At 39.3% G+C, this 143,519-nt stretch overlaps 1 long non-coding RNA gene across 1 annotated transcript; it reads left to right on the forward strand.

Annotated features, from left to right (window-relative positions):
• The first annotated feature begins 46,631 nt into the window (after nt 1–46,631).
• Nucleotides 46,632–97,013, forward strand: LOC119516784. Its single transcript, XR_005213372.1, has 3 exons — nt 46,632–46,676; nt 53,368–53,405; nt 96,397–97,013. It is a non-coding gene; the product is annotated as an uncharacterized LOC119516784 (long non-coding RNA).
• The last annotated feature ends 46,506 nt before the right edge of the window (nt 97,014–143,519 follow it).

Genomic DNA, 143,519 nt, shown 5'->3' on the forward strand with positions numbered 1-143,519 from the left:
AATTTAAAATAGACTTATAGTCAAAATAAGTCTAAATTGAAAAGACCTGTGTTGAGTTACAGTATTTCCCTTCCTTGATAGCAAAATATGCACATGCTAGAATGAAAACAATAGTTTTTCATTGACTAGCTGTTAACAGCATCAATCTTGTACTTATATAGAGCAACAGTGTGCTCCAACATGCAAAGAATGTGGTTATATTACAACTGTTAGAAATGAAAAGGACTGATTCTCTCTCTAAGGTCCCTACAACACTACAAAAAAAAACAAACAAACAAACAAACAAAAAAACCCAGAATCCACAAGACAGTGAGACCTCTGGATAAAGGCATGAAGGTTGCTTTGGAGATATTAGAGAAATTACAGAATGAAAGGATATAACCTATTTTCATTAACTGTATCTGCAGGTTTTCCATAATTAGAGGGAAAAAATTTACACACTTTGATTAGATTTGTCTTTATTGGCTTTCACACAGGGTGTGTGTTTCCCTATATGGGTCATGAGGTTATTATCAGCATAAATAGTCAACATCAAAACTGATTTTTCAGGCACAAGATAGAAATTTTGATGTCTGGAATGTGCTGATAGCATCCTCAGTAAGAATCTGATGTCCCTAGATTTTCCATGTCTTTGTGTTCTGCTGAATACTTGAGAGAATGGAGAATTTTCTCCACTAGGGGTGTACTTCCTTTATTGTGTAAATAAGTTTTTATTTGAAGATAACTATGTGATCTGAGTGCGGGCATTTGGGGTTAGGCTATCAGGGTGCAGATTAGGTTATTGTGGAAAAGGAATTCCTCTGGAATTTAATACACAGGTAATGGTCAGAGGGTTATCTGCCTTATCTTAGGATTCTGAGGTCCATTTTTCTGCAATGAGTCCCTTGAGGGAGAGGGAAAACAATGAAAAAACAAATAAATAAATATATTGTGACAAGTGTTCTCATTGCCTAATTATGAGGTAGTGTTTTCTACAAGAGAACAGGGAAAGAGAAAGGAAAGGTTAACATGGGACATGGGGATGTTCTGAATTCTGAGTGCTTAACATTTAAACTGACACTGCAGGGAAAATGGTTAAGGGGTGTGTTCTGGTTTGATAATGCATCCATTATGCAAAATACCAGAAGTGGATTGGCTTTTATAAAGGGGATTTATTAAGTTACAAATTTACAGTTCTAAGGCCATATAAGTGTCCAAAGTCACCAATATGATTATACTTTCACTGGAGAAAGGCCATTGACATCTGGGTCAGCTCTGTCAGCTGGGAAGGCATGTGTCTGGCCTCTGCTTGCTCCCATGTTGCCTTTCATAATGGCATTCTCCAAGCATCTCTAAATATCAGTGTTAGCACTGAGCACCTTCTGTCTGTGTGCTCTTATAGGACTCCAGTGATCTAATTAAGACTCACACTGAATGGGCAGGGTAATACCTCCATGGAAATAATCTACACAAAAGCATCACGTAAATTGGATGGGTCTCATCTCCATGGAAACAACCTAATCCAAATATCCCAAAAGATTGGATTAAAATATCATGGCTTTGTGGGGGCATAATATATCCAAACTGGCACAGGTGGTTGGGATTAGGAGGTGGTGAGAGATGATAATATTGTTCAGTACAGAGAGAAATTGATGCTCAATTTTGTTTGTGTGGGGCTGACAGGGAGTTTCAAAACTTAATTCCTGGAGCAATTAATTAAGATTGTAAATGACAGGAGATACAATTTTCACTTGCTATATTTTAATTTAGGTGTCTGTAACTGTTGGGGAAAAATAAAAGCAAAGTCATTTTCCAACCCAGAAAACCTTTCTTAAAGGTAGAAGAGAAATAAAAATAATTTTATTAGTAAATAAGCATCACAGGCAATCCAAAAAGGGATTGCAAAGACAGAAAGAAATCTTGTATTGGTTTTTTTGTGGCTAATTGGATACAACCCTTTACATACATATTCTCAAGATATTTCTCATATTTTCAGACCAGTGGTAGGTTTACAATTTGAAGACAGGAACACCCCCACCCACATACACACACACACACCATACCTCCCAGAGGTTATACTCAACAATTACTAGGAAACAGGAGGTATTTTCCTTGATTAATTTTCATTCAAATAGCTTCCTTGAGGAGACCTGGTGTGGTGAAATTTGCTTTACATACATTTCAAAAGGACAAAGAAAGAGGTATTACTTACAATTGTGGGTTTTCTAAAGTAAATGCTAAGAGAGATGGGAGGGAGAAGGTAGTTTCTTTCCTTATATTCAACAGGGAGAATAAAGTCTTTCTTATGTTTAAATTTGCATTTGCCATTATATAACACACAGGCACATAGAGATGAAAGTTCAGAAATAAAATCCATATGATAGTTGTGGTGACTTTCATTGTAGAGATAGGATTGAAGGAAATATCATTAATAGAAAAAATGGGTAAGATAAAAGTACAGGATGTCAAATGAGAGAAGAAAGGATATAATTGATCATTGAGATACTTCAATAACATTATTTGAGGAGTTCATTGTTGAGAGTCTTGGGAAGAAGCAATCAGAATAACTTGAAGACAGTCAGGAGACTGAGATGTCAGAGAATTCTTGGAAAATTTCCTTAAAAGGAAGTCAATGTCCAATTCTTCTTAGGTCCTTATGGAAACAAACACACTCAAATATATTTACAGGGAGATTATTAATGACATTAAAAAGATTTATTTGTAGGGAAAAATGGTTAGCTTAGTTTAGGTAAGCCTAAGGAGGAGCTGAAGAATGGAACTGGGCTTCAGTTTGACCATGAAGGGAGAAACAGGAGGGTAGGAAGTAGAATTTTTCTAGCTCAGAGGCACCCTCATGGCTTTATTCACTTTTGTCAGATTTTGCTGCCTAGTGGATTGATCAACAGTGAGTGAAAATCCAATAAGATGTCTAGCACTTGGGTTTTTGACAATGCAACCACAGATCAGTAGATAATTGCTCCTTCTTCTGAAAATGCACTTCTATTGCCAATGGATGAGAAAGTTACTATTATGGCCCAGACTAAGTTCATGCAGAGCATGGGCTGGGACTGCTGCAAGACCAAAAATCACTCCAAGCACAGAAGCAGACATAGATTTGTTGGGACTTACAAACAGAAGTTCTCTGGTGGCAGGCATCCAGACATTTAGTGCTCCAAAAGGGATGAGGGAGCACAAGTAATATATGATTTTAGAGCAAAGACATTCCATAAAGTATGAGGACATCAAGTCTCTAGTATGATCATTAAAGGTGCTTAAAACCTGCCATTTTATTAAGATTAGAGTTTAAGACTAAAATACAATCAATACCATTTTACATCCACACTTACATTCTTCCCTCTCTGGGGAGATTGCTTACTTTCTTGACATTTGTCCTTGGTTAAAACAGGTTTGTTACAGACCATTCAGGAGGGTGCCTGGACCCTGGGCCCACAGTTTCTCATATTGTTTGGATCTTTGAAGTGAACTCAGAAGTTTCTTTTTTCCCCCATATGCCTTAGTTTTATTTCTGTAAGACTCAATAAGGCTAATGGTATGCCCAGATTGATCAAGAAATATCTTCTCACACACATCTCTGGGCAACTGACTTTTTAAAATGCAATTTTATTGAGATATATTCACATAACAAAAAATCATCCAATGTGTATGATCAATAGTTCATGGTATCATTATATAATTGTGCATTCATCACCAAAATAAATTTTTGAACATTATTATTATTCCAAAAACCTAAAATAAGAATAAAGATAACAAAGAACCACAAAGCATCTCAAACCCCTTATTTATTTATTTATTTATTTATTTATGTATGTATTTATTTATTTATTTATTTATTTATTGTCTTTACTTCCTCAGTCATCTGTCCATACACTGGAAAAAGAGAGTGTCAGTAGCAAGGAGTTCATGATTACACAGTCACACCATAAAAACTATATAGTTATACATTCATCTTCAAGAATAAAGGTTGCTGGATTGAAGTTCAACATTTTCAGGTATTTCCTTCTAGCTATTCCAATACGCTAAGACCTAAAAAGGGATATCTAATGTACATGAACAACCTCCAGAATGACCTCTCAACACATTTGAAATCTCTCAGCCACTGACACATATTGTTTCATTTCTTTTCCACCTTTTCATCCAAGAAGGTTTTCTCAGTTCTATGATACCAGGGCCAGGCTCATACCCAGGAGTCATGTCCCATGTTGCCGGGAGATTTATGCTCCTGGGAATCATGTCCCATGTAGGGGGCAGGGAGGGCATTAATCTACCTTCAGAGTTTTGTTAGAGAGAGAGGACACATCTAAGCAAAAAAAGAGAGTCTCTTGGGGGGACTCTTAGGCATAGTTATAAGTAGACTTAGCTTCTCCTTTGCAGGAATAAGTTTCATAAGGGAAACCCCAAGATTGAGGGCTTGACCTATTAAATTGGCACTCCTCTATACTTGTGAGAATATCAGGAATTCCCCCAGGTGGGAAGTTTAGTATTTCCACACTCATCCCCAGTCCCCTCAGGGAATTTGCAAATACTTTCTTATTTTCTGTCCAAATACCTCTGGGATGTATTGGGGCATCACACTAACCTGTACAAACAAACACGTTCTCACTCCCTATTCAAGGTTCCATGTAATTACAGTGTTCAGATAAATGGACCTTACAAATTAAATTAGATGTTGTGCTACAGAAAATATAAATTTTGTACCAAATAAACATTTGTTACTTTGATCTCACACAGAAGTTTGAATTTTAAAACAGTTACTATTGTCCTTTACCTTTAGTCTGAATTGCTTAATCTTAACCAGATCAGTTGCATTCATATCACTAACTGAAGTCTGGTCTCTTTTTCAGGTTTTTTAAAAGTTTTTTAAAATTTTTAGGTAACTTTCTTGGGGTAGAGTAGGAACATGTTGGAAGTAAAGTAGTTATCTTAGGTTAGTTGTCTTTTTCTTACTCCCTTGTTATTTTCTCTTTGAAATGTTCTTTTATTGTATGTTTTTTTTAATTATTTTTTTTAAATTTTTTTTATTTGTCATACAGCTGATTTAAAAAAAGGTTAAAAAAAAAAAAAAAAAAAACAAGGAAAAAAATGTAGAGCCCCCTTGAGGAGCCTGTGGAGAATGCAGGGGTATTGGCCTACCCCACCTCGATGGTTGCTAACATGACCACAGACATAGGGGACTGGTGGTTTGATGGGTTGAGCCCTCAACTGTAGGTTTTACCCTTGGGAAGATGGTTGCTGCAAAGGAGAGGCTAGGCCTCCCTATAATTGTGCCTAAGACCCTCCTCCTGAATGCCTCTTTGTTGCTCAGATGTGGCCCTCTCTCTCTGGCTAAGCCAACTTGAAAGGTGAAATCACTGCCCTCCCCCCTATGATCCTATGTGGGATCAGACACCCAGGGGAGTGAATCTCCCTGGCAATGTGGAATATGACTCCCGGGTAGGAATGTAGACCTGGCATCGTGGGACGGAGAACATCTTCTTGACCAAAAGGGGGATGTGAAAGGAAATGAAATAAGCTTCAGTGGCAGAGAGATTCCAAAAGGAGCCGAGAGGTCACTCTGGTGGGCACTCTTACGCACAATTTAGACAACACTTTTTAGGTTCTAAAGAATTGGGGTAACTGGTGGTAGATACCTGAAACTATCAAACTACAACCCGGAACCCATGAATCTCAAAGACAATTGTATAAAAATGTAGCTTATGAGGGGTGACAATGGGATTGGGAAAGCCATAAGGACCACACTCCACTTTGTCTAGTTTAAGGATGGATGAGTAGAAAAATAGGGGAAGGAAACAAACAAACAAACAGACAAAGGTACCCAGTGTTCTTTTTACTTCAATTGCTCTTTTTCACTTTAATTATTATTCTTGTTATTTTTGTGTGTGCTAATGAAGGTGTCAGGGATTGATTTAGGTGATGAATGTACAACTACGTAATGGTACTGTGAACAATTGAGTGTATGATTTATTTTGTATGACTGCATGGTATGTGAATATATCTCAATAAAATGAGGGTTAAAAAAAAACTCACCCCCCTCAGCGTCAACGTGGCTGCAGAGGGAGGCACAGATGCCCCAGCACTCTGGGAACTCTTAGTCCTGTGGCCAGGAAAACCTCTAAGTTGCCTTAGATAAGGCAATTTATCTAAACATCAAAGTAACCAGAGGGGGATGCAAGGCTACCCTAAAAGTTTTCCTGTCCCCTCTGGATCTTATCTGATTTCTTATAGTCTCTGCTGCCAGAGACTCCAGTCCCAATGCCACTCTTTTTCTCTCCTAGGTTGTTCCAAACAAACTCAGGAAGTCTAAGAGGCAGAGGCAGATGGTAAGAGAGACAGTCTGTAGGTAACGCCTCTCCCTTACATAACGCTAAGCACAGAAACGCCTAGCATCAGCCCTGGAGACACCTACTGGCTTATCACTTTAGAGTCAACACGTATTCACAATAGGCAAAAAGACAGAGAATAATAATTTTTTATTTGATGACCAATGTATAATTATATCAATAAAGAGAAACCTAACATATTAGTATATAAAAGGTTGGTATAGGACTGGAAAAAAAGTTGCTGTATGGGATAATACTGACTTTCATAGCTACATAACTCTAGCTCTGAATCTCAGGTGTCACTCAGATACCCAAAGTTCCAGGGACCAACCAGAATTCTCAGAATTTAGAAATAACTGTAACAACTCAGGAATAGATGTGACTTCTGTAAAAGCTTACAATCTAGGAATCTTTATAATAAGCCTTTCCTGATAACTTATAGTCTCAAATTCAATTCTCAGAGTTTGCACATTATATTTAGTCCATATTACTGAGGCATTATAATATTTGTCTTTTCATTTCTCGCTTATTTCACTGAACATACTGTCCTCAAGATTCATTCTTTCTTTGTGAATGAGATGGAAATGTCCTCATATAGATTGCTGTGGTGAATGTATATCTATGTGATTGTACCAGGAACCATAGATTGAACACTTAGGATGGATTGTACATTGAACAAAACTGGTTTAAAAAAAAACAGAAAGATAGAAGTGATGGATAAAATGTGGAGAGAGGGATGTACCTATTCACTCTTGACAGGGAAGTAAAATGGTGCAGTCTATCAGGAAGCCAGTTAGGTAGTTTCACAGGATGCTAAGTATAAGATTAACATATGATCCTGTACCCTGTTATTAGATATATACTTAGAAGAACTGAAAACAGGGGCACAAATGGACACTTGCACACTCATGTTTATGGCAGCAGTATTCATGATGTGCAATGGATGGAGGTGACCTAAGGGTACATCAACTGATTAATGGAAGGGCAAACTGGGGTATATATCTTCAATGGAATACTGAGCAGCTGTGAGAAGTAATGAAGTTGTGAGGCAACTGACTTTTGACAAGGGTGCTGTGCCAGTTTGGATATTTAATGTCCCCCTGAAAGCTATATTGTTTAATGCAATCTTGTGGGGGCAGATGTATTAGTGTTGATTAGGTTGGAGTCTTTTGATTGAGTGCTTTCATAGAGATGTGACTCAATCAACTATGGGTGAAAAGTTTGATTAAATTATTTCTATGGAGATATGGACCCTGCCCATTCAGGGTGAGTCTTGATTTAATCACTGGGGTCATATAAATGAGCTCACAGACAGAAGGAGCTCAGGGAAGCTGAGAGGGATATTTTGGAGAGAAGCTAAGAGCTGATACTGATGCTGACTTGGAGATGCCTGGAGATATTTGTAGATATTAGCCCAGAGTTTGCTATGGAGAAGCTAAGAAAGGACCCCAATGCTTAGATGCACAAGAGCTTAGGAAGCTAGGAGACACCCAGAGATATTTTTGAGAAACCCATTTTGAAACATAACCTGGGAACAAAGGAAAAGAAGGCAGCCACATGCCTTAACAGCTGACAGAGGTGTTCCAGATGCCATCAACCTTTCTCCAGTGAAAGTAACCTCTTGCTGTTGCCTTAGTTTGAAGACTTTTGTGGCATTAGAACTTTAAATTTGTAACTTAGTAAATCCCTTTTATAAGAGCCAGTCAACTCCTGGTATTTTGCACAATGGTGGCATTAGCAAACCAGAAAGATTTTGGTACCAGAGGAGTGGGGTGCTGCCAAGTTTGCAAATACCAAACATGTAGGAACAGCTTTTTAAATGGATAAGGTGAAGATTCTGGAAGGATTGTGAGGAGCTTGATGGAAAAGGCCTAGATTTCTTTGAAGAGACTGTTGTTAGAAATATGGACTCTAAAGATCTTCTGATGAAGCCCTAAGCAGAAAGATGAATGAGTTGTTGCAAACTGGAAGGAAGGTGATTCTTGTCTTAAAGTGGCAGAGAATTAGAATTAGGCAAAACTGAGTCCTGTTTTCAGATGGAAGGCAGAATTTGAAAGCAACAATCCAGGATACTTAGCTGAAGAGATTTCCAAACTGCATGTCGAAGATGTGGCCTGGTTTCTCTTTGCAGCTTATAGTAAAATGTGAGCAGAAAGAGGTAAGCTGAGAAATGAAATCTTGGGTTCAAAGAAACCAGAAATCTATAGTCTGGAAATCTCTGGGCTTCCAGAAAGTGACCCCAAAGGCTATAGCTCCAAATGAAGATTTAATGAAACTTGTAACCAGCAAGCCATTTCAGTACAAACAAGGATTAGAGATGGAGTTATCCAGAAAGGATTTGTGGAAAGTCCTATTATCTGAAGGTTTTGACCCCTGTAAGTGCATGCCTAGGCAACAAGCTTTTTTTGCAAGATCTGTGTAGACAGGAACACTGCCAGTCTGTACTGGAGGGGATAGAGAAGGAACAAATTGAAGGGAAAAATTTCCTCAAGCACAGAATCATGGAAATTGTGGTCTGGAGTCAAGAGGACTCAGGCACAGAGAGTGGAGTGGCCTATGCATGTGGAAAGGATGAGTTTGCCCTGGAGGCAGAGGGTGGGCCTTCCACCTTGAGGCTCAGGAAAAGCAATGACACCCAAGCCTCAGAGAGGGTAGAGCACATTCTTTAGGGTATGGGGAGAGCCTGGCTGCCACCCCATTTGGAGAGGGGAGAGCATTTTCCCAAGGGAATCAAAGTCTGGGTGGTGCCCTGAAGCTTGAGGAGGGTGGGGACAAGAAGAAGTTTCACCAATGTGGATGTGTTGGAGCACTCATCCCAGCATTTGGAGAGAAAAGGACTGCTATAAAAGTCCTTGGAAAGTGTGGATCTGATGCTCTGTCAAGCCCCAAGCATAAAATGTCATTCACAGAATGACTCTCAGACTTTGAAATCTAATGAAGCATGCCTTGTGGGTTTTAGGAACTGTTTTGGTTTTGTGAACCCCATTTTCCTTTCAGTTTCTCCTTATGGAAATGGGAATGTTTATCCTATGACTGTCCCTCCTTTATATATTGGAAGCAGGTAACTTGTTTTAGGTTTCACAGTCCACAGCCAGAAGGGAATTATGCTTTAGGAAAAGACTACACCTGTTACTGATTTTAATGAAATAAATGTATTTTGTATTTGGAAAGAATGTCTTTTTGGAGTCCAGGGGGTGGAATGTGCCAGTTTGGATGTTTTATGTCCACCCAAAAGCCATGTTCTTTAATGCAATCATTTTAAGGTCAGACATATTAATGTTGATTAGGTTGGAATCTTTTGATTGTTCCCATGGAGATGTGGCTCAATCAACTGTGGGTGAAACACTTGATTAGTTTATTTCCATGGACATATGGACCCCACCCAATCAGTGTGGGTCTTGATTTAATTATAGGAGTCCTATAAAAGATCTCACAAAGAGGAGGAGCTCAGAGCATTGTATCTATTCTGTTTGTGGTAAGCTGTGTTTCTTTGATCTGGAATTTATGTCTTTCATAAGAGATGGGAAATATTCATTGATTATTTCCTCCATTATTGCTTCTGCCCCTTTTCCCTTCTCTTCTCCTTCTGGGGCACCCATGACACATACATTCATGTGCTTCATCTTGTCATTTAATTCCATGAGATGTTGCTCATATTTTTCCATTCTTTCCCCTATCTGTTCTTTTACTTGTAAGATTTCTGGTGTCTTGCTCTCCAGTTCCTGAGTATTTTCTTCTGCCTCTTGACATCTGCTGTTGTATGTCTCCACTGTGTTGTTCATCTCTTGTGTTGTGCCTTTCATTTCCATAGATTCTGCCACTTGTTCTTTCTAACTTTTGATTCCTGCCTTATGTTCACCCAGTGTTTTCTTTATAGCCTTCTTCTCTTTTGTTATATCTTCCCTGAACTCATTGATTTGGCTTTTGATTTGATTTAGCATATTTCCCTGGAAATTTTTAATAGATTGTTTCATTAAAGTGAAGCAATATCTCAACTGTATCTTGATCAAGGTGTAAGTTTATTCCTTTGACTGGGCCATATCTTTGTTTTTCCTAGTATGGATTGTAGTTTTCTGTTGTCTAGGCAACTGGTTTCCTTTTTTACCCCAGTCAGATTTTCCCATATCAGAAAAGGTTTAGGTCTCAGAATGGGATAATATTCAGGGTGTCTCTTAGTGGAATGACAGACTTTCCTGTGAGGTTTCTGGTCACTGTGCTTTTCCTAACCTTCCCAGCAGGTGGTGCCTGTCAGCCTGTTGCTCCTGACTAGTGTAAGAAGGTGTAACCTCCTTAGTTTCTGTTTTGGCTATTTTCCCTCAGGCTCTATGGTCTGGTTCTGAAGGGTAAGCTGGGCCCCACCTCCTTACTCTTAGGGAAGATACACCCCCTGTGGGGTTATCATCTGCATTTGAATAGTCTCTCTCTGACTCTGTTTCCACGTGTCTGGGTCAGAGTGCTGCAAATTGAAAATGGCTGTGGCTCTCTCTTCTGAGCCTCTCAGATTGAGAGCAAGAAGAGGGGACAGAAAGCCTCCTTTTGGAGCCAGTACATGGCCTCCCAGTTTCACTCATTAGCCAGAGGTAACACCCGGTCTTCTGGGCTCCCCCTCCCAGGACAGAGGAGTTCTCTTGCTCTTTAAGGTCGGTCATCACTAAAAGTCTCTGTCTACTTGCTAGGGGGGTTGTAGCTTGTATTCTGCAGTCCACATTTATTAATTAAAACCCCAGCTGGAGTTCAGCTGAGCTATACTCACTTCCTCAGAGAGTGCTGCTAGTTTCTACCACAGTGAGGTTTTAAAGCTTGGCCTGCCATGGGGAAGGTGATTTCAGTGTGGTTCTGTGGCTTTTACTTACAGATTCTATGCTGTGATCTCAGGCATTTCTCCCAAACCAGGTTAGTGTATGATGTGTGGACAGGCATTATTGTCTCCCAGCAGTTATTCCAAATTATTAACTAGTCATTCTTTGTTGTTTATTAGTCATTCCAGTGGACTGACTAAATTATACCCTGTTCTATGCTGCCATCATCTCCTCCCCCTTTGGCAGTTTTTGAAGAACTGGAGTGACCAGAAACAATTAAGAGACTTATATTAACTTTAGGCAGACAGACAGCATCAAAATACCAGAAATTAACAATAACAGATATTTGTTGGTCCCAGACAATTTGAGAATGTGATGCATCAAACCACAGCAAGCTATGATAGCCTTTCAGCACAGCAGTCTGAAGAGCCCAGGCTTGTGATTCGGAACTTTCCTTATACTGTAAAATGAACACCTCAGACATGTAGAGATGAGAGAGACAACATGCCTGGCCCCAAATTCTCTAGGAAATCAGTTCCTTTCTGAAGAATGCTGGATATTGATCCAATGTTTTTGGTGTTTTAAATAATTACAGACCTATCACTTCTGTTTAGTAAGTGTTTTATAGAATGGAAATATTTTATACATTAGGTAATTGGATCTCTTAACATTCCTAGGAAATTCGCAAAACATTCACAAATGAGAAATTTGAGGATGATACAGGCTGATAATCTACACAAAGACACTGTTAGAAAGCATGGATAGCTTAGCATGTGCTGGTCCCTCGGCCTGGTGTTGACAGTTCCATGTGGGACAAGAGTGAGGCAGCAATGCATGGGCTGGAAGCTCTGGAGACAACCATGGAATAACAACCTTATGGTTCATCTCATTGTGATGAGCACATTCTGGGGCTTCATCAGCCCCTTTGTGCCCTGGTTCATCCCTAAGGGTCCTAACTTGGGAGTTATCATCACCATGTGGATGATCTGTTCATTTTGCTGCTATGTCTTTTGGCTGATTGCAATTCTCGTTCAATTCAGCTCTCTCTTTGGACCACAATTGAAAAATGAAACCATACAGTATCTCAAGGATCATTGGCCTTATGGAAGAAGACATCTTCTACAGTGCTCAAGTCATTGAGTTCATGAAGAGAATTCCTCTAGATGCAAAATCATCTCCAACCCCAGACCACCTCCCTTGACTAACCGACTTGGGCACCAGCTGCCTTAAACATTCACACTGCTTTTGAATATCTTTTATAAAATGCAGTATTTTTTCTTGTCACCTTTTTTACACTTTGATGAGTGTTGTGCTTACTTAATCTAAATGTTGCCAACTCCACAAAATGTCTATATAGTCTTCTGAGATGAATGGTGCTGTTCTTTTGAGAAGTACAGTTTTTTCTTTTTGGAATATGTGGATTTCAAGATGGCTCCTGTCTGCTCACACCATGAAAATCAATGAAGTGTTTAAGACCACCCCAGAAACTCCTTCAAGGCAACTAAGATGTCAGTGGGGCAGTCAATATGACAGCACATTCAGAGGGAAGATCTGTCATAACACAATAGAATTACACCAAACTATATTTTCAGGATGAATTTTCTATTTCTGCCATCTTTTGGAATACATTGCTTTTCTGCTTTCTAAAAAGAAGCATGGATGTCTTGTGATGAACAAGTATAGCAATATTTACAATATTTACATGAAATTTGTGAGGAAAGTGCTTTATTTATGGATTCTCAAATAAAAATCTTATTATTAATGCTTTAGAAGTAGCCAGCTTATTGGAAGTTTACTGGGGGAAATGGCTAGGATATCTCACACAATATGTGTGAGGTTAGGGTAAGGGTTAGGTGAAATATTACTTTACAAGGAAGTTAAAATCTGTTCAGAATGTGCATAACCCAAGTCAGTCCAGAGAAACATGTGACTGGAGTCTCAAACACAGTCTGAGCTTTATATAAATATAGCATCCATTCTCTGGTGCTGCCATCCTAACCACCATACTTTGGACATTGGTATGGATGGCCCTGGACTAATTATATTGTCCACTCTATTTTAGGAATAAGTGACCTTTGAAGATGTAGCTATAGACTCCACCCAGGATGAGTGAGCCCTGCTTGACAGATCCCAGGGAAAGCTGTTCAGAAGTATTCTGGATAGCCTCAGTCATCTGGTCTCTGTGGGTTATTCTGACACTGGTTATACATATCAACAAGTTTCCAGAACAGCTTCCCCATATTCCACTACAGTCCTTGCTCTAATCATTTCATAGCACTTACATCTACATGAGAGAAATTTCTTTCTTCATTTACTTACACGTGGTTTGTCGCCTCAGTAGAATGCACTATTCCTGACCGCAATGTCAAGTCTTTCTTGCTATTCAATCTTCAGTACCTAGGTCTGTGCTGGGAAGTCAATGAATATTTTTGAATGAATAAATAAATGCATTAAGGACTAAGTTACTAATCTTTCTAAGTACTAAGGTGGGGTTTGGGATCAGAGTGGTAAAAATAAGCATATATCCTTTTCCACATAGCATTTACAGTGTTCTGGTGGAGCTTATGTGTATTGGATTCTTTTAAAAAATAATTTAGTTTCTACCTGGTTTAAATCCCTGAGAATTCTACTCTCTGTCTTTGAACGTGCGCATGGACATCACCAACCAGAAGATTTTACTATCTTTGGCACATTGCCAGATGTGCTTTGTTAACTAGAGAAGAACCACCAATTTTTTCTATGTTTAAGCTACTGCACCCTAGATCAATATCCAATGATTAATTACCTGATTTCCTTGCTAGCCAGTCTTGGACTTGAAGATCACATGCTCCTCTCAGCACAGAACACAAAATCCATGTATGGGACATCAGTTCTGCTAGATTTCTCCACTGGAGCAGGGAGATGATCTGTGGAAGTAAGGAAGAGGATTTCCCCAAGAAAAGAGTCTAGTTGGACTCCAGAAACTTATGCTTCAATATGAGGAAGAGGGTGTTAAGTGTGAGTTCAGTACCTTGGTAGTGTCAACTGCATATATCCTAGAGTGAAGCATATTTTATGAGGATATTGGGGAGAAATCTATATCTGGTTTCTTATTTTGCCCTTATCAATCCCTACACATGTCATTCTGTAATTACATTGGCCTCAGGAAAGGAATGTACATATACACATTGGAGTTATTTATTCCATAATGAAATTTGTCCTGGTCCCCCACTATTATGAATTTCCCTCTTTTTACCTTCCCAACTCCCATCTTCATTTTACTTTTCTCTTATTTTGTTCCAGAAACTACTTCCTAAATATCAATGTCCTAAAATGTATTTCACTAGCTGGTTTATTCCTCCATTTCTCTCTATCATTTTGCCATTTATGGGCTGAATTAGTCATGGTTCTCCAGAGAAATATAACCAATATGATATATTTGCTATATCCAATATCATATATATATTAAATAGATTTATATATAAATATTATATATATATATAAAGGTAATCATAGGAATTGGTTCATACAACTCAGGGAACTGGTATGGCTGAATTCTGTAGGGCAGATTGTAAGTTGGAAACTCTTATGGTGAGGAGACTGAATTCCCAAGGGGAAACTGGCTAGCTGAAGTAAAGGCAGAAATTCTTCTTTCTGATTCCTAAAATACTCAGTTCTTCTTTTTAAGAACTTGAACCTGTTGGATGAAGAGACTCCCATATTGCTGAGGGTAATCTCCTTGGTTGAATGTAGATGTAATCAGCCATACATACAATCAACTGGTAATAGATGTAAAGTGTTTACTTGACCAAACAACTAGAATCCACAACCTACCAAAGTTTATATATGAAATTAACCACCACAAAGGACAATATTTAAAATATACTTACATAAACCTTGGTTCTTTTTCAACATTTTAATTCCACTAATAACGATTTATGTAATGATTGCAGGCAGGGAAAGAGGCTTTACAAAACAAGAAATGATATCCACACAAAATAGCTGCAAGAAGGACACATCTACCATCATACCAATGGTAAGCTTCATGGGTTGAAAACTGGTTGAATACAGCCTTGTTGTGTACAAGAAATACCTGAATAGGAATAATCTCAAAACAAGAAGTAAGACAAGACATCTTTACAAGAAATTTGAGGCCTCTTGAAAAATACTAGATAATTCAATGAAGAGAGACCATTAAGTGAAATACATATGGGAGTTCCTTTACTCATAGATCAACACTTATAGAATACATAAAGATCCATAATTTATAAAGCACCCTCACTGTCATGAATGAAGGAAAATCTTCAGTGGTTACTCATTTCTTAGTCAACATTATAGTTCTCACACTGGAAAGATACTAATTCTAATACCAAAGTGGAAAAATGCCAGCTGAATTTCCCATCAGAAAACCCAGACTGGGAGAAAAACCCAACAATCTTCCTTGTACTCTTTTACACATAATTCACCAGAAAATTCAGAATTTGGCCAACTGGCCTGTTATTTACCAAAAAAAAGGTTGGATTGTGAACTGATCTGGGAATGCTTCATGCAGCATTTTTGATGAGGAATAATAGAGAAGGCCCAACTCTTTTTTAAAATTCAGTTTTATTGAGATATATTCATATACCATGCAATCATTCATGGTGTACAGTCAACTGTTCACAGTAACATCATATAGTTGTGCATTCTTCACTGCAATCAATTTTTGAACATTTTCCTTACACCAAAAAGAATAAAAATAAGAATAAAAAATAAAAGTAAAAAAGAACACCCAAATCATTCCATCCATCCCCATCTCACCCTATTTTTACTTAGTTTTTGCCCCCATTATTCTACTTATCCTTCTATACACTGGATAAAGGGAGTTTGAGCCACAATCACACCATCACACCATGTAAGCTACATAGTTATGCAATTGTCTGCAGGAATCAAGGCTACTGGGTTACAGTTCAACATTTTCAGGTGTTTCCTTCTAGCTATTCCAATACACTAAGACCTAAAAAGGAATATCTATAAAGTGTGTAATAACATCCTCCAGAGTGACCTCTTGACTCCATTTGAAATCTCTAAGACACTGAAACTTTATTTTGTTTCATTTTGCTTTCTCCTTTTGGTCAAGAGGATTTTCTTAATCCCACAATGTCAGGTCCAGGCTCATCCATGGAAGTCATATCCTGCATTGCAAGGGATATTTACACCCCTGGGAGTCAGGTCCCATGTAGGGGGGGACGCTGAGTTCACCTGTTGAGTTGGCTTAGCTAGGGAGAGAGGGCCACATCTGAGCAACAAATAGGTTCTCTGGTGGAGACTCTCAGGCACAATTATAAGTAGGCTTAGCCTCTTCTTTGCAGTAACAAGCCTCATAAAGGCAAGCCCAAGACTGAGGGCCTGGCACACCAAATTGTCAATGATGTGTATGACAATATCAGCAGTAACCCAGGGGGGATGCACATTTCCACATTTTTCCCAGTTCCTCAGGGTGTGCTGCAAATATATTTTTATTCTCTGAATAGATGTGACTGCTATAAGAGCTTACAATCTAGGGACAATTACACTGAGCATTCCCCTGATAACCTGTGCTCTCAGATTCAATTCTTAGTGTTTACTCATTTGTTAGTTAGTCCATATTGGTGAGGCATTATAAAATTTGTCTTTTCATTTATGGCATATTTCACTCAAAATGCAGTCCACCAGATCCATCCACCTCACTGCATGTCTCACAGCTTCACTCCTTCTCACAGTGGCTCAATATTCCATTGTATTATAAAATGAGTGAAAGATACGAAAGACAGTTCTCTGAAGAAGAAATACAAATGACCAAAAAACACATGAAAAAATGTTCGTCTTCACTAGCTATTAGGGAAGTGCAAGTTAAGACCAGAATGAGATATCATCTCACACCAATTAGATTGACTGCCATTAAACAAACAGGAAACTACAAATTCTGGAGAGGATGTGGATAAATTGGAACTCTCATTCATTGTTGGTGGGACTGTATAATGGTATACCCACTCTGGAAGACAGTCTGGCAGTTCCTTAGAAAACTAGATATAGAGTTACCCTTTGATCCAGCAATTGCACTTCTCAGTATATTCCCAGAAGATCTGAAAGCAGTGACATGAACAGATATCTGCACACCAATGTTCATAGCAGCATTATCCACAATTGCCAAGAGATGGAAATGACCCAAATGTCCTTCAACAGATGAGTGGATAAACAAAGTGGGTATATTCACATGATGGAATACTATGCAGCAGTAAGAAGGAATGATGTCATGGAACATATACAACATGGATGAACCTTGAAGACGTAATTCTGAGTGAAATAAGCCAAGCACAAAAGAGGAAGTATTGTGTTACCACTAATGTGAACAATGTGAAAAATGGAAACTTAATGGTGTGTATTGTAGAATGTAGGAGACCTAGTGATAGCAAATAGTGAAGGGGGATGATAATCTAATAAGAAAGATAAGTTATGGAGGGTAAACTTAATATTCTGGGAATGCTCAGGAACAACTATGGTTTGTTAATTTCTGAGGGTATGGTAGGAAGAAGTTCACAGAAATGTAGATACTTTAGGTTATTCATTTTTCTTATTCCTGTGTTGGGTTAGAATCTGCTTATTTTCTTGGGGCAGGGTTGGAACTTGTGGGAAGTAATGTAGTTACTTTAGGTTATTTGTTTTTTCTTATTCCTTCATTTTGGTCTTGTTTGAAATGTTTTTTATTGCTTGTTTTTTAATTTTTTGATGAAGTTAAAAAACAATGAATGAGTGTGAAAAAAAGTAAGTGAACAATGGGGTTAGGCAAGGAATGGAATGTTTTGGATGTTCATTAATATTCTAATTTTTATTTTATTTTTGGAGTAATGAAAATGTTCAGACTGTGGTGATCAATGCACAACTATATAATGATACAATGAACAACTGATTGCACACTTTGAAGGATTATGTCATGTGAATGTATTTCAATAAAATTGCATTAAAATATTCCATTGTTTGCATGCACCACAGTTCATGATTCTGTTCATCTGTTGATGCACCCTTAGGTCACCTTGACACGTTGCAAATCATGAATACTGCCTCTATAACCATCAGTGAGCAAATGCCCATTCATGTCCCTGCACTCAGACCTTCCAAGTATATACCCCATAATGAGTTTGCAGGACTTCATGTCACCCACATACTTAACTTCTTGTGGAACCATCACACTGTCCTTCAGATAAGCTACACCTTTCTACTTCCCCACCAACAGTAAGTAGGTATAATCCTTTCTTCATGTTTTCTCCAGCACTTTTATCACTACTTATAGCTTTTCCTACAATTCTATAGAGATATATTCGTACCATACAATCATCCACAATGTACAATCAGTTGTTCACAGTATCATCATATAGTTGCGTATTCATCCCCTAATCCACACTTGAATATATTCATTATTCTGAAAAAAAATTTGTTAAAGAATAATAAAAAATAAAATAAAAATAAATAAAATACCATACAAAACAATAAAATAATAAGGTCAGACAAAACCACCAATACCAAGAATCCCATATCCCTCCTTTATATACCTCTCTCATACATATTTAGTTTGGTATATTGCCTTTGTTACATTTAATGGAAGCATATTACCATGTTACTGTTAGCCATAGACTCCAGTTTGCTTTGATTATATTTTTCCCCAATACCATCCCTTTTTCAACACTTTGCAAGGTTGATATTTATTTGTTCTCCCACATGTAAAAACATTTTTATACTTGTACATTTAGTCACAATCATTGACCACTCTAGTTTTCACTAATTTATACAACCCCAGTCGTTATCTTCTATCTTTACTTCTGTTGCCATATATGTCCCTTGCCTGCCTCTTTCAGCTTTGCTAACAGAAATCTTTGTTCAGTGTACTTACAATATAGTACAACCATCACATGGTATTATGCTTTCCATTTCTGGATCTATAAAATCAATCCTGTTGAACATTCTGTACTCCTTCAGCATAGAATGCCCAATGACCACCCTCTTTCACCTCCTGAAAAATTGTGTTCTCAGCTTTTAGCTCTCAAAGTTTGCTCATTAATATTAGCTCATATTAGTGAGACCATACAGTATTTGTCCTTTTGTTTCTGGCTAACTTCACTCAACATAACATCCTCAAGGTCATCCATGTTATTATATGTTTCATGACTTTGTTCTGTCTTACAGCTGTATAATATTCCATTGTGTGTATATACCACAGTTTGCTTATCCACTGATGGACATTTGGGCTGTTTCCATCTCTTGGCAATCATGAATAATGCTGCTATAAACATCAGTTTACAAATGTCCATTCATGTCTTAGCTTTCAGTTCCTCTGAGTATATACCTAGTAATGGAATTGCTGTATCATATGTCAAATCTATACTGATCTTACTGAGGAACTGTCACACTACCTTTCAGAGTGGCTGCACCGAGCTACATTCCCACCAACAGTGTATAAGTGTGCCTCTTACTCCACATCCTCTCCAGCACTTGTAATTCTCTTTTTCTGGATAATGGTCATTCTGGTAGGTCTGAATATCTCATTGTGGTTTTCAGTTCCATTTCCCTAATAGCCAATGAACGACCATGTTTTTCATATTTTTTTAGCCAACTTATTTCCTCTTCAGGAAAGCATCTGTCCATGTCTTTTGTCCATTTTTAATTGGGTTGTTTGTCTTTCTGTTGTTGAGTTGTTGGATACCTTTATATATTTGGAATATTAGACCCTTATCTGATATGTGGTTTCTAAAAATTATCTCCCATTGCATATGCTGCTTTTTTACTTTTCTGACAATGTCTTTTGATGTACAAAAGTGTTTAATTTTGAGGAGATACCATTTACCTATGTCTTCTTTGATTGCTCATGCTTTGGATGTAAGGCCTAGGAAACCACCACATATCACTAGATCTTTAAGATACTGTCCTACATTTTCTTCTAAGAGTCTTATGGTTTTAGCACTAATGCTTAGGTCTTTGATCCATTTCAAGTTAAGCTTTGTATAAGGTGTGAAATAGGAATAGTCTTTCATTCCTTTGGATACAGATATCCAGTTCTCCAAACACCATTTATTGAGGATGCTGCTGTGTCCCAGTTCCTTTGGCTTGACTGACTTATGAAAGATCAATTGTCCATAGATGCAAGAGTCTATTTCTGAACACACAATTCAATTCCATTGGTTGGTATGTCTGTCTTTATGACAGTGCCATGCTGTTTTGAGCACTGTAGCTTTGTAATGGGCTTCAAAATCAGGTAGTGTGAGACCCCCCAATTCATTCCTCTTCCTCAAGATGTTTTTGGTTATTCAGGGTAAATTTACCTTCCAAATAAATTTGGTTTTTGGTTTTTCTATTTCTGCAAAGTAAGTTGTTGGGATTTTAATTGGTATTGCATTGAATCTATAAATCAGTTTAGGTAGAATTGACATCTTAACTATATTTAATCTTCCAATCCATGGACACAGTATGTTCTCCCATTTTTTAGGTATTATTTGATTTCTTTTAGGAGTTTCTTGTAATTTTCTCTGTATAGGTTATTGTGGCCTTGGTTAAATTTAGTCATAAACACTTAATTGTTTCAGTTGCCATTGTAAGTGGAATTTTTTCTTGATTTCCTCCTGTTGCTCATTGCTTGTGTATAGGAACACTACTGACTTTCGGATGTTGATCTTGCAGCTTGCCTCTTTGATGTATTCACTGATTATTTCTAGTAACTTTGCTGTAGATTTTTCTGGATTTTCCACATATAGGATCATATCATCTGCAAACAGTGAAATTTTTAGTACTTCCTCCCCAATTTGGATGCCTTTTATTCCTTTTTCTTGCCTGATTGTTCTAGCTAGAACTTCAAGCACAATATTGAAATAACAGTTGTGACATTAGGCATCCCTGTCTTGTTGCTGATCTTAGAGGTAAAGCTTCCAGTCTTTCCTACATTGAGTATGATGTTGGCTGTGGGTTTTTCATCTGTTGCCTTACCATATTGAGAAATTTTCCTTTTATTCCTATCTCTGGAGTGTTTTCATTGATAAAGGATGTTGAATTTTGTCAAATGCCATTTCTGCATCAATCAATATATTCCTGTGATTCTTCCACTTTGATTTATTGATGATGTATATTATATTAATTGATTTTCTTACGTTGAACCAGTCTTGCATACCTGGAATAAGTGCCCCTGGTCAAGATGGATAATTCTTTTAATATGCTGCTGGATTTGATTTGCAAGAATTTTGTTCAGGATTTTTGCATCTATGTTCATTAAATGGATTGGTCTATAATTTTCTCTTTTTTTGTACTATATTTGTCTGACTTTGTTATTAGGGTGATGTTGGCTTCACAGGATGAGTTAGGTAGCTTTTGCTCCTCTCCAATTTTTTTGAAGAGTTTGAGCAGGATTGGTACTAATTCTTTCTTGAATGCTTGGTAGAATTCACATGTGATGCTGTCTGATCCTTGGTTTTTCTTCTTTGGGGGCTTTCTGATGACTGACTCAGTCTTTTGTGATTGATTTGTTGAGGTCTTCTGTTTCTTCTTTAGTCAATGTTTATTTGTTCATGCTTTTCTAGGAAGTTGTCCATTTCTTCTAAGTTGTGTAGTTTATTATCATATAGTTGCTCATAGTATCTTCTCACTGTCTCTTATTTCTGTTGGTTTGGTAGTTATGTATCCTTTTCAATTTTGCATTGTATTTATTTGCATTCTTTCTTTTTTTAAATTTTATTGCTTTTCCCAAAGAAACAACTTCTGATTTTGATTATTCTCTCTATTGTTTTCCTGTTCTCAATTTCATTTATTTCTGCTCTAATCTTCATTATTTCTTTCATTCTGTTTGCTTTGGGGTTAGTTTGCTGTTCTTTCTCTAGCTTTTCCAGGTGAATAGTTAATTCCTTTGTTAATGTTTTCTCTTCTCTTTTAATGTAGGTATGTAGGCATTTAGGGCAATAAATTTCCCTCACAACATCACTTTTTCTGCATCCTGTAAGTTTTGATACATTGTGTTTTCACTTTCATTTGCCTCAAGGTATTTACTAATTTATCTTGTGATTTTTTCCTTTATCCACTGGTTTTCTAAGAGTGTGTTGTTTAGCCTCCATATATTTGTGAATTTTATAATGTTCTGCCTGTTATTTATTTCCTTCATTCCATTATGATCCAAGAAAGTGTTTTGTATAATTTCAATATTTTTAAATTTTTTAAGCCTTGCTTTGTGATTCAACATGTGTTCTATCCTAGAGAATGTTCCATGAGCACTTGAGAAAAGCATGTATCTTGCTGTTGTCGGGTGTAGTGTTCTATAAATATCTGTCAAGTCTAGTTCATATATCATGCAATTCAGCAACTTTGTTTCTTTATTGATCTTCTATCTAGTTATTCTATCCATTGATGAGAGCCATGTATTGAAGTCTTCTACCATTGTTGTAGAGGTATCTACTTCTCCTTTCAGTGCTCTCAGTGTCTACTTCATGTATTTTGGGGCACTCTTGCTTGGTATATAAATAGTTATGATTTTTATGTTCTCTTGAAGAATTGACCCTTTTATTAATATATAGTGCCCTTCTTTGTCTCTTTTAACTGTTTTACAGTTGGAGTCTATTTTTCTGATATTAATTTTGCTATTACCACTTTGTTCTGGTTGATGTTTGCATGAAATATCTTTTTCCAACCTTTCACTTTCAGATTACTTTTGTTCTCATGTTCTAAAGTGAGTTTCTTGTCGACAGCATATAGACAGCTATTGTTTTTTAATCCATTCCGCCAGTCTATGTCTTTTTATTTGGGAGTTTATGCCATTAACATTTAGTGTTATTACTGAAAAGGCAGTACTTTCTTCTACCATTTTGTGTTTTGGATTTTATATGTTATATCTTATTTTTTTCTCTCACCCTCCTTTTACCCTTCACAATAGTCTTCATTTCTACACCCTTCTCCAAATCTTTCCTGAATTTTCCTATCAGCCTGTAGCACTCACTTTAGTATTTCTTGTAGCCCTGATCTCTTGTTCACAAACTCTCCCAGTGCCTCTTTGTCTGAAAATATTTTAATCTTTCCCTCATTTTTGAAGGACAGCTTTGCTGGATATAGACGTCTTGATTGGTAGTTTTTCTCTTTCAGTATCAAATATATCATACCACTGTCTTCTCACCTCCATGATTTCTTCAGAGAAATCTGTATATAGTTTTATCAAGTTTCCCTTGTATATGATGAATCACTTTTCTCTTGCTGCCTTCAGCATTCTCTCTTTGTCTTTGAAACTGGAATAACTGATCAGTAATTGTCTTGGAGTAGGTCTGTTTGGGGTATGCTGTTCTTCTTGAACCTGTAAATTTATGTCTTTCATAAGATTTGGAAATTTCAGTAATTATTTCCTCTATTATTCTTTCTGACCCTTTCCCTTCTATTCTCCTTCTGGTACACTCATAACACAAATATTTGTGCAGTTCATGTTGTCATTCAGCTCCATAATACCTGCTTGTATTTTTCCATTCTTTTCCCTATGTGTTGTTCTGTGTGTGATTTCAAATATCCTGCCTTCCAGTTCACTGATCCTTTCTTCTGCCTGTTCAAATCTACTGTTGTATGTCTCTGTTGTGTTTTTCATCTCTTCTATTGTGCCCTTCATTCCCATAAGTTTTGCCATTTGCTTTTTCAAGCTTTAAAATTCTTCTTTCTGGTCATCCAGTGTCTTCTTTATATCCTTCATCTCTTTGCCACATTTTCCTTCAACTCCTTGATTTGGTTTAGAAGATTTAGGTGAACATCTTTAATTAGTTGTTTCATTTCCTGTATCTCAGTTGAACTGTTAGTTTGTTCCTTTGGCTGGTCCATATTTTTGTGTTTCCTGGTATGATTCATTATTTGTAGCTGCCTCAGCATTCAATTTTCTTGATTTCAGTCTTTTATCTAGGGTTTTCTTGTTTGTTGTCTTTGTTCTCTATCCTTTGGCATTCAGTTCAAGTTATTCTAGGCCTCTACCATAGCTTCTCTTTAGTTGGTCAGAATTTTTCACCTCTTGTTTCTCTGGTTCTTGCTATGCTTCTATGTAACTCGTTTGTGAGAGGGTCTCCCCAGATATGATCAACCCCACTCAGATTTTCCCAGTCCAGACAGACCAAGGTATCAAAAGAAGGGTATGGAGTTTCTCTGAGAATAAGAACCTGCAGATTGTCTGACCCTCCTGTGAAGCCTGTAGACTCTGTTCTTTTCTTATCCTGTCCAGCAGGAGGCACTTGTCAGCCTACAGCTCCCCACAATTGTAAAGAAATGCTGCAGAAGCCTTTAATTTTCTGCAGACCTTGTCCCTGCTCTGCTGCCAGAAGCATCACTGACTCAAGCTGTTTTCTGTTTTCCAGGCCCTGGGACACTGAGTTCTTTGAAGAAGGCTGCCCCTTGATCTGTGCCCCACTCTCCCCTTTTCTTGAGGAAACTATGCCCTTCACTGTGTCCCCCATCAGTCTCACTGCTTTGTCTCTCAGCACTTTCTTAGCTCTGCTTCTTCCTGGGTCCAGTGGCAAATTGCAAATATTGGAGGCTTTCTGTAATGAACTACTTAGAATAGTTATTTTAAAAACAACAACAAAAACAAAGAAAAAAATAAAGAAGAAAAAGAAATCCATTTTGAAGCCCTTTCCTCAGCTCCCAAGTTTTCTCTGTCCCAGGATAGACTACTTAAAAATAAGTCCTTTAGGCTATTATCTCTTTCACCTGAGTAGTTACTCTGAGACACCTTTAATTCTGCTCTTGCATGGGGGCAATGCTGAGGCAGAAGCTCTGATGGACTGTTGAAAAAGATAAACAGTTGGAGAGCAAGAAAAAAGGAAATAAAACACAAAAAATCCTACCATTTAGAGGGGAGCTGTTACCTGTTTCTGTGTGCCCCTTTTGGTTATAGCCCAGAGCTTTTCCAGTTTTCTGAACACCTCCAACTCCAAAAGTCTCTGTTTTGTTTCATTTTGTTTTGTTGCTATTTTGGTTACCTCTGCATCCTCTCTATTGCATTGATTGCTCCCATTTTCTTTCATACCTGCTCTTGGTTTATCTGTGCTATAAGATTTTATTCAGCAGTCTTAGTTTGTTAATTAATTCTGCAATTGGGGCCAGGTTGAGACCTACTCCTTGCTCCCCACATAGATTGTTTCTTTCTCTCTCTGGGGACCTGCTCCAAGACAGTGTGCTATGCCTGGGGGCAGGGCACCATCCCCCTGGCTGGGGAAACTTACAGGTTTTGCTGCAATCTTATCCATTTCATACATCCCAGACTGTTTTCTGATGCATGACTGATCACAGAGTTCCCTGAGTTGGCTGTTCCAAATAGTTCCTGGCTATTTACCAACTGCCCTAGAGGAGTAACTCAATTCCACACCTCACCACAATGCTAACTTGCCCTGCCCTCTTGGAGCCAATCCTTTTTGATAGATTCTTTGAAACATATAAGCAGTAAAAGTTAAAACTGAAAAATCTCATATGATTTTCAGGTTCTAGTTTTTTTTTCCTTAGCTGAAAACATAGATATACAGACTTTGATGAATCAAAAAATCACTTTTATCTGAACCCAGGAGTGTAAATCTCCCTGGTAGCATAGATTATGACTCCTGAGGAGAAATCTAGACCCAGCATCATGGGATGGAGAGCATCTTCTTGACCAAAATGGAGATGTGAAATGAAATGAAATGTTTCTGTGCTGAGAGATTCCAAAAGGACCTGAGAGACCACCCTGGTGGGCATTCTTATGCACTATATAGATAACCCTTTTTAGGTTTTAATGAACTGGAATAGTTAGCAGTAAATACCAGAAACAAACTACTACCCAGAACCTTTGAATCTTGAAGATGATTGTATAACAATGTAGCTTATGAGGGGTGACAGTGTGATTGGAAAAGCCATGTGGATCACACTCCCCATTGCCCAGTGTATGGATGGATGAGTAGAAAAACGGGGGCAAAAAATAAAAACTAAAGGAAGAATGGAGTGGGGGACAATTTGTGTGTTCTGTTTTTACTCTTATTTTTTAAATTCTTCCTTTTGCTTTTTCTGGTGCAAGGAAAATGTTAAAAAAATAGATCAGGGTGATGAATGAACAACAATATGATGGTAATGTGATCAATGGATTATATACTTTGGATGATTGTATGGTATGTGAATAAATCTTAATAAAAAATTTTAAAAATCACTCTTGCTGTTACTGAAAAGGGTAGAATGCAAAATGAGTCTCAACTATTATATAATGTTACAACTATATATATCCATGGCAAGGATGAATGAAAACATGGATAAGAAAATAAACACAAATAACTGTAATGATGCATAAATTATGCTTTCAAAATATCATTTAATATTGCCATAATACTTTAAAGGGATTAAAAAATTAACATATTTTCAAGGAAAAAACTGTGTTAAAGTCCTGTAGGGTAGTGGTTACATTGGTAGGAAAACTCCCCATAATTCAAAATCGGGTTAATTCCATATGTTAGTATTCTATTGCCAAAGAGTTTCTGTTTGTGGTGACAGGAAATGGGAAAAGGAAGAATAATGCGTACATGGAATAGATCCATTTTCAGAATGCCTTATGTGCTTATACTAATTTATGTAACCTCAAAACACTTACCCTCAGAGAGAACTTTTGAAAGTCTTCCCCTTAAAAACACATATTCTATTTGGATAAAAAGCCCTAAATAAGTAATATCTAAGAGGAAGAAAGAGCTGCACATCCACAGTGTCCACTCTGTGAATTAAACCTGCATGAGAGCTGTTTGAAGAGAGGGTAGGAGCTGCACAATGAGTTCTGGCCCTTAATCCAATCAATGATTTCTACCTCTTTTGAAAGCAGAGTTTATAACCCTCATGTCCATTGAAGGGTAATGAGTTGTCGTATGGGGACCAAAGGGTGTCTAAGACACTAGACGATTGTTGTGCCATACTAACCTGTGAGTGTAAATATGAGTAGCTAGGGAGATGGGCCATAGCACCCATCGCACCCCTAAGGATAATGAAATTCACCAGTATTGGGGGATTATTGACAATAATGTGTAATGTAGTAGAATTGATTATCACTCTAAATCACCTTATCTACCCATTCATCAAACTTTTATTTCATTAATAAAAGTTTATTGAGCGTTACAAAGTTCTAAACTCTGGTTGGTTTTGGGATTTGAGTGGTCAATGATTCAGTGACACTTCGTGTGAATTTGAGGATTTGGCGCTTGATCAAGAAAGAGACAGAGGTATGGTAGTAACACTCAAAAAACATTGGGTGGCACTTGTTCAGTGATTCATGAGAGGAGAAGTTCCTCCCTGCAAGAGCTCTTCCAGAGTGAGTGGTGTGATAAAACCATCCAGGTCTGAGGATATTTGGAGAGAGTGCTGACACATACAGGTAATGCTATTCAGCAACAAGGTGGGAGTTCCCTGGGTCACAGAGTGCCAAATGCCGTTAGGGGTTTTGGGTCTTTTATAACTACAGCATTTGTCTCAACTATGGTTAGAAGATGTGTGCAGTTCTATGGGGTATGCAAGTAAGCCAGTTCTCAATGGCTAAAAAATGCAAATTTAGCTTATATTTTAAAAATTGGATATGTAATATTTGAGTTCACTGTCAGTGGGTTTGTGGTAATGGTCTTTCTCTGCTGTGAAGAAGTAAAACACAGGAGACATGGGGACCATCCTTGGACTATTTGTAAAACTGTCCATCCCCCAGTCCCATGTTGTGTTATGATCTAAGTTGTGCTTATGTTGTAATTCCTGATTTTGGAACCAGTGATAAAGCATACTAATGACACAGAATCCAGTACAAAACTAGGGTTTCATGTCCTATTCACAGCCAATCTGACCTTTTAGTAGGGGAAAATCCAGGAGAATAAAACAAAAATGGGGAATATTTTGATTGTTCAGTCTGTTTAGTCAGTAAAGTGGTATCATAGCCCCTTTGCTGCATGACCATGGCTGTCTGTAAAACTCGATCTGTGTTATCTACCCGCATGAAGCAAGATGTGTTAGTGAGGCCATGGACCCCTCCTGCAGAGTTCAATAACTAATCCAGGGCTGTGCAGTCATCTAACACTGTGGCTGCTAGAGAACGGTGGGATTTGGGCAAGAGATCCAGTCACTGAGCCATCTGTTTAATTTATTGGGATAACTTCTTAGACATGGCAACATGTTTTTCTTTTAATAGTGTGGGATTTCATATGTATATTACTCCTCCTGTCCCCAAATCCTAGGGTCTTAGTATCAGAGGGAATATTATATCAGCTCATTTGTGACACTGGAAAGTTGTGGCTAGTGTGGATTGTGGGGGAAAGTGCCTGGTGGTTCTGCATATGTATAAAAATCTATTGTAAGTTTCACCAAACCAAGGATAGTAAATATTTTCCAGTGTATGACCTGAGAAAGACTTCCAAGGGGGAAGTTTTTTCATTCTCTTACAAGCCAACCTGGCTCCCTCTGTTGCCTATATTCTCTATGTCCCTATAAAGTACTGTTTGAATGGTTTAGTGAAATTCCAGGAGGTATTAAGGGGAAGACATAAACTTATAATCAAGAAAGCTTGCATGTCATCTGTCTTACATTTGGCACCTTGGTCAACTGAATTTCTTGTGACATAAGCCCACAAATTGCCTAAGCCTTAGTTATTTTCCATGAAGTTACTGCTGAATGAGGAGGTCTATTGCAATAATGGGAAAATAATATTCTTGGGAGGAACAACCAGGAGAGAAACAGCTTTTGGCAGAACCTGGCCAATTTTAATAGTTAAGGGAATAATTACCCTTTTCATTAATCCTCCCCTCAAACTCTTCACCTCTGTTGGGGTCCCTTTAAAGCATGAATTCTACCTAGGAATAGGGAGATTTGGGCACCCATGCCCAACAGAGCCAGGCAGAGCTGTTTATTTTTGGAGTCTAAACCACAGTTGATGTGTTATTAGGATGATTGTCTGCCAGAAGGGACCTACTTCCATGATTTCCAGATCCCTATGTGATTGTGGGTCCTTGTCTCTGACAGAGATTAGGGGTGGGTATTGTAGTTAAGGATGACTCTGAAGGGAAAGACTTCTTAAGTTGTAATCTCACTCTAGTAAGAAATGGAATTGCCCCACCAATTTTCCAGAGATAATCCTATTTAAGACGCTACTGTGCTTATAGTATCCAGTATAACCTCTCTTGATAATCTTGGGTTTTACACTTAAGCAGGGGCCTGGGTGCAGGTGGTTTGTTTGGCCTAGAATAGGGGAATACTTGCTGTTGATAAAATTTTCATTTGGTCCTGATGGGCTTTGCTTGTGGAAATAACATGTAACAGTGGACTCTGAGTTTGTCTTTCATTTAAATTCAGGACATCCATGGCCTCTTAAATTGTTTTAGCATTAGCCATCTTTGACAATAAGGAGGACTGATATGTGTCAGGAATCACCAGTCAAGGAACAGGTAGGACCCCAGACTCAATTTGGCATCCTCCAGACTTGCACACAATTTCTTGCCTGATCAGCTCAGTCAAATATCCTCTGCTGGTAGGAATATTTGAACTCAGCCAATATTTTCCATTGGCAGTCTGCTCAAGCTAACTAATGTGGTATAGGTAGCTTCCAAGCCACAAAAACCCATACAGAAATGTATATGTGGGCAGACCCCAGAGTATCCTCTGTGTGAGTCATTTCCACATTCTGCATTAATTGTGGGAGTTCCTTTAGTTAATTTCAGCCCCTGTTAGGTGGAGCTTGCTCCGAAATAGATACACTTTATTAGCACCAGGTAGCCCCTTTAACTTTTTAGTTCCTGGTCTAGATACTTAAGGGGAGACTGGGCCTTAGGACAAGAGAGGGGATATGTCTCTTTCTCTAAATGAAAACTGACCTCTCTCATTCTTACTTGTCTCCTTTTGCCTTTTCTGTCTTTATTACTTTGTCCATGGTTACCAGAAAAGTAGAGGACAATCTATCTTCATCATTGTCATGGCAGTATTATGCTACCTCTTCCCCTAGGGAGGCCAGGTCTGCCTTCCCAAGTTTCTCCTGTTTCTGCTGTCTCCCCTGACAGTTTAAGCTGCTACTTCCACTCCTGGAGGTATCCTTGTGAGAAGCTGTCATGGTTATGAGCAAAGCCCAAAAAGTGTTTCATGATTTGGAGCACCCCTTCAGTGTGGTAGAAACTTCCTTCAGTGTTCTGGGTGGGGTAGGGACAAACTTCCTTAACTTTAGTCCCTTTAAGTAACATTTATTGGTGGCTTACACAAAGGTTGAGGTGTCAATATCTCTACCTTTGTAGAGAACATCTACCACATTTCCTCAAGGTTCTCTCCTCATCTCCCTGGCTTTTTGGTCTCTTCTCTCTTTCCTTCTCTCTTTCTTCTCCTTTTGGTTCCCCAGCATTCCCAACCCTGTTCTGGATACAGCATTGCTCCCTTCTTTCTCCATCAACTTCAATCTTCAGTTTCCTTCTGCAGATTGTCCTTGATTTGACTGGTTTGGTTCAGTTCCTCTATCCTTTCTAATCTCCTTCCGCATGCCTACACTATCTAGCCCCATACATACCATATGTATGTGCACACACACACATACAAACACACATATATGTCTAGACAAATGTATGTATTATAGTATATCTGTATAGCTGTGTGTGTATTTGGCATAGGTAAATTATTAAGATTTAGAAATATATTCAGATAGGCAAATGTACATCTCATTTATTCTTATATTTTGTCTCACTATTTTAATTGCCTCACATTATTCCATATAATGAATGGCTGTAGTTTATTCAAGTGTTCCCAGTTGATGGGTTTGTAGGATATTTCTTCTACTTTTGCTAATATGAGCTATTTAGCATTGAATAACTTTATGTGCTTCTTTGTAGATTTACCCTAATTTTTCTTCAGGAGTGGTACATAATTACATAAACAAAATTTTTGGTTCTAATGGTAATTTGATGTTTATGATTATCAAATGTGTATTTATTTTCCAGTCAGATCTCTCACAAAAATGTGTTTACAAGTTTGCCTTCAAACTAGCATGGTGTGAGAGTATCTGAGACTCTGGCCCTTTGACAAGGTCTCAGAGGGAATTTAGACCCATCATCTTAAAAGTTTTCTGACCTCTAAAAGTATCTCTAAAACAGATTAAGACTTTGACCTTGGGCACAAACATTCTTTTGTATGACACTTCTTTCAACCTAACCAAATACCTCTTTCTCAGGAAGTGATAGAAGATGAGACAAAAATAGAAGAAAGTGTACAGAGAAGAAAACGCCATCTCAATCCAGGTCAAAACACAAGCCCCTCTTTTTGTCAATATTCTTTCTCTTTCACCCACTAAGGGAAAGGAATTCTGGTCTCCTCAACCTAAGCCTTGTCTTTTCACATGGGTCTCCCTCCCTTTTATTTAATTACCTTGTGTTCCAGTTAGCTAATGTTGCCTTTTCATAAAACACCAGAAATGGATTGACTTTTATAAAAGGGGGTTTATTTGGTTACACAGGTACAGTCTTAAGGCCATAAAGTGTCCAAGGTAACACATTAACAATCGGGTACCTTCACTGGAGGATGGCCAATGGTGTCTGGAAAACCTCTGTTAGCTGGGAAGGCAGGTGGCCAGTGTCTGCTTGCTCCCAGGTTGCATTTCAAAATGGCATTCTCCAGAATGTCTCTGGGTCAGCTTCTCAAGGCAAACTCTGAACTAGTACCTCCAAGATATCAGCAAAACTCTGCTTTCATTGGCCATCTCCAAAATGTCTCTGTAAGCTGAAGCTCCTCTCTCAGCTCCTGTGTGTTCTTCAAAGTGTCCTTCTTGGCTGTAGCTGCTCTCCAAAATGTCACTCTCAGTTCCTCTCTCCTGGCTGAAGCAAGCTCCCTCCTTCTGTCTGAGCTTATATACTGCTCTAGTAAACTAATCAAGGCACATGCTGAATGGGTGGGGCCACACTTCCATGGAAATTATCCAATGAGAGTTATCACCCATAGTTGGGTGGGGCACATTTCCATGGAAACAACCTAATCTAAATGTTCCAGCTTAATCAACACTAATATGTCTGCCCCCACAAGATTGCATGAAAGAACATGGCTTTTTCTGGGGGACACAATATATACAAACCTGTATACCTTGCAAGTAGATTCCAGAAGTATCTCAAAGAAACCCTGCTTTCCTCAAATCTTTGTCCTTCTGAAGAACCTCCATTGCCATGGGATCTGGAACAAACACTTCATGTCACCACTCTCCTGTATCCATCTTGTCACCTTTCATCCATCAGGCAGCCCTTGCCTCAATGTGAAAGCCTGTACACTCTTTCCCAAGGTATGTACACTCACTGTCACTTTGAATCTTACACTTATGGTTTCTACCTCCAAAGAATGTCCCAAATGCTTCCTTACCCTCCCCTCTCCATCCCAACCATTTTTAACATCTCCCCAAAGCCAGATAGGTGTTTGAAAACATCACTGGTTTGGGAAATATAGAGAAATGAATTTAACTCCTGGCATTTCATTTGTATGATCACTGCCAATTTACAACATCTTTACAAGGATCATTTACTCACATTTAATAGAAGAATAATGCACATCTCAAAACCTGTTGCAAGGTTTAAGTGACACACTGGTATAATGTGTCTCACATGTACTGAGAGCTGTATCCAAACTGAAGGTGATTTTATGGGAATTTTCTGACCTTCTGCTGCATTCTACTTTCTCTTCAGTTGTATTCTCAGCTCTTATACTGGAACTGTCTTCTGTCCTCATCCCTTTGGTAACAGTCCCTGTTTCCTTGAAGTTCATTTCCCTGAGAATTTTTAGAGTATTGCTCCACCACCTTGTTGTTAGTGAGAAGTCTGTCACCACTCTGATCATCGTCTTTGTATTTGACCCCCTCCTAGTTTTAACTTCAAAAAAATGCCCAGTGTTATGAAATTTCAAAATTATGTGTGTTTATGTTGGATTTATTTCATTAATTTTGTTAAGCACACAGATGGCCCTCTACATTTGAAATCTTTTATATTTCATATCAAAAGCTGTTCTGGAATTATTTGACAATAGTCTCTCATTTATTACTCTCTCTAGAACTGTTAGATAGAATTTGTCAGTGAGTTTTACTATGATTAAGAATATTAAAATACCAGAGACTTAAGAAACACAGATGTTAATTTGTCACCCAGCTTAAAGATGTAGTCATGACTGATGAGGGAGAAAGGGCCAGTGCTAGGCTTCAGGTTTTTTTACACTCCCCACTCCCCATCTGCCATCCAGTATCCTTAAGCATAAGAAAATGTAAGAAATAAGAGAAAGGAATCCTGAGAAGAAAAGACAAAGTAAAAAGAAATGTCCAAATTTTAAGTTCAAAGTAGAAGTAAAGTAAATGACTAAACAATTTCCAAAGATGCTAGAAAAGGAGAAAAGTAGAAACTTTAAAAAAAAGTGCAAAAGAAATAACTTGAGAAAAGAGCACCTAGAAATAGAACAGAAGATAAAATGAATAAAAAGGCGTTTCTTCAAAAGATATTTAAATGGACAATAAGCACATGAAAAGACACTCAACAACAATAACTGTTAGAGAAATGCTAATCAAACTATCAGATACCAATTGACACCCACTAGAATGACTAATTTTTTTAACTTTTTCTATTATTAAGATTTATTCAATACCATACAATCATCCAAAGTATGTAATCCATTGATCACATTACCATCATATCATTGTTCATTCATCACCCTGATCTATTTTTTTCAACACTTTCCTTGTACCAGAAAAAGTGAAGGAATAAAAAAACAAGAGTATAAACACAACACTCAAATTGTCCCCCCCACCCTATTCTTCCTTTAGTTTTTTTTTTTTTTTTTTTTTTTTTGCCCCCATTTTCCTACTCATCCACCCATACACTGGACAAAGGGGAGTGTGATCCACATGGCTTTCCCAATCACATAGTCACCTCTCATAAGCTACATTGTTATACAATCATCATCAAGATTCAAGGGTTCTGGGTTGTAGTTTGAAGTTTCAGATATTTACTGCTAGCTATGCCAATTCTTTAAAACCTAAAAAGAGCTATCTATATTCTGCATAAAGGTGCCAACCAGAGTGACCTCTCATCTCCATTTGGAATCTCTCAGCCACTGAAACTTTATTTCATTTCATTTCACATCCCCCTTTAGGTCAAGAAGATGTTCTCTATCCCATGATGCCAGGTCCAAATTCCTCCCTGGGAGTCATATTCCATGTTTCCAGGGAGATTTACACCTCTGGGTGTCAGATCCCTCATGAGGAGTATGCAGTGTGTTCAACCGCCAAGTTGGCTTAGCTAGAGAGAGCCACATCTGAGCAACAAAGAGGCATACAAAAGGAGACACATAGGCACAGTTATAAGCTTCTCCTTTGCAGTAACAGTCTTCCCAAGGGCAAGTCCCATGACAGAGGGCTCAGCACATCAAACCACCAGTCCCCAATGTCTGTGAACACATCAGCAACCATCAAGGTGGGGAAGCCCAACACCCCTGCATTCCCCCCACAACTCCTCAGGGGGACTCTGCACAAAGTTTTTGTTTTTTAAAATTATTACCTTTATCAAAAAAATTAGAAAAGCATCCAATAAGAAAAAATCTCAAACAAACCAAAACAAGGGAATAAGAAAAAGACAACTAACATAAAGTAATTACTTTACTTCCAAAATATTCCTACTCTACGCCAAGAAAATATACAGACTATAACCCAGCAAAGGCATAAGACAGACAGATCACCTAAGTTAACAACATTTCTGTGAACTTGTTCCTATCATACCCACCAGAAATTAACAAACAATAGTCATTCCTGGGCATTCCCAGGATGTTAGATTTATCCACTGTGACTTGTCTCTTCTTATTAGGTATTCATTCCCCCTTCACTAATTGCTCTCCATCACTATGTCTCCTACATTCTATATTATAAATCATTTGCTTTGCATTTTCAATGTTCACATTAGTGGTAGCATATAATATTTTCCTTTTGTGCCTCACTTATTTCACTCAGCATTATGTCTTCAAGTTTCATCCATGTTGTCATATGTTTCATGACATTGTTCCTTCTTACTGCTGCATAGTATTCCATCATGTGTATATACCACATTTTATTTATCCACTCATCTGCTGAAGGACATTTGTGTTGTGTCCATCTCTTAGCAATTGTGAATAATGCTTCTATGAACATTGGTTTGCAGATATCTGTTCGTGTCATTGCTTTCAGAACTTCAGGGTATATAACCAGAATTGCAATTGCCTGATTGAAAGGTACCTCTACATCTAGTTTTCTAAGGAACTGCCAGACTGACTTCCAAAGTGGCTGAACCATTACCCAGTCCCACCAGCAATGAATAAGAGTTCCAATTTCTCCATATCCTCTCCAGCATTTGTAGTTTCCTGTTTGTTTAATGGCAGCTATTCTAATCGGTGTGAGATGGTATTTCATTGTGGTCTTAATTTGCATCTCTCTAATAGCTACTGAAGCTGAACATTTTTTCATGTGTTTCTTGGTCATTTGTATTTCCTCTTCAAAGAACTGTCTTTTCATATCTTTTGCCCATTTTATAACTGGGCTGTCTGTACAATTGTCATTGAATTGTAGGATTTCTTTATATATGCAAAATAACAATCTTTTGTCAGATACATGGTTTCCAAAAACTTTGTCCCATTGAGGTGACTACCTCTTCACCTCTTTGACAAATTCCTTTGAGGTCTAGAAACTTATAAGTTTGAGGAGTTCCCATTTATCTATTTTTCCTTTTGTTGCTTGCGCTTTGGGTGTAAGATCTAGAAAGTAAGAGCCTAATACAAGGTCTTGAAGATGTTTCCCTATATTATCTACTAGGAGTTTTGTGGTACTATCTTTTATATTGAGGTCTTTGATCCACTTTCAGTTAATTTTTGTGTAGGGTGTGAGGTAGGGGTCCTCTTTCATTCTTTTGAAGATGGATATCCAACTCTCCCAGCCCCATTTGGTGAAAAGACTGTTATATCCCAGTTCAGTGGCTTTGGGGGCCTTTTCAAAGATCAGTCAGCTGTAGATCTGGAGATCTATCCCTGAATTCTCAATTCAGTTCCATTGATCAATATGTCTATCTTTGTGCCAGTACCATGCTGTTTTGATTACTGTGGCTTTATAATAAGCTTCAAAGTCAGGGAGTGTAAGCCTTCCCACTATGTTTTTCTTTTTTAGAGTGTTTTTAGCATTTCAAGGCAGCTTCCCTTTCCAAATGAATTTGACAACTAGCTTTTCCAGGTCTGCAAAGTAGGCTGTTGGAATTTTGATAGGGATTGCATTGAATCTGTAGATGAGTTTGGGTCGAATTGATATCTTAATGACATTTAGCCTTTCTATCATGAACATGGAATTTTTTCCATCTTTTTCAGTCACTTTCTATTTCTTTTGGTAGAGTTATGTAGTTTTCTTTAGTCTAGTACTGTATCCATTATCTTTTTTATTTGGTTTCTTTTATTTCCATTAGATCATCTATTTTTTAAATTTAGTCTTGCAATTTCTTCTTTATGCTCTTCTAGGGTCTTCTTCATGTCATTTATATCCTGTGCCATGCTCTCATTGTTTGTCTTTAGTTCTTTGATTAATTGCTCCAGGTACTATGTCTTCTATGATCTTTTGATTTGGGTATTTGGATTTGGGTTACCCATATTGTCTGGTTTCTTCATATGCTTTAAAATTTTCTTTTGTTTTTGGCCTGTTGGCATTTGCTTAACTTGATAGGGTTCTTTTAGGATATGTAGACTTATTTGAACAATTATCTGTAGTTTGTCAGTTTACAGCTTTGTGGCGCACACTTTCTCTAGCTAATGAGCAGGTGGTGTCTGCAAGCCACCTATTCCCCTCATGCCAGTTGTCCCCAACTTTGTCTTGGTGGTGAGTGGTGGTCTGAAACTGGCAGGGGTCCAATTGTTGCTCCATGCTTGCATGTGGAGTTGGTGCTGCCTGCCCTGAATGTGAGTCATGTGTCTGAGTGGTTAGGGAGGTAGGGTGGCTTTAATAATAAAACTTCCCAGGTGTTCTGGAGATTTAAAGCCATTGCAAGAGTCTAAACCTTTAGTTCAGTCTTGCCACAGTTTGCCTCTGCTGCTGATCCACAGGTCCCTGGTATTGGTGTATTGTCCCTGGGACTTCCATGTGGGTCCCTCTTCCAAGCTGTGCTCTCCTAGGGCCTCTGCTGAGAGAAGACTGTGATATGTCACAAGTGAGCACCATTCCCCAAGGGAAGTTCTGGGCCACAGGGCCATGTAAGGGCATTCCCAGCCTACTGACAGGTTGGCAGTATGGGATGTGTTAATTTCCCCATTTTCACACACCTCTGCCTTCCTAGCTCTGGGACAATTAGCTGCAGTTACACAAAAGCCTATCTCCATGGCAGATATTGGGGTGTATGCACATGTTGCTGGAAACACTTCCTACTGCACTGGGTTATGTGCTGCATCTCTGGGCTGCAGCAGTGGGCAGGAGGATTCCCAGTCCACTGTGAAAATGGCTGTATGGGGCATGGTTATTTTCCCCTTTTTTGCTGACCTCTGCCTTCCTAGCTCCAAGACAATTAGCAGCAGGTGTGTAAAAGTCTATCTTCCACACCAGATATTGAGGTGTACCCACAGGTTGTGGGGATGCAGTTCCCACCCCACTTCACTGTGTGGTTCTCACTGCCATATCTGCAGCCACTTTTGGGTTTTTACAACTAATCTGACTCCAAACATCAATGCCCAGTTTCCCCAGACCACAGCATGGCTGTCAGTTCTCCAGCAGCCTCACTCACTCATTTCAGAATGCAGACTCCTGGTTTCACCATGTGCACAGTCCCTGTGGATTTAGCAGACCTTGTCTGGCTGGTGCATTGCTGGAACTGGTGTTCTGGAGGACTTTCTGTATTCCATCTAGTATTTTTCATGGAGATGTTTTCTTGCCCTGTTCTCTCCTGACAGCCATCTCTGGCTAATATTTTAAAAATGGAAAATAAAATGTATTGGAGAGGATGTGGAAGAACAGAAACACCCATCCATAATTAGTGTGAATATAAAATTGTGCACTACCTTTGGAAAACAATTTGGTGGTATCTTAGAAAGTTATGAATAGAATTGCCATATGATCCTGCAATCTCTGTTGCAGTTATATACTCAGAGGATTGAAAGCAGGGACCTGAATCAATATTTGAACCTGGATGTTCATAGCAGTATTATTCTCAATTTCTAGAAGGCAGGAGCAACCCAAGCATCTCTCAACAGATGAATGGATAAACAAAATGTGTTACATACCTAAAATGGAATGTTATTCAGACATAAAAAGAGATGAAGTTGTGGCACAGGCTACAACAGGAATGAACCTTGAAGATATGTTGAGCAAAGTAAGCCAGACACAAAGGACAAATATTTTATGATCTTATTTTATGAAATAAATAGAATATGTATTACTATTAAGCATAGAGTCAGAAAATAGTATACAGTTTTCCAGGGGGGGGGGTTGGCAATGGGGAAGGTGGCATTAATATTTAATTGGTATGAAGTATCTGTTTGGGATGATGGAAAATTTTTGTAACTAATAGTGGTAATTGTGGTACAACATTGTCGGTCATTTATACCAGTGAATTGTATAACTAGATGTGTATATCATGGAAAATTTTAGGTTGTTTTATATTTCTAGAATAAAAATATCCTTCCCCAAAAGTGAGACAGTGAGAGGTATAAATATTTTTGTTAAGATTTGGCTTTTCTCTAATAAAATAGGCAAGGAAGGATGTGATAGGTGCAGTCTGGTACCATTATTAATTTTTTGGGTAGTAGGAAGGTGATTCAGTTCCTGCCTGAAAGGATCTATCTTCTCACTGAATTTCTAGGTAAGATTGTTAGGTGAGAGAAGTGAGAGTAAAGGATTGAATATTGAGATGGGTAGATACAGATGTAATTGCTGGGAAGATTTTCATCTTAGAGAAATATGAACTTAATGATTTCTGGACAATATTTTTTGCCAATTTGGTATATGGATAATTTTGAATTCATGGTCCTCTTGGAAGGAACTGAAATCATCACATACTTGATGTACTACCCAAGATTGTCACATGCTAGCACACTAGAATAGCCCCTCCGATTCCCAGAATGCCCAGATAAAACTGCAGAGTCCCTTTTATTGATAAGCAGTTCAAACCAGTTTGCTGTGCATGCATTGAAAGGGGGACCCTGAACTTATAGTGACCCTGGAATATAAAATATGCAGCAAATGGAATTAAAGTGAGCAGGAACAACAGGAAAAAGAAATGCCAGACCCAAAAAGAAAATGAGAGGTCCATCCATTGCCATCTCTGGCAACATCATGGGCCCCAACTATCACAACAATTAACAGAAGCTAGTCTACAGTCCCTAATTCAAATGCTTAAGGAGCCAATGCAATACTTAACTGTCAGTTGTTAATTTAGATATTTACTACTCAATCACCGTATGTCGATATCCTGACATCCTTGTCTCCACCTCCCTTTGGTTTTAATAAAAACCCTTGCTTCTCTAGTTCATGGAGGCAGATTTGAGACTGGGTCTCCTGATCTTGCTTGCTAGTTTTGCGCTGAAGCTCTTTCTTCTTTTCCCAAGGTCCTGGTGAGTCTTTTTGGCTCAGAGTGCATTGGGAGGGGAGTCACTTTTGAGAGGGTCCTCTTCACTGTGGTTGTGCCACTTTGTGATGGCTTTGAAAGGGAATGTGTGGGTCTTTGGGTACTTGTCTGGTGCAGAGAAATTGACACATCATCCTGGTTTGGTCACAAAGTAAATTGATTTAATAGCTGGCAGAGGCAGGGATCTTATGATCTAAGACACACCTCCTTGAGGGACTGCAAGAACCAGGTTTATATGCATTATTTGGATCAAAGAGAATTGGGGAGGAACAAAGGAAAATCAGGGAAATGAAATTTATGGATCCATCAAGAAAAGAGAAAAGTTAGGGAATATAATGAAATTTTAGGGGGAAGTCCACTCAGAAAGTAAACTCTGCCCTGCCCCCTGCTAAGTGGACATGACTCCCAGGGGTATAAATCTTCCTAGCAATGCAGGACATGACTCCCATGGGATTGAGAAGATCTTCTTGACCAAAAGGGGGAAGTGAAATGAAAGAAAATAAAGTTTCAGCGGCTGCAAAACTTCAAATGGTATTGAGAGTTCACTCTAGAGGGTATTCTTATGTGTATACAGATATCTCTTTTCAGTTTTTAGTGTATTGGAATAGCTAGAAGGAAATACCTGAAACTAACTGCAACCCAGTAGCCTTAATTCTTGAAAATGATTGTATAACTTTGTAGCTTACATGGTGTGACTATGTGATTGTGAAAACCTTGTGGCTCACATTCCCTTTACCCAGTTTGTTGACAGAGGAGTAGAAAAATGAGGACAAAAATTAAATGAATAGGGTGGGATGAGGGGATGTAATGCTTTAGGTGTTTTTTATACTTTTATTTTTATTCTTACTTTTTTTGGAGTAAGGAAAATGTTCAAAAATTGATTGTGGTGATGGATGCACAACTATATGATGGTATAGTGAACAACTGTACACTGTGGATAATTGTATGGTATGTGAATATATCTCAATAAAACTGAATTTAAAAAAGTAATTAAAAAAAGTTTAGGGGGGCCAGTCTAGTTTCCTGCTAGGGCTTGCTAAGATATAACTAAGATGCATAGGGGTAAACATTTGGCCAAGGAAACTTTGATCAAGGCCTGAAAGTCTGTTTACTATTCAATTTAATCCTTCCTCTGTCAGAAATGTTTGTGCAGCTGAGAGAGGTTCAAGATAATAGTCTGGTGTTATTACCTCTGCTGGAGACTAGAGAACTTAATTACAGGGGGCTTTTATAAACATTAATGCAGTGTTCCTGTCAACAAAGCTGGGAACTGCGAGACCTATTTGCAGGGGATCTTTCAGTTTCTCCAGCAGTGCTCAGCTGTGTGGTGAAATTGTGCAAATCTAAAGCCAAGGTTGGGAACTCATCCACTAATGGAATTTTTCCAGAGAAAGGAGAGAGAAATAAGGGATTTTAAGGTATTTGACAAGAGAGTGACAATCTAAAAAGGAGGAGGTTTAAATCCAGTTGTGCTTTTGTTTCTTTGGTACCTGGGGTAGGGTGTTTGTTTTCTTTAGAGAGGAGGAGAAGGTATGAATTGACCATGGTCCTGGATAAGGTGAAAAATTCTCAGATTGCAGGTTAGCATGATAGGAGGCTGTGACCAGTCCGTTTACCAAGGAATCAGAAAAATATGTACCAGTAAGAGGACTGAAAATTTAAATAACAGGCAGAGAGAAAAGCATTGGTAAATGCAGCAACTGGCCCCTTAGTATTAAGGAATGTTCCCAAAGTGAATGGAGTGAGAGGGCTCACAGGAGATGGGGTTCTTCATTTATCTGCAAAATCATCATCTGTGATCTTCTGTCAAGATTAATTTGAGAATTAAAGAAGATAACAATAATCTAACATTGAAGTGGGATGGGCCAGGACTTGTTCTAAGCATGTTACAATATTAATCTTTTTCACAAAATCTCTGAGTTTGACAGTATCATCAATCCCATTTTCTGAAGAGTAAATGGAGGAACAGAGAGGATAAACAAATTGCCCCAAGTGACTCATCTAAGAAGTGAAAGCCCTGGAGTTAAAACCCAGGCAGCGCAGCTGCAAATACTGAGTTGTTTAACACTATGCCAGAATGACACTTCCCAGCTTTTCCTTTATTCCAAGTCAGGAAGACCCTTGAGAGAGCAAGTTCCAGGCCTGACTCGGGTAGTCCAGCTAACCGCAGTTACACTTGGAGGGTGAAAATTTCAAATCCTTTCATTAGATCAGTGGACATGACATCTTTTATGCTCTTATCTCAGAGAGGTAAGCATTCCTATTATAAAAATGACTCACACTCTTTCTTTCCAAAACAAATACATACATCCATGCCTACATACACTTAAATTTGTTCTTTCTATTTATGTATAAAATACACACTTACATGCATATACATTTACTTATTTGTTTGGAAACACACAAATATAAATATACACACACATACATATTGCACCAGTTTGGATATATTATGTCCTCCAAAAAAGCCATGACCTTTTAATCCAATCTTGTTGCATGGAAATCTTTTGATTGAGTGTTTTCATGGAGATGTGGCTCACCAACTGTGGGTGACAACTCTGACTGAATTATTTCCATGGAAGTGTGGATCCCCCCTCACTGGTTCACTGGAGTCCTTTAAGAGGAGTTTGGAAGCTGATAGAGATATCTTTTGAGGTGTTTGGAGATGTTTGCAGATACTAGCTCAGAGTTCGCTCTGGAGAAGCCAAGAGATGACTCCCAGATGCTTAGAGAGAAATGCCCTGGGAGAACAAGCAAGAATGCACAGGAGCTGAGAAAGAGAAACTAAGAGAATACTCCCAATGCTTAGCTGCACAGGAGCTGAAGAAGCTAAGAGAAACAAGTCCAGACACATTTTTGAGAAAGTCACTTTGAAACCCAGAACTCGGGAGCAAATATCAGCAGATGCCAACCATGTGCCTTTCCAGTTAACAGAGATGTCCTGGATGTCATTGGCCTTTCTTCAGTGAAGGTATCCTCTTGTTGATGCCTTAGTTTGGACACATGCCCACAGAAATGCAAATTTGTAACCTAATAAATCCCCTTTATAAAAGCCAATGCCTTTCTGGTATTTTGTGTAATGGCAGCATTAGCAAACTGGAGCACATACTTATAATATATATACGATTTCCCACACAGTTGTTCAGTGCTAGTTCTACCCAGTGCACTGTAAAATGAGCTATGAAATGTAATTATCAAGAAAAATCTTGAGCCTTCATACTACAAGGAAGAACTGGTCTCTGGGTCAACCTCCTAAGTGGCTCAGCTCTGAGAGCAGTAGTGGCATCTTGAATGGTCATTTATATTGCACATTCAGTGATCCTGAACACTATGGTACATATGATCCTGTTGTGGAAAACACAAGAATATTTGTAATAATCTGCACTTCTTTATTTTTTTCACAATCTATAAAACACTGACATTTCTGGATATAAAATCACACTTGGCTTCCCATTCTCCCTTTCCTCTGACTCAGAAACCTGCAGATACCATGGATTTGTCACCATCTTTCTTTGCCTTTGTAGTCTCCCAGGTTTCAGATCATGGGTTCTCCACATTCCCCGCATCTCTCAAATCCCCACCTGCCCCCTCAGCCTCCCCTGCATTTTCCTCAGTCAGAGTGAAAATATCCATAAGTAGAAGTATATGGAAAGTCTTTTCTCCTTCAATATATGTATTATTTACCTGCTGAGACCAGATAAACAGTGGATATTCCCTAGGGAACTTTTCAACTCAAATGGAACATAGTCAAGGTAGATGAAGTTTGGGTTCCAGAGCAGGCTCTAACCTGTTCTGGTTTTGTCATTCTCCTGGGGATGGTTTCTTATGGCATAGGGGTTTAGTTTAGCCTTTAAGATGTAATGCATTGCCTTTGCTCCCAAATACAATAGCTGGTTTGAATCCTCTTATTCAAATGGAGGAATTCTGAAACCTAAAATTTCTCTGCAGTTGGAGCTTGTAATTTAGCCCCAGGTCTTCTCTATTAAAGGGCTTTCTTCTAGTAGCCTAGCTCTGGGCCACAGGTTAACAACTGCAGGGAATCTAAGAACACTCACATTTGGGGAAATCTAGTCCCTCATTGTTCTTTACCCAGATGTGATGGTTAGGGTCATGTGTCAGCTTGGCCAGGTGATGGTAACCAGGTGTCTGGTCAAACAAGCAGTGGCCTAACTGTTGCTGCAGGGACATTTGTGGCTGGTTAATAAACCAACAGGCTGGTTTATTAAATAATCAGTCAATTGGCTGCAGCTGTGACTGATGTGGCAATGAAGGGTGTGTCCTCTTCAATGAGATAATGCAGCCAGCTGGATTTAATCCAATCAGTTGAAGACTTTTAAGTGAGACAGGTAGAGGACCTTCACTTCTTCTTTGGCTGACCAGGGAAGTGTTTCATGAGGAGTTCATCAAAGTTGCCAGTTCATTTCCTGAGGAGTTCATTGAACATCTTCATTGGAGTTACCAGTTTGCTGCCTGCTGTATGGAATTTGGACTCATGCATACCCAAAATTGTGTGAGACACTTTTATAAATCTTACATTTATAGATATCTCTCAATGATTGTTTCCCTAGACAATCCTAACTAATACACCAGACAACATTGAGGCAGTGTAGGATATTTAACTTAATGTCTTTCTCTGGAATGGCCAAGCCAAAGGGGGCCAAACCTGATTTTCTTGGTATCCTAGAGTTCATAGTTAAAAGGCAGGACTGGGGAGATAAGGACCAAAGCCTAGCAAAATATGGTTTTGACCTTTGTGCCCTGGGTTACAGGCCCAACATACTGTTACCGCAACACTGCCATTAATTTTTTAATTAAGTGATTCATTCTCACTCTCCAAGATGCTTGCCATTGGAATTGCACACAGTTATTGCAGTAACATAGTCAATTGTTTTCATTTACCTTGTTACTACTACAAAGAGGAATTTTGGAAAAATATGGATGAACCCTACAAATTGCAACTATGAAGTAAGAACTGTGCTAAACTAGATGATGGGTGGACTCATATGGCCAATTTTTACACTGAGAATTGCTCACAGCATTCTTTTTTAAAAATGAAACTAGATCATAAAAGAGCTAAAGAGGGAGCATGGGTATTATTCTGAGCTCTTTACTAGGTTTCCACAGGAACTTCACAGTAACACTGTGAGTCAGCTTCCATTTTCCTCCTCTGGTGACAGAGAGGCAGAGAGAGCTTAAGATATTACAGACATAGTGACAGATGGAGACCAACACCTGGGCAGTCCAAAGACACTTGATTACACCTTCTAGGGTGTGGACATTATGGAAGCCAAGGTTCTGTGGGATGGATCAGACCTCATGACTGAAAGCTTTTTAGGAGCAGAGTTAATTTTCTCATTTTAAAACTAGCTTGCAATTCTAATTAATTTGTTAATTTTTTAGTCCCTGGGGACAATGCTCACTTGTCATAGTGGCAGCTAACATAAGAAATTCACAAGAATGTAAAACAAAAGAGGTTTCTTTACCTACACCCTGGAATTTCCCCAACCACATGCCTGTGTGTACCTGGCAGGGATTCCTTGGGGCAGGTTCTAAGGAGTAGGCTGTGAAGGAGGCCTCAACTACCCCTTGTGTTTAAGCAGTCCCCATGCTGGGCTTCTTTGACTCCTGAAGCTCTGTGAACCCTGGGCTGGGAACACTGGGTCAGGCCTGCCATGCTTCCAGGTGGCAATGAGATTCCGGACAGGTGACCTTCCTTGAATCCCAATAAATACACTAAGAACTGTGGATATTGATAGCTGAGTAGTTTGGAAAATGCTCATTATAATCCTTCAGCTGGAAAATGCTTAGTATAGTCTATAGTAGTTAGAATATTAACAATTCACTCAAGCAGCCTGGATTCATTTTAAGCCTAAAAAATGAAACCCTAGTTAGAATAGCTTGCTATTGATCAATTATCAATAGCTTACTTTCTGTCTGTAGTTACATTAACAAGACCTTCAAACTCTCCTTGCAGGGATAAGATAACTTCCCGGGGCAGGATAGAACTATGCTGGGAACACCATATGGGTAATAAATCAATACCTTCCTCTCCTCAAAGGACAAGATCAAAAGCTCGAATGGTCAACAGGAGAAGAATTATAAAATAACAGGATATGCTGACCAAACTAAGTGAAGAATCAATTTTAATGAATCCTGTGACTTTTTACTTAGTTTTTTTTTTTTTTTTTTTCTTTATTTCTGCTTATTTCTGGACCTTTTGCCATTCCTTTGCCTGTTTGGACTATAAAAGCTCAAATCACCTTTCTCACTTCTAACTGGTCTTAGAAAGATTTTTTTTTCCCCTCCAGTTCCTTGCTGATGCATCTTCAATAAACCCTCCTTCTAACCAAAGCAAAGAGACTTGTTTCTCTTGACCCGGGATCCGGCGGGCCTAACTATTCAGGACTGTTTTTATGACGGTAGCAGTATCTCCTGACCTGGCGAGGTGGAGGGTTGGTGGGATGGAGGCAGGGAGGACTCTGGCTAAGTGGAGTCACATGGGAGGTCATAGACAGCCTTTGTGATGCACTAGGAGCTTTACCCTGTGATTGTCCGGATGGGTGGGCATGGGGATAAAAGCCTGGGTCCCAAACCTGGTGTGGACAGAGCAGTCTGGGTGTGGGGTGGAGGCTCCCCTCCCGGGCTCCTGCTCCTTCTCTGGGTCCTTCTTTCTGAATCTGCGATGTTGACTGTACTGAGTCCGCTTCAACCAGGCTCAGTCTACTGGCAATGAACAATCCGAACACAATCTCATTGATTGAGCCAGCCGGGGAGAGGCTCATTTTTACCATGAAGGACCCGGAGCTTCCTGCTCTGTGCACCGCCGGCCGGCAGAGGGCGCGCGGAACTGCATTTTCTGAACAAACCGCGCCGGAAGCGCCTCCCTGTTCTTTCCCTGAACCGGCGCCGTCTCCACCGGAAGGAGAAACACGATTCCCCAGGAGGCGCGGAGGAGTAACCTGCCGGTGTGGGACTTCTCGGGCTGCGGCCACGTGAGTAAACAGCTTCCTCTTCGCGCCTAAGGCTCAGGAGCGACCTTTGTTGCGATTCTCCAAAGTATTTTTTTTTCTAAATAGTAAGAACCTTCATTTTCTGCACTGTTCCCATGTAGTTTACTCTCTACTTCCTCAGGTAATATTTTAGTAAGACGTATTTTACCAAAGTATCCGCTGAGTGAAGGCTTTGCTAACTCGCAATCTAGCATGCTGTAGGACTTCACGGCTTCAGGGCTCTTGCTGGAGAGAATCCTGATAGAGATTTAGAGGGAGAAAGCATCTACACTACTGAAAGAAATATACAACGTATTTTAACCCTCCAGTGGAACAGTTTGGGACAGGCCGGGTCCTGGCTGAGCTATATCAGAGCCCGAGGTGAGAGAGAACATGGTTCTCCTAGGTATACACTTGTATCATTTATTTTATTGGATATTTTTTCGTGCACCGCTTACATAGTTAAAAAAAATGTTGAAGAGTTTACGGGTACAGGTAATATACTCCCAACGTTAATTTTAAGGGCTATTTATCTAAAATTCCAACATTTATGATAACTTTCCTGGCTTTAATAAAAGCAAACTTTTGAGTATAGTTTTTGAAATATACTTTAAAAATTCATCTTGATTTCTAATGAAAACGTTTCCATTTTACACAATTTCCTATGACCAAGTGAGAATCAATTACTTTTAAGTTCAGTTTGTTGAAATGTCTTTTGTTTCAGTGTAACTGATACTATTTTAAAGGCTTTAGATAGATCGATCGATAGAGGCGATACTTGCACAGCATGAGAATGTCCTAAATGCCCCTGAATTGTACACTTTAAGTTTATGTTTGGTATTATTTCAAAATAACCACTGTAAATTGGTTGGGTGTTTGGTATATGAATTTTACAACAGGATATACGACCTCCAAATTGGGATAAGTTTTCGCTAAGCAGAATTCATGCATGGAGTCAGTTTTTGAAGTTCAAAACAGGATTGTGATTTTCAGTACCTACTATTGCATTGTGCAGGACTTATGTTATCAGTTTATTGAAGAGCCATGTCAGAGGCTGTTTTTTGGAACTGAGATGTAGTCACTGAAAGTAAATTTTTCCTATGGAATATTCAAACTCTGCACTTAGTTTAATTTCCATGGAAAAGTGAAATTAGTGTGTCTGCAATCTCATGATTATATAATGCCTATTTCCTGTAATCAGTATTTGAAATGGTGATGAACCATTTTCAAATTCTTTACTTTTCTCTCTCTGTACTTACATATTTGAAAATCTGTTCATAGTCTAGTTAAATGTTACATTAATCAGTTACACTGACGGGGAAATAGGCCTAATAACCTTCCACCTTTATATATTTGGGGGCTTTTTTGTTGAGTTTTACTAACTATTTTCTTTTGATTTATTATATCATCTCACACTATTAAGTCTCATAAACATTTGCAATCTATTTTCAACAAGAACCTTTTGAATTCAGGATAGTACATTTCTTCTTTTATACAATATACACATTAGATATATCTGATATCATATGAACACTGAATTAATGTTAATTTGTGCATGAAGTGGCCTGATTATATTTGCTCCCCTTCCAGCTTGGTGCATAAAGGTAAATTCCAGCATTTTATAACCTCCAGCACTTTTTTACCTTGCAAATCCCTACTGTGATCAAGTCATTACCTCATTCCTCCATAGTCACTAATATCTTGCAAGAGATTCCTGGAAGAGAAATAGATACAGAGAAGATCCCTGGAAACACACATGTGCAGACTGAAAAAAGACAGCCAGGTACAGGAAATCAGTCTCCAAAACATACAGCAGAGGAAGGAGTTCCTGTGAGTGACTGGAATCCAAAATATCTTGGTGTTTCCACAAATGCCCCAAATCATTGAGGGCAACAAAGACATAGTGCTATTAATATAATAATAACATTTTCTCCTTAATAACATCTAGTCTCTTAAAAGTTTGATTGCATTTACAACTTTGGGTGACCTGCATTTAGGTAGATTTGGCTTCTGAATCCTTTAGTGACATGGTAGTAAATGGGTATTTTTAAAAGTAATGTATTTTGAAATAATAGCAAACATAAAAAATTATAAGAGGTAGGTAAAAAGAATTCCTGATCCCTTCACTAAGATTCCTCTGTTGTTATAATTTTTCTACATTTGACCACTAACAGACATTTCACAAAAATACTCCAGTGTATTTATCTACAAAACAAGAACACTCTTAGAAAACCCCAAATTGGGAAATCAACTGCTCCAGTGCCATAATCCCATTCACAGACCCCTTCAACTTTTACCCATTGTCCCACCCTTCCCAAACTGTTTCAAAAATATCTAGTTTGCTAGTCAGCTATCCAGTCAACATCATAAGGAACTCCTCCTGAGAGGTTCCTTTATGTTCACATCTTTGACAAATGTCAGGAGCACAGATGGCCCTGACCTGGGTCTGCCCAGTGTTTCCTCTTGAGATTTAGGCCCTACATTCCCAGGAGGAACCCATCCAGAAGCTATGCTGGGATTTTTGTCCATTTTCCCATTAAACCAAAATTCATAAACCAAGTAAATTTTCTAAGATTTTGCCCAGCTGAATCCTTAAGGTTTCAGTTAACATACCTGTTCTTTCCAAGAGGTTTGTTCCACCTCAACAAATGAAGTCCTTCAGTACTATGTACACAAATTAACATTATCATTTTTACTTTAAATTATCTCTTCTGAATTTAACTTAAGCACCACAGGGTAGATGGTTGATTCTTTTTTTTTTTTTTTTGCCTGTATAACTCCATTCACTGACATAGCCCTGACTCAAAGAGATCATGACTTCCCTTAAGAATGTTGTATAATGGAATGGCCAGACTAGAAAGACAAAGAGTATCATAAAAATATAAGTATTATAAAAAATAGAATACATGATCACCTAAAATACTGGCTTTTTAAAAATATGTGCTAAAATTGTTTTTTCTCCAGAACAGTGAATTTGTAAGGTTATATTTTATAAAGAGAGCAAAGTGTGTTTCTAGGAATTGGTCCATATTGTAAAGGTATCTATCCTGTTGGGGCACAGTTGCTTATAGTGTTCTCTTAAATTCTCTTAAAACCCCTTTTATTTCTGTAAGGTTGTTGCAAATGTCACCACTTTCATTACTAGCTTAAGAAGTCGATTGTTGTGAGTATAATAGTACTGAATTGAATGTGAATGTGATTGAAAGGGGTAGTGTCATGTATGTCACCAGAAGGAAAGCTGGAGATTAAAATATGGGAATGCAAAACACAGTGAATCTTGTGGTGGACGATGACTGTTATTAACACTGAAAATATAAATAAGTTCTTTCATGAACCAGAACAAACGTATGACACCTTTACAAGGGGTTAATAATAGAGTGGTATATGGGAAAAATATGTACCTATTGCAAATTATGGACTATAGTTGATAGTAATATTTTAATATTCTTTCATCACCAATGACAAATGTACCACATTGATACTAGGGGTCAATACAAACCTTAAATCCTCCATACCACCCTGGCCACAATCATCCATCATTACTGTTTGTAATTAACCTTCATTCAAATTTGGAAATTAGAAGAAATAGAAAAGTAATAGTATTTCCACACCTTTGGATGAGCATTGAGGAGAAAAGTGTTGTAGGTAGAGAAATAGTAAGGTATTATGTCAGTTTTTGAAGGACTAGAGTGACCAGAACCAATCAAGGGTCTTACATTACTCTTAATCAGAGAGAAGGGATGAAAATACCAGCAAAATAATGATAATGGATCCTTGTAAGTCCCAGAAAACTTGTGAATGGTAGATGGCATACCACAGCAAGCTACAACAGTTTTACAGTACAGCAGTCTGAAGAGTCCTTGGGTTGTGCTTCTGAACTCTGTCCTTATGCCATAATATGAACATCTCAGATGTGAGCAACACCCATTGACCCCAAGTGTAGTGGTTTGAAGCTGTATGTACCCCAGAAAAATACATTCCTAATTTAATCCATTCCTGCCAGAAGGGGCCTACTTCAGTGACCACTGGATCTCTACATGGGTGTGGGTCCCTGTCTCTTGGCAGAGATTATGGGTAGGCATGGAAGTTAAGGTTGACTCTGAAGAACAAAGCTGTGTTTCAAACCTAGTAAGTTTTGTAATTGCTCCACCAATTTACCAGAAATCATCCGATTCAGGACTCCTTTGTCCCTTAATGTCCAGTATAACTGTTCTTGATCATTTTGGTGCTCACAGTTAAGCAGGGGCCTGGCCTAAGCTGGTTTGTTTCACCTAGTAAGAGAAGACTTGCTGTTGATAAAATTTTGGTTTAAGCCTAGTGGGTTGAGTTTCTATTAAATCTGGGCATCTATGGCTTCTTAGATTGTTTTATTATCAGCCGTCATTGTCACTAAGGAGAACTGATATTTGTCACCCCCCTGGAGAAACAACTGGTTGGATTCAGGATTCGATTCAGCATCCTCCAGACTTGTTAATTCATCATGCTGCACAACATCTGTTGACTGATAATCTAAGTCTAACATCTCCGCATGGTGAGATCTTTGAGTTCAGCCAACATTTTTCTGCTGTTAGTCTGCCTAAGCTGTTATGAGGTGTAATGTGTGGTGGGCAGTTCCAAGGCACAAAGATCCACACAACAATGTATATTTGTGTGGGGGTGAGAGGTGGGGTCCAAAGCAACCTTTATGGGTCATTCCCACCTTCTGCAATAATTGTGGAGGATCCTTCTATGGAGGAAAAATGGTAGGGAAACCATTTTTCCATTCCATACCATGGGATCCATATGTTTTAATTTCAGCCCCTATTAGGTGGACCTTTCTTCCAACCAGATACATTTTTTTAAAAATTCAGTTTTATTGAGATATATTCACATGCCATATAATCATCCATGGTGTACAATCAACTGTTCACAGTACCATCATATAGTTGTGCATTTATCACCCCAATCTATTTTTGAACATTTTCCTTATAACAGAAAGAATCAGAATAAGAATAAAAACTAAAAATAAAAAAGAACACCCAAACCGTCCCCCCATCCCACCCTATTTTTCATTTAGTTTTTGTCCCCATTTATGTACTCATTCATCCATACACTGGATAAAGGGAGTGTGATCTACAAGGTTTTCACAATCACTCTATCACCCCTTGTAATTTACATAGTTAATACAGTTGTCTTTAAGAAGCAAGGCTGCTGGGTTGGAGTTTGGTAGTTTCAGGTATTTACTTCTAGCTATTCCAATACAATAAAACCTATAATGTGTTATCTGTATAGTGCATAAGAATGTCCACCAGAGTGACCTCTTGACTCCATTTGAAATCTCTCAGCCACTGAAACTTTATTTTGTTTAATTTCTCATCCCCCTTTTAGTCAAGAAAATGTTCTCAATCCCATGATGCTGGTTCCAGATTCATCCCTGGGTGTTGTATCCTGTGTTGCCAGGGAGATTTACACCCCTTGTAAACCCATAGGGGGAGGGCAGTGAGATCACCTGTCAAGGTGGCTTAGAGAGGGCCACATCTGGGCAACAAAGAGGCACTCGGGGAGACTCTTGGGCACAATTATAAGCAGGTTTAGCCTCTCCTTTGCAGTAACAAGCTTCATAGGGGCAAGCCCCAACACAGAGGGCTCAGCATGTCAAGCTATCAGTCCCCAGTGTTAGTGAGAACAGCAACAATCTAGATGAGGAAGTCCAACACCTCCACGTCCCCAGCTCCCAGAGGGGCCCTGAATATTTATTTTTATTCTCCACCCAAATTACTTTGGGATGTCCAACCAGATGTACTTTATATCATCCTGCAGCCCCTTTAACTTTTAGTTCCTGGACTAGGTTCTTAAAGAAGAGATTGGTCTCAGGGCAAGGAGTTGTGTGTTTCCTTCTCTGAATGAAGTTGCCCCTTCCTTTTATTTTTAAATGCAATTTTTTTTTAGATCTGTTCACACACCATACAAAGCATCTTAAGTATACAACCAGTGGGTCACAGTATCATCACATAATTGTGTGTTCATCATCATGATCAATTTTAGAACATTTTCATTACTGCAGAAAATGAAATAAAAATTTAAAAAAACCTGAAACACCCCATACTCCTTATCCCACCCAGTTATTGACCCATAGTATTGTTGTGGTACATTTGTTATTGATGAAAGAATATTAAGATTTTGCTGTTCAGTATAGGCTGTAGTTTGCAATAGGTACATTTTACCCCATATGCCCCTTTATTACTAACTCCTTGTAATAGTTTCATACATTTGTTCTAGTTCATGAGAGAACTTCTAAATATTTGTACAGTTAATCATGGTCTTCATCCACCACAAGATTCACTGTGTTATACATTCCCATGTTTTAACCTCCAGTTTTCCTTCTGGTGACGTAAATGACTCTAAACTTTCCCTTTCCACCACATTCATGTACAAGTCAGCACTGTTAATAATGCTCAGAATAACATGTTACTATCACTTTTATCCATTTCCAAATGTTTAAGTTGGACATAGTTAAAAATTCTTAACATGTTAAGCGACTACTCCCCATTCTCTAGCCTCATTCTATATCCTGGTAACCTGTATTCTAGGTTTCATAACTATAAGCTTACATATTATAATTAGTACATATTAGATCATATAATATTTGTTCTTTTGTGCCTGACTTATTTCACTTAATATAATGTCCTCAAGGTTCATCCTTTTTATGTTTCAGGACTTCATTCCTTCTTACTGCTGAGCAATATTCCATTGGTATGTATATCCCACATTTTGTTTTATCCCCTCACCTGTTGATGAACACTTTATTTCTGGGCAATTGTGAATAATGCTACTATGAACTTCAGTGTGCAAATGTCTGTGGCTGTCCCTGCTTTCAGTTATTCAGGGTATATTCCAAGTAATGGGGTTGCAGGATCCTAAGGCAACTCTGTAATTAGCTTCATGAGAGACGGTGAAATCTTTCTCCATTCATGCACCATTCAGCACTGTTAGTTATTTTCACAACATGCTACCATCACCTTCTTCAACCATAATCACAATCATCTTTGTTTGGTATACTTACATTGATGTGCTACTATCTCCCCAAATTGTGTTCCATACCTCTCACTCCTGTCTTTTCCTTTCATTCTGTAGTGCTCCCTTTAGTGTTTCCTGTAGAACAGGCATGTTCACAAACTCTGTCATTGCCTGTTTGTCAGAGAATATTTTAAGCTCTCCCTCATATTTGAAGGACAGTTTTTCCAGATGTAGGATTCTTGGTTGGTGGTTTTTCTCTTTCAGTATCTTAAATATATCACCCCACTTCCTTCTTGCCTGAATGGTTTCTATTGAAAAATCTGTACATAGTCTTATCAAGCTTCCTTTGTATGTGATGGATTGCTTTCCTCTTGCTGCTTTCAGGATTCTCTCTTTGACATTTGGTGATCTGATTATTAAGTGTCTTGGCTTAGGCCTGTTCAGATCTATTCTGTTTGAGCTATGCAGTGCTTCTTGGAACTGTAGTTTTATATCTTTCATAAGAGATGGGAAATTTTCACTGGTTATTTCCTCTATTATTGCTTCTACCCCTTTTGCCTTCTCTTCTCCTTCTGTGACACCCATGACATGTATATTCCTGCATTTCATGTAGTCATTCAGTTGCTGGAGACGTTGCTCATATTTTTCCATTCTTTTCTCTATCTGTTCTTTCGTGTGTAGGCTTTCAGATGTCTTGTTCTCCAGCTCCTGAGTGTTGTCTTTTGCCTCTTGAGATCTGCTATTGTATTTCTCCATGGTGTCTTTCATCATTTGTGTTGTGCCTTTCATTTCCATAGATTCTGCCAGTTGTTTTTTGAACCTTCAATTTCTACCTTATGTATGCCCAGTGTTTTCATTATCTGCATCGTCTCTTTTGCCATATCTTCTCTAAACTTTTTGAATTGATTTAGCATTAGTTGCTTAAATTCCTGTATCTCAGTTGAAGTGTAAGTTTGTTCCTTTGACTGGGCCATAACTTGTTTTTCTTAGTGTAGTTTTCTGTTGTCTAGGCATCTGGTTTCCTTGGTTACCCCAATGAGGTTTTCCCAGACCAGGTCTAGAAGGAGGCAATAGTATCTGATTTCCCTGAGGGTGTCTTGGATTGATATCCTCTGTGAAGCCTCAAGTCACTGTGCTTTTCTGCCCAGCAGGTGGTGCCTGTCACCCTGTAGCTCCGGACTGGTTTAAGGAGGTGGGCCCATGGCTGTTTTCCCCTAGGCTCTGGGGTCTGCTTCTGAATGGAAGGTGTGTAGTAGATCTTGGCACCAACTGTTTCCTTTTAGGGAAGATACACTCCCTAGGGAGAGGTCATTTACATTTGAATAGTCCCTCTCTGACTGTGCTCTCTCTACCCTGTCTGAGTCAGAGCGCTGGGAACTGAAAATGACTGAGGCTTTCTCCACTTAGCCAAAAAAAGGACAGAATCCCCCCTTCAGGGCTAGTTCACAGCCACCTTCAGTTTCACCTGTCGACCAGAGACAGCACCCTCCCTCCTAGAGAGGTCCTCTGGGTCTCCAAGGTCAGTCACCAAAAGCCTCTGTTGGAGATTTGTAGCTTGTGTTCAGCAATCCATGCTTGTTAATTAAAACCCCAGTTGGAGCTCAGCTGACCTATGTTCACTTGCTTGGAGAGTGCTTTTCTCTATCACAGCAAGGCTTTGCAGTTTGGGCTGCTGTGTGGGAGGGGGCTCTTGGCTTGGATTTGCAGTTTTTAGTTACAGATTTTATGCTGCAGTTGCAGTCATTCCTCCCAATTCATGTTGGTGTGTGATGAGTCGACAGTCACGTTTGTCTTCCCACAGTTATTCCAGATTATTTACTAGTTGTTCCTGGTAGTTTATTAGTTGTTCCATGGGGACTAACTGGCTTCCACTTCCTTATGCTGCCATCTTCTGGAACTCCTCTCACTCATTTTTGAAGGACAGTTTTCCTGGATATAGAATCCTTGGTTGGCAGTTTCTTCTCTCTCTCTATATATATGTATGTATATATATATGTATATATAAAACATATTTATATATTATATATATGTAAATATATATAATACATATAAATATATATATAATATACATATCTGTTGTAAACCTCCATTGTGTTTTTATCTCTTCTATTCTGCCTTTCATTCCCATATGTTCTGCAAATTGGTTTTTCAAACTTTAGATTTCTTCGTTATTTTTGCCTAATGTCGTCTTTATATCCTTTATCTCTTTTGCCATATATTCCCTCTACTCATCGATTTGATTTTTGAATTGATTTAACATGTTTGAACATCTTTAATTAGTTGGTTCAACTCCTGTATCTCATTTGAAGTGTTAGTTTGTTTCTTTTACTGGGCCATATCTTCATTTTTTCTAGTGTGATTCAACCCAGATATGATCAACCCCAAACAGATTTTCCCAGACCAGATAACCCAGGTCTCAGGAGGAGGCTGTTATCCTTATCAAGTTTCCCTGAGGATGAGTCCCACAGGTTGTCAGACTTTGCTGTGAGAGCTCTAGACTCTTTGTTTTTTTCTGTCCTGCCCAGGAGGTGGCACTTGTCAGTGCATGTCTCCCCACTGGTGTAAAGAAGTATGGTGCCTTTAATTCTCCACAGAACCTGTCCCTGCCAGGGACTGAGGATGAGTCAGAAGCTGTTCTAGTTTGCTAATGCTGCTGGAATGGAAAACACCAGAAATGGATTGGCTTTTATAAAAGGGGGTTTATTTGGTTACACAGGTAAAGTCTTAAGGCCATAAAGTGTCCAAGGTCAACAGTCTGGTACCTTCATTGGAGGATGGCCAGTGGCATCCAGAAAACCTCTGTTAGATGGGAAGGCACATGGCCGGCGTCTACTCCATGTTCTGGTTTCAAAATGGCTTTCTCCCAGGACGTTCCTCTCTAGGATTCAGCTTCTCAAAAATGTCACTCTTAGTTGCTCTTGGGGCATTTGTCCTTTCTTAGCTTCTCCAGAACGAAAGTCTGCTTTCAAAGGCCGTCTCCAAAATGTCTCTGTAGCTGAAGCTCCTCTCTGAGTTCCAGTGCGTTCTTCAAAGGGTCCCTCTTGGCTGTGGCTCCCCTTCAAAATGTCACTCAGTTGCTCTTCAAAATGTCACTTACAGCTGCACTGAGTTCCTTCTGTTTGTCTGCTCATTTGTGTGGGTCCAGTGATTTAATTTAGACCCACCCTGAATGGGTGGGGTAACACCTCCATGGAAATTATCCTATCAGAGTCATCTCGCGCAGTTGGGTGGGGCACATCTCCATGGAAACACTCAAAGAATTACAATCTGATCAACACTGATACATCTGCCCACACAAGATTACATCAAAGATAATGGCATTTTGGGGGACATAATACAGTCAAACCAGCACAGAAGCCAAGCTTAAGCTGTTTGTGTGGGTTTTTTTTTTTTTTTTTTTTTCATCCAGCCCTTGGGATCTGAATTCTCTGTAGGCAGACCGTCACTTAAGCTGGGCCCTTTCCTGCCTTTTCTTGGGGAACATAAGCCCTTTTGGGAGTTATTTCCTTTTCTTGACTTACATTGTCTGCCAGACCTATCTTAACTCCACCCTTGCCTGGGGCAGAGCTGACAATTGAAAATGCCTGAGACTTTCTCTAATAAGGTTCTTAGGATAGTTTTAAAAAACAGAGAATAAGAAAAAAATCCCCCTATTAAAGCAAGTCCCTGCCCTTCCTTCTCTGCCCCCCCCCCCCCCCCCCCCCCCAGTTTTGCCAGTGGAGAGCCAGAGCTGGTACCTGGCTCTGTGTACCCCTTTTCTTGGGGCACAGCCCTTTTCTGAGCTTGGCTGACTCTAGAAGCCTCTGTTTTTATTTATTCATTTGTTTTTCCATCAGCCCCACCTCATTTCTATCTAGAGAGACCTGAGGGTCTATTTCTGAATTCTCAATTCAATTTCATTGATTGAATGTCTATCTTTATTCCAGTTGCAGGCATGGAAGTTGCCTGTTTTGACCACTGTGGCTTGATGATAATCTTTAGCTACAGGAAGTGTGAATCATCCTACTTCCTTCTTTTTTTTTTCCAAGATGATTTTGGCTATTTGAGGTTCCCTTACCTTTCCAAATGAATTTGTTAATTAGGATTTCCTGATTGGTTTTGCATTTGGTCTGTGATCAATTAGGGTAGAATTGACATTTTAATGACATTTAGCCTTCCTGTCCATGAATGCGGATTGTCTCTTCCATATATTTAGGTCTTCTTTCTTTTAGCAATGTTTTGTAATTTTCTGTGCACCAATCTTTTACATCCTTGGTTAAGTTTATTCATAGATACTGTATTATTTCAGTTCCTAATGTAAATGGATTTTTTTTTCTTGATTACTTTCTCAGACAGCTTATTACTAGTGTATACAAACATCACTGATTTTTGCCTGTTGATTTTGTATCCTGCCAATTTGCTGAACCCCTTTATTGCCTCAAGTAGCTTTGTTGTGGTTTTTTCAGTTTTTTGTGATATAGGATGTTATCATTTTCAAATAGTGACAAAGTTTTCTTCTTTCTTTCCCATTTGGATGCCTTATATTTCATTTTCTTGCCTGTTCCTCTAGCTAGAACTTTTCATACAATGTTGAATAGCAGTGGTGACAGTGGGAATTCTTGCCTTGTTCCCAGTCTTAGAGGGATACTATCAGTCTCTCACTGTTGAGTAGGATTTTAGCTGTGGGTTTTTCATGTATCACTTCATCATGTTGAAGATGTTTCCTTTGATTCCTATCTTTCAAAGTGTTTTTATCAAGAAAGGATGATGAATTTTGCCAAATGCCTTTTCTGCATCAATTGAGATGATCATGTGTTTTACCGTTTTGATTTTTTAATGAGGTGTGTTACATTAATTGGTTTTCTTGTGTTGAACCACTCTTGCATACCTGGAAAAAAATCCACTTGATCAATTTTTTGGAAGAGTTTGAACAGCAATGGTATTAATTCCTCTTGGAATGCATGATAAAATTTTCCTGTGAAACCATGTGTTCCTGGGCTTTTCTTTTTTGGGAGGTTTTTGATGACTGATTGGATCTCTTTACTTGAGATTGGTTTGTTGAGATCTGTTGCTTCTGGAGCCAGTGTAGGTTGTTTGTGTGTTTGTACGAATTTGTCCATTTCGTCTAAGTTGTCTAGTTTGTTGGCATATGGTTGTTCATACTATCCTCTTACGATCTTTTTTATTTCTTTGTGGTCCATACTAATACTCTTCATTTCTGTATCCTCCTTCAGGCATCTCCCTCTTGACTTCTTTTCAGCTAGCAAGGAAGTCCTTCTAAAGGAGAATCCTGTTGGTAGGTTTCATAAGGCTGGTTTCTTGTTAACAGTCTCTCTCAACTTCTGTTTATCTGTGAATTTTAAACTCCATCATTTGTGAAGGACAGCTTTGCTGGATAGAAAATTCTTGGCCTGCAATTTTCTTTTCCATCATACTTAATATCATACCACTATCTTCTTACCAACTTGGTGTCTGATGAAGAAATCAGCACTTAGTCTTCTTTGGCTTCCCTTGCATGTGGTGAATTCCTTTTCCCTTACTGCTTTCAGCATTTTTTTCCTCCTCTTTGTCATTTAACAGTGTGATTAGCATGTCTTGGAGTGGGTCTATTCAGATTTATTCTGCTTGGAGTATGTTAAGCTTGTTGGGATTGCATATTTATGTCTTTTATAAGGGTTGGGAAATTTTCAGCTGATTCCTTGAGTATTCTTCCTGGTCCTTTTCCTTTCTCTTTTCCTTCTGGGACACTTGTGATACATATGTTTGTGTGATATGTGTTGTTCATCAATTCCCTGAGACCCTGCTCCAATTTTTCAATTTTTTTTCTCTGTTGCTTTGGTCTGTTTGAATTTTGCTGTTCTGTCTTCTGGCTTGCTAATCCTTTCTTCTGCCTCTTGAAGAATATAATCTTTTGTGTCTCTAGTATATTTTTAATTTCATCTACAGTGTATTTTATTTCCATAATGTCTATATATTTTTCTATGTATTCTTTCAAATTCTTTGTTTCCATGTGTCTTAATATTCTTTATGTCTTTATACATATTTTCCTTCATTTATTTGAATTGATTCAAGAGATTTGTTTGAAACTCTTTGACTGGTTGTTTCCAATTCTTTGTCTCCTCTGCCTTTTTGATTTATTCCTTTGGACCATTTCTTCCTGTGTTTTAGGATGCATTGTGGGTTTTTTTTTTTTTTTTTTTCCTGATATCTGGTCATCTGATTATCTTGATTATCTTGGTTTCTCTCTCTTGTATAGAATTTATTTTTTTCCTGGGTTTGTATTAGGGTACTGCTTTAACTGTTGGATCATATTTCAGCTAAAGGAGGGCTGAGTACCTGTGTAGGAAATGTAAGTCAGCTCTGATTGGCCTGGTATAGGGTCTGGAGAGGCTCACAAAAGCACTGCTTTTTTTTTTTTTTTTTTTTTTTTTTAATCATCATTTTATTGAGCTATATTCACATACCACGCAGTCATACAAAACAAATTGTACTTTCGATTGTTTACAGTACCATTACATAGTTGTACATTCATCACCTAAATCAATCCCTGACACCTTCATTAGCACACACACAAAAATAACAAGAATAATAATTAGAGTGAAAAAGAGCAATTGAAGTAAAAAAGAACACTAGGTACCTTTGTCTGTTTGTTTGCTTCCCCTACTTTTCTACACATCCATCCATAAACTAGACAAAGTGGAGTTTGGTCCTTATGGCATTCCCAATCCCACTATCACCCCTCATAAGCTACATTTTTATACAACTGTCTTCGAGATTCATGGGTTCTGGGTTGTAGTTTAATAGTTTCAGGTATCCACCACCAGCTACCCCAATTCTTTAGAACCTAAAAAAGGTTGTCTAAAGTGTGCGTAAGAGTGCCCACCAGAGTGATCTCTCGGCTCGTTTTGGAATCTCTCTGCCACTGAAGCTTATTTCATTTCCTTTCACATCCCCCTTTTGGTCAAGAAGATGTTCTCCATCCCACGATGCCGGGTCTATATTCCTCCCCGGGAGTCATATTCCACGTTGCCAGGGAGATTCACTTCCCTGGGTGTCTGATCCCACGTAGGGGGGAGGGCAGTGATTTCACCTTTCAAGTTGGCTTAGCCAGAGAGAGAGGGCCACATCTGAGCAACAAAGAGGCATTCAGGAGGAGACTCTTAGGCACAAATACAGGGAGGCCTAGCCTCTCCTTTGCAGCAACCGTCTTCCCAAGGGTAAAACTTATGGTAGAGGGCTCAACCCATCAAACCACCAGTCCCCTATGTCTGTGGTCATGTTAGCAACCATGGAGGTGGGGTAGGCCAATACCCCTGCATTCTCCACAGGCTCCTCAAGGGGGCACTACATCTTTTTTTTTTTTTTTCCTTGTTTGTCTTTTTTCTTTTTTTTAACTTTCCCTTCTTTTTTCAAATCAACTGTATGAAAAAAAAAGTTAAAAAGAAAACAAACATACAATAAAAGAACATTTCAAAGAGACCATAACAAGGGAGTAAGAAAAAGACAACTAACCTAAGATAACTGCTTAACTTCCAACATGTTCCTACTTTACCCCAAGAAAGTTACATAATATAGCAACATTTCAGTGAACTTGTTCCTACTACATCCATCAGAAATTAACAGACCATAGTCATTTCTGGGCATCCCCAGAACGTTAAATAGCTTATCTGTTCTTCTTGGATTATTGTTCCCCCTTCCTTAATTGCTCTCTACTGCTAGTTCCCCTACATTCTACATTATAAACCATTTGTTTTACATTTTTCAAAGTTCACATTAGTGGTAGCATATAATATTTCTCTTTTTGTGCCTGGCTTATTTCGCTCAGCATTATGTCTTCAAGGTTCATCCATGTTGTCATATGTTTCACCAGATCGTTCCTTCTTACTGCCGCGTAGTATTCCATCGTGTGTATATACCACATTTTATTTATCCACTCATCTGTTGAAGGACATTTGGGTTGTTTCCATCTCTTGGCAATTGTGAATAATGCTGCTATGAACATTGGCGTGCAGATATCTGTTCGTGTCACTGCTTTCCGATCTTCCGGGTATATACCGAGAAGTGCAATCGCTGGATCGAATGGTAGCTCTATATCTGGTTTTCTAAGGAACTGCCAGACTGACTTCCAGAGTGGCTGAACCATTATACAGTCCCACCAACAGTGAATAAGAGTTCCAATTTCTCCACATCCCCTCCAGCATTTGTAGTTTCCTGTTTGTTTAATGGCAGCTATTCTAACCGGTGTTAGATGGTATCTCATTGTGGTCTTAATTTGCATCTCTCTAATAGCTAGTGAAGCTGAACATTTTTTCATGTGTTTCTTGGCCATTTGTATTTCCTCTTCAGAGAACTGTCTTTTCATATCTTTTGCCCATTTTATAATTGGGCTGTCTGTACTATTGTCATTGAGTTGTAGGATTTCTTTGTATATGCAAGATATCAGTCTTTTGTCAGATACATGGTTTCCAAAAAATTTTTCCCATTGAGTTGGCTGCCTCTTTACCTTTTTGAGAAATTCCTTTGAGGTGCAGAAACTTCTAAGCTTGAGGAGTTCCCATTTATCTATTTTCTCTTTTATTGCTTGTGCTTTGGGTGTAAAGTCTAGGAAGTGGCCTCCTAATACAAGGTCTTGAAGATGTTTTCCTACATTATCTTCTAGGATTTTTATGGTACTTTCTTTTATATTGAGATCTTTGGTCCATTTTGAGTTAATTTTTGTGTAGGGGGTGAGGTAGGGGTCCTCTTTCATTCTTTTGGATATGGATATCCAACTCTCCCAGCCCCATTTGTTGAAAAGACCATTATGGCTCAGTTCGGTGACTTTGGGGGCCTTATCAAAGATCAGTCGGCCATAGATCTGAGGGTCTATCTCTGAATTCTCAATTCGATTCCATTGATCTATATGTCTATCTTTGTGCCAGTACCATGCTGTTTTGGCAACTGTGGCTTTATAATAAGCTTCAAAGTCAGGGACTGTAAGTCCTCCCACTTCGTTTTTCTTTTTTAGAGTGTCTTTAGCAATTCGAGGCATCTTCCCTTTCCAAATAACTTTGATAACTAGCTTTTCCAAGTCTGCAAAGTAGGTTGTTGGAATTTTGATTGGGATTGCATTGAATCTGTAGATGAGTTTGGGTAGAATTGACATCTTAATGACATTTAGTCTTCCTATCCATGAACATGGAATATTTTTCCATCTTTTAAGGTCCCCTTCTATTTCTTTTAGTAGAGTTATGTAGTTTTCTTTGTATAGGTCTTTTACATCTTTGGTTAAGTTTATTCCTAGGTACTTGATTTTTTTAGTTGCTATTGAAAATGGTATCTTTTTCTTGAGTGTCTCTTCAGTTTGTTCATTTCTAGCATATAGAAACATTACTGACTTATGTGCATTAATCTTGTATCCCGCTACTTTGCTAAATTTGTTTATTAGCTCTAGTAGGTGTATCGTTGATTTCTCAGGGTTTTCTAGATATAAGATCATATCATCTGCAAACAATGACAGTTTTACTTCTTCTTTTCCAATTTGGATGCCTTTTATTTCTTTGTCTTGCCGGATTGCCCTGGCTAGCACTTCCAGCACAATGTTGAATAACAGTGGTGACAGCGGGCATCCTTGTCTTGTTCCTGATCTTAGAGGGAAGGCTTTCAGTCTCTCACCATTGAGTACTATGCTGGCTGTGGGTTTTTCATATATGCTCTTTATCATGTTGAGGAAGTTTCCTTCAATTCCTACCTTTTGAAGTGTTTTTATCAAAAAGGGATGTTGGATTTTGTCAAATGCTTTTTCAGCATCTATTGAGATGATCAATTGATTTTTCCCTTTCGAGTTTTTAATGTGTTGAAATACATTGATTGTTTTTCTTATGTTGAACCATCCTTGCATGCCTGGAATGAACCCCACTTGGTCATGGTGTATGATTTTTTTAATGTGTCTTTGGATTCGATTTGCAAGTATTTTGTTGAGGATTTTTGCATCTATATTCATTAGGGAGATTGGCCGGTAGTTTTCCTTTTTTGTAGCCTCTTTGCCTGGTTTTGGTATTAGATTGATGTTAGCTTCATAAAATGAGTTAGGTAGTGTTCCATTTTCTTCAATGTTTTGAAAGAGTTTGAGTAAGATTGGTGTCAGTTCTTTCTGGAAAGTTTGGTAGAATTCCCCTGTGAAGCCATCTGGCCCTGGGCATTTATTTGTGGGAAGATTTTTGATGACTGATTGGATCTCTTTGCTTGTGATGGGTTGGTTGAGGTCTTCTATTTCTTCTCTGGTCAGTCTAGGTTGTTCATATGTTTCCAGGAAATTGTCCATTTCTTCTACATTATCCAGTTTGTTGCCATACAGTTGTTCATAATATCCTCCTATAATTTTTTTAATTTCTTCAGGATCTGCAGTTATGTCACCTTTTTCATTCATTATTTTGTTTATATGGGTCTTCTCTCTTTTTGATTTTGTCAGTCTAGCTAGGGGCTTGTCAATCTTGTTGATCTTCTCAAAGAACCAACTTTTGGTGATATTTATCCTTTCTATTGTTTTTTTGTTCTCTATGTCATTTATTTCTGCTTTAATCCTTGTTATTTCTTTTCTTCTACTTGGTTTAGGATTGGTTTGCTGTTCATTTTCTAGCTTCTTCAGTTGATCCATTAGTTCTTTGATTTTGGCTCTTTCTTCCTTTTTAATATATGCGTTTAGTGCTATAAATTTCCCCCTTAGCACTGCTTTTGCTGCATCCCATAGGTTTTGGTATGTTGTGTTCTCATTTTCATTCGTCTCTCTATATTTAGCAATTTCTCTTGCTATTTCTTCTTTAACCCACTGATTGTTTAGGAGTGTGTTGTTTAACCTCCAGGTATTTGTGAATTTTCTAAGTCTCTGATGGTTATTGACTTCTAATTGTATTCCATTGTGGTCAGAGAATGTGCTTTGAATAATTTCAATCTTTTTAAATTTATTGAGGCTTGTTTTATGTCCCAGCATATGATCTATTCTGGAGAAAGTTCCATGAGCACTAGAAAAGTATGTGTATCCTGGTGATTTGGGATGTAATGTCCTGTAGATGTCTGTTAAATCTAATTCATTTATCAGATTGTTTAGGTTTTCAATTTCCTTATTGGTCTTCTGTCTGGTTGATCTATCTATAGGAGAGAGTGATGTGTTGAAGTCTCCCACAATTATTGTGGAAACATCAATTGCTTCCTTTAGTTTTGCCAATGTTTCTCTCATGTATTTTGTGGCACCTTGATTGGGTGCATAGACATTTACGATTGTTATTTCTTCTTGCTGAATTGCCCCTTTTATTAGTATGTAGTGGCCTTCTTTGTCTCTCAAAACATCCCTGCATTTGAAGTCTATTTTATCTGAGATTAATATTGCTACACCTGCTTTCTTTTGGCTGTAGCTTGCATGAAATATTTTTTTCCATCCTTTCACTTTCAGTTTCTTTGTGTCCCTGTGTCTAAGATGAGTCTCTTGTATGCAACATATTGATGGTTCATTTTTTTTGATCCATTCTGCGAATCTATATCTTTTAATTGGGGAGTTTAATCCATTTACATTCAACGTTAAAACCGTGAAGGCATTTCTTGAATCGGCCATCTTATCCTTTGGATTATGTTTGCCATATTTTTCCCTCTCTCTATTAATATCCTTTATTGTACCCATACCGAATCTCTTTAGTACTGAACCTTTCTCCAAGTCTCTCTGTCCTGTCTTTGTTTCTCTGTCTGTAGGGCTCCCTTTAGTATCTCCAGTAGGGCAGGTCTCTTGTTAGCAAATTATCTCAGCATTTCTTTGTCTGTGAAAAATTTAAGCTCTCCCTCAAATTTGAAGGAGAGCTTTGCTGGATAAAGTATTCTTGGCTGAAAATTCGTCTCACTCAGAATTTTAAATATATCGTGCCACTGCCTTCTTGCCTCCATGGTGGCTGCTGAGTAGTCACTACTTAGTCTTATGCTGTTTCCTTTGTATGTGGTGAATTGCTTTTCTCTTGCTGCTTTCAGAACTTGCTCCTTCTCTTCTATGTTTGACAGTGTGATCAGTATATGTCTCGGAGTGGGTTTTTTTGGATTTATTCTATTTGGAGTTCGCTGAGCATTTATGATTTGTGTATTTATGTTGTTTAGAAGATTTGGGAAGTTTTCCCCAACAATTTCTTTGAATAATCTTCCTAGACCTTTACCCTTTTCTTCCCCTTCTGGGACACCAATGAGTCTTATATTCGGACGTTTCATATTATCTATCATATATCCCTGAGGTCCATTTCGAGTTTTTCAGTTTTTTTCCCCATTCTTTCTTTTATGCTTTCATTTTCCATTCTGTCATCTTCCAGGTCACTGATTCGTTGTTCAACTTCCTCTAGTCTTGTACTATGAGTGTCCAGAATATTTTTAATTTGGTCAACAGTTTCTTTAATTTCCATAAGATCATCCATTTTTTTATTTAGTCTTGCAATGTCTTCTTTATGCTCTTCTAGGGTCTTCTTGATTTCCTTCATATCCCGTACTATGGTCTCATTGTTCATCTTTAGTTCTTTGAGTAGCTGCTCTAGGTGTGTCTCTTCTGGTCTTTTGATTTGGGTGCTTGGGCTTGGGTTATCCATATCGTCTGGTTTTTTCATATGCTTTATAATTTTCTGTTGTTTTTGGCCTCATGGCATTTGCTGAACTTGATAGGGTTCTTTTAGGGTTTGTAGACCAGTTGAAGTCCTTATCTCTAATTTATCAGATCTACAGCTTCGTGGAGTACACTTTCTCTAACTAACCAGCAGGTGGCGTCCACGAGCCACCTGTTCTCCACAAGCCAGATCTCCCCTGCTTAGCCTTTTTGGTGAGTGGGGGAGTGAGTCTTGTGGGGCCCAATTGGTGTACCAAGCTTGCGTGTATAGTTGGTGTTGCCTGCCCTGTATGTGGGGCGTGTTTCTGGGCAGTCGGGGAGGGGGGGTGGCCCTAACAATCATATCTCCCTGATGATCCTAGAGTTTTAAAGCTACTGCAATAGTCTAATCCTTCAGTTCAGTCCTGCCACAGTTTGTCTCTGCCACTGACCCACAAGTCTTTGGTATTGGCGTATGGCTCCTGAGACTTGCAAGTGGGCCCCTCTTCCAGGCTGTGCACCCCGGGTCCTCTGTTGAGGGATGACTGTGCTATGTCACAGGTGAGTGCCGTCCCCCCAGGGCAGTTCTGGGCTGCTGGGCTGTGTTGGGAGGCTCCCAGTCTGCTCAAATGATGGCTGAATGGGGCTCTGTTAATTCACACTGCTCCCCCTTCCCAGCTCTGGGACATTCAGCTGAGGTTGCAGGGAAGGCTAATGTCCACGCCCATTTTTGTGGTGTGTGCCTGTTATTTGAAGCACTTCCGTCACACTGGGTTGTCTGGGGCAGCTCTGGGCTATGGGGCTGGCGATGGGCAGGAGTGTTTCCTGTCCACCAGGATGGTGGCTGTGAGCGGACACCCCCCTTTTCTTGGGAAGTTGTGTTGTTTAGTGAATTTTCTCAGCCACTGGATTATTGCCTTTTGTTTCAGAGCTCTCTTAGTTCTGCTCTTGACTTGACGTGCCCAAATTTCAATTCTTTGAAGCTTTCTGTATTGAGCTTCTTAGAGTAATTGTTTTAGAAAAAGCAAAAAGGATTTAAAAAAAAAAAAAAAACGGCCCTCCTCAGAGATCTAATGGGTTATTGAAATGCTAATAGACAAAGCAACCAGGGCCATTAAGGAAAGGTGCACAGGGCAGAGAGATCAGCCTTGCTTCGGGATTTGCATATGCGCCTCAAGGCCTGATCTCCGCCCTTCCCCTTTCTGTGTTCACCAGAACTCCAAAAATCCTCTGCTTTTATTTTGGAGTTTTTCGTGTTGTTTTTTTTCTATGCCTGTCTCCTCTCTGCTGGGCTGGCTGCTCTCAGAGTCTCTGGTGTCTGGTCTCAGTCTATCTGTGGTTAGAGTTTGAATCAGTAGAATGAGTTTCCGATAAGAGCAGCCACTGCAATTCTCCCTTCTCCTTCCTGGAGCTGACAGCCCCTCCTCCCCTGGGACTGAGCCTGGCAGGGAGGGGCGCGGGTCCCCTGGCCGCAAAAACTTACAGATTTCGCTGATCTCAGCAGTTCCACGTTTTCATGAGTGTTGTATGAAGTATGCCCAAAGACAGATTGCTCTGTGGTGTCCAGTCCACGCAGTTCCTGGCTTTTTACCTACTTTCCTGGAGGAGTAACTAAAACATACAGCTCACCAGTCTGCCATCTTGCCCCGCCTCCAGCACTGCTTTTTTCATCTGCACTTTCTTGCTTGCCCAGCAGATGTCACTCTTTGGTTAATTATTCTCCCTCAGCAGATATTTAACTCATGGAGTCCAGCAGCACCTGACTGTGTGGGGCTGAAACTGTGGGGTTCTTGTATTCCCACTTTCCCATTCAAGATCTGGCTCAGTGTTGGGTTGTGTCCTTCTCTGTACTTGGGGCGGAGGACTCCTGCTTCCACCCTTGTCTTCTGCCTTTCCCCTGGCCTCTCAAGGGTAGGAGATGGGTACCGGAAGCCATGGTTGAATTTGCAATCTCTTTGCCATTTTCTCAGTCCCTTTGTCCCACCCTGACCTGTGCATTGAAATGTCCTCCATTTTTCTCAGGGTCCCCAAACAATTGATTCAGACAGTTTCTGCCTGGCTACTTGTTGCTTTTGGGAAATAAGTGGATTTTTTTGTTCCCTCCCTTATCCTCCATTTTGAGAGTTCCTCCTTGGTGATCTTTTTGTATTCTACCCTCCTCAGTAGCTGAGACTTGCTGTATGTCCTTTTTGACTTGGGTCTCTGTGTTTGGATATAGGTGGTGATCTAACTGCTGTGAGCAATTTTATTGGCTGTGTCCCTGGTAGGAGGTGTGAGGGATTCTGGTCGCTGCCTGTGGGCACCTCCCAAACTGCTTGGGACTGAGTGAGGGAGAGGGAAGAGGACTGGCTCATCTTGGATGAAAGTTTATTTGATTCATTGTTTCTGGGATCCTTCTCCAGTCTTTACCTTACTCCAGAGTTTTGAGGAAGTGAGATTTGTCCTTTTATTTGCTGAATCTCTGGGGGAAGATTTTCAGTAGCTGTCTTATGTCATGTTGATTGACTCCTCCTTCTTAGTCCTGTCCTTTTGCCTTTTCTATCTTTATTCCTTTGCATATCATTAGTAGTAATGCAGAGGGCAGCCTATCCTCAACACTGTCATGGTAGTATTGCCATTATACTCCCTGTGCTGTCTCTCCCGACAGTTTAAACTCCGACCACTGCTCCTGGAAGTATCCTCATTAGAAGCTGTCACAAGCAAAGCCCAACTGGTGTCTCATGATTTGAAGCACCTTTTCAGGAGCAGAAACTTCCTTCAGTGTACTGGGAGGGATAAGGATATAAAGTTCCTTGCCTTCAGTCACTTTAAGTGTAGCTTTAGCTGGCTCAGCCAGAAAGTTAGGGTCTCAATATCTCTTGATGGGGGCTAAACTGACAGCATTCACCACATCCCCTCCTAGGTCCTCTCTTCTGCCTGCCTTTTTCGTCTCGTCTCCTCCCTCCATCTCCTTTGGGTTCCCTTGCGATCTTAACCCTCTACTTAATCAGCATTACTCCCTTCTCTTTCCACCATCCTCCCACCTCAGTTTCCCTCTGCAGACTTCCCTTGATGTGCTTCATTTTGCCCAGTTCCACTGCCCTTGCTGATCTGTTTCTACCTGTCATCCCTGTCCCCTCACATACATTCCATATATGTACAAATGCATACATGTATATATGTATTATAGTGTACATATCTTTATTCCTTTTGTTTTCTTAAGCTTGCTAGGTTTTAAAAGATAACTATGTTCAGATAAGCAAAGGTACATCTGTTTCATTGTTAAACTTTGTGCCATTACTTTATCTGCCATTTAATATTCCACATAGTGAATGGCTATAATTTATTCATCTTTCCCCAATTAATGACCTTTCGGAAATTATTTGATAATAGCCTCTTTTATTCCTCTCTCATTTTAGAAATACTAGATAAATTTTGGGCCATGAATTTTGCTCTCATAAATGTGAGTCTTAAAAAACTAGAGCCTTAAATCAAATAGAGGTTAATTGGTCCTCAGTCTTAAAGATGTGATCATGACTGATGAATGAGAAAGCTTATCTTATAATGAACAGAAAAAAGGCTGGTACCAGGCTTCAGGTTTTGTTGCTGTTCTTACTTCTGGCCTGCTGTGTAAATACCCTAAACATAAAAGACAATGAATGAAATGATTTAGCATAGGAATCCTTAAAAGGAAAAGCCAAAGGAAAAAGAAAAAAAAAAAAACAAAAAACAACTTTAATGTAAAATTAGAACTAAATTAACCAAACAATTTTCTAAGAAGAAAAATTATGTAAAAGAAAAGTGGAAGGGAAATAATTTGAGAAAAAACCTAGGAAAAGAAAAGCAGAAATAATAAAATAAGGACATGTTTTTAAAAGATTCTGTTCTCCATTTATTATCACATTTGTCTTGAGACCATTTTCATTTCAATCCTCAAAAAAGAAAAGTAACAAATAGGCATAAAAAAGAAAACCCAAAACACCCCATACTGCCCCCTCCCCCATTATTGACCTCTAGTATTGGTGTGGTATGTTTGTCACTTGATGAAAGCATATTTAGATGTTACTATTAACTATAATATGTAGCTTGCAATAGGTGCTTTTTTCCCATAAACCACTCTATTATTAACTCTTTATACATTTGTTGTACATGTGGACTATTTCATGAGATAACTTAAGTGTATTTGTAGTGTTAATCATAAACAATACCTACCATGTTTGCTGTTATACACTCCTATAGTTTAACTTCTAGCTTTCTTCCAGTGACAGCCATGACTAAACAACCCCTTTCAACCAAATTCACCTACATTTAAGCACTGTTACTTTTAATCCCAATGACAAGCTGCGCTCACTTCTATCCATTTCCAAATATTTAAGTTCAACTTCATTAAAACTTGTGCATGTATTAGGCAACTTTCTCCATTCTCTATCCTCGTTCTGTGTCTTGACTTACCTCACTCAGCATTATGTCCTAAAGGTTCATCCATGTTGTGTGCTTCAAGACTTCAATTCCTTCTTATTGCTGAATATTATTGCATCAAATGTATATATCACGTTTTGTTTATCCACTTATCTGTCAATGGATACTTGGTTTGTTTCCATTTTTTGGCAATTTTGAATAATGCCACTATGAACATCTGTGTGCAAATATCTGCTTGTGCCCCTGCTTTCAGATCTTCCTCGTATATACCAAGTAGTGAAATTGCCAGGTCATAGGGCAACTCAATATTTAGTTTACTGAGGAACTGCCAAACTCTCTTCCACAGCAGCTGTGCTATTTTACATTCCCACCAACAGTGAATAAATGTTCCAATTTCTCAGCATCCTCTCAAATAACTTGTAGTTTCCTGTTTAATAGTGGTGCTTCTAATAGTGTGAGATGATACCTCTTTGTGGTTTTGATTTGCATTTCTCTCATAGCTAATGAAGGTAAGTATCCTTTCATGTGCTTTTTAGCCATTTGTATTTCCTCTTTGGAAAAATGTCTTTTCATGTCATTTGCCCATTTTATAATTTGATTGTCTTTTTTTTTTAATTTTATTTTGAAGTAATTTCAAAGTTATAGGAACAGTTGCAAAAACGAAGAACTCCAGCATACCCTGACCCCCCCAATACCCCAATGCACCAACTTTAACTTGCTGTCACACTGCTATTTCTTTCCCTCCCTCCGTCCTTCCCTATCTATCATCCATCATCTATTGCTCTGTCTCTGAACATGTGAGAGCTACCTGCACACATCCTTCAACAAACACTATAATTCACATATACAGTTCCCATGAACAGGAACTTTCTTGTATGCAATCCCATTAAACGCAGCTGAGAAGAACAAGAGATTCAACATTGATACAAAGCTTACATTCTATATTTCCTTTTTTTTTCTTTCCTTATGTCTCAACTGTGTCCCTTCGAGCCTCCTGTCCTCCATCCTCAGATCCCATCCAGGGTCATCCTTGACATTCAATTGTCATATATTTAGACTGTCTTTTTCTTTTTTTTTTTCCTCAGTTGTGGAAAGATATATATAGCCTAAATCTTCCCATTCCACCCCCTCCCTAGCATTCCATTAGTGGGATTAATCTCATTTAGAATGTTGTGATGCTATCTCCTTCCCACCATCCATTACTAGAAATTTCCCTTCACCTCGAACAGCAACCCTACACTCATTTCTTAACTCCCCATTACCCCTTCCCCCATTTCTCTTAACCCATACTCTACTTTTCATCTCTATGGTCATATTCTCTGATAATTTCTTTGTGTTTACTGTGGGGCTTAAAATTAACCTCTTAAATCCATAACCATCTTGTTTTTCTTTGGTATCAACTTAACTTCATAGGACACATAAACTATGTTCCTATACTCCTCCATTCCCCCATCTTTATATAGTTCTTGTCAAAAATTACATATTTTACATTGAGTTCAAAATGACTGATTTGTCATTATAGTTTGTGTATTTTATATCATTTAGGAAGTAAATAGTGGCGTTACAATTCAAAAATTATTGACTTCTATTTGTATTCCATTGTGGTCAGAGAATGTGCTTTGAATATATTCTTGTTTTTTTTTTAATTTGTTGAGGCTTGTTTTATGTCCCAGCATATGGTCCATTCTGGAGAAAGATCCATGATCACTAGAGAAAAATGAGTGTCCTGGTGATTTGGAATATAAAGTTCTATATATGTCTGTTAAAATTCTCTGTATCTCTTTCTCCTTTCTTTGTTTCTCTGTTGGTCAGGCTCCGTTTAGTATCTGAAGTAGGGCAGGTCTTTTATTGGCAAAGTCTCAGCATTTGTTTGTCTGTGAAAAATGTAAGCTCTCCCTCAAATTTGAAGGAGAGTTTTGCTGGATAAAGTATTCTTGGTTGGAAATTTTTCTCTCAGAATTTTAAATAGGTCATGCCACTGCCTTCTCACCTCCATGGTGGCTGCTGAATAGTCACAACTTAGTCTTATGTTGTTTCCTTTTTATGAGGTGAATTGCTTTTCTCTTGCTGCTTTCAGAACTTGCTCCTTCTCTTCAGCATTTGAGAGTCTGATCAGAATATGTCTCAGAGTGGGTTTATTTGTATTTATGCTATTTGGAGTTCATTGGACATTTATGCTTTGTGTATTTATATTGTTTTCCCCAACAATTTCTTTGAATACTCTTTCTAGACCTTTACCCTTCTCTTCCCCTTCTGGAACACCAATGAGTCTTAAATTTGGATTTTTTATTTTTCTATCGTATCCCTGAGATCCATTTAGATTTTTTCGATTTTTTTCTCCTTTCTTTTGTTCTTTCATTTTCTACTCTGTGGACTTCTAGGACACTGAGTCATTATTCAGCTTCCTCTAATCTTGTATTACGAGTATCCAGAGCCTTTTTAATTTGGCCAACAGTTTCTTTTATTTCTGTAAGATCTAGTTTTTTATTTACTCTTGCAATGCTTCTTTATGCTCTTCTAGGGTCTTCTCTATGTCCCTTATATCCTGTGCCATGGTCTTCTTCATGTCCTTTAGATCCTTTGCCATGTTTTCAATCCTCGATTGTAGTTCTTTGATTAATTGTGCCAAGTACTGTGTCTCTCCTGATATTTTGATTTGGGTGTTTGGGATTGGGTTCCCCATATCGTCTGGTTTTATTATACGCATTAAGATTTTCTGTTTTTGGCCTCTTGGTGTTTGCTTTGCTTGATAGCGTTCTTTCAATTGGTAAAAAAGAAAAAAATACCAATCCAATTTTTCAGAAATACAAGTTGGTGGCGTACACTTTGTCTCACTAACCAGCAGATGGCATCTGTGAGTCACCTATACCCTTCAAGTTAGTTCTCCTCAGCTTTGTCTTTGTGCTGTGTTGAGAAATGATTCTTGTGGGGTTCAGTTGGTGAACTCAGTTTGGGTGTGTTGTTGGAGTTGTCCGTCCTGAATGTGTGGCGTGTGTCTGGGTGGTTAGGAAGGCAGGGCAGCTTTAATATTCAAACCTCCCAGGTGTTCCCGGAAATTCAAGGCTGTTGCAAGAGTCTGAGCCTTCATTTCAGTTTTGCCCCAGGTTTTCTCTGTTGCTGACCCACAAACCACCAGCATTGATGTAGCATCCCTGGGTTTTCCAAGATGGCCCTTCTTCTCAGCTGTGATCTTCTAGGACCTCTGCTGAGGGAAGGCTGTGCTACATCACAAATGCATGCCATCCCTCAAGGGAAGCCCTGGGTTGCTGGGCCATGCAGGGGCACTCTCAGCCTGATGCAAAGATGGCTGAATGGGGCACCTCAACCCCCCCCCCACCACCACCACCTTTTTGCACAGTTCCTCCTTCCCAGCTCCGGTACAGCTGGTGCTCTGGGCTGTGGGCTGTGTCTCCAGCCGGCCGGGGAGCCAGCTGCAAGCAGCGGGGTATCTTTCTCCTTTTGGCTCTCCCCTCCACTGCCCTGGCCCTGAGGGAATCTGCAGTGGGCTATCCTCCATGCCAGACACCAAAGGTTGGCTCAGCCCCCTCCTGCCGTGCTGCACTGCGTGGTTCCAACTGTCACAACTGCCGCCACTCGGGTTTTCCCTTTTTTTTTTTTTTAAGAACCAGTCCATCTCCAAATGCCATCCCCCGGCTTCCCCACACCACAGCATGGCCACGGGTCTTTCACCGAGCTTACTCACTCATTTCACAATGCAGACTCCTGGTTTCACCAAGTGCACGGCCCCTGTGGTTCTAGCACACCTTGTCCAGCTGGTGCCTCACTGAAACAGGTATTCTGGGTCACCTTCTGGTTTTTATCTAGTATTTTTCATGGAGGCGTTTCTTTGTCCTGTCTCCCCTAGCCGCCATCTTAGGTTCTCCTTGATTGTCTTTTAATTGTTGAGTTTTAACATTTCTTTATATATACTGGATATCAAACCCCTATCCAATATATGGTCACAAAATATTTTCTCCCATTGTGTTAGCTGGTTCTTCACGTTTCTGAAAAAGTCGTTTTGAAGCACAGAAGTGTTCAATCTTGAGGAGTTCCCATTTATTTATTTTTTCTCTCATGGCTTGTGCTTTGGGTGTATGGTCTAAGAAGCTACCCCCATGACTAGGTCTTGAAGACGTTTCTGTATATTGTATAGTTTTTGGCATTGGCTCCTTTCTTTAGGTCTTTGATCCCTGTTGACTTTATTTTTCTGTAAGGTGTGTAGTAGGGGTTCTGTTTCATTCCTTTGGATATAGATATCCATTTCTCCTAACACCATTTGTTAAAGAGACTGTTCTGTCCCTGTTTAGGGGATTTAAGGGCCTTGTCAGAAATTTTTCATCATAGATCTGAGGATCTATTTTGAACTCTCAGTTCAATTTCTTTGATCACTATTTCTATCTTTATGCCAGTAACCTTGCAGTTTTGACCACTGTGGCTTTATAATAAGCTTAAAAGTCAGGAAGTGTGAGTCCTCTGCCTTCATTCTTCTTTTACAGGATGTTTTTGGCTGTTTGAGGCCCCTTTCTGTTACAGATAAATTTGATAACTTTTCTAATTTTCAAGGTAGTCTGTTGGAATTTTAGTTGGTATTGCATTGAATCTGTAGATCAATTTGGGTAGAATTGACATCATAACGAAATTTAGCTTTCCTATGCATGAACATGGAATGTCTTTCCACCCATTTAGGTCTTCTTTGATTTCTTTTAGCAGTGTTTTATAGTTTTCTGTTTACCAGTCCTTTACACCTTCGGTTAAGTTTTTTTAAGGTACTTGATTGTTTTAGTTTCTATTCTGAAAGGATTTTTTTTCTTAATTACCTCCTCAGATAGGTCATTACCAGTGTGTAAAAATGCTGCTGATTTTTGCATGTTGCTCTTGTATCCTGCTACTTGCTGAATTCATTTATTAGCTCTAGTAGCTTTGTTGTAGTTTGTTTTTTTATTTTACAAATATAGAATCATGGCATCTTCAAATAATGAGAGTTTTGGTAGCATCAGATGTTTACCCCAGCCTGCCCAGAGTCTCTTTAGAAAGTTTTATTAGGGGGACTTAAAATGTCCTTAAAATTTTGTTTTTAATGAGATTTTTACAATGGGCATGTTTTTTTAAAGCATAAACAAGGAGGGGAGCGCTAAGTGCCTGTTGGCAAAGGGATGTAGTCTTCTTATGTAAGTGGGACCCAGCACTAAATCTTCTCCTCCTGGTGTCTCTGTATGGACATGTGCTGGGGAGAAGAGAACTCCAGTCCACTCCATCCCAGCCTTTTCCTTGTGCTATTTTTTCACATTTTGCACAGTTGAATCAGAAATACCACTCCATTGAAGGAGGACCTATGACTTATTCATGAAAATCTTCAGCATGGAGATCAGTGCTTGGCACATGGTGTGTGTGTGTTTTATTGTTGTGGATGGAAGTGGGGTGAAGGTTAGCCATATTCATTCCTAGGTGGCTTTTGTGTACCCTTTTGCAAGCAGGACTCAGGCTGCAGCAAAGCATACTCCTTGTCTTTCTTGAATGTAGGCTGTGGGAAGGCATTAACTTTATATATTTTCCTTACATTTGCCTCCTCTGGCTTCCCCAGTTGGAGTTTTTGCTGGCCCAACTGATCCCTAGGGCCTCCACCTTACATTTATGTGAGGATCAGAGAGAATTCCTGCTGGCAGTAACCAAAACTCCTGGGGTGGGACTGGATAGTGTTAACTCCATTAGGAGAGTGCTGATGTATTGATAAGCTTGGTGAGGTGTTTTTTGTATTAAGAGGGGGAGAATTTCCTGATGGCCTGAGATTTTGCTTCATAGTTACTTCATTTTCATTTCATATTGGATATTCTTGTAACAGTGGGACAAAGAACTCACAGGCAATCCCAATCCAGTGGTCAGGCAAGAAACAAATACTGGGCATTGCACCAGAGAATTTCTGAAACTGATGTTCCTGTTAAGCACAGAGACAACGTGGCTTCCCAGACTTCCAGGTGATACAGTTGTGTGTTCAAATCCTGTGTGGTGGATGTAATGTTTTTCTCCACTTTCAGGATTTGGACACTTTTTTGCTTCCAAATTAGCTCAACATAGGAATGGACAGTTGTTAAACAGAAGGACATTGCAGTACAGGTTTAGTCTTGATAGGAATATGGGCAATGAAAAATAAAATTCCAGGGTACAGTCTTACCCTTAAAACTTTCTATAATTTAATATAAAAAATATATATCTTATAAGAAGTGCATTGTAGATTTGGTCAAAAGTGAAACGAATTGACATTAATTTTTCTGTTTTAATGCAGGGTTTACGGGTTCTTGATACAATAGGCTCAAAGGATGGAGAGATTGTGAGATAACCTGGAAACTGTAGGCTGTCACTTTTATGCTAATATCATACCCTAGAACTTGTGCACCTCCTGTCTGGGGTATAATAGGATCATTTTCTCTCAGATGTAAATTGATGACAATGTCTCTTTCTGCTCTGCTTGGTTACTTTTCTGAGAGGACAAGGGTGGTACATCAATTAATAAAGCATTTCATATTGTGTGATAAAACCTATACTGCTTAAAAAGATTAAAGGCAAATTGCTAGAATATGGCTGTGCCAGTTTGAATGTATTATGTCCCCCAAAATGCCATTATCTTTGGTGTAATCTTGTGTGGGCAGATGTATCAGTGTTGATTGGATTGTAATTCTTTGTGTGTTTCCATGAAGATACACCCCACCGAACTATGGGTGATGACTCTGATTGGATAGTTTCTGTGGAGGTGTGGCCCTGCCCATTCAGCTTGGGCCTTGATTGGATTACTAGAGCACTATATAAGATTAGACAGAAAGAGCAAGCTTGCTACAGCCAAGAGGGATACTTTGAAGAATGCACAGGAGCTGAGAGAGGAATTGCAGTTTACAGAGACATTTTGGAGACAGCCTTTGAAAGCAGACTTTTGCTCTGGGGAAGCTAAGAGAGGACAAACACCCCAAGAGCAACTGATAGTGACATTTTTGAGAGAAGCTGAAGGCTAGAGAGAGGAACGTTCCAGGAGAAAGCCATTTTGAAACCATAACTCTGGAGCAGACACCAGCCATGTGCCTTCCCAGCTAACAGGTTTTCCAGACACCATTGGCCATCCTCCAGTGAAGGTACCTGATTGTTGATGTGGTACCTTGGACACTCTATGGTCTTAAGACTGTAACTGTGTAACCAAATAAACCCCCTTTATCAAAGCCAATCCATTTCTGGTGTTTTGCCTTCCAACAGCATTAAGAAACCAGAACAGATTTTGGTACCAGAGACATGGGGTGCTGGTGCTGCTGAGTTTGCAAATACCACATGTTGGAATGGCTTTTTAAGTGGATAAGGGGAAGATTCTGGAAGAATTGTGAGGAGTTTGATAGAAAAGGCCTAGACCACTTTGAAGAGACTGTTGGTAGAAATACAGACTCTAAAGATACCTCTGATTAGGCCTTGAGCAGAAATGATGAATGTCTTGTTGCAAACTGGAAGGAAGGCAATCGTTGTTTTAAAGTGGTAGAGAATTTGGCATAATTGAGTCCTGGTGTTGGATGGAAGGCGGAATTTGAAGGTGACAACCTGGAATATTTAGCTGATGAGATCTCCAAGCAAAATATAGAAGTAGCAGCCTGGCTTCTACTTGCAGCTTATAGTAAAATGTGAGTGGAGATATAAGCTGAGAAATGAACTCTTGGGTTCAAAGATACCAGAAAGTTACTGTTTTGAAAACCCTGGGCTTCCAGGGGGTGGAAGTCCAGAAGATATAGCCCCACATGAAGATTTAACCAAACATAGAACCAGACTGCCATTTCAGTATAAGCCAAGATTGGAGATGGAGTTATCCAGAAGTGATTTGTGGGAAGTCCCATTGTCTGATGGCTGTGACCCAAGTGTGCTTCGTGTGAAGCCAACAGAATTTTGTGAGATCTTTATAGATGGAGCAACTGCCAGTCTGGACTGGAGGAGACAGACAAGGAACAAATTGAAGGAAACATCTTTTCAAAGACAGAGCCATGGAAGTTGAGGTCTGGAGTCAAGAGGTCTTGGGCTGGGAAAGCGGAGTGGCCCACATGCATGGAAAGGGTGAGTTTGCCCTGGAGGTCGAGGGTGGGCCCTCCGCCTCGATTCTCAGGAAGAGTTTTGCCACCCCAGGCCCCAAAGATGGTGGAGCACATTCCCAAGAGAATGGGGAGAGCCTGGCCACCACCCCACTGTTCTGAAGGGGTTGAGGGTGCTGCCCTGATGTTTGAAGAGGGTGAGGCCAAGAAGGTGGTCTCCCCAATGAGTGGATATGTTGGAGCATTTACCCCAGCATTTGGAGAGAAAAGGGCTGCCATGAAAGCCTTTGGAAAGGGTTGGACTCCCACTCTCCCAACCCCCAAGGATACAACATCATTCTGTGAAGGACTCTCAGTCTTTGAAATCTAATGCAGTTTGCCCTGCAGGTTTTAGGAATTGTTTTTGTCCTTTAAACCCTGTTTTCCTTTCAGTTTCTCCTTATGGCAATGGGAATGTTTATCCTATGACTGTCCCTCCTTTGTGTATTGGCAGTATATAACTTGTTCTAAGTTTCACAGGTCCACAGCTAGGGGGGAGTTATTCCTTAGGACAAACCATGCCTGTAACTGATTTAGTGGGATCTTGTACTTAACTATTGTTACTGAAATGATTTAAGTTTCACTGATATTGTTGTGGGATGAATACATTTTGTATGTGGAAAGATCATGTCATTTTGTGGTCCGCGGGATGGAATGTGCTGGTTTGAGTGTATAATGCCCCCCAAAATGCCATTATCTTTGATGTAATCTTGTGTGGGCAGATATATCAGTGTTAATTAGATTGTAATTCTTTGGGTGATTCCATGGAGATGCACTCCACCCAACTGTGGGTGATGACTCTGATTGGATAGTTTCTGTGGAGGTGTGGCCCTGCCCCCTCAGCATGGGCCTTGTTTAGTTTACTAGAGCACTGTATAAGCTTACACAGGAGGTACGAGCTTGCTACAGCCAAGAGGGACACTGAAGAATGCACAAGAGCTGAGAGACAAACTGCAGATTACAGAGACATTTTGGAGACAGCCTTTGAAAGCAGGCTTTTGCTCCAGGGAAGCTAAGAGAGGACAAATGCCCCAAGAGCAACTGATAGTGACATTTTGGAGAGAAGCTGAAGCATAGAGAGGAAGTCCCAGGAGAAAGCCATTTTGAAACCAGAACTCTGGAGCAGATGCCAGCCAGCCATGTGCCTTCCCAGCTAACAGAGGATTTCCAGGCACCATTGGCCATCCTCCAGTGAAGGTACCCAATTGTTGATATGTTACCTTGGACACTCTATGGCCTTAAGGCTGTAACTGTGTAACCAAATAAACCCCCTTTGTAAAAGCCAATCCATTTCTGGTGTTTGGCATTCTGGCAGCATTAGCAAACTGGAACAGTGGCATAGAAGGTTAAGTAGCACAGACTTGATTGAGTACATTTTCAAAATCGACAGAAAAATCTCACCAGGGTTCACCTCTTAGGACATCTGCATTTTACTTCCAGGAAAGGAGCATTAGGAAATGCACAGAAAGACACATCTTGTAACTTCCATTTATCCCCTAAATTAGAAACTCAGAGTCTAAACATATGTTGGAAATCCTCAACTTTTGGGTACTTCATAGGGCCATGTACTATTAAAATTCTTTGTTAAGCAATTTCTATATTTTAATAGAGGCAGGCAGTGCAGACATTATTCTTAGATTCTTACTTTTAAAGTCTCTATTCTTGTTAATAGAAAGGTGGCAAAAAGACATTATTTCTTAATGAAGCTTAAATGCAAGAGAATATATCAGACAACCAGAAATAAGTATCTACATGGACAGATTATGATATGTGATATTAAGGAAAGTCATGGGAGGACCTGTCATAGATTGGATGGTCATGGCTGGTCTTTCTGAATTTTTACTAGTTAAGATTAACCTTATAGAATGAAAACCAGCCAGCAGCCAGAAGAAGGGAGATGGAAACTGTTCTAGTCATAGTTGATTAAGCATGGGACACTCTGAGGAAGGGAGAACTTGAGATATTGGAGGACTTAGAAGAGGATAAATATGGCTGATGTACTGTGTTTGAGGGTAGGAGTGTTGAGTGCTGATGTTGGAGGTGTTGACTAATGTCAAGGAATATTCCTTGTTGATACTTGGTTGTATATTGAGAAAAGAGATAAAACAAAATGAGTTGCTAAGAGATTTAAAATGGATTTGGGAGACCGTTCAGGAAGTCACTCTTATGCATGTTTCAGCCAGATATCATGAACTCCCAAGGTATGCAGAACCAAAAGCCACAATATTTTTGAGGACATCCAAACACTCAGAACCAACTATAAAATGAAGAAATCAGTAAACTATCTAACTTGAAGGATATTTAGAAAGCCCCAGATATCCACCAATCATAATTAACACCTTATATAACCTTTTTCTTTAAAAACCTGCTCAGAAGCCTGAAGATGGGACAAAATTTGGGTTGCTACCTGAATCTGTGCTCTCTGAATTGCAGTTTTAAGACCCCAAATAAATGCTTTTATTGCCTTGTAGGCCAGTCTGTTATTTCTTGGTTGACATTTCCTAAGTTTTAATGAAGTAATTGATGAGTTATGGTTGGTACTTTTTAAAATACACTTTTTTTTTTGTAGGGGGTATGAATGCATTTAAATATCAGTTGATTTTGAATGGAAGAATTAACATAGTAAAGATACCAGTTCTTCTCAATTGATACACAGATTTTAGACTATTCCCATCAAAATTCCATCAAGATATTTTTGGAAAAATTACACAAGAATATTTGAATATTTATATGGAATGAAAAATGAACTAGAATAGCAAAGACTATTTTGAAAAAGAATAAAGTGAGAGGAACTCACTTCATTGATTCAACACTTACTATATAGCTAGTCAAGATTGTCAGGTATGGATGCAGGGATAGACACATTGATCGATGGAAAGCAATTGAAAACCCTGAAATACATCCACACAAATATTCCCATGAGATTTTTGACAGGTAGGTAGAAACAATTCAGTGGAGTAAAGATAGCCTTTTCAAAAAATGGTGCTGGAGAAATTGGGAAGAAAAATGAACTTAGAACTATAATTTACATATTATGCAAAAATTATCTCAAAATAGGTCATGATTTTAAATTAAATCATAAAATAAAAAAAAAGAAAAAAATACTCAGAGTAAATCTTTAGGATCTCATCTTAGGCAGAGTTTTTAGAACTTACCCCCAGAGTGTCATCCATAAAGAAAAGATTGGTAATTTGGACTTGAACAAAATTTAAGAAATTGCTTTGCAAAGGGCCCTGTTAAAAGGATGAAAAAACAAGTTATAGACCTGGATAGCATATTTGAAAACCACATGTATGACACACATTTGTAGCAAGAATGCATTAAAAAAAATTCAACACTGAGAAATCCCATACAATCCAATCATGAAATGGACAAAAGAGATGAACAGACATTTCACTGCAAGGGTTATACATATGGCAAATTAGCAAATGTTAGTCATCAGGGAAATGCAAATTTAAATTACACTGAGTTATCTTATGTACTCACCAGAATGGCCAAAAGAAAATAATGATAATAATAAGACTAAATATGGAGTCTTCAGAGAAACTTGCTATTTTCATATTGTTGGTGGCATTGTGAAATGTATCCATTCTGGAAATCAGTTTGGTGGTTTCTTTAAAAACTGTATGTAAGTACCATAAGATCTAGCAGTTGCGCTATTAGGTATTTATCCCAGAGTGATAAAATCTTGTGTTTTTAAAAATCTGTAGTAGAGCTTACCAGGGGCAAGGGGTTGTGTGTGTGAGGAGGAATGAGTTGTTCATGAATAATGGGTGCAAAGTTTCAGTTTGGGGTAAAGGGAAAGTTGTGGTAATGGATGGTGTTGACTGTGGCACAGTATTGTTAAGGAGATTAACACCACCAAATTGTATGCTTGGAAGCAGTTGAGATGGGAAAGTTCATGAACCTTATATATGTATTTTTGCAGTTAAAAAAAGAAAGATTAAAGAGGTAGTAACAACTAAATGCAATACATGATACTGGACTGGATCTAATAATGGAGGGTAAAATGGCCAAAATGACATTATTAGGATATATGTTAAAACTTGAATATAAGAATAAAAGCTTTATCTCAATATTAAATGTTTTATTAGGAAATTACATGGAAATATTAACTATTCAAGGAAAATGATGTATTCAACCTGTGCTCATATGTTTAGAAAATTGATAGATGGGATATATAAAATGATATGGCATATGTGACAGAATATTAACAGTTGGGAGTATGTTGGGTGGGAGTATGTTGGAATTCTCTGCCAGTAGTTTACATTATTTGTGCACCTGTCCTGTTTGAAATTATTTCAAAATAAAAATTATAAATAAAAACTTGCGTTTACAGTAAAACCTCTATGTGGTTGGTCATAGAATTTTTTTAAACTTTTTATTGTGAAATATGTATACAGAAAAGTGATAACTTTAAAAGTATGGTTTAACGAGTAGTTATAGAGTAAATTTCAAAGTATGGTATGGATTACAGTTTCACAATTTCAGTTATTTCCTTCAATCTGTCCTAATATACTATAGACTAAGAAAGAAAAAAAGAAAAACTCTAATGACTCAATAGTTGTAATCTTTTGTTAAATCCTATCTTTTCTGACACTATTCTTGCCTCTCATTAGATCACTGTCTCAATCCTCAGGGATATCTAGGCAATGACCACTCTAACTTGTTCATTTTGAAAAGGGGTGTCTACTTTATGGGGAAGGAGAATGCAGCTGGTTGGTTTCTTGAAGAGATGAGTGCCTTTGGGTGTGGGTACTTACCTGGCATAGGAACAATCTGGAGTTTTACTTTTCTGAAAAATAAACTTAGTGAGTGAAACTTTTATACAGTCTCAGAGACCTGTGTATTCTCTAGGGTTTTCAGGAATACTGTTAGTTGAGGCTTGGGATACTGTGGCAGTATCTTGCTGAAGCTTGCATAAGACTAACCTTCAGGATCGCCTATCAACTCTGGAATCTCTTAGCCACTGAAACCTTATTTTCTTACATTTCTTTTTCCCCTTTTGTTCAACAAGGCATTCTCAATCCCACAATGTCAGGGCTAGGCTCATTTCTGGGAGTCATGCCCCATGTCACCAGGGATCATGTCCCATGTAGAGGGGAGGGTAGTGAATTTGTTTGAAAAGTTGGGCTTAGAGAGAAAGAGGCCACATCTGAGCAACAAAATGGTTCTCTGGAAGTGACTGTTAGGCATAATTATAGGTAGGCTTAGTCTCTCCTTTACAGCCATAAGTTTCACAAGAGCAAGCCTCAAGATCAAGAGCTTGACTTAAGTAGGGGGTTCCTAATTTCACATAACATATATTCTGCCCAAGATAAACAATCGGTGTCACATTATCTTCACTTAGTTGTACAATCATCATGACTCTCAAATTTTGGGCAGTTATCATAACCAAAAATCCCCCTAATTCTTGTCCCTCTCCCCAATTATTTACCCCTGGTATTGCTGTGGTATTAGTAAGGTATTCCAATTAAATATAGTCCATAGTCTGCAATAGGTAATTTTTCCCATATACCACTCTGTTAACTCTTTGTACGAGTGTCATACCTTGGAAGTAGATCATGCAAGGACTTATTTATATTGGTCGTACTTATCTGTGAGATACATGACATTAAACAAACCCTTTCAATCATGTTTGCCTTCAATATGGAATTGATATTTATAATACCATTAACAAACTATCACCCCGTCCATTCCCATACCTTTAAGTTAAACCTGATTAACAAATCTGTACATATTAAGTAATCACTCCCCCTTCTCTAGCTTCTATCTCTAGGTCCCCTATATTGTATATTTTATAACTAATTATACATTATCAAGGGGGGGATCATATAGTGATATACAATATCTCTTCTTTGTATCTGACTTATTTCTCTCAGTATTGTCCTCAGGAGTCATCCATGTTGTCACATTTCAGAACCTCATTCCTTCTTACTGCTGCACAGTATTCCGTCAAATGTATATGCCACATTTTGTTTATCCACTCATTGGCTGAAGGGCACTTGGATTGTTTCCATCTTCTGGCAATTGTGAATAATGCCACTATGAACATCAGTGTGCAAATGTCTGTTCATGTCACTGCTTTCATATTTGAGTATATACTAAATAGTGGAATTGCCAGGTAATAGGGTAACCTGATATTTAGTTTTCTGAGGAACCACCAAACTGTCTTCTACAGCAGCTGTACCATTATACATTCCCACTAGCAGTGGATTGAGTTCCAGTTTCTCCATATCCTCTGCAATACCTGTAGTTTCTTGTTTAATGACTGCCATGCCTATAGTTGTGAGATGATATCTTGTGGATTGATTTGCATTTCCCTAATGACTGATGAAGACAAACATATTTTCATGTGATTTTTAGCCACTTGTATTTCCTCTTCAGAAAAATGCTTTTCATTTTTTTTTAAATTGAATGATATAACATATATATGGAAGAGTGGTAAGTTTCAAAGTATGAATTAACAAGTAGTTACAGAACAAATTTCAAAGAATGTTATGGGTTACAGTTACACTATTTCAGTTATTTCATGTTTCCCCCATTTTACAATTGAGCTGTTTGAAATTTTATCATTGAATTGTAGAATTCTTTTATGTATGCTGGATAGCAGTTCCTTATCAGATACGTGGCTTCCAAATATTTTCTCCTATTGAGTTGGCTTCCTCTTCACCTTTTTGACAAAGGACCTTTTTGACAAAGTCCTTTGATGCCAGAATCATTTGATTTTGAGGAGTTCTCAAATACCTATTTTTTCTTTCATCGCTTGTGCTTTGGGTGTCAGCTCTAAGACACTACCTCCTGTTACTAGGTCTTGAAGATGTTTCCCTAAGGTATCTTCTAGGAGTTATACTGGCTCTTATATTTTAGATCTTTGATCCACTTTTGAGTTTATTTATGTATAGAGATAGGGTTTTCTTTCATTCTTCTGAATATGGGTATCCATTCTCCCAGCCCCATTGTTGAAGAGACTCCTTTGTCCCAGTTCAGTGGATTTGGGGGCCTTGTCAAAAGTCAATTGACCATTTCAATAAAACTGAATTTAAGTAAAAAAAAAAAAAAAAGTCAATTGACCATAGATCCTGTGGGTCTATTTTGAACTCTCAATTTGATTCCATTGAACAATACATCTCTTTGTGGCAGGACCATGCTATTTTGACCACTGTTGCTTTATAATAGTTTTTTTTTTATTCAATTTTATTGAGATAATATTCACAAACCATACATCATCGAAAGTGTACAATAAATTGTACATTACCATCATATATTTGCATTCATCACCCCAATCTATTTTTTGAACACTTTCCTTGTACCAGAAAAAGTGAAAATAAGAATAAAAAGTGAAAGTAAAGAACACCCAAAACACCCCCCACACACCCTATTTTTCATTTAGTTTTTTGTCCCCATTTTTCTACTCATTCATCCATACACCAGATAAAGGGAGTGCAATCCACAAGACTTTCACAATCACACTGTCAACTCTTGTAAACTACATTGCTATACAATAGTCTTCAAGAGTCATGTCTACTGGGCTGAAGTTTGATAGTTTCAGGTATTTACTTTTAGCTATTTCAATGCATTAAAACCTAAAATGGTTATCCATATAGTGCGTAAGTGACCTCTTAACTTCATTTGGAATCTCTCAGCCACTGAAACTTCATTTAATTTCATTTTACTTCCCCCTATTGGTCAATAAGATATTATCAATCCCACAATGTCAGGTCCACATTAATCCCTGGGAGTCCTATCTTGCTTCACCAGGGAGATTTACACCCCTGGGAGTCAGATCCCCCATAGAGGGGAGGGCAGTGTGTTCACCCAGTGAGTTGGCTTAGCTAGAGAGAGGGCCACATCTGAGCAACAAGGAGGTACTCAGGGGGAGACTCTTAGGCACAATTATAAGCAGGTTTAGCCTCTCGTTTGCAGTGACAAGCTTCATAAGGGCAAGTCCCGTGATAGCTTGACACACCAAACCACCAGTCCTCAGTGTTTGCGAAGAACATCGTCAATAATCTGGGTGAGGAAGCCCAACAACTCTGCATTTTCCCCCAGCTCCTCAGGGAGGCCCTGCATATATATTTTTATTCTCTGTCCAGATTACTTTGGGATGTGTTGCTATTTCACACTAACCTATGCAAACCTACCAGGTATCACTTCCTATTAAAACTTTCATGTAATTATGGCATTTAAATGAACTGTGCAAATTAAATTGTTTAGGAAACACAGATCTTGAACCAACTGAACATCTCTTCCCTTGATCTCACATGGAATTTGAAGTTGTAAAACACAGTCAGTATTGTAGTTTATCCTTTGGCTCGATTTTCCCTAGTCCTAACCACATCTGCTTCATTCATATCTCTGTTTGAAGTCTGGATTCTTTTTCAGCTTTTTTAACAGTCGCTATATGTGCTAATACTGATATTCATATCTGCCGAGGTCTAGCTGAGTTTCAGGTTTCACACAGATACCCAAAGTTCCAGGGATCAATCAGGTTATACACAAAAGCATCAGCATCTCCGAATCTGGATGTAGCCATTAGATTTCAGGAATACATGTGACTGCTGTAAGACCTTACAATCTAGGGAGCATTACAATAAGCATTCCCCTGATAAGCTGTGCTCTAAGGTTCAATTCTGAGATTACAAATTGTAGTTAATCCATATTGGTGAGGGATTATAGTGTTTGCCTTTGTTTCTGGCATAGTTCACTCAAAATTCTGTCTGCAGGTTCCATTCCCCTCATTGTGTGACTCACAGCTTCACACCTCCTTGCAGTAGCTCAGTATTTCCTTGTATGCACACACAACAGTTCACCATTCTGTTACTCAGTCACTGTACCCTTAGACCACCTCTACCCATTGCAAATCATATATACTGTCTCCATAAACACTAGTGTGCAAATGTCCATTCATGTTCCTGCTCTCAGATCCTCCAAGTAAATGCTCCCTGTTGAGGTTGCAGGACCTTATGGCACCCACATCCTTGGCTTCATGTGGAACCACCCACTTTGCTCCAGAAAGGCTGTACCATTCTGCCTCCTAACCACAGTAAATACGTACATCCTCTCTCCATGTTTTCTCCAGCACTTTTATCCTTGTTTATATTTCTCCATACAATTTTATAGATATATATTCATACACCATATAATTATGCATGGTATACAATCAGTTGTTCATGGTATTATACAGTTGTGCACTTATCACCACAATCAGCACTTGAACATATAGATTACTACAGAAAAAAGGTTTTTTTAATCAGTAATGAAAAAGATAAGAAAAATAAATACCATACAATACAATACAATAGGGTCAGACAACAAAACCACCACGAATCCCATGTCCCTCCCTTATATCCCCTTCTCATACTCATTTAACTTTGGTATATTGCCTTTGTTACATTTAATGGAAGCATATTACAATGTTACCATGGACCATAGACTCCAGTTTGCTTTGTTGATATTTTTTCCCACAGCCTTCCCCTTTCCAACACTCTGCATGGTTGACATTCATTTGTTCTCCCACATGCAAAAACAGATTTATATTTGTATATTTAATCACAGTCATTGACCACTACAGTTTTTGCTAAGTTAAACAGTCCCAGTCTTTATCTTCTGTCTTTGCCGCAGGTGTCATACATGCTTCTAGCCCACCTCTTTCAGCTTTAATCATGGACATCTTTTTTCAGTATAGTTACAATATTGTGCTACCATCACACAGTATTATGCTATCTGTTTCTGGGTCTATACAATCAAGCCTGCTGAACATTCTGTAGTCCTTCAGCATCAAATGCCTGATCTCTACCGTCCTTCTATCTCCTGGTAGCCTGTTATCAGGTTCTAATTCTCAAAGTTTGCCCATTAATGTTCATATTAGTGCTACCATACATTATTTATTCTTTTGTTTCTTGCTAACTTCTCTCAACATAATGTCTTCAAGGTCCATCCATGTTATTATATGTTCCATGTCTTTGTTCTGTCTTACAGCTGCATAGTATTCTATCATGTATGTACCAGTTTGTTTATCCACTCATCCATATATGGGCATTTGGGCTGTTTCCATCTCTTGGCTATTGTGAATAATGCCACGATAAACATTGGTTTACTAATGTCCATTCTTGTGTTAACTTTCAGTTTCTCTGAGTATATACTTAGTAATACTGTAGCTTTGTAATATGCTTTAAAGTCAGGTAGTGTGAGACCTCCAACTTCTTTCCTCTTTCTCAAGATATTTTTGGCTATTCAGGGCACCTTGACCTTCAATAAATTGGGTTATTTTTTCTATTTCTGCAAAGAAAGTTGTTGGGATTTTAATTGGTATTGCATTGAATGTATAAATCAGTTATATAGAATTGATATCTTAATTATATTTAGTCTTCCATCCATGAACACAGTATGTTCTTCCATTTTTTTAAGGTCCTGTTTGATTTATTTTAGCAGTTTCTTGTAGTTTTCTTTGTATAGGTCTTTTTGGCCTTTGTTAAGTTTATCCCTAAATACTTGATACTTTTGGTTGCTATTATAAATGGAACTTTTTTCTTTATTTCTTCCTCTTGTACATTACTTGTGTATAAGAACACTACAGATTTTTGTATGTTGATCTTCTAGCCTGCCACTTTGGTGTATTCATTGATTAGTTCTAATAGCTTTGCTGTAGATTTTTCTGGATTTTCTACATACAGAATCATGTAAAGAGTGATAGTTTTACTTCTTCCTCTCCAATTTGAATGCTTTTTATTTCTTTTTCTTGCCTAATTGTTCTAGCTAAAACTTCCAGCACAATGTTGAATAACAGTGGTGACAGTGGGCATCCCTGTCTTGTTCCTGATCTTAGAGGGGAAGATTTCAGTTTCTCCCCACTGAGTTTAATGTTAGCTGTGGGTTTTTCATATACTGTTTTATCATATTGAGAAAATTCCCTTCTATTCGTATCCCTGAAAGTGTTTTCATCAGGAAAGGATGTTGAATTTTGTCACATGCTTTTTCTGCTTCGATCAAGGTGATCATGGGTTCTTCTGCTTTGATTTAATGATGTGGTGTATTACAATAATTGATTTTCTTGTGTTGAACCAGCCTTGGATACCTGCAATAAACTCCATGTGGTTGTGGTGTATAATTCTTTTAATGTGCTGCTGGATTCGATTTGCAAATATTTTGTTGAGAATTTTTGCATCTATATTCATTAAAGGGATTGTTCTAAAATTTTTTTGTAGTATCTTGATATGATTTTGGTATTAGGGTGATGTTGACTTCTTAGAATGAGTTGTGTAGCTTTCCCTCCTCTTCAATTTTTTGAAGAATTTGAGCTAGATTGGTATTAATTCTTGAATGCTTTGTAGAATTCACATGTGAAGCCATCTGGTTCTGGGGTTTCTGTTTTGGTAGTTTTTTTGATGACTGTCTCAATCTCTTTATTTGTGGTTGGTTTGTTGGGGTCATCTATTTCTTCCAAGGGTCAATGTTTATTGTTCATGCTTTTCTAGGAAGTTGTCCATTTTGTGTAAGTTGTCTAGTTTATTAGCATATTGTTGCTCTTAGTATCTTCTCATTATCTCCTTTATTTGTGCAGGGTAAGTAGTTGTGTTTCCTTTCCTATTTCTGATTGCATTGTTGTTGTTAGCCTAGGTAGGGTCCATCAGTTTTGTTGATTTTCTCACAGAGTCAAGTTCTGGTTTTGTTGATTTTCTCTATTGTTTTCCTGTTCTCAGTTTCATTTATTTTTGCCCTAATCTTTGTTATTTCTTCCCTTCTGTTTGCTTTGGAGTTAGTTTGCTGTTCTTTCTCTAGTTCCTCCAGGTGGACAGTTAATTCCTCAGTTTTTGCTCTCTCTTCTCTTTTAATATAGGTGTTTAGGGCAATAAATTTCCCTCTCAGCACTGCCTTTGCTGCATCCCATAAGTCTTTCTATGTTGTGTTTTCATTGTCATTTACCTTGAGATATTTAATAATTTCTCTTGTAATTTCTTCCTTTACCCACCAGTTTTCCAAGAATGTGTTGTTTAGTCTCCATATATTTGAATTTTATGACCTTCTGCCTGTTATTTATTCCAACTTCATTCAATTATAATCCAAGAAAGTATTTTGTATAAACATCAATTTTTGTAAATTTGTTGAGACTTGCTTTGTGACCTAACATATGGTCTATTCTAGAGAATATTGCGTGAGCACTTGAGAAAAATGTGTATCCTGCTGTTACGGGGTGTAATGTATAATTGTCAATTCTAGTTTGTTTATTATACAATTCAACGTCTCCATTTCCTTGTTAATTATACAATTCAACATCTTCATTTCCTTGTTAATCCTCTGGATGTTCTGTCCATTGATGACAGCAGTTTATTGAAATCTCCAACCATTATTGTAGAGTTATCTACTTCCCCTTTCAGTGTTTTTAGTGTTTTGTGGGAAAGTGAGTCTTCCATGTTGCCTGAGGCATATCTAGGGTGGTGGCTTAGAACGCTAAGCCACAGGCCTGCATGGAACACCATGCGGGCCCACCCTGTAAAGATATGTGTCTTGTGACTATGATGACAATGTTTACTATTGTCCTAAACCTAGATTGTTCCTTCTTATATGCAACAGGATGTAACCATAGGTATCTGGTGGGCTTTCCTGAGCCTGAGGACATTTAGTGTATACTCCCTGATCTTCTGAAATAAATAACTGGAGCAAAGTTGCATTATTGTCCACTTAGCATGAGTTGCAGTGGGCCCCCTGCTCTCTTAATTCTTAACTTTGTGTCTGTGTCTCATTCCTGCGCTGCCCTGTCAGCAACAGTGTTTGCCTCCTGAATTTTGGGGAACTCTGGCTTGATGCATAAATAATTTTGTTTGTTATGTGTTCTTGATAAATTGACCCTTTTGTCTCTTTTAATTGTTTTACTTTTGAAGTAAATTTGTCTGATATTAATATAGCTACTCCCACTTTTTTGTTGTTGTTGTTTGTATGAAATATCTTTTTCCAATCTTTCACTTTCAGCCTTTGTTTGCCCTTGTGTCTAAAGTGAGTTTCTTTTAGATAGCATATAGATGGGTCCTGTTTTTTAATCCATTCAGCCAGTCTGTGTTTTTATTGGGGAATTTAATCCATTAGCATTTAGTGTTATTACTGTAAGGGCAGAACTTTCTTCTGCCATTTAGTCTTTTGGATTTTATATGTCACATCTTATTTTTTCCCTCTCTGCTTTTACCCTTCCTGATAATCTTCATTTCTACACTCTTCTCCAAACCTCTCTCTCCTGTCTTTTCCTATCAGCCTGAAGCTCTTCCTTCAGTATTTCTTGTAGCACCAGTCTGTTATTCACAAACTCTCTCAGTGTCTGTCTGAAAATATTTTAATCTTTCCCTCATTTTTGAAGGACAGTTTTCAAAAATTCTCAGTTGGCAGTTCTTCTTTTTCAGTATCTTAAATATATCATACCATTGTCTTCTTAACTCTGTAGTTTCTGCAGAGAAATCTGTACATAGTTTTATTGAGCTTCGCTTGTATGTGATGGATTGCTTTTCTCTTGCTCCTTTCAGAATTCTGTGGTTGTCTTTGACATTGGACAATTTCTTCTGTAAGTGTTTGGGAGTATGTTTACTGGGATCTGTTCTGTTTCCGGTATGCTGTACTTCTTGAATCTGTAATTTTCTGTCTTTCTTAGGAGTTGGGACATTTTCAGTGAATATTTCTTCTATTATTCTTTCTTCCCCTTTTCTCCTCTCTTCTCCCTCTGGGACACCCATAACACATATATTCATGTGCTTCATGTTACAGTCAGCTCCCTAAGACCCTACTCGTATTTCTCCATTCTTTTCACCTTCTGTTCTTTTGACTGTATGAATTCACTGGTCCTTTCTTCTGCCTCTTCAGACTTCCTGTTTTATCTCTTTTACCTATGGTTTTCATTTTCTTGGCTCTGTTCTCTAAACTTTGGTGTTCAGTTCAGCTTATTCTAGGCCGCTAACTTACATTCTAGTTAGTTGATTGAAGTTTTTCACCTCTTATTTTTCTGTTTCTTGCCTTGTCTCTATGTAGCCTTTTTGTGTGAGGGTCTCCTGAGATATGGTCAGCCCCACTCAGGTTTTCCCAGTCCAGAGAGGCCCAGGTCTCAGGAGGAGGATATGGAGTTTCCTTAAGAATGAGGCCCTCCTGTGAGGCCTTTAGACTCTGTGCTTTTCCTGTGCTGTCCAGCAGGTGGCACTTTCCAGCCTGCAGCTCTCCCACCAGTGTGAGGAGATATGGAGCCTTTAGTTCTCCCAGTGACCCTGTCTCTGTCAGCATGGCTGACTGGAGCTGGTTTCTGAATTCCAGCCCCTGGGGTCTGAGTTCCCCAGTGGGGGGCTGCCACTGGTGCTGCACCACATCCCCTTTTTTGGGAAAGTTATGGTCTTTAGTGAATTTTCTTCCCCACTTGACTTATTGCTTTGTCCCTCAGAACTATCTTAGCTCTGTTCTTGCCTGGGCCTAAATTAAATTCCAAGTTTTTGAAGCTCTCTGTAATGGGCTACTTAGAATAGGTATTTTATAAAAGAGAAAAAGATTTAAAAAAAAGAAAGAAAAAGAAGGACCCAGTATAGACTGTTTAAAGAAAAGCCCTTTATTTCAGTCCTTGCAGTTCTGAGATGGCTACTGAAATGCAGAAAGACAAGGTGTTGGAGAGCAGTTGAGGAGCAATCAAGAAACCAGAAAAACCAGCTTTTCAGAGAAGGGCTTTGGCCCCTTGGGTTTGCATATATGCCTGATTCTGTTTGAGCCCAGCCCTTGTCTGTATTGTATTCACCCCCAACTCCAAAAGTCTTTGTTTTTCTTTTTTTTTTTTCTGTTTTTGCTAGCCTTGTCTCCTCTCTGCTGGGCTGACTGCTTCCAGATTCTCTGGTGCCTGGTCTCAGTTTATCTGTGGTTGGAGTTTTTGTTCAGCAGTCTGAGTTTGTTATTCAGTTCCTCAACTGCAGTTCTCCCTCCAAGTTCCCAGCATTGACATCCCCTCCTCCCTTGGGATTGTGCCTGGTGGGTAGGGGTGTGGGCCCCTTGACCACAAGAACTTACAGATTTCACTGATCTCAGCTTCTCCACATGTTTGTGACTGTTATATGATGTGTGTCCAAACTCAGATTTCTCTGCAGTGTCTGTTCCACACAGTTCCTGGTTATCTACCAGCTGCCCCAGAGGAGTAACTAAAACTTACACCTCACCACTCCGCCCTCTTGCCCTGCCCTTATAATAGGTTTTAAAGTCAGGAAGTGTGATTCCTTCTACTTCTTTTTTAGGGTGTTTTTGGTAATTTGAGGCCCCGTACCCTTCCAAATAGATTTATTAACTAGATTTCCAAGTCTGCAAGTTAGGTTGTTGGAATTTTGATTGGAATTGCATTGAATCTGTAGATGAATTTGGGTAAAATTGACATCTTAATGATGTTTACTGTACCTATCCATGAACATGGAATATGTTTTCACTGCTTTAGGTCCTCTTTATATTATTTAATAAATTTTTGTAATTTTCTGTGTAGAGATATTGGATAAGTTTATTCCTAGAAACTTGATTCTTTTATTTACTCTTGCAAATGGGATTTTTTTCATGAATACCTTTTCAGTTAGATCATTAGTGTGTAGAAACATTACTGATTTTTGTGCATTGATCTACACTCTACTTAATTTATCAGCTCAAGTAGCTCTGCCATTGATCTCCCAGGATTTTTGAAACATACGATCATATCATTTGTGAATAGTGAAAGTTTTACATCTTCCTTTCTATATGGATGCCTTTTATTGCTGTTTCTTGCCTAATTGCTCTGCCTAGAACTTCTAGCACTATGTTGAACAATAGTGGTGCTGGTGGGCATCCGTTTCTCATTTTTGAAATTAGGGGGAAGACTTTCAGTCTCTCACTGCTGAATTCTATGCTATCTGTGGGTTTTATGTATGCCTTTTATCATACTAAGAAGTTTCCTTTGATTCCCATCTTTTGAAGTGTTTTTGTCAAAAAAGGATGGTAGATTTTGTCACATCTTTTTTCAGCATCTATTGAGATCATCATTTGATTTTTTTCCCATTTGATTTCTTGATGTGTTGTATTACATTGATCTCCTTATGTTGACCTTCCCTTGCATGCCTGGAATAAACTTCACTTGCTCATGGTATATAATTCTTTTAATGTATCTTTGGGTTAAATTTGCAAGTAGTTTGTTGAGAATTTTTTCATCTGTATTCACTAGAGAGATTGGCCTGTAGTTCTTTGTTGTAGTATCTGTATCTGGTTTTGGTATTAGAGTGATGTTCCCTTCATAAGATCAGTTGTACTGTTCCTTTTTCTTCAAATTTTTTGAAAGAATTTAAACAGGAATGTAGTCAGTTATTTTAGGAAACTTTGGTAAAATTCCCCTGTGAAGCCGTCTGGCCCTTGGTTCTTCTTTGTGGTAAGTATTTTGATGACTGGATCTCTTTACCTGTGATAGATTTGTTAAGATGTTCTGTGGCTTCTGAGGTCAGTCTAGGTTATGTGTTTGCAGGAAATTGTCCATTTCCTATAATTAGTCTAATTTGTTGGTGTACATTTGTTGTTTGTAGTGTCCTCTTAGGAATTTTTAAATTTCTTTGGTAGCCATAGTAATGACCCCCCTCCCATTTCTGATTTTCTTTATTTGTATCATCTCTTTGACTTTGTTAGTCTAAGGATTTGTCAATGTTGTTGATCCTTTCAAAGAACCAACTTTTGGTTTCATTTATTCTCTCTCTCTTTTTCTTTTTTCTTTTTTTTTGTTTCTCCAGATCATTTCATTCTTCTTTAATCTTTATTTCTTTTCTTCTTACTTTAGGATTAGTTTGCTGTTCATTCTCCAGCTTCTTTAGTTGCTCAGTTTGGCCTTTGTTTTGAGCTCTTTCTTTTTAATGTGTTTAGAGCTATAAATTTCTAGCCATAAATTTCTCTCAGCACTGCTTTACTGCATCCCATAGATTTTTTTTTCACTTAGTTATTTTAATTGAAATATTTTTGAATTTATTATTTATTAAAACTTTTTTACCTGGCAATTTTGAGATATAGTCACATACCATACAATAATCCAAAGTTTACAGTGAATTGTTCACAGTATCATCATACAGTTGTGCTTTCATTGCAACAAATTTTGAATATTTTCAGTATTCCAAAAACAAGTAATAAAAATAAAAATAGGAATAGGAATAAAAATAAAAGTGAAAAGAACACTTAAACAACTCATCCCCACATCCCCCTCTATTATTCATTTACTTTTTTTCTTGCCATTTTTCTACTCTTGTCTCCATATACTGGATAAAGGGAGTGTGAGCTACATGGTTTTCACACTCATTTGTTAACACCGTAGAAGCTACATATACAGTTGTCTTCAACAAACAAGGCTGCTGCATTGCAGTTCAACAGTTAGAACTTCTAGCTGTTTTAATCTGCATTAGAATAACCCCCAGAAGGACCTCTTGACTCCATTTGAATCTCTCAACCACTGAAACTTTACATTGTTTCATTTCTCTTCCCCTTTTTTGGTCAAGAAGGCTTTCTCAATTCCAAGTTGCCAGTTCCTGTCTTATCCCTGGGAGTCATTTCCCACATAGGGAGGAGAGCAGTGATTTTACCTGCAAAGTTTGCTTAGAGAGAGGCCACATCTGAGCAACAAAACAGGTTCTCTGAGTGTGACTTTGAAGCATAGTTTTAAGTATGCTTATCTTCTCCTTTTCAGCAAGAAGTTTCTTATGGTCAAGCCCCATGATCAAGTCCTTGGCCTGTTAAATTGGTAGTCCCCAATGCTTGCAAGAATATCAGGAATTCCCTAGGCCAAGAAACTTCAGGAATGAAGGTTTGAGTCACCACACCAGGTAAAGAAACATGGCCAGCTGAAGTGCTTGCTGAGAGCCAAGGGAACATGGAATGGGTAGTGGAAGAAAGTAGTGATTTATATGAACTCTGACCACGTGACCAGTTATGGAAACAAGGACTATGATGGCATGAATATTTCCTTCTTGTTTTGTTATGAGTGTTTGTATTTGTCTGTAAAGCAAATGTCTTTGTTTTCTTCTCTACCTTATCCCCTTATATGACATAAGCTGTATTTTTCATTTCACAGTGTTTAAGTTAAAGGAAATCAATTTTAAGAGTTAATGTCTCCTATTCTGGAGAGATTTAGTGCATTTCTGGTTCTTCACAGGACAGTGGAGATTTGCTAGGCAAAACATATGTCTCTTATTGCTCTTTACTTAAAGATAAAGTATGGTTTTAAGAGATACTTACAACTGCCAAGTTGAGAAGGGGTGGACTGTGATGGTTAGGTTCATGTGTCAACTTGGCCATGTGATGGTGCCCAGGCATCTGGTCAAGCAAGCACTGGCCTGTTACTGCAAGGACATTTGTGGCTGCTCAGTAAATCAGAAGGCTGGTTTATTAAATCATTAGTCAATTGACTGCAGCTGTGACTGATTACATCAACAAAGGGCATGTCTTCCACAATGAGAGAATTCAGTCAGTTGGATTGAATCCAATCAATTGAAGTCTTTTAAGTGAGACAGAGGACCTTTGCCACTTATTTGGCTAGCCAGAAAAGCATTTCCTGAGGAGTTCATCAGAGTTGCCAGTTTGCTGCCTGAGATAATTGAACACCTTCATTTGAGTTGCCAGCTCGCTGCCTGAGGAGTTCATCGAACACCTTTATTGGATTTGCCAGTTCACTTCCTGCCCTACAAAATTTGGACTCATGCATCCCCACAGTTGCATGAGACATTTTTATAAAATCTTTTATTTAGATATCTCTTATTGATTCTCTTTCCCTGGAACCTGAACAATCTGATAAATGGTTCCACATGAAGCTGAGTATGGGGTTGCCATATGGTTCTCTGCAACCCCGTTATTGGGTCAGTATTCTTCATGATTCACAATGTATGGAGGTGGCCTAAGGTTACATTGACTGATGAAAAGAATGGTGAACTGTGGTGTATACATACAATGGAATATACAGCAGCTGCAAGAAGAAATGAAGTTGTGAGGTATGCAACTAGGTAAATGGACCTTGAGGACAGTATGTTGCATGAAATAAGCCAAAAGTGAAAAGACAGACATTATAATGCCTCACTAATATGGACTAACTATAATTTCCATACTCTGAGAATTGAATCTGAGAGCATCGGTTATCAGGGGAGGCTTATTGTAATGGTTCCTCGATTGTAAGCTCTTATAGAAATTACATCTATTCCTGAGTTGATCGTTATTTCTAAATTCTGAGATAATGAGTTCTTGTGTATAGCCTGATCAGTGCCTGGAACTTTGGGTGTCTGTGTGACGTCTGAGACTCAGAGCTAGAGTTTGGTAGCTATGATTGACAACTTTACTCCAAACAGCAAATGTTAAAGAAGGTAGAAAAGATCTCAGACTTCAATTAGAGATATGAACAAAATGGCCTTTGTGAAGACTGTTAAATCAGACTAAAGTGTAAAGGATGATATTGACTGTGTTTTAAAACTTCAGCTTGCTGTGTGAGACCCAAGGTAGAGATGTTTATTTCCTGGTAATTCTTTATTTTCTGTAGCACACTTATATAATTTAACTTGTATAGTCTGCTTATTCGAACACCATAATTATATGGAACCTTGAATAGGGATTGATAATCTGGTTTGTACAGGATAGTATGAAGCCTTTATATATCCCAGCATAATTTGGGCTGAGAATGAAAAAGTATTTGAAAAGCCCCCTTGAGAGACTGGGGTAAAATGTGGAAATATTCCTTATATTCTTGCAAGCATTGGGGACTACCAATTTTGTAGGCTGAGCCCTCGATCTTGGGACCTCTCCTTATGAAGCCTGTTACTGCAAAGGATTAGCTAAGCCTACTTACAATTGTGTCTAAGAATCACCACCCCACCCCGAGTACCTCTTTTGTTGCTTAGGTGTGGACTCTCTCTCTTATTCAACTTGGCAGGTAAACTCAATACCATAGGTTTTGATATGTTGTGTTCATGTTTTCTTTTATCTCCAGATTTATACCGATTTCTCTGGTAGTTTCTTCTTTGACCCACTGATTGTTTAAGAGCATGTTGTTTAACCTCCATATATTTGTGAAAGTTCTGGTTCTTAGGTAGTTTTGATTTCCAGCTGCATTCCATTATGGTTCAATAATGTGTTGTTGTTTTTAAATATCTAAAAGAATGTGTTTTTAATAACATCAATTTTTTTTAAATTTATTGATACTTGTTTTGTGCCCCTTCATCATGATGTATCCTGGAGAACATTCCATGGGTGCTAGGGAAAAAACTGTATATCCTGGTATTGTGGAGCATAATGGGTCTCCACATGCTCATAATAATTCATTTATGTGATTGTTCAGGTTCTCAATTTCCTTATTGATCCTCTGTCTGGTTGTTCTGTCTGTAGAAGAGAGTGGTGTATTGGAATTGCCCACTATTATTGTAGAAGCATCTGTTTCTTCATTCAGTTTTTGCTAGTGTTTGCCTCATGTACTTTGGAGTTCCTTGATTGGATGCATAAACAATTATGATTGTTATATCTTCTGGGTGAATTGTCTTTTTTATTAATATATAGTGTCCTTTGTTTCTTATGACATCTTTGCATTTAAAGTCTATTTTGTCTAATATTAGTATTGCTATTTCTGCTTTCTTTTGGCTGCAGCTTGCGTGGAATAATTTTTCCATCCTTTCACTTTCAATCTCTTTGTGTTGCTGGGTCCAAGATGAGGCTCTTGTAAGCAGCGTATCTATGGATCATACTTTTTAATCCATTCCACCACTCTGAATCTCTTAATTGGGGAATTTAATCCATTCACATTCAGTTATTACTGTAAAGGCAGTTCTTTTTTTTTCCTTTTCCAAGTACATTTTTATTGTGAAATTTAACATATATACATAACAGTGATAACTTTCAAAGTATGATTTAACAAGTAGTTAGCAATTTCAAAGAGTGTTATGGGTTACAGTTCCAGAATTTCAGTTATTTCCTTATTTTGAAATATTTATACAAAAAATGATAACTGTCAGAGCAAAGTAGAATTTAACAAGTAGTTACATAGGTAATTTCGAAGAATATTATGGGTTATAGTTTCACAGTCTCAAGTTTTTTCCTTCTAGCTATTCTGATACCCTAGTATCTAAAAATATATATATATAAACATTGAATATTCATAATCCTTTGTTAAATCCTATCTTGCCTTTTGCTATCTCTTCCTCTTGTTTAATCACTTTCTCAATCTTCAGGGGTGTCTAGGCAGTGACTACCGTAACCTGTTCATGTTAAAAAGGGGTGTCAACGTTATTGGGAAGGGGGCTGCATCTGGTTGTTACTCTTAAAGAAGCTGTTGCCTCTGGGTTTTAGGACTTGTCTGGCATAGGAACACTGTTGGATTTAAATTTCTGAGAGATAAACAGTGAAACTTCTATAGAATCTCAGGGACCTGCATATTTCAGGACTGCTTTTGGTTAGGGCTTGGCATACTGTGACCATTCTGGATGTCTGGTTGGAGCTTGCCGTAAGAGTAACCTCCAGGATAGTCTCTCAACTCTATTTGGAATCCCTTAGCCACTGTAACCTTACTTTGTTACCTTCCTTGAACCATCCATCTTATCCTTTAGTTTTTATTTGTTAAAACTTTTTCCCTCTCGCTCTTATTTTCCTTTATGTTATCCTTACTAATACTCTGCAGTTCTGTGTCCTTCTCCAGACATCTCTTTCCAGTCTTTCTTTTGCAGCCAACAGTACTTCCTTTAGTATTTCTTGCAGAGCAATTCTCTGGTTAAGAAATTCTCAGAGCATTTGTTTGACTGAAAAATTTTAAACTCTCCTTCACTTTTGAAGGGTAGCTTTGCTGATAAAGAATTCTTGGTTGGTAATTTTTCTCTTTCAGAATCTTAAATATGTCATACCACTGCCTTCTCAACTCCATGGTGCCTGTTGAGTAGTCAGTACTTAATCTCATTTGGTTTTGCTTGTATGTTGAATCACTTTTCTCTTGCTGCTTCAATACTTTCTCTTTAGCATTTGACAGTCTGATTAGTATATGTGTCAGAGTCGGTCTGTTTGTCTTTATTCTATTTGAAGTTCATTGGGCTTCTTTGATTTGCATATTGATATCTTTTATAACAGTTGGGAAGTTTTCCCCAACTATATCCCAAAGTCGTCTTCCTAGCCCATTACTCTTCTCCTTTTGGGACACCAATGTTTATTACATTTATGCACTTCATGGTGTCTATCATTTCCCTGAGACCCATTTCAGATTTTTTGATCTTCTCTACCATTTGTTCTTTTGTGCATTCACATTCAATTGCTCTGTCCTCTAATTCACTTAGTCTTTCTTTTGCATCTTCAAATTTGTTGTGGTCTCTAGTCTATTTTAATTTGATGTACAGTATTTTCATTTCCAAAGTATCTGCTCTTTTTCTGTTTACTCTTTCAAATTCTTTCCTACACTCTTTAGTGTCTTCTTGATGTCATTTATGCCTTTATGTCCTTTATGGCTTTAGAATGAAGTTGTTTTAGAGATACGTATGTACTTCTTTTTTTTTTTTTTTTTTTTTTTTTTAGTATATACCTTTATTAGCCTTGATTTTTTTTTAATCTTCATTTTATTGAGATATATTCATATACCACGCAGTCATACAAAACAAATCGTACTTTCGATTGTTCACAGTACCATTACATAGTTGTACATTCATCACCAAAATCAATCCCTGACACCTTCATTAACACACACACAAGAATAACAAGAATAATAATTAGAGTGAAAAAGAGCAATTGAAGTAAAAAAGAACACTGGGTACCTTTGTCTGTTTGTTTCCTTCCCCTATTTTTCTACTCATCCATCCATAAACTAGACAAAGTGGAGTGTGGTCCTTATGGCTTTCCCAATCCCCTTGTCACCCCTCATAAGCTACATTTTTATACAACTGTCTTCGAGATTCATGGGTTCTGGGTTGTAGTTTGATAGCTTCAGGTATCCACCACCAGCTACCCCAATTCTTTAGAACCTAAAAAGGGTTGTCTAAAGTGTGCATAAGAGTGCCCACCAGAGTGACCTCTCGGCTCCTTTTGGATTCTCTGTGCCACTGAAGCTTATTTCATTTCCTTTCACATCCCCCTTTTGGTCAAGAAGATGTTCTCCGTCCCACGATGCCAGGTCTACATTCCTCCCCGGGAGTCATATTCCACGTTGCCAGGGAGATTCACTCCCTTGGGTGTCTGATCCCACATAGGGGGGGAGGGCAGTGATTTCACCTTTCAAGTTGGCTTAGCTAGAGAGACAGGGCCACATCTGAGCAACAAAGAGGCATTCGGGAGGAGGCTCTTAGGCACAAACATAGGGAGGCCTAGCCTCTCCTTTGCAGCAACCGTCTTCCCAAGGGTAAAACCTGTGGTAGAGGGCCCAACCCATCAAACCACCAGTCCCCTATGTCTGTGGTCATGTTAGCAACCATGGAGGTGGGGTAGGCGAATACCCCTGCATTGTCCACAGGCTCCTCAAGGGGGCACTACATCTTTTTTTTCCCTTGTTTTTTTTTTTTTTTTTTAACTTTCCCTTCTTTTTTAAATCAACTGTATGAAAAAAAAAGTTAAAAAGAAAACAAACATACAATAAAAGAACATTTCAAAGTGACCATAACAAGGGAGTAAGAAAAAGACAACTAACCTAAGATATCTGCTTAACTTCCAACATGTTCCTACTTTACCCCAAGAAGGTTACCTAATATAGCAACATTTCTGTGAATTTGCTCCTACTATATCCATCAGAAATTAACAGACCATAGTCATTCCTGGGCATCCCCAGAACGTTAAATAGCTTATCTGTTCTTCTTGGATTATTGTTCCCCCTTCCTTAATTGCTCTCTATTGCTAGTTCCCCTACATTCTACATTATAAGCCATTTGTTTTACATTTTTCAAAGTTCACATTAGTGGTAGCATATAATATTTCTCTTTTTGTGCCTGGCTTATTTCGCTTAGCATTATGTCCTCAAGGTTCATCCATGTTGTCATATGTTTCACGAGATCGTTCCTTCTTACTGCCGCGTAGTATTCCATCGTGTGTATATACCACATTTTATTTATCCACTCATCTGTTGAAGGACATTTGGGTTGTTTCCATCTTTTGGCAATTGTGAATAATGCTGCTGTGAAAATTGGCGTACAGATATCTGTTCGTGTCACTGCTTTCCGACCTTCCGGGTATATACCGAGAAGTGCAATTGCTGGATCGAATGGTAACTCTATATCTAGTTTTCTAAGGAACTGCCAGACTGAATTTCAGAGTGGCTGAACCATTATACAGTCCCACCAACAGTGAATAAGAGTTCCAATTTCTCCACATCCACTCCAGCATTTGTAGTTTCCTGTTTGTTTAATGGCAGCCATTCTAACCGGTGTTAGATGGTATCTCATTGTGGTCTTAATTTGCATCTCTCTAATAGCTAGTGAAGCTGAACATTTTTTCATGTGTTTCTTGGCCATTTGTATTTCCTCTTCAGAGAACTGTCTTTTCATATCTTTTGCCCATTTTATAATTGGGCCGACTGTACTATTGTCATTGAGTTGTAGGATTTCTTTATATATGCAAGATATCAGTCTTTTGTCAGATACATGGTTTCCAAAAATTTTTTCCCATTGAGTTGGCTGCCTCTTTACCTTTTTGAGAAATTCCTTTGAGGTGCAGAAACTTCTAAGCTTGAGGAGTTCCCATTTATCTATTTTCTCTTTTGTTTCTTGTGCTTTGGGTGTAAAGTCTAGGAAGTGGCCGCCTAATACAAGGTCTTGAAGATGTTTTCCTACATTATCTTCTAGGAGTTTTATGGTACTTTCTTTTATATTGAGATCTTTGGTCCATTTTGAGTTAATTTTTGTGTAGGGTGTGAGGTAGGGGTCCTCTTTCATTCTTTTGGATATGGATATCCAACTCTCCCAGCCCCATTTGTTGAAAAGACCATTATGACTCAGTTCAGTGACTTTGGGGGCCTTATCAAAGATCAGTCGGCCATAGATCTGAGGGTCTGTCTCCGAATTCTCAATTCGATTCCATTGATCTATCTGTCTATCTTTGTGCCAGTACCATGCTGTTTTGGCAACTGTGGCTTTATAATAAGCTTCAAAGTCAGGGAGTATAAGTCCTCCCACTTCGTTTTTCTTTTTGAGATTGTCTTTAGCAATTCGAGGCATCTTCCCTTTCCAAATAAATTTGATAACTAGCTTTTCCAATTCGCAAAGTAGGTTGTTGGAATTTTGATTGGGATTGCATTGAATCTGTAGATGAGTTTGGGTAGAATTGACATCTTAATGACATTTAGTCTTCCTATCTATGAACATGGAATATTTTTCCATCTTTTAAGGTCCCCTTCTATTTCTTTTAGTAGAGTTATGTAGTTTTCTTTGTATAGGTCTTTTACATCTTTGGTTAAGTTTATTCCTAGGTACTTGATTTTTTTAGTTGCTATTGAAAATGGTATCTTTTCCTTGAGTGTCTCTTCAGTTTGTTCATTTCTAGCATATAGAAACATTACTGACTTATGTGCATTAACCTTGTATCCCGCTACTTTGCTAAATTTGTTTATTAGCTCTAGTAGCTGTATCGTCGATTTCTCAGGGTTTTCTAGATATAAGATCATATCATCTGCAAACAATGACAGTTTTACTTCTTCTTTTCCAATTTGGATGCCTTTTATTTCTTTGTCTTTCCGGATTGCCCTGGCTAGCACTTCCAGCACAATGTTGAATAACAGTGGTGATAGCGGGCATCCTTGTCTTGTTCCTGATCTTAGAGGGAAGGCTTTCAGTCTCTCACCATTGAGTACTATGCTGGCTGTGGGTTTTTCATATATGCTCTTTATCATGTTGAGGAAGTTTCCTTCAATTCCTACCTTTTGAAGTGTTTTTATCAAAAAGGGATGTTGGATTTTGTCAAATGCTTTTTCAGCATCTATTGAGATGATCAATTGATTTTTCCCTTTTGACTTGTTAATGTGTTGTAATACATTGATTTATTTTCTTATGTTGAACCATCCTTGCATGCCTGGAATATACCCCACTTGGTCATGGTGTATGATTTTTTTAATGTGTCTTTGGATTCGATTTGCAAGTATTTTGTTGAGGATTTTTGCATCTATATTCATTAGGGAGATTGGCCGGTAGTTTTCCTTTTTTGTAACATCTTTGCCTGCTTTTGGTATTAGATTGATGTTAGCTTCATAAAATGAGTTAGGTAGTGTTCCATTTTCTTCAATGTTTTGAAAGAGTTTGAGTAAGATTGGTGTCAGTTCTTTCTGGAAAGTTTGGTAGAATTCCCCTGTGAAGCCATCTGGCCCTGGGCATTTATTTGTGGGAAGATTTTTGATGACTGATTGGATCTCTTTGGTTGTGATGGGTTGGTTGAGGTCTTCTATTTCTTCTCTGGTCAGTCTAGGTTGTTCTTATGTTTCCAGGAAATTGTCCATTTCCTCTACATTCTCCAGTTTGTTGCCATACAGTTGTTCATAGTATCCTCTTATAATTTTTTTTATTTCTTCAGGATCTGCAGTTATGTCACCTTTTTCATTCATTATTTTGTTTATATGGGTCTTCTCTCTTTTTGATTTTGTCAGTCTAGCTAGGGGCTTGTCAATCTTGTTGATCTTCTCAAAGAACCAACTTTTGGTGATATTTATCCTCTCTATTGTTTTTTTGTTCTCTATGTCATTTATTTCTGCTTTAATCCTTGTTATTTCTTTTCTTGTACTTGGTTTAGGATTGGTTTGCTGTTCATTTTCTAGCTTCTTCAGTTGATCCATTAGTTCTTTGATTTTGGCTCCTTCTTCCTTTTTAATATATGCGTTTAGTGCTATAAATTTCCCCCTTAGCACTGCTTTTACTGCATCCCATAGGTTTTGGTATGTTGTGTTCTCATTTTCATTTGTCTCTATATATTTAGCAATTTCTCTTGCTATTTCTTCTTTAACCCACTGATTGTTTAGGAGTGTGTTGTTTAACCTCCAGGTATTTGTGAATTTTCTAAGTCTCTGATGGTTATTGACTTCTAATTGTATTCCATTGTGGTCAGAGAATGTGCTTTGAATAATTTCAATCTTTTTAAATTTATTGAGGCTTGTTTTATGTCCCAGCATATGATCTATTCTGGAGAAAGTTCCATGAGCACTAGAAAAGTATGTGTATCCTGGTGATTTGGGATGTAATGTCCTGTATATGTCTGTTAAATCTAATTCCTTTATCAGATTGTTTAGGTTTTCAGTTTCCTTATTGGTCTTCTGTCTGGTTGATCTATCTATAGGAGAGAGTGATGTGTTGAAGTCTCCCACAATTATTGTGGAAACATCAATTGCTTCCTTTAGTTTTGCCAGTGTTTCTCTCATGTATTTTGTGGCACCTTGGTTGGGTGCATAGACATTTACGATTGTTATTTCTTCTTGCTGAATTGCCCCTTTTATTACTACGTAGTGGCCTTCTTTGTCTCTCAAAACATCCCTGCATTTGAAGTCTATTTTATCTGAGATTAATATTGCTACACCTGCTTTCTTTTGGCTGTAGCTTGCATGAAATATTTTTTTCCATCCTTTCACTTTCAGTTTCTTTGTGTCCCTGTGTGTAAGATGAGTCTCTTGTATGCAACATATTGATGGTTCATTTTTTTTTGATCCATTCTGCGAATCTATATCTTTTAATTGGGGAGTTTAATCCATTTACATTCAACGTTATAACCATGAAGGCATTTCTTGAATCAGCCATCTTATCCTTTGGTTTATGTTTGTCATATTTTTCCCCTCTGTCTATTAATATCCTTTATCGAATCTCTTTAGTACTGAACCTTTCTCCAAGTCTCTCTGTCCTTTCTTTGTTTCTCTGTCTGTAGGGCTCCCTTGAGTATCTCCAGTAGGGCAGGTCTCTTGTTAGCAAATTCTCTCAGCATTTGTTTTTCTGTGAAAAATTTAAGCTCTCCCTCAAATTTGAAGGAAAGCTTTGCTGGATAAAGTATTCTTGGCTGGAAATTTTTCTCACTCAGAATTTTAAATATATCGTGCCACTGCCTTCTCGCCTCCATGGTGGCTGCTGAGTAGTCACTACTTAGTCTTATGCTGTTTCCTTTGTATGTGGTGAATTGCTTTTCTCTTGCTGCTTTCAGAACTTGCTCCTTCTCTTCTGTGTTTGACAGTGTGATCAGTATATGTCTTGGAGTGGGTTTATTTGGATTTATTCTATTTGGAGTTTGCTGAGCATTTATGATTTGTGTATTGATGTTGTTTAGAAGATTTGGGAAGTTTTCCCCAACAATTTCTTTGAATACTCTTCCTAGACCTTTACCCTTTTCTTCCCCTTCTGGGACACCAATGAGTCTTATATTTGGACGTTTCATGTTATCTATCATATCCCTGAGGTCCATTTCGATTTTTTCAATTTTTTTCCCCATTCTTTCTTTTATGCTTTCATTTTCCTTTGTGTCATCTTCCAGGTCACTGATTCGTTGTTCAACTTCCTCTAGTCTTGTACTATGAGTGTCCAGAATCTTTTTAATTTGGTCAACAGTTTCTTTAATTTCCATAAGATCATCCATTTTTTTATTTAGTCTTGCAATGTCTTCTTTATGCTCTTCTAGGGTCTTCTTGATTTCCTTTATCTCCCGTACTATGGTCTCATTGTTCATCTTTAGTTCTTTGAGTAAGTGCTCTAGGTGCTGTGTCTCTTCTGGTCTTTTGATTTGGGTGCTTGGGCTTGGGTTATCCATATCGTCTGGTTTTTTCATATGCTTTATAATTTTCTGTTGTTTTTGGCCTCGTGGCATTTGCTGAACTTGATAGGGTTCTTTTAGGATTTGTAGACCAATTGAAGTCCTTATCTCTAATTTATCAGATCTACAGCTTCGTGGAGTACACTTTCTCTAACTAACCAGCAGGTGGCATCCACGAGCCACCTGTTCTCCACAAGCCAGTTCTCCCCTGCTTAGTCTTTTTGGTGAGTGGGGGAGTGAGTCTTGTGGGGTCCAATTGGTGTACCAAGCTTGCGTGTGTAGTTGGTGTTGCCTGCCCTGTATATGGGGCGTGTTTCTGGGTAGTGAGGGAGGGGGGGGGTGGCTCTAACAATCAAATCTCCCCGGTGATCCTAGAGTTTTAAAGCTGCTGCAATAGTCTAATCCTTCAGTTCAGTCCTGCCACAGTTTGTCTCTGCCACTGACCCACAAGTCCTTGGTATTGGCGTATGGCTCCTGAGACTTGCAAGTGGGCCCCTCTTCCAGGCTGTGCACCCCGGGTCCTCTGTTGAGGGATGACTGTGCTCTGTCACAGGTGAGTGCCGTCCCCCCAGGGCAGTTCTGGGCTGCTGGGCTGTGTAGGGAGGCTCCCAGTCTGCTCAAATGATGGCTGAATGGGGCTTTGTTAATTCACACTGCTCCACCTTCCCAGCTCTGGGACAGTCAGCTGAGGTTGCAGGGAAGGCTAATGTCCACGCCCAGTTTTGTGGTGTGTGCCTGTTATTTGAAGCACTTCCGTCACACTGGGTTGTCTGGGGCAGCTCTGGGCTATGGGGCTGGCGATGGTCAGGAGTGTTTCCTGTCCACCAGGATGGTGGCTGTGAGCGGACACCCCCCTTTTCTTGGGAAGTTGTGGTGTTTAGTGAATTTTCTCAGCCACTGGATTATTGCGTTTTGTCTCAGAGCTCTCCTAGTTCTGCTCTTGACTTGACCTGCCCAAATAGCAAGTCTTTGAAGCTTTCTGTATTGGGCTTCTTAGAGTAATTGTTTTAGAAAAAGAAAAAAGGATTAAAAAAAAAAAAACACAAACAAACAAAAAAAAATCGGGCCCTCCTCAGAGATCTAATGGCTTATTGAAATGCTAAGAGACAAAGCAACCAGGGCCATTAAGGAAAGGTCCACAGGGCAGAGAGATCAGCTTTTCTTCAGGATTTGCATATGTGCCTCAGGGCCCTTCCCCTTTCTATGTTCACCAGAACTCCAAAAATCCTCTGCTTTTATTTTGGAGTTTTTCGTGTTGTTTTTTTTCTATGCCTGTCTCCTCTCTGCTGGGCTGGCTGCTCTCAGATTCTCTGGTTTCTGCTTTCAGTCTATCTATGGTTGGAGTTTGAATCAGTAGAATGAGTTTCCGATAAGGGCTGCCACTGCAGTTCTCCCTTCTCCTTCCCGGAGCTGACAGCCCCTCCTCCCCCGGGACTGAGCCTGGCAGGGAGGGGCGCGGGTCACCTGGTCGCAAAAACTTACAGATTTCGCTGATCTCAGCAGTTCCACGTTTTCATGAGTGTTGTATGAAGTATGCCCAAAGTCAGATTGCTCTGTGGTGTCCAGTCCACTCAGTTTCTGGCTTTCTACCTACTTTCCTGGGGGAGTAAGTAAAGTCGCAGGGTCCCGGGTCTGGCCCGACAGCCTCTGACCAACGCAGACAACTTCTGCCTCTCAAAATCTTTGTGGCTCCGGTCGTATGTACTTCTTTAATTAGTTGTTTGACATTCTGTGTCCCCTCTGGGTTTTTAATTTCATTGTTTTGCTTGGCCATATTTTCTTCAATCTTCATATGCTTTGTGATTTTCTGTTGACTTTGTCACATTTTCTTATCTTAATAAGGTTATTTTGGAAGAGGCAAGTCTATTTGTACATGTGTATAAAATTTGGCAGAAACACCATCAGGGTGTACTTTCCCTCTCCTCCCAGCAGATGGGTTTTTAGGTCCCCTCTTCCCCTCAAGCCCACTTTTCCCTGATAGTGGCTGTATGCTGGTGTGTGTTTGTGTGTGTCCATGTGTCCAAACCCAGCAGAAATCCAGTCAGTCCAGCAGTTCTCCATGCACACTGGAGACTGCCAGCCCCAGGGGTGGGGAGTAAGTACTATGCAGTTCATACGAGAACCCGCCTAAGGGCACAGTGGATCTGGTGATTCCCTGGCCTCCAAGTGGGCTGTGGTGCTTCTTCACCTTCCCCCACCATCAGCCACTTCAGAGGTGTAGTTTTAGTTGACCCACAACATCCCTGCCTGCCTTGCATCCACAGTCCTCTGGAATGGGTGAGGGGCTCCTGATGCTTCCATATGGCACCTCCCTTAACCCTGTCTCTCTGCCTATGCACAATGCAGGCTTCTGTGGTAGAAGAGTAAAGGCAGCAGCACACAGACTGTCTTTCTCACCTGCTTATTTCAGATTGGCTCTGCTCAGCTCTGTGTCCGCTTTCTTCCCATTGTGAGCACCCCTGAATCCTCCCTAGAGCCAGGCCCCCACTTTGTCCCACCTCAGAACTGGCAGGTAGGCACTGCATATTGTGCCAAGATTTCTGTGTGCTGCCAGCAGAAGTCCACTGGTTCTCACATTCCCTTCCAGCTGCAGTGCTGAGAAGGGTTTTTTCCCCAGCTGGTTGCTGAGATGAGAGTGCAGTAGTGCAGAGCTCTTCCCTCTCCTGCTCCATCCTGCCAGCCCCAGTGGAAGTCATGATTGACTTTCAGTTGTAATTTTTCCTCTTTCCCATCTAGGTCCCCACTGTATATTGTAGAGGTCCTTCTCTGGCCACTTACGCCCTAAAAATGCTGTCCTGGTCATTTTCTGCCTTTTCTGCAGTTATACCATGGGAGAGAAGTTTGCTCTGCCTCTCCTATTCTGCCATCTTCCTGGTAGTCCACCATAGAATTTTTAAGTTAGATATAAAGAACATGCTAGCATACTATGAAGAAATGGTCTAATGAAGATGTAGAATTTGAAGTTGCTCTAAGGATGTAATCTACATTGCAAATTCTTTTCAAAGTGAGACAGGATGCAATCTAAATATTTTATTTAGGGTTTGGCCTTTGAAAAGACATGGGCATAGTTTTCTAACACATTGGAGCAAGGAAGGAATTGGAGGGCAAATCCCTGTGCATATTATTTTTTGGATGGTGCAAAGGTGATTCAACTCTTGTCTGAAGAGATCCATTTTCTTAATGAGTTAACTAGGTTAAATTATCAGGTGAGAGAAGGTGTAAAGATTGGAAAAATATGGAGAAGTTTGGATGTAAATATTGAGGGTTTGATGGAAATCTATTTTACTAAGGAAACATGAACTTAATGATTACAGGCAGTGTTTATTGCCCATATGATATGTAGATAATTTTGAATTTATGCGGATATGATTGTGCCACTTTTTATATTTTCTCCAGCAGGATGCAGCTGTGTGCTAAAATCAGGTGAATATAAGGCAAATGGAGGGGTTCATCCACTGATGGAATTTCTCCAGGAAAGGAGGGATTAATAAGGGAGTTTAAGCCGTTTATAAGAGCGACTATCAGACAAGGATGAAGTAGAAGACCAGTTTGAATTTTTTGTTTAATATTTGTATAAGGCTGTTTACTTCACACAGAAAGGATGGGATGAATAGACTGTGGGCCTGTATAAGTTGAAATAACACTTAATTGCAGGTGTTCATACAAAGAGTCTGGTAATATAGGAGGGTGTGGTCAGTCCATTCACCAAGGAATCCAGAAAACTTGTAGCAGTGAACAGGCCAGAAAATTTTAAAAATAGGAAGAGAGAGACAGGCATTGGCAAAGGCAGCAGCTGTCCCCTTTGTAGTAAGTAATGTTCCCAAAATGAATTGAGTGAGAGGGCTCACGGGAGATGGGGTCCTTCATTTGTCTGTAAAGTTGTGATCTATGCTCTTCTGCCAAGATTCATTTGAGAATTAAAGAAAATAGTAGCTATCTAACATTGAAGTGAAATCTTCCAAGATTTATTCAAAGCATGTTATAATATTAAACTTATAAACTCTCTGAGTTGGGATCTGTTACTGTCATTCCCACATTTGAAGAGCAAATTGAGGAAACAAAAGATAGACTATTTGCCCAAAGTGGCTCATCTAAGTGACAGACCTGGAATTAAAACCATAGCAATACAGCTGCAAATACTGAGTGCTTAACAGTGCCAGGAAGAAGCTTCCTGGCTTTTCCTTCATTGCCCAATGAGGAAAACCTTTGAGAAAGAAAGCTCCAGGCATGACTTGTGTAGTCCAGCTATTCTGAGTTGCACTGGGAGGGTGAAAATTTCAAAATTCCTTCTTTCGCTAATGGAAATAACCTTTTTTATAGTCCTCATCTTAAGGAGGTAAACACTCCGGTTATAAAAGTGACTCTCTCTTTGGGTCCAAAATGCATACATATTTACTTGCCTAGATATTTTTGTTTGTCTATGTACACACAACAAATAAATTATGCACACATTCATACATATAATACAAAATATATATTAATTTTTTCAATATCTTTGCCAGCTCTACTCAGTGCTCTGTAAAATTGCTATGAAGTGTAATTATCAATAACAGTCCTAAGACTTCATACCACAAGGAAAAGCGCAGCTGGTGCCTGCATTATAATGCATGATTAATCACTTCATTGTCTTACCCCCCAAGTTGCACAGCTCTTAGTAGCAGTGGGGTCTTGAAAGTGCAGTCATATTGTACACTTGGTGTACCCTGCACATTATGGTACATGTACTTGATCCTGTTGTGGAGAAGTGGAAAATACAAGTATCTTTGCAGTAATCAACTTTTTTTTCTCACAACAAAAACCTTGTCATTTTTGTATATAAAACTATAGCTGGCATCACATCCTCATTTTCTCTCTGTCCTGGTTTTTGCTTCCTCCCCTCTGAGTACTTTGTGGGACCTTGCACACTCCCAGTGTCCAGATCAAGGGGATTCTGCATCTCCTCATCTCTCAATCCCCTCCTTCCCTAGCCACCCATGAAAATTTCTCATAGTGATAGTCCATAAGTAGAAGTACAGAGGAAGGAGGCTTTCCCAGAATAACTCACTCCTAAATATTTCACCGCCAAGGCCACTTTGCCTTGAACACAAAATGAATTTGCCTCAAAATTTGTCAACATTTCTTCCTGTGCCTACATCCATCAGGCCTGCCTGGGGTTTCTCGGCCACTGTGTGGTGCATGACTGCATTTCATGGCCTGGGCCAGGGGCCTGCAGATGTCTCCTGCTGGGACCATGGGCAGAGCTACCTGAACTGAAGAAACCAAAACTTGGTGAGGAGACAGCCAGGCTTTCCAAGATTTTGGGTTCATGATTATTTTTAATGACTGCATAGGTTTGTCTACTCAGTAAATGTTCTCTGACATCTGAAAGTAAATTAATTACCTGACTTTAAGGATGTTGAAGCTGTTCCTTGAAGAAAGATGTTGAAATCTTCCCTTGAAGAAATAGATTGGTGAAGAGTTGCTAGCTCAAAGTGAATATGATAAGGATATGGGCCATTTGACAAATGCTGATGCTGATACTGATGCTGAACTGGTCCACTGATCTCTGAGACATCCATTTCAGCTCCTAATTTATATACATATACATATATAACTTGGAAGAGGAACAGTTTTGGGGGAATAAGGGCAATATGCTAGATATGGACTGAGTACCACACTGAAATCTACCAAAGTTTGTTTTTACTTTGTTTAGATATATTTGTTTTATTTATTTTTCCCAGTGAAAAGTGTATTTTGATGAGGGATTTTCATTTTATACCTAACACTGAGTTATTGAAATATCATGGATTTTGTTTCTTCCTAAAATGTGCAATTAAAATATACATACATGTAACAATACTTAAAAATACCCACTGCCCAGTTTTGAAAGATAAGACAAAGAAACAAAAGCATAGGAGAAAACTGAAGAAGGCACATCTTTAAAAGCTAATATATTTTGCTCAACATCAGAAAATTGGTTGAAAACTTGATTGTGTTTATCAAAACTGAGCATTGAAAGCTTCAAGTTTTTTTTTCCATTTAATCTCTTAAATACATTTGTGAAATGTTGCAGTGCTGTATTGACAACTTCACCCCCATCCCTTTTATCAGTTTTGAAGTATTTTGTTTAAATTAGTGAGCTTAGTGAATGTTTTATTTAAAATGGTGGGCTTAATATGTTGTTTTTTTAACCCCGCATTTAGAAATGTATAGTTGTAAATACTATATTGGTGTGAGCTTCACCAATTCATTTCTGCTCACTTTCCTCATTTATAAAATAAGGGAACTGGTCCAGTGATCTCTGAGACTTCTGTTTCATCTCCTAATTTATATACATATACATATATGTATACATATACATATACATATTCAGCATCTTCAAATCTACCATCTCCTGAGGAATGTCTTTGACCACTGTGCCTTGTGTTGTTTCATACTCTGAATTTTTACAAGCTTGCCTTATTATTTCCAAATTAATCATTTCTTAATGTCTCACTATTGTGTTGATTTTCACTGAAGTCATATAGTTCTGTCACAACTCTGTAAATTAATTTGAAGTGTATCCTTTAAGGTACCTGGGATGTTACCTTGTGTGGTGTTTAAGTTCATGTGTCAACTTGGCTAGGTGATGGTGCCCAGCTGTCTGGTTAAACAGGCACTAGCCTATCTGTTGCTGTGAGGACTACTAGTGGACTTAAATCATCAGTCCATTGATTGCATCTGTGGCTAATTACATCTGCAGTTGGCCAAGGGGAGTGTCTTCTGCAGTGAGAAATATTTTGTCTAATCAATGGAAGTCTTTTAAGGGGGACGTGATAGCTTCAGTGGACAGAAAAGAGAACCTCCATGTCTACTTTGGTCAGCCAGCCTCTCCTGGGGAATTCATCAGGGACCTTCATTGGAGTGCCAGCTCGCAGCCTGCCCTATGGAATTTGGACTTTTGCATCCGCACAGTTGCATGAGATACCTTTAAAAAAAAATCTCATACTATTTACAGATTATTTCCTGTTCTGTTTTCTTGGAGAACTTTGACTAACAAAGCTTTTAGAAACTGTTCCCCTTTGCTTTTATCTTCAGTGTACATCTTTAATCCTATTTCAACTTGATTCATTTATCTTGTTGAACACTGAGGGTAAGGTGTAACCTTGTGGCTGAAGAACTTGAAAAGAATGGGTGTTTTGTTCTCTAAGTTTGGCATATTATCTGCAGTCACAGATTCAATTTCAGAACTGAGAATAAGGATCCTTAGGTTTGTGTGTGTATATGTGATAGTTGTATAGTGGAAAGAGTTTGAAATACTCTTTGAAAATGTAGTTGGAAAAAAGAGCAAGGAGCACACAGCTTGGCAAGAAAAGAATGGGTCTGGCTTCTGCCTCTGGTTAGTCACATGGCCTTAGTCATGTGTTCTGGTTTGCTAATGCTGCTGGAATGCAAAACACCAGATATGAATTGGCTTTTATAAAAGGGGGTTTATTTGGTTACACAGTTACAGTCTCAAGGGTATAAAGTGTCCATCAACAAAGGATACCTTCACGGGAGAAAGGCCATTGGCATCTGGAAAACCTGTTAGCTGGGGATGCATGTGGCTGGCATCTGCTTGCTCCCCGGTTGCGTTTCAAAATGGGATTCAACAAAATGTCTGCATCAGCTTCCAAAGGCCATCTTCAAAATGTCTGTCTGAGCTACTGCTAGCAGTGAGCTCCTGTCTGAGTTTTTATAAACCAGTCAAAGCCCATCTAAATGGGTGAGTCCATGCCTCCATGGAAGTTATCCAGAGTTATTACCTATAGTTGGGTGGGTAGTATCTCCATGGACACAACCTAATCCAGAAGTTCCAACTGAATCCACACTTAATCCAACTTAATCCACACTAATACGTCTGCCCCCACAAGATTGCATTAAATAATATGGCTTTTTCTAGGGGACATAATATATACAGATGAGCACATTCCACCCCCTGGACACCAGAAAAACATATTCCTTCCAAATACAAAATACTTTCATCCCATCACAATATCACAAAAACTTAAAATCATTTCAGTAACAATAGGTAAGTACAAGATCCCATCAAAATCAATTACAAGCATGGTCTGTCCAAAAGCAAAATTACCCTCTGGCTCTGTACCTGTGAAACTTAGAACAAGTTATCTGCTTCCAATATACAAAGAAAGGACAGTCATAGGGTAAACATTCCCATTGCCATAAGGAGAAACTGAAAGGAAAACAGGGTTTAAGGGATCAAAGCAATTCCTAAAACCCACAGGGTGAACTGCATTAGATTTCAAAGTCTTAGAGTCATTTAGAGAATGATGTTTTATCCTTGGGGCTTGACAGAGCAGGAGTCCAACCCTTTCCAAAGGCTTTTGTGGCAGCCCTTTTCTCTCCAAATGCTGGGGTGAGTGCTCCAACATAATCCACACACTGGGGAGACCACCTTCTTGGCCCCACCCTTCTAAATATTGGGGCAGCACCCAGATTCTCTTCCATTTCCAGGGCACATGTTCAACCCCTTCAGAACAGTGAGGTGGTAGCCAGACTCTCTCCAGTCCCAGGGAATCTTCTCCACCCTTTCTGAGGCCTGGGGTTACAGCACTTGTCCTGAACATCGAGGTAGAAGGCCCACCCTCAACCTCCGGGGCAAACTCACCCTTCCCATGCATGTGGGTCAGTCTGCTCTCCCAGCCTGAGACCTCTTGACTGCAGATCTCAACCTCCATGGCTCTGTCTTTGAAGAAATTTTCATCCAATTTTTTCCTTGTCTGTCTCCTCTTGTCCAGACCGGCAGCAGCTCCATCTATAAAAATCTCAAAAATATTATCTTGGCTTCTCACAAAGCACACGGGTCAAAGCCATTAGACAATAGGACTTTCCACAAATCCTTTCTGGATAACTCCATCTCCAATCTTGGCTTGTACTGAAATGGCAGTCTGGTTCCATGTTTGGTTAAATCCTCACCTGGAGCTATAACTTCTGGGGTTCCTCTCCCTGGAAGCACAGAATTTTCCAAACCATCAGTTTCTGGTTTCTTTGAACCCAAGAGTTCAGTTCTCAGCTTATCTCTCTCTGCTCGCATTTTACTGTGAGCCTGAAGGAGAAGCCATGCTATATTCCCAAGTTTTAGTTTTGAAATCTCGTCAGCCAAGTATCCCATCTTGCTCTCAAATTCTTCCATCCACCCAATACCAGGACTGAATTTTGCCAAATTGTCTGCCACTTTAAAACAAGGACCATGTTTCTTCCAGTTTGCAACAACTCATTCATCATTTCTACCCAAAGTCTCATCAAAAGTATCTTTACAGTCAATATTTCTACAGTCTCTTCAAAGCAGTTTAGGCCTTTTCTGTCAAGCTCCTCACAATTCTTCCAGCATCTTCCCCTTATCCATTTAAAAAGCCATTCCAGCATGTTTGGTATTTGCAATCTCAGAAGCGCCAACACCCCAATTCCGATACCAAAATCTGTTCTGGTTTGCTAATGCTGCCGGAATGCAAAACACCAGAAATGGATTGGCTTTTATTAAAGGGGTTTTATTTGGTTACACAGTGGAGACACAGTTACTCCAAAATGTCTGCATCACCTTCCAAAGACTGTCTTCAAAATGTCTGTATAAGCTACTGCTAGCTGTGAGCTCCTGTCTGAGCTTTTGTAGAGCCCCAGTAAACCAATCAAGGCTCATACTGAATGGGTGGGGCCATGCCTGCATGGAAATGATCGAGAGTTATCACCTACATTTGGGTGGGCCACATCTCCATGGACACAACCTAATCCAAATGCAAAACACCAGAAATGGATTGGCTTTTATTAAAGGGGTTTTATTTGGTTACACAGTAAACAATATGACTTCTTCTGGGGAACATTATATATACAAACCAGCACACCGTGTCATGGCATGTCATATCACTGCTAGTATTCTCAGCTTTGAATTAGAAAATTGGACCAAGTGGCTCAAACATTTAAGTAATCTTCTCCAGGTACCTTATAGGTTTGTGAGAAATCTTTAACAGTGTACTTTTATTGTTACAATGCTGCTGCTTGGTGTGCATTTTGAGTGTATGACCAGTTTCTAGATGGTGGTTAGTTGGTTTTACTAATAGGATGCAAAATAGGATGCAAAATTGGTTACACAGTGTAACCAAATAAAGTGTCCATCAACAAAGGGTACCTTCACTGGAGAAAGTCCACTGGCTTCCGGAAAACCTCTGTTAGCTGGAAGGCACGTGGCTGGCATCTGCTTGCTCCCAGGTTGCAGTTCAAAATGGCGTTCTCCAAAATGTCTGCATCACCTTCCAAAGACTGTCTTCAAAATGTCTGTATAAGCTACTGCTAGCTGTGAGCTCCTGTCTGAGCTTTTGTAGAGCCCCAGTAAACCAATCAAGGCTCATACTGAATGGGTGGGGCCATGCCTGCATGGAAATGATCCAGAGTTATCACCTACATTTGGGTGGGCCACATCTCCATGGACACAACCTAATCCAAAAGTTCCAACTAATCCACACTAATGTGTCTGCCCCCACAAGATTGCAGTAAACAATATGACTTCTTCTGGGGAACATTATATATACAAACCAGCACACCGTGTCATGGCATGTCATATCACTGCTAGTATTCTCAGCTTTGAATTAGAAAATTGGACCAAGTGGCTCAAACATTTAAGTAATCTTCTCCAGGTACCTTATAGGTTTGTGAGAAATCTTTAACAGTGTACTTTTATTGTTACAATGCTGCTGCTTGGTGTGCATTTTGAGTGTATGACCAGTTTCTAGATGGTGGTTAGTTGGTTTTACTAATAGGATGCAAAATTCATCCTGTTAGTAGTGGTGATTGGTCAATAATTGACCGTGCAGCTAAGAAACAGTCTTTTCTTTCCCAATATTCTCATATAGATTGAGGGGGGTAGAGGGAAAGTAGTTGGAAAAAAGAGCAAGGGGCCCACCGCTTGGCAAGAAAGAAATGGGCCCAGAAAAACTAAGGATTGGCTGGAGGAATGAAGGAGTCAACTTAGATTTTGGTAATGTAGACAGCTAACTACATGAGTACCACTTGACTTTCTGAAAATTAATCAGCTTTAATTTAAGCCTTGTTGTAAAGGCAGTGATGATCTTCATGTTAGAGCTGATTAATCCAAATACATTTTTTTATTTAAATAACAGCATTGGTGCTTTAAAATTAGGTTCCACTTATGAAAGCTAGCTGTATTAAGTAAAAGAAAAAAAATTACCTGCTTTTTCCTCCAGTGAACACTGTGTTTCCTACCTAAAGTTTCAACAGTGGTGGTGAAACCAGGAAATCATGATGCTGTCCAAAAGGTATCCAGTAATTGTGAATAAAACAACTTGAGATTTAAGTTGAATACATCAGATTGAATGTTCCCATGTGCTAATGTTGCAAAGTTGTCTAAACTTGTTTGAAATGCAAAACATGTATTACTGTATGTTGACATGTTTCTTTGGGCAAAGATCTTTGTTAAATACAAAGGTTCCATAATTTTTATTTAATGTGAAAATATTTAAAATTTAGGCTTACCTGATGCTAGCATTGTTATTCTGTTAATAGATAAATTTATTTTTACATTTAACTAATGTGTGTAAAACCTAGTAATAGGCTGTCAGTAAATATTTGATTCTTCTAATCCTTAGTGTTTGATATTTTTGCCTCCTTCCTGCCTGTCTTCTTGACCTCATTGAATCAACTTTTGGACTAGTGTTAATGAAATGTTCTTGCAGATGAGATTTTGAGAAAATTGGCATATCATGCAACTATCATACAAAATATTCTTTCTTGTAACATAAAAAAAGGCAGTTTTTATTATTGCTTGTACCTCAGGTGTTTAAGTGAATATTAAAGAGCTTGGAGAAAACAAAAATGTTTCAACCTTTAATAGGTTGTTCCGGTGGAGGCCCTGGGTGCTCCCAATTCTCAGGAAAGAATGAGAATCTCTCTTCCTCCATAGTGAGATTCCCAATGGAGGCGGGTATCCACATGCCGTGATAAAAGGAACCCAACTTTCCTTTCCTGTGGCCATCCAATTTATGGATTATTTACCTACAGAGACCAGTTAATAGTAATGCATTTTACATTCCCTAGAGGGATAGTTGTCAAGATGATTTACTTAGGGTTCCAGAACACTCTCTTAACCCTGTTCCTATATCTTCAGTGGATGGTTTCCTTTGCAGTGGGGGCCTTAAGACGCCATGCCTTGCCTTTGTTCTCAAATCCAATAGCTGATTTTAATCACTTTATTCAAATGAAGAAATACTGAAAGGTAGAAGCTCAAGTTGGATCTTGTGATGTAGCCACAGGCCCTTCTCTATTAAAGGGCCTTCTTCAGCTATCCCAGCCCTCAGTTACAGGTTGAAAACTGAAGGGTGTTTGAGAACACTGAACAGTGGGGCAAATCCAATCTCTGATTTATCTTAACACAGAATATCCTGCGGTATCATTTGAGAATCACTGAAACAGAGGGGCACAATTTATGTTTTCCTTGGGTGTTGCCAAGTCAAGGGAATGCTGAGCAGATTATTTTTTATTTTGGTATCCTAGAGCTCATAGTTAAAACTCAGGTGAGGAGAGGCAAGTTCCAAGGCCCAGCAGAATATGTTTTGACACTTCAGCCCTGGGCTGTTTGCCCCAACATGCTCCTTCTGCAACACTCTATGCAGGTTTTTATAATTAATCTTAAATAATTCATTCTCAAGCTCCTAGCTGCTGCCCAAATGGAATTCCTCAGTCTAGTTTCACACACCTATAGCAGTAATGTGGTTAAGTGATTTCATTTGCCTTGAGACTACTGTAAAGAGGAAGGTGGAAAAACATGAGTGAACTCCACAATTGGCACTTTTAAATAACAACTATGGCAAAATGAATTGTCTCTCATGGCAAATTTTACTCTGAAACTTGCTCACAGGGGTTAAAAAAAATCAATAGACAATATAAGAGCTAAAAGGGAGCACAGGTACTATTCTGAGCTTTTAATTTTGTCCCACCCAAACCTTACAGTAGCCCCCAAGTCTGTTTCTGTTTTCTTCTTCTTTATATACAGATAGTGACAGAGAGACAGAGCTTAAAGCATGCTCCAGACACAGTGAAGGTAGAGACCAATGCTCAGGCAGCCAGCGCTCAGTACACTTGATTATACCATCTAGGGTATGGACACTATGGACTTCAGGGTGCTGAGGATGGATCAGATCTCATGGAAAGCCTTTCAGGAACATAGTTCATTTTCTCAGTGTAAAAATTTTGCAATTCTAATTAATTATTGTTTTTTCACTTCCTGTGTACAGTGTTGACCTATAGTAGTACTTAACATGGGACATTCATAATGAAAAACAAAAGGTTCTCTGTGTATACTATGGAAACCCCTCAACCTCCACCCGATTGAGCACCTGGCAGGGATTCCTTGGGGCAGGTTCCAAGAAGCATAAGTTGGAGGGGCCTCAACTGCCCTCCCACCCCCTTACCCCACCCTGTGCTTAAGCAGCGCCCCCCCCCCGCTGGACTTCTGCCACACTTGTACCTCTAGACTCCCTCAACTGGGAGCACTGGCTTGAGCCAGCACCATCTCCAGCTGGTAGTGTGATCCTGGAGAGGACACCTTCCTTGAGCTCTGTAAATTCACCAATACACTGTGGACATTGACTGGACAGGGCAGAGGGTTGGTGGGTTGGAGGATGGGAAGACCCAGACAGGAAAATCACTTTGGATCACAGAGACCCATTGTGATGCATCCTGAGCTTTATCCAGGGATTTGCCAGAGATTGGGGGTGGGAATAAGGACTCCCATCCCAGGCCTGATGTGGACAGAGGAGTCTGGGTTGGGATCAGAGACTACCCCACCTCCTGTCCCTTCTGCAGTTGTTTCTAGATGTCTTGTTGGTTGCGCTAAGGGGTACACTCCACCCAGCCAGATCCCTGGCATTGAGTAATTTGAGCTCAGTCTCAGTGAATCAGCCAGAGGGCATGGAGGGTGCCTATATTCACCCCCAAAACAAGATCCTGGATCTTCCTGCCCTGTGCACTGCACCATCCACCTCCAGGATGTGGCTGAACCTGCCTTTTCTGACTGATGATGACTCAAACCATGAAGAACTTCTCCATTTTGGTTGTCCCAGATCCTGTTGCCTCCTCCACAGTGAAGACGTGAATTTTTTCCCTGTGTGACCCATGAAATAGGCATCTGTGGTTTGGGGACATCTCATGTGGAGCGCACAGTAATAAGATTCCTCTTCATGCCTGCTGTTGAGGAGGAACCTTTGCTGCATGGCCCCTCCAAGAAGTTTTTTCTTAAATAGCAAGTACTGAATCTTTCTTTCTCTGCAGTGTTCCCTTGTGGATTTTTCTTTCTCCCATAGTAGTGTAACAAAACTTATTTTACCAGAGTATCCAATCACTGAGGGGTTTGCCTGATTGGAAACTGTATGGATTCAGGGTTGTCTTGAAGGCAATCTTGATAGCAATTGAGAGAAAGGGGGAAAGCATGTACAGTCCTGAAGTGAATATGCAGAATATTGGAACCTTCCAGTTGGATAAGTTGCGGACAGGCCATTCTTGGATGAGCCATATGGGAGCCCCAGGAAAAAGGGCAAGTACACATTCATTATTTTTTTTTTTTTATTCAGTTTTATTGAAATACCTTCACATATCCTACAGTCATCCGCGGTATACAATCCACTGTCCACAATATGATAACACAGTCATGCATTCATCACCACAATCTATCTCTGAACACTTTCCTTACATTAGAAAGAACCAGAACAAGAACAAAAAGTAAAAGTGAAAAAAGAACACCCAAATCATCCCCCCATCCCACCTCATTTGTCCTTCAGTTTTTAGCCCCATTTTTTTACTCATCCATACACTAGATAAAGGGGGTGTGATCCACACGGTCCTCACAATCACACTGTCACCTCTTATAATCTACATTATTATATAATTGTCCCCAGGAGTCCAGACTGCTGGGTTGGACTTTGGTAGTTTCAGGTATTTACTTCTAGCTATTCCAATACATTAAAGCCTAAGAGGTGTTATCTATATAGTACATAAGAATGTCCACCAGAGTGACCTGTCGACTCCATTTGAAATCTCAGCCACTGAAACTATTTCATCTCATTTTTCATCCCCCTTTTGGTCAAGAAGATACTCTCAGTCCCACGATGCCGGGTCCACATTCCTCCCCAAAAGTTATATTCTGCATTGCCAGGGAGATTTACACCCCCTGGGAATCGGGTCCCACGTACAGGGGAGGCCAGTGAGTTCACCTGTCGAGATGGCTCAGAGAGAGAGAGAGAGGGCCACATCTGAGCAACAAAGAGTCCTCAGGGGGAGACTCTTAGGCACCATTACATGCAAGTTTAGACTCTCCTTTGTGGTAATGAGCTTCATAAGGGCAAGTCCCATGCTCGAGGGCTCAGCACATCAAACCGCCAGTCCCAATGTTTGTGACAACATCAACACCAGTCCAGGTGAGGATGTCCACATCCTCAGGTGAGGGGGAGGCTGTAAATATATTTATTATCTGCCCAAATTACTCTGGGATGTGTCACTATTTCACTCCAGCCTATACTAACCTACCGTATCTCACTTCCTATTCAAAGTTCCATGCAATTATGGTGTTTGAACAAATCGACTTTAGAGTTGTACCGTTTCAGTGATCGCAGTGTTTGCTTCATGAATTTTGGGGCATTCTGGCTTGGTGCATAAATATTTATGATTGTTATGTTTTCTTGATGAATTGACCCTTTTATTAATATATAGTGTCCTTCTTTTTCTCTTTTAATTGTTTCGCTTTTGAAGTCTAACTTGTCTGATATTAATATAGCTACTCCTGCTTTTTTCTGGTTGTTGTTTGCATGAAATATCTTTTTCCAAGCTTTCACTTTCAGTCTGTTTGTCCTTGTGTCTAAAGTGAGTTTCTTGTAGACAGCATATAGATGGGTCCTGTTTTTTAATCCATTCTGCCAGTCTGTGTCTTTTTATTGGGAAGTTTAATCCATTTATGTTTATTGTTATTACTGTAAGGGCAGTACTTTCTACTACCATTTTGTTTTTTGTAATTTATATGTCATATCTTATTTTTTCCTCTCCTTTTACCTTTCCTGATTATCTTCATTTCTGCACTCTTCTCCAACTCTCTCTCTCCTGTCTTTTCCTATCAGCCTGTAGCACTCTCTTTAGTATTTCTTGTAGTGCTGGTCTCTTACTCACAAACTCTCTCAGTGTCTGTTTCTCTGAAAATGTTTTAATCTCTCCCTCATTTTTGAAGTAAAGTTTTGCTGGATATAGAATTCTTGGTTGGCAGTTTTTCTCTTTCAGTATTTTAAATATATCATGCCACTGTCTTCTTGCCTCCATGGTTTCTGCAGAGAAATCTGTACATAGTCTTATCGACTTTCCCTTGTATGTGATGGTTTGCTTTTCTCTTGCTGCTTTCAGAATCCTCTCTTTGTCTTTGGCATTGGACAATCTGACCAGTAAGTGTCTTGGAGTAGGTCTATTGGGATCTATTCTATTTGGGGTACGTTGTACTTCTTGAATCTCTAATTTTCTGTCTTTTATAAGAGTTGGGAAATTTTCAGTGTATATGTCTTCTATTACTCTTTCTGCCCCCTTTCCCCTCTCTTCTCCTTCTGGGATACCCATAACACGTATGTTTGTGCGTTTCATGTTGTCACTCAGCTCCCTAAGACCCTTCTCATATTTTTCCATTTTTTTCACCATCTGTTCTTTTGTGTGTATGAATTCGAATGACCTGTCTTCCAGTTCACTGATCCTTTCTTCTGCCTGTTCAAATCTACTGTTGTGTCCCTCCATTGAGTTTTTCATCTTCTCCATTGTGGCCTTCATTCCCATGAGTTCTGGCATTTGTTTTCTTAAGTTTATGAATTCTTCTTTATGGTCATCCAGTGTCTTCTTTATATCCTTCAGCTCTTTTGCTATATCTTCCTTCATTTCATCAAGTTTATTTAGCGTTAGTTGCCTCCAGTCCTGTGTCTCAGCTGAGCTATTAGTTTGTTCCTTTGGCTGGTCCATGTTTTCGTGTTTCCTGGTATGGCTTGTTATCTTAAGTTGTCTAGGCATCTGATTTTCTTGATTACTTTATTTTGGAGCTTGTTTTCTATCTTTTACCTAGAGGTTTTCTTGTTGGTTGGCTTTGTTCTCTGGCCTCTGTTATTCAGTTCAACTTATTCTAGACCTCTAACTTATGTTCTATTTAGTTGATCAGAATTTTTCCCCTCTTCTTTTTTCTGTTTCTTGCTCTGCCTCTATGTAACCTTTTTGTGAGTGGGTCTCTTCAGATATGGTCGACCTTAGTCAGATTTTCCCAGTCTAGTGAGGCCCAGGTCTCATTGGGAGGGTATGAAGTTTTCCTGAGAATGAGACCCTCCTATGAGGCCTTTAGAATTGGTGCTTTTACTCTCCTGTCCAGCAGGTGGCGCTTGCCAGCCCGCAGCTCCCCCACCAGTGTAAGGAGGTATGGAGCCTTTAGTTCTCCTGGTGACTCTGATCCTGTCAGGGGCATGGCTGACTGAAGCTGGAATCTGAATGCCAGCCCCTGGGGTCTGAGTTCCCAAAAGGAGGACTGCCAGTTGAGCTGGACCTCCCTCCACTCTCCCAATCCTCAGAACTCCAGTTGTCTCTCAGGGGCACTGTTCCCTTCTCCCCTCTCCTCTTTGGGGCCTTTCCAGGTAGATTCCTTGGTCAGCCTGAGTTGCCAATTAAAGACGGGGGTGGAGGCCTTCAGTAGTGAATACAGAACTCAAAGACACTGTGTGTACTCTGTCTCACCCCCAAGCCCAGCCTAGTCCCTCAGCCTGGGCTTTCCGATAGAAAATAACAACATATATTACTTTTAGATTAAAAAAAAAAAAAATAGAAAAGAAAATCAAGGGGAAAAAAAAAAAAAAAGAGTCTCTTTTAAAAGTTTCCCCAGCCTGGAAGTTTTGTCAGTGTCAGAATAGAGCATTTAAAGATATGCTTTGGGCTATTGTCTGATTAATTACTCTCCAACAGCTTCAGTTCCACCCCTGCTGGGGGCTGTTGAAATGCAAAAAGATAAGGGATCAGTGAGAAACCAGAAGGGACAAAATGTAGGGGAAAAAAAGTGGCTTTTTTGGAGCCTGGGAATGGGTGCCCGCTTTTACTTGCCCCCACTTCTCGGAGCCCAGCCCTTCTTTTGCACCCCAGCTCCCAAAATTAGTTGAGGCTGGGTTGAGCCTTCCTTCTTGCCCTCAGCAGATTGCTGTTTTTTGTTTTTTTTCCCCCCCTTTCAGGGAGCTGGCAGCAAGACACTGTGAGTTCTGGGTGGGGAGGGGCGCCAGACCCCTGGTCCTGGGAACTTACAAGTTTTGCTGTGATCTCAGCTTTTCCTTCAATTCCAAACTTGCGTCCAATGTGTGACTGGTTACTGGAGACCCCCAAAACACTGTTTCATATAGTTCTTGGGTAATTGCCAGCTGCTCCAGGGGAGAGACGAAATTCTGCTCCTCACCACTCCACCATTTCCATAGGTTTTCTCATTAATTTTTTAATGGTTCATTTTTCCTGCAATGCTAACAGCTGGAAAAATTTTGAAAAGTTTACGTGTATTCCTAGCATTTTTAATTTTAAATATTTACTCACAATGAAACAAAATTTATTATACTTTTTACATTCTTGGCTTAATGAAGCAAGTTCAATAACATTTTTGAAAAGTACTTCTTAATTTTTTCTAATATCAAGAAGATTGCCACTTTGGACAATTTCTCAGGACCCAAAGAAAGTCTTAAATTATTCTTAAGTTAAGCTCATTATTGTCTTTCAATTCACTGTGACTTATATTTTCTTAAAAATATATAGAAAGATTGATAGAGGTGATAATAGCTCAGCATGAGAATTTACTAAATGCCACTGAATTTTACACTTTAAAATACTTAATATGCTATGTGAATTTTACATCAAGAAGAGAGATACATGCCACATTCAAATTAAGATAAGTTAGCACTAAGTAAAATTCATGCATTAAGGGAAATCAGTTTTTGAAAAACTCCTACATAATGGTGATTTTCAGTACTTGCCATTGCATGCTGCTTAAAACTATCTGAGATGAAATTTCTTAAATTATTAACATATTTAAGAGCCAAGTTAGTGACTGCTTTTTGTAAAGCATATATATTCATTGAAATTTAATTTTTCCCCTTAAAATTTCAAAGTATGAAAGCACTTAGTTTAATTTTGTATGTCTCTATTTGAAAAGTGCAATTAGGACATCTGTAATCTCAATTTTTATATGCCTGTTTCCTATGATAATCTTATTTTAATCTTGTGATGAATTCTCCTCAAATTCTTCACTTTCTTTTTTTTCTATACTTTCAAACTTAAAAAATTTTTGTGTATCTTGTTTAATTTTACATTAAGTCAAATATATTTGCAAAGTTAATTTCTCTCTCTTGTAAGCAAAGTGATAGGCTTTCTAATAGTTATCCACCTTTATACATTCTTAGGATTTTTTGTTGAACTTTATTATGCACTTTCTCTTGGTTCAATATAGCATCCCTCATGATAAGTTGGATAAATATTTGTAGCTTATTTTCATTGAAAAGCTTATGGTTTTCAAAATAGTGTATTCATATGTTTAAGGCAAATTTGATATTATATTTATATCTGATGAATGTTAATTTGTGTGTAAAATGTCCTGATTACATTTGCTTGGCACATAAAGGTAAATTCCAGCATTTTATAACCCCTAGCACTTTTCCAACTTGCAAATCCCCGCCATGATCATACCATTACCTCATGCTGCCATAGGCACTAAAACTTAGAGATAAACCCCTAGAGGGGAAAGAGACATAGAGAAAATACCCATACTCTGGCCAGGCTTCTCTAATCCTGACACCTGAAACACCCATGTGCAGACTGAGAAAAGACAACCATGTACAGAAAATCTCAATTGAGATCTGAGCCGCCACCTGAGTCCATAGTGAGTGGAGCTCAAGGAAAATTCTGGAGTAGCTGCATCTGACTTGGAAGAAGGAATTATATTCATACATGTCCTTTTCTATGGCTTTCAGCCTCGGGCAAAGGGCTGTCACTCTTTAGAACCTGCAGCCGAGGAAGGGGTTCCTGTGAAAAACTGGAATACAAATATTCTGCTGTTTCCACTAACACCAGAAAAGCATTGAGGACACCAAAGGCCTAGTGCTATTTATATAATAGCCACACATTTCCTCATTCAAAATATTCAGACTTTTACAAGGGCAATTACTTTCATAATGCTGGTTAAACTGCATTTAGGTAGATGTGGCCTCTAAATGGTTTAATGGCATCATAGTGATGTGGGCCTAAAAAATTGCAAGAGTAGTACAAGGAAGTCCTGATCCCTTCACTCAGATTTCCCAGTTGTAGCCATTTCACATTTGCTTACTAACAAATGTTTTGTAAACATTAAGTCAGTGAATTTATCTTCAAAACAAGGACACTCTCCTGGGAAACAATACCTAAACCCAAATCAGGAAATCAACATTACTTAACTATATTCCATCCACTGATACCTCCAACTCTGACCCCCTGTCCCAAACATCCCAAACAGTTTAACAATATGTCTTTTTCTGTTGTCATCCAGTTTGCTTCAGTCTGAAAGTCTTCCTAAGATATTCCCTCACTTTCAGGAGCACAGATGATCCCAACCTGGGTCTGCCCAATGTTTCTTCTTGAGCAGGGTCAGACCCTGAATTCTTGGCAGGTACACCACAGCCTGGATCTGTGCTTTCCTCAGTGCATCCCATCAGAGGATATTCAGGGTCCACCCACCTCATCAATGGTGATGTGAAATTTGATAATCAGTGCAATATCTCCCACTTTCCTCCACACACCAACACATGTTTTTTGCATGTTTTGAATGATAAGGACATATTCTGAGATTATCAATACTGTTGTCCCTATCTAACCTCTGCCAGCCAGCCTTGGTATCCACCGATTCTTACGTGTATCACCCACCACATTGTCAGATGGTGAGTTTTTCCATTTTCTCCACTACTCTGGTATGTCTTACTTGTCTTTCTACTGTATGAAAGGCTTATTCTACTCCCTATTTATAATAGCATTATGGATTTATATGTTCTATTATTTTATTCAGTGTGTTGCTGTTATAAATTATTTTACTGCTCAAATTATTCCTGTATTGGATAGCAGAATCTCCGCCAGTAGAAGCTTAAATTTTTGCTGATTGTTTTCATTGGTCCTTACTTCAATGCATTCTGCACCTAAAGGGCTCTCTTGGGCACAGAAATTGCATCATGTCACTGTTCTGCTTTCACTTTTGTCGATGGGTTCCACCTGACCTTGGAACAAGGACCATAGGACTGTGTCCCTTAGATCTTCAATGCTTCTTTCTGCCACCCTCTCCAGTCCTGTTATTCCCACCCCAATTTCCTAAAGTCCTTTTTTCTCACAGTTTCTGGGCAGAGCAGGCTGTCTTGTCTCAGGAATTTTGTACATTTTCCCATTAAGCCAATTCATATCCTAACCAAATTTTGCAAGACTTTGCCCAGCCAACATACCTGTTGTTTCCAAGAGTTTTTTTTTTTTCCATTTCCACAAATGAAGTCCTTTTGGTATTACACATACAAGTTAACCTTGTTGTTTAACTTTAAATTGTCTTTTCTAAACTTGAGCAAATGATTGTTTTATTTGCCTGTATAATCCCTCTCATTGGCATAGGCCTGGCTCAAAATGGTCATCACTACCCTCAAGAATGTTGTAGAATAGGCAGAATAGAAAGACAAAGGGTAAAATAATAATTTGAGTTACATAAGAGTAACAAAATATAATACCTTATCTCAAACACCTACTACTGAAAAAAATGCACATTACATGTTTATTTTAATTAGAGCACTGAAATTATTAGTAAAAGAAGTCAAGGTATGTTTCTAGGAATTTTTCCACATCTAAGTTATCTAATCCATTGTTTGATAATTTCTTTCACCATTTTAAAATTAACATTCGTTTTTTAATTAGAGAAGTTGTGGGTTTACAAAACAATGATGCATTAAATACAGGATTCCTGTATCCCTCCCCACCACCAAAATTTGCATTGGTGTAGTAAATTTGTTACAATTGATGATAGTTTTTTGTAATTCTATTTTTAACAATAGCTACATTGTTACAACTGATAGAAGATTAAAGTAGTACTATTAACTATTTATCATTTATGCAGGGATATTTTTTCCCATCTTATTATTTTTTTTCATGCATGTCTTCATTTTATTACTCTACCCATACACTGGATAAAGGGGGTGTCTGATAATTTTTTTTGTATTATCTTATAATCCTTTTTATTTCTCTAATGTTGATAGTAATGTTACCACTCTCATTGATTTTAGTAAATTGAGTCTTTTCTCCTGTATTGCTAATCAGTAGGTATCAGTTTTTCAATGTTGGTCTTTTCAAAGAACCCACTTTTACTGTTGTTCATTCTGTTGTTTTTCTATTCTCTATTTCATTCTTCTCTGCTCTAATGTTTATGATTTTCTTCCTTCTGGTGGCTTGGGTTTAGTTTGCTCTATTTTTATAGTCCCTTAAGATGTAAAAATAAGTTATAGATTTGAGTTGGTTCCTTTTTTAATGAAGTATTTATGGCTATAAATTTTTCTTTAGGCATTGAGTCCTACAAGTTCCTTTTTTTAAAACTATTTTATAATTTGCATTTTTTTCCATTCCAACAGTATTGTCCAAATGACTTTTTTTGTCTGTCCCACACTTCCATTTATTTTGTTTACTTATTTTTAATACAACTTTATTGAAATATATTTATATTCCATAAAATCATGCAGTGTGCAGTCAGTTCACAATATAATCATGTAGTTGTGCATTCATCACCACTATCAATTTTTTAATTCCAAAAAATAAAAATGAATATATAAACAAAGAACACCCAAAGCATCTCATACCCTTCTCCCCCAGTATTATTCATTCACTTTTTCTGTCCCCATTTTTCTACTCACCTGTGCATACACTGGATAAAGGGAGTGTGAGCCACAAGGATTTCACACACATTCACACCATATAAGCTTTATAGTTATACAATGAAGAATCAAGTCTACTTGAGGGCAGTTCAGCAGTCTCAGGTATTTCCTTCTAGCTATTATAATACAATGAAAACAAAAAAGGGATATTTATATAATGCATAAGAATAACCTCTAGAATAACCTCTAGAATGACCTCTCAACTCCATTTGAAATCTCTCAGCCACTGAAACTTTATTTTGTTTCATTTTTCTTTTCCCTTTTGGTCAAGAAGGCTTTCTCAATCTCACAATGTCAGTTCCAGGGTCATGCATGGGAGTTATGTCCCATTTGCCAGGGAGATTTACACCCCTGGGAGTCATGTCCCATGTTGGGGAGGTACAGTGAATTAACCTGCTAAGTTGGCTTATAGAGGAAGGTCACATCTGAGCAACAAAAGAGATTCTCTGGGGGTGATACTTAGGCACAATTATAAATAAGCTCGGCATCTCCTTTGCACTAACAAGCTTCATAATTACTAGCCCCAAGATGGAGGGCTTGGCTTACCACAATGGTAGTCTGCAATGCTTGTGAGAATATCAGGAATTCCCTAGGTGGGGAACTTTAGTATTTTCACATTTCTCCCCAGGTGTTCAGTGCGGCTTTGGAAATACTTGTTATTCTCTGCATGAATTACTCTGGAATGTATAAGGGTTTCATGCTAATCTGTACAGAGTAACCAGACTGCACCCCCTATTCAAGGTTCCATGTAATTATGGTGTTTGAATAAACTGACCATACAAATTAAATTATATAGCATGCTACAGAAAATATAGATTTTGTGCCAAATATCTCTTCCTTTGGTCCCCCACAGAAGTTAAAGTTTTAAAACACAGTCACTGTTATCCTTTTCCCTTCATTCTGGTATACCTTAGTCCTAAGCATGTCATTTTGTTCATATCTCTAATTGAAGTCTGATCTCTTTTTTGATTTCTTTAACATTTGCTGGGGGTAATGCTGACATTCATGGCTGCCAAACTCTGACTCTGAGTCTAAGGTGTCACACAGGTACCCAAAGTTCCAAGAACTGACCAGGTTATTATACACAAAGAGGTCAGCATCTCAGAATTTAGAGATATCCATTACAACTCATGAATAGATGTGACTGTTGTAAGAACTAACAATCTAGGAACCTTTAGCATAAGCCTTCCTATGATAACCTCCATTCTCAGATTCTGTACTCAGAGTTTTTACATTATATTTAGTCCATGTTAGTGAGGCTTTATAATTTTTTTTGATTCTGGCTTATTTCACTCAACATACTATCCTCAAAGTCCATTCACCTAAGTGCATACCTCACAACTTCATTTCTTGTCACCGCTCAGTATTCCTTTGAATGTATACACCACAGTTCACCCTTCCATTTATCATTTCCATGTACCCTTAGAGCACCTCCATCCATTGTGCATCATGAATACTACTGCTATAAACACCAGTGTACAATGTCCATTCATATCCCTGCTCTCAATTCTTCTAAGTATATACCCAATAACAGTGTTGCAGGATCATATGGCAACCCTATAGTTAGATGCCTGTGGAGCTACCGTACTGCCCTCCAGATGGTCTGCACTATTCTACTTCCCCACCTAGTGAATAGGTACAATTCTCTCCACATTTTCTCCTCATTCATATCCATCTATTTTTAAAGTTTTATTCACACACCATATGATCCATCCTAAGTAAACATTCAGTAATTCCACAGTCTATTTGAGGACATTTCCATTTCTTCCACAAAGAAAGAGGAAAAGGAGGGGAAAAAAAAAAAGAAAATATAAAAGCTAGAAGAAATAGAGAGTGAAAAACAATGAAAAGGTTAGACAACAACAACACCAAGAATCCCATATCACTCCCTTTGTTACAATTAATGGAAGCCTCTTACAATGTTATTTTTAAACTATATACTCTAGTTTGCATTGATTTTATTTTTCCCCATGCTATCCAATTTTCAACAGGTTGCAATGTTGACATTCATTTCTTCTCCCTTGTTTAAAATAAAACTCTTAGATTTGTACATTTAATCACCATCATTGAGCACGCTAGGTTTTGCAAAGTTATACAATCCCAGTCTTTATCTTCTGTCTTTCCTTCTGGTGTTATACATGTCCCTAGTTTTCCTATTTCAAACAAAGTCACACTCATCACAGTGCTTACAATATTGTGCTCCTTCAGAGAGTGTTTGTTATCCATTCCTTTTCTGGATCTATTCAGTCAGTCCTGTTGAATCTTCTGTAATCCATAAGCATCAAATGCCCAGTCTATCTAATCTTTTTCTTTCTACTGGTGACCTTGTTCTCAACTCTCAACTTTTGCTCGTCAATGTTATTTCATATTAGTGAGACCATACAATGTCTGTGCTTTTGTTTCTGGCTAATTTCATTCAATGTCTACTGTCTACCATTTTGTATTTTCAATTTTGTATGTCATATCTTATTTTGTTTTTTACCCTCTCCCTTTTTACCCTTACTGATGGTCATTTCTACACTCTTCTCCAAACCTCTTCTGTCTTCCTACCTGTCTCTAGTGCTTTTGTTAGTATTTCTTGTGGAGCAGGTATCTTGCTCACAAACTCTCCCAGTGTCTGTTTGTCTGAAAATGTTTTAAACTCTCTCTCATTTGTTGGGGATATTTTTGCCAGATATAGAATCCTTTTTTGCAGTTTTTCAGTATCTTAAATATGTCATACCACTGCTTTCTTGCCTCCATAGTTTCTACTGAGAAGTCCATGATAATATTACTGAGTTTCCTTTGTATGTGATGGATCGCTTTTCTCTTGCTGCTTTCAGAATTCTCTTTTTCTTTGACATTTGATAATCTGATTACTAAGTGTCTTGGAGTTGGTCTAATCAGATCTATTCTGTTTCGGGTATGCTGCGCCTCTTAGATCTGTAATGTTATGTCTTTCATAAAAGATGGGAAATTTTCATTGATTATTTCCTATTTTATTGTTTCTGCCCCTTTTCCCTTCTCATTTCCTTCTGGGACACCCATGAGATGTATATTTGTGCACTTCCTGTTGTCATTCAGTTCCCTGAGACCCTGTTTATATTTTTTCATGCTTTTCCCTACCTACCTCTTCTTCTGTGTGTAGGATTTCAGATATCCTGTCTGCTAGTTCATAAATCTTTTGCCTCTTCAAATCTGGTTTTGTATGTTTCCATTTTGTTTTTCATCTCTTCTCTTGGGCCTTTCTTTCCCATGCATTCTGCCAATAGTTTTTCCAAACTTTGAGTTCTTCTTTATGTTCACCCAGTGTCTTTATATCCCTCATCCCTTTTGCCATGTCTTCCCTCAACTTGTTGATTTGATTTATGAGTTGATGTAGCATATTTGTTTGAACATCTTTAGTTGTTTCAACTTCTGTATGTCATTTGAAATGTAATTTTTTTTCTTGATTGGGCCATATCTTTGTCCTAATGTGATTCATATATTTTTTGTTGTCTAGTCATCTGATTACCACAATCAGACTTTCTCAGACCAGAGGGGCCTAGGTCTCAGGTGGATAGTGTAATTTGTATCAGGTTTCCTTGAGGGTCAGACCCAGCAGATTTTCAGAGTTTCCTGTATGGCCTCTAGACACTGCTTTTCCTATCATGTCCAGTAAATGGTGTATGTCAGCCTGCAGCTCCCCACCATTATAAAGAATTGCAGTACCTTTAATTCTAAGTAGACCCTCTCCCTGTCAGGGGCTGAGGGTATCAGTATCTTGGTTAAGCTGTTTGTTTTTTTTCTTTCAGGCCCTGGGTTCTGAGTTCTCTGAGGCAGAGTCACTACTTGTGGTGGGCCCCACCCCACCTTTTCTTAGGGAAGATAAGCCATTTAGGGTATTGGCTCCTACATTTGAGTTTTTCCTTTGTCTCCCTATCTTAACTGCACCTTTGCCTCGGGCAGTGCTGATGATTGAAAATGCCTTAGTCTTTGTCTAATGAGCTACTTAGAATGAGATTTCAAAAAAGGGAACCATAAAAAGTACTATTTAACAAGTATATGGGTAATTTCAAAGACTGTTAGTGGTTACAGTTCCACAGATTCAGTTATTCCCTTATTGTGAAATACAAGCTATATACAGAAAGATAACTTTCAAAGTACAATTTAATGAGTATCTGTAGAGTACATTTCGAAGACTGTTCTGGGTTACAGTTCCCCCATTTATTTCCTTCTAGCTATTCTAATACCCTAGCATCTAAAAATATATATATAAAGTCTCAGTATTCATAATCCATTGTAAATGCTATCTTGTCTGTTGCTACCCCTTCCTCTTGTTTAATCACTTTCTTGATCTTCAGGGGTGTGTAGTCAGTGACCACCTGAACTTGTTCATATTAAAAAGGGTGTCGACATTGTAGGGAAGAGGGCTGCATCTGGTTGTTCTTAAAGAAACTGTTGCCTCTGGGTTTTAGTATTTGGCATAGGAACACTGGTGGATATAAGTTTCTGAGAGATAAACTTAGTGAGTGAAACTTTTATAGAATCTCAGAGAGGGACCTAGGTATTTGGGGACTACTGTGGTTAAGGCTTGGCATACTGCGACTATTGGGATGTCTAGCTGGAGCTCCCATAAGAGAGACCTCCAGGATAGCCTCTTGACTCTATTTGGGATCTCCCAGCTTGTTACCTTTTCTTCCCCCTTTTGGTCAAGTAGGCATTTTTAGTCCCTCACTGCCAGATCCAGGCTCATTCCTGGGAGTCAGGTCTCATGTCACCAGGGAGATTTATTCCTCTGGGAATCATGTCCCTTGTGTGTGGGGGGAGGTTAATTAATTTTTTTGTCAAGTTTGGCTTAAAGAAAGCCACATATGAGCACCAAAATTACAGGGGGGCTCAGTCTCCCATTTACAATACTAAATTTCACAAGAGCAAGACTGAGGTTGAGTTCTTGACTTATTAAGTAGTCACACTCATTTTTGAAAGACTGTCTCATGAGATAGAAAATTCTTGATTGGCAGTTATTTCATTTCAGCACTTTAAGTATTTCCTGTTTACCTTCTTAGCTTCCATGGTTTCTGATGAGAAATCAGGACTTAATCTTTTTGAGAATCCCTTGTACATAACAAATTGCTTTTTTTGTACAGCTTTCAGAATCCCATCTTTTTCCTTGGCATTCAACACTTTGACTACCATGTTTCTGGGTTTAGTTCATTGGACTTCTTGATTGTTTACATTCATGTTCTTTGTTAAATTTCACAAACTTTCTACCATTATTTCTTTCTTTATTCCTTCTGCTTCCACCCCCCTTTCTTCTTCTGGGAACTCCAGTAATGCATATATTGGATGCTTGGTGATGTCCCACATGTCTCCTAAGCTCTGTTCACTTTTCTCATTCTTTTTACTCTGCTTCTCAGCTGGAATCATTCCAATTGCTTTATCTTCTAGTTCCTTCTTCTGTCAGCTCTATTCTGCTGATGAACCCAATTAGAGATTTTTTTATTTCATTATTGCAGTCTTCTACACCAGTATTTGTGTTTGTTTCCTGTTTAAAATTTCTGTCTCTTTATTCAGATTGTCATTCTTTTCATTCATTTTCCTGATATTTTTTGTTCTTTCTCTGTGTTTTCCATTAACTCTTTGAGCATACTGAAGATTTTTTTTAAGTTTGGTTTTAATCTATTATGTCCCCCACAATAGCCATGTTCTTTTAATACAGTCTTGTGGGGCAGACCTCTTGTGGGTGGGACCCTTTGATTAGATTGTTTCCTTGAAGATGTGACCCATGGAATTGTGGGTTGGAACTTTTTGGATGATTTCCATTGATTTGCAACCCCATTCAGGGTGGGTTTTGATTAGTTTACTGGAGTCCTTTAAGAAAGCTCATGGAGAGAAGACTCTTGAAAGCTGAGAGAGACATTTTGGAGAAAAGCTAAAATAGTAATACAGAGATTGCCCCTGGGAGAAGCTAAGAGCCGACACAGACCCAGACACTTAAAGATGCAAACAGAAAGATGTTTGGAGATGCTAAGCCAAGAGGTGAAGCCCAGCATTTGTCCTGGAGAAGCTAAGTGAGAACCCACAGATGCTTAAATAGAGAAGCTAAGAGAGAAGCTTAGACAGAAACTCTCAGAGAGAAACAGAGAAGGTAAGACAGAATCCCAGAGACATTTTGGAGAACACAATAGAAATAAGAAGCTAACCCCAGGAGAAGCCTATCAGACTAAGGCCATATGCCTTTCCATGTGAGAAAGAAACCCTGGATGCCATTTGCCTTTTGTCAGAGAAGGTATCTACTTGAAGACTTAATTTGTACACTTTTATGTCTTTAGAACTGTAAATTTGTGACCTAATAAATATCCTTTTTAAAAGTCAATCCATTTCTGGTATTTTGCATTCTGGCAGCCTTAGCAAACTGGAGCAGCTAGTATGTCCAAAGTCTGATCTTAATTCTTGACTTCTGAAATTTTGTCTGGTTCCTTGAGATCAACCATAATTTCCTGTTTCTTTGTTTGTCTTGTAATCTTTTGTTGCATGTTGTGTATTTTAACATTTTAATGGGGTAATCCTTGGATTTAGTCCCTGAGCTGTTTGTTCCTTAATTTTGTATCTATCTTGTACTATGGTAGAGATTTCCTTGAGTTCCAGATGCTAACAAAAATAAGCAAACCAAAGCAAATAACATCTTAAACAGTTTTTGCAAATTGGCTCTCCATAGCTTTGCATCCTTCCTTCCTAGTAGATCTGCCTGAGGTGAATGCATAGGCTCATCAGTCTTTTCTGAGCCTGAATCATGTTCTGGCCATGTGCTTATGACCTTAGGAATTCCCACATTTATAGAGATGCATGCCCCCCTCTACTCCCTGTGGAATGGACTCCCCCCTCCTGTATGCTCTAGAATGCCCCCTCTACTTGCTATGGAATGGACTTTAGCCCATCCTTGGTGCTCTGATCCTTTCCCTTAGGCCTTTTCAATTGGATTGTTTCTTACACTGCTTTAGCTAGCATAAGCTGCTTCTGCCTGCAGGGCATGTTGTGGGTTCCCATGCCAGAGATCACTGTCTTGGTTTAGTCCTTGTTTTTAAATACAAGCATCTAGTGTTGTATACTTCCCTGAGGACTGCATTTCCTGAGTTGTGATATGTTGTGTTTTCATTGTCTTTCATTGCAAGATAATTCTTAATTTCCATTGTGATTTCTTCTTTAACCTGTTTCTTTGAGTATATATTGTTTAAGTTCCACATAGTTTTGCCTTTTCTAGTTTCTTTTATTATTGATTTCTAGTTTTATTCCATTGTTGGAGAAGATACTTTCTATGATATCAATCTTAAAATTTATTGAGACCATTTCTGTGCTCTAATGTATGGTCTGCCTTGGGGAATGATTCATGTGCATCATCCCAAGGCTCACGATATGGGGATGGGAACAAAGGCAAATTTCTCTCTGAGTGACATTTCTGCCTATGGAGCTAACCTCTCTGTGGAGGGTAGGTGGACAGTAGACTGAGGTATTCTCAGCTTGTCCCCACTGGGATGGAGCTGCTACCTTAATAGCCGGGACAATGGGGAATCAGAATCCCATTATACTCAGTAATGATTAATCCATAAATGGAGGCCAAGCAAACAGAACAGAACCCTCTGTAGGGTATCATTCTGTAGGATGGTGAAAACTGGGAAAGGTAAAGGGCAAAAAAGTATATGAAAAGTAAACTTTTGTTCCTTGCTGCTACAGTGCATGTGGTGGACAAGGTTCTGGGTAACCTCATTTTAAAGCAGACACCTCAAGGGGAAAAATTTGGACACAGAAGATTGTAAAATATTGACTATGTATAATAGAGACACAGGAATAGTTCTAAGGTTATTTTGGAAAATTGTGATAATAAATATTTGATACAGAAAAATTGAAGCTGACAAAATAATGCAAGAAAGAAAATTACATAAACAAAAAGCTTGCAGCCAAACTTAGCAATAAATAATATTTGAATCATGATGCAAAAATAAATTAACCTAAAATTATGGTAGAATTATTTGAGATGTATTGGTGTTGGCAGATACACTGTGGAAGTGCCACATAGAAGACAGTCTATTGAGTATTAATTGGGAAAGGTAAAATCAAAAATGAATACATATAATATAAACTCAGGGATATATGCAAGAAGAGTTAAAATATTTTGAAACTGTTATGTTTGGCAATTGTGTCTGTGTGGAAAGCCGCCTCCCGAATCGGGCCTAGCGTATGCGCTGCAGCCTGCTCTAGAGTTACCCCCGCCCATCGAGTGAGCCAAGATGGCGCCTGCATCCTGTTTCCGCATAGTGACGCATGTATCCGCCACCCGCTCCTGCCAATCGAAATCCTGTATACGCGATACTAGCCTAGAAGCTTATTGGTTGTTAATTGTGTATAAAAGGTCTTACCCGGACGGGGTAGGGTGAGACAGCCCACAAGGAGCCGTGCCTGACGGCCACATCGAGGCTGCTCTCCCACGAGGCGCCGTGCCCCGTGTGGGAACCAGTAACACAGAATGTTCATCTAGCTGTAGTAAAGGGCTTGCTTTCACAACTGCCGTGTGGTTCGAGTCGTGATTCATGACCAGGTTAGTTCGCGCAGTCTGCATCTCTCTCTCTCCTTCCCTGTTTCCCCTCGCCGGCCGGGAACCGGGGACCGAGCGGGGCAGCGCCGGACAAGTGGTGGCCCGTACGGGGAAGCTCCTCCTCCTGCCTCACTCTCGACGGTCCCTCTGTGAGGAGAGCAGCGCTGCGCGTCGAGCTTACGGCGGACTTCCCGCGCCTGATCAACGCGAGAAGGTGAGTGCGTCTTATTACATGATAGTTAGGGCCCGTGGGTTTTCAGGTGACCCCGGGGGACTCGGAAGAGCTCTCCGAGTGACTGAAGTATAGTGCCGACTGCAATCATGGGGCAGTCCGGAAGTTCACCTCTCTTAGCTCCCTTAAAGAACCTTTTGAAACAACGGGGTATCTCGGTCAGGAAAAGCTCCCTTCAGCGTTTTCTTGATGATGTTGATACTTTTGCCCCTTGGTTTGCCTGCACCGGCAGCCTTAGCCTACCCTCTTGGATGAAGCTCGGTCGCGACATAGACCGAGCGCGCCAGACGGGCGTGTGTATGGACCCGATTCTAGTACCCATATGGGAGACCGTCCGTGCGGTCCTTGAACTAGAATCGGCTACCGGCCTAAGCCCGTCCTCTGTCTTGCAAGAAGCACGGTGCGCGCTCCAAGAAACCCAGTCAGTTTCGTCAGCGGACGGCTCCTGTAAGGGCAAACCGCCGGAGTCCAGTGACTCTGACTCAGAGTCAGATAGCGATACTGACGAGAAGGCGGAAGCATCCCCGCTAATTGAGTGGGAGGAGCCTCCCGCCACACCCGTGCGGCCTTCCGCCCCGCCAATGTCTACCGCTGCACCCCCAGGGACACCCCAGCTCCCAACTGACGCCTTGGGCGGTCCCACCAAAGGACCTTGCCGAGAGCTCCCTCTAGTGGCCATGCCCAGTAAATGTAATTATCCTTTGCTGCCAGACCCGGAAACCCCGATGGGTCGGTCAGGGGAGGGGCAACCTTTGCCGTACCCCCCGCCCGAGTATACAGGCCCTCAGGACCCTTTGCCATTAGGTAGTGGTGGGAGACATTTCTGGAGATGGAACCCTTTCACAACATTTAGACCTTTTGGCATGCTGGGTGGCTACCAGCCACTTGAGCCGCAGCCAGTCTCAGAAATGTACCCGGTTATTATCAATCCCCAAGGTGGCAATTGGCACGAATCATATGATTACAAACTATTGAGGGAATTGAGGCAGGCCGTCCATCAGTATGGCCCCAATGCCCCTTATACCTTGAACATGATCGAGAACCTCTCTGCTCTAAATCATACACCCGCAGATATTTTTCAGCTAGCCCGTGCTTGCTTGCCGTCAGGCCGATTCATAGATTGGAAAGCATGGTTTGAGGAGTTAGCTGAAGAGCAGGCCGCAAGGAATGCGGCGGGGAGACGTGGCGGGTGGAATGCTGACATGCTGTTGGGGAGAGGCGCCCATGCCCAGAACCAAACGGGTTTCCCACAAGAGGTCTATGCCCAGATCTTCCGCTGTTTTGTGGGTGCCTGGAAAAAGCTAACAGGTGAGGGAGAGGCTCAGGCCTCACTCAGCAATATACACCAAGGCCCCACAGAACCATTTGCGGATTTTGTAGCCAGGATGCAAACCGCAGCTGAGAGAATCTTCTCAGATCCAGGAGTAGCAGAGACTGTGGTTAAGCAAATGATTTTTGAGCAGTGCAACAAGGAGTGCAAAGTTATCCTGGCACAAAACAGAGCAAAAAATTTGACAGAGTGGGTCAGGCTCTGTAGAGATGCTGGCAGCCCTTTAACTAATGCAGGTCTAGCTGCCATGCTAGCCAGCTCCCTACAGGTGGCTACAAAAAGCCCGAGAACCTTAGGGGCAAAGTCTAACGGGTGCTATGGCTGTGGCCAATCAGGGCACTTTAAGAGAGATTGTCCCAATAGACGTCAGCCCCCTGCCACTCAACGGTTTGGCGAACCAGGTGCAGCAACCAGGCCGTGTGGCCGTTGCCACAAAGGCCCCCACCGCGCAGAATACTGTAAATCGGTTTTCGATGCGCAGGGTAGACGCCTCTCTGGCCGCCCCGAGCAGATTCCAAAAAACGGGAAGAGGGGGTCCGCCCTTTCGACGGACCCCCTTGCATGCCATTCGACAACACAGGATCCGATCAAATTCGTGCGTCCCCCGGCTCAGCAGGACTGGACCTCTGTGCCACCTCCAGACTCGTACTAACCCCCTCCATGGGTGTCCAGTTAGTAGGGACCTCCTTCAAGGGGCCCTTACCGGCTGGTACTGTAGGGCTCATATTGGGAAGAGCATCCACGGCCCTGAAAGGATTAACAGTTATACCAGGACTTGTAGATTCAGATTTCACAGGCCGTGCCCAAGTTATGGTTCAATCTCAGCGGGGCACCTTAGTCATTGCAGAAGGTGATAAGCTGGCGCAGCTCCTGCTCTTACCCAGCTTACATGCAGTCTTTCCAAGCAGAATCAGACAGAGAGGGGAAAAAGGGTTCGGATCCAGTGGAGCGATTTTTGAGGGACTCCATATGTCCCTGGAGTCTCGACCTATGCTAACCATTAAGGTGCAAGGCAGATCTTTCTTGGGCCTGCTCGATACAGGGGCCGATCGGTCTATCATAAGACAACAAGAATGGCCCCCCACCTGGCCAACGAGCAGGGCGGAAGAGCCCATTAGAGGAATAGGCCAAATTTCAGCGCCCATGCTCAGTGCAGCTGCCCTTCATTGGGCCGATGAAGAAGGACACCAAGGCAGTTTCCAGCCTTATGTATTAGCCCTGCCTGTGTCTTTGTGGGGAAGAGACATTCTGACCCAAATGGACGTTACTTTAATTAGCGGCTACTCCCCAACCTCTAAGCGACTGCTAAAAGAAATGGGGTATACCCCCGGCAAGGGTTTAGGAGCTTCACTGCACGGACGTGCGGAGCCTATACAAGCTGCCCCCAAGTCTGACAGACGAGGCTTGGGTTTTTCATAGGGGCCACTGAGGAGAGATTCCCACCCACACCTATAAAACTAAAATGGAAAACCGAGGCTCCGGTGTGGGTGCCTCAGTGGCCCTTGCCACAGGAAAAACTTGCAGCGTTGCACGCCCTAGTATCAGAACAACTAGAAAAGGGCCATATCGCCCCTTCCACGTCACCGTGGAACACCCCTATATTCGTAATAAAAAAGAAATCTGGTAAATGGAGACTGCTACATGATCTAAGAGCTATTAACGATTGCATGGAGCCTTTAGGGCCCGTTCAGATGGGACTGCCCCTCCTCTCGGCATTACCGGAGCACTGGTCGATTTTCATCATAGATCTGAAAGATTGCTTCTTTTCTATTCCGCTCCACCCTGAAGACACCTCTAAGTTTGCCTTTACTGTGCCCTCTAGTAATCAAGAGGAGCCCTGTCAACGCTTTGAATGGACAGTCCTGCCCCAAGGCATGGCTAATAGTCCTACCATGTGCCAGCTGTATGTCGCTGCGAAGCTAGCTAGCACTCGGCAGCAGTTCCCTCAAGTGAAAATCATCCATTATATGGATGACATTCTCTTAGCCCATAGAGACACAGATCTTCTTAAAACAGTTTTGTCACATTTAGTCCTTAGTCTTAGAGAAGCTAACCTAGAGATTGCCCCTGAAAAAATCCAAATGACTGACATTACCACTTTCCTGGGGGCGAAAGTCGCACCCACTCATGTTTCCCCCCAAAAGGTGTCTCTCAGGCTAGACAATATACACACTCTCAATGATCTACAAAAACTCATGGGGGATATCAATTGGATCCGTCCATACCTAAAAATACCCAATGTCAAACTAACACCTTTGTTCGACCTGTTGAAGGGGGATTCTAATATAAACTCACCTCGAAGCTTCACTCCAGAGGCAAGGCGAGCACTATGCCAGGTGGAACAGGCGCTCAGTGGCGCTGCATTGAAGAGAATAGACCCTGATGAGCCTTTTGAAGCCTGCGTGCTGCCGACAGAATTACAGCCCACTGCGGTACTGTGGCAGCGGGGGCCGCTGCTCTGGGTCCACCCTGGAGTTTCCCCCAAAAAAGTCCTAGAGCACTATCCTACAGCGGTTGCAGACTTGGCCCTAGAATGCATTAAAAGGGCTGTGCAGCATTTCGGTCAGCAGCCCAAAAATCTCAGGGTGCCTTATTCTTCCCAGCAGCTTGAGATACTCACCGGATGCATAGATCAATGGGCCATTCTCCGGTGTACATTTCTTGGTCCCATTAACAATCAGTTCCCTAAGGCTCCTCTCTTGCAGTTTGTCACCCGGCACCCAGTGATTTTTCCCAAAGTAACCTCTCCTAGGCCACTAGCAGGCGCCCCCACCGTATACACGGACGGCTCCAGCTCTGGAACAGGGGCGTATTGTGTGGAGGGGGACACTCCTAAAACAGTGCTCTTCCAACCACAAAAGCCTCAATGGGTAGAACTGCAGGTTATCATTGCAGTCCTGGAAAGCCTTTCCGAGCCCTTAAATGTCGTCTCGGATTCTGCTTATGTTGTGAACTCTGTACAAATTTTAGAAACGGTGGGCATTGTTAAACATTCCTCTACAGTAAGGACGTTCTTTGCCAAACT

This window comes from Choloepus didactylus, chromosome 20, assembly GCF_015220235.1.
Source record: "Choloepus didactylus isolate mChoDid1 chromosome 20, mChoDid1.pri, whole genome shotgun sequence".
Taxonomy (NCBI): Eukaryota; Metazoa; Chordata; class Mammalia; order Pilosa; family Megalonychidae; genus Choloepus; species Choloepus didactylus.